Source organism: Cinclus cinclus, chromosome 6 (assembly GCF_963662255.1).
Source record: "Cinclus cinclus chromosome 6, bCinCin1.1, whole genome shotgun sequence".
NCBI classification, from domain to species: Eukaryota; Metazoa; Chordata; class Aves; order Passeriformes; family Cinclidae; genus Cinclus; species Cinclus cinclus.
This window is the reverse complement of record NC_085051.1, coordinates 14,835,411-14,979,589: the sequence shown is the minus strand read 5'-3', so window position 1 is coordinate 14,979,589 and position 144,179 is coordinate 14,835,411. Positions and strand designations below refer to the sequence as shown.

At 41.5% G+C, this 144,179-nt stretch overlaps 2 protein-coding genes across 2 annotated transcripts in view; one reads left to right on the top strand and one right to left on the bottom strand.

Moving 5' to 3' along the window:
- PTPRJ (protein tyrosine phosphatase receptor type J) overlaps positions 1-5,151 on the bottom strand; it is a 72,785-nt gene extending 67,634 nt beyond the window's left edge. The window contains exon 1 of the mRNA XM_062495352.1: positions 5,089-5,151. Within this exon, the coding sequence (XP_062351336.1) occupies positions 5,089-5,151 (63 nt within the window). The remainder of the gene's footprint in view (positions 1-5,088) is intronic.
- A 66,745-nt stretch (positions 5,152-71,896) lies between these two features.
- On the top strand, positions 71,897-122,351 carry PTPN5 (protein tyrosine phosphatase non-receptor type 5). Its single transcript, XM_062494578.1, has 13 exons — positions 71,897-71,996; positions 91,400-91,581; positions 92,478-92,597; positions 94,394-94,477; positions 98,090-98,328; positions 100,864-101,053; positions 103,838-103,922; positions 106,283-106,362; positions 106,854-106,991; positions 110,324-110,434; positions 115,842-116,002; positions 118,629-118,742; positions 122,258-122,351. The coding sequence occupies exons 1-13, from the start codon at positions 71,897-71,899 to the stop codon at positions 122,349-122,351; spliced, it is 1,698 nt and encodes a 565-aa protein (XP_062350562.1).
- The last annotated feature ends 21,828 nt before the right edge of the window (positions 122,352-144,179 follow it).

Here is a 144,179-nt window from a genome sequence, read left to right as displayed (position 1 = left end):
TGCCAAACAAACGGGAGGTACAAGAAGAACAGGACACAAGCAGATAGGCAGCACTGAAGAGAAAGAAGACCTCCAGGCACTGGCTAGAAGAGCCTGAGGATGATCCTAACAGGGGTCCCTTCTTCTCTCCACAACAGTACTCATATCAAACACACTCTTAGTCCTCTTCCCCACTCATACCAACAGCGTTTGAAGCATCACGTAGAGCCAAGGTCAGTTAAAACCCCGCAGGTCTGGCACCACAGCAAACACCAGCTTCACCCCTTCCTCCATTTAGAGCTGCCACTTCTTTGTAGGTGCAATTTTTTCAATGCTGAGACACAGTTAAAAAGCACAGTTACCTTTTCTCCTATTACATTTCTACAGGTGGAGAAAGAATCTTTACTACATGGCCTTTGGGATCTTCACAAGGAGCACAGAAGGAAAAGAGTGATGGGTGGACTGCTTGGTCTCTAATATCAAGGGGTTCTTCCAATTTCTTGATGATGATAGGAAAGTAAGTACTTTCAGTGATGTGCCAAATACCTACAACATTTAAGGAAATACTTAGACATCTCTTTCCCTGCCTTTTCCACTGATAGTCCATGAAGGCCATAGAAGATAACTAAATGAGGCCATGAATTTTTTTGATTCAGCTCTGGGTGGACCACATTTACATGTCCATTCTTTGCTGGATTACAGAAATACTTCTCAACACTTAATCTTGGATTTTCTCCTGGAATTTTGGATTAATAGCCCCAGGAGGCCTGTTTATGTGCAGATACATTTGGGAACAGCTGGAAAGCACTTAGAGAAGAGCCTTGGTGCAGCCTTCCAGAGCAGTCCATCTGTTTTGTTCGTCTCTTCCTGTGATGCCTGATCATGCTTTCCCCCACACTCCTTGCTTTCTAACACTTCATATTAGCACATGTTCACCTACACTTCATTTTCTTACCCAATCCCCCCCCCAATTAAAGTCCTCCCCTGAACAGTCATCTGCTGAAAATTAACTTTCTACTGATAGCTCCATTTAAGGCAAAGTTCTTTCACTCTCCCATCCCTACAAAGCAGCAGGCCCTCTCTGCCAGAGAAAATTCAACTAGCTCCTCCTACACTTCCAGCAACCTTTCACAATGTTCAAGGTACTATTTGCATTCACATTTTGGAGTCAAACTAAAAGCATCAGGCTAACAACCAGATGTGCAGACACCAACTGATTTAGTAGTATCTCTTGCCTTTGCTCATTTTGAGAATCTTTTAAGCAGGCAGGTAAGTGTCATAGCTAGGCTTTGCACCTCTAAGTATCCAACCACTCTTCAACACTGTCAAAATGATCCTTCTCTGATACATTATAACACCAGCAGAAAGAAGGAAATGCATAAATTAAAGTTATATAGATCATGCCCTGCACAATGAACAACCCAAGAATTGAAACAGCAGCAATTTCACTCATATTTAGTAACTCCAACCATAAAAAAATTACATGCCATGAAGTTTTTCAACAAAGACTTGCATGTAGCTCACATAATTGAGGAAGTACTAATAATAGTGTGGCTGTTTGCACAGACAACATTTCCACTGTGGGCCTGAATTCTGATCTCAAATATGCAGAAGAAGATATTTTGTTGTGTGTTGCTGGCTGGAGACTCAAAGTATTGGGAACCATGTGAGTGTGCTGCAATGCACAGCCAGCCTATGCCTCGAAGGAAGTACTAGGCACATCCATGCCACACTGAAGACAAAGCCTCCATTGAGCACTGCAGAAGGTGCTTGTGTTGCAGGGCTTTGTAAGAAGCATAAAAGAAGCTCGGGAAATTAACCTGTGTTGCTGTTTTAAACAAAAACACAAGCATTCATCACATGAAAATAACCTGGCCTGGCAGATGAAAAGCTTATTTCTGAGGTCCTCAGATACAAGCCAACTTTGATCACAGCTACAGATTCCCCTTCTGGACTATGCTGCCTAAGTTCAGGCCTGTTCAGGTCTCCAGATCAGCAATGCTCATACCTGTGTCTTTAATAGTGGCTATTATTCTGGGCTACACGCCCCAGAAGTGCATATACAGAAGCAGCAGGGGAGCCTCACGTTTCTCAGTCTTTATTCTTTTGCAAGCCTCTAAAAGAGCAGTATGCAGACCTGTCACAATGTTAAATGGAAATTACTACTAACATCTTCTTGCATGTGCTGAAGATGACCCAGAATAATTCCAGAAACTAAAATTTATATTTAGCGTACTATGTAGGAGAAGACTCAACAAGGATGATTAATAATGACCAATATATAGCAAAAATTATCTCGCATGCAACATCCACACACGGCAAGCGCGCATTTGAGATAAGACGCTTCTTAATTTAAACTCCTCAGTTGGAAATTCAGACAAGTAATTAAGTCATAATCCTATATAATGAACTCGCATAGTAACAATAATTCTGTGTATGGAGTAAGATGTAACAACAAGCTATTAGATCCAAATAAAAGGTAGTTCTAATTCTTAACACCAAAACAAGCCCAAAACCACTGCTGCTCTTTTAGTAATAATGTTATTCACCACATCACTAATATGATCACACTCAACAAACAGAGACCAAGGGGTTTTTTAACAACTCCAACCTTGCCCAATATGTTGTAACTCAAAAATAAGCTAGATGCTTATCCTTGAGTAAGAGACACCACAGAAAGATCATGTGCCCATCACACCACTGAAGAGCTGCCATGACACAGCCGTTCCACAGCTCTGGCTGCTTCCCGGAGTGAAGTTGGGCCCACAATAGCGTCAGTGTGGAGTGCTGTCCCCTCTCCGACCTCACAGTCATCTGAAAGGCAGTGCAGAGGCCAGACCCATCCAAGAGCCATTTCCACCCCACCCGCTGCCTTTCCACTCAGGGGCTGGCTAGGAGACTGCAGAGAAGGGCCAATACTTTTTACAGGCACAACACAAAGCCCAGCTCATGCCACATGCCTAACAGTCCTGCCATCTGCTGTCTCCTTCCTACAACAGCTAAATGCCTCTCCAGGTAGTGCCAGGCCATGTCCCTGAACCTGAGCACATGCCACACCTCAAATACCAGCCAATTCTAACACACACCTAAGCCTATGCAAAGAACCCTACACAAAGGGCAAAACTGTGCCCTATTAGAAAACATCCTCATTTTTAGATCGCAAAACTACATGAACAGCATTGGAAGGGGTAAATAGACTATTGTGCTTAAAGCATCCCCTCCAAGCAAGGCTTTATTCTGCATCCTTATGGCTTATAGGCTATAGAAACATAATAACCTTTTAAATACCAGTTATCCCACCTGTAAGACAAAAGTGGCTACGGTGAAATTTAGTCATTTCAAATGAGAGGATGACATGCAGAATCATACCATCAGTGGGCACCTGGTTTACATCCTACTCCTCTAAGGAAAAAATCCTAAAGGACCTTTCTCCCTACCTGTCTGCAGTTGAAGCATATGCTCCTAATGTTCAGAACTCCACCAGGTGCTGATCAGCAAAAGTTAAGAAAGCTAGTGAACGGACACTTCCTTGCCTCAGCTTTCACACTCACAGGTACAATTAAGTCAAAACTGAGAATATGGTCTTCTAAATTTTAAATAGTGACACTATGAGCCACACCACAATCTGCAGATCTGATCTGTGTCCATTAGCATAGTGATGGGAGCTCTGATAACACCAGGTGATGACAAGACTTGCTTGAGAGTCTGCAGCTGGGTCCCAAGATGATGAATGCATAAATATAGCTACACACAACTGGGGAGAGGGGCCAATTTTTTTTAGTATTATTATTAATCATGTTAGACACCACTTAAGAGCCTGATTTAGAGAACGTTAGAAATCATTAAGTCACAGGATTTCATACTCAGCTTGAGAAGAAAGACTACAGAGGTCATGGCAGGCAGATCCCGCAAGGCTGTACCCAAGGACAATCCAGGCCTCCTTTGAGTTCTTCCAAAGTGCTTTAGTATCCAATTCAGTTTTAGCTCTTATTCAGAAGAGATTTTCAAATCTAAGCTTGGTACAACAACAAACAGAGATGGAATGATGAAACACTGCAAGGTACCGCAAACAGAAACAAACAAGATGAGGGAGCAAAGGTTTACAACACTCATTGGCTGCAAACACTCACGGCTGGTGCCAAGGCAAGGTAAGGAAAAAGTAGTCAAAAATGTAAAGCAGCAGTTCCGTTCTGCTCTGCAGCTCTCAGGCAGATCTGTCACCACAGGTTACTGAGCACCTTGGTTCCCATCAACACACATTCACACTTCTGTAGCAGAAACCACTGAGGCAGAGAGGACAAGTGGGTACATCTGGAAGCAAAAGTTCAGCAAGCCCCAGAACATTAGCTCGCAGCAGCCATGAAGCTCATACGGGAACACTGAGAACACCACCAGCTGAAGGAAGCAAGGGCGAGAGAGTCTGTGCCGGCATGCTGAGTGGGTCACCTGGCAAGCAATTCTGATTTACATCACTGAAAGGTGTTCTTGGAAGAACATCCTGCAACACACGTGGGACCGGAGCGGGGCCTCAAAGCCAAGCGTGCCGGCCAAGGCCTCCTGCTGATCTGCTACCCAGCACCACGGCAGCATTTCCCCGTGGAAACTCCGCGCTGATCCCGAAAGAGGTAATGCAGCGGGTGATGTGCACCACCGGCACGGGCAATGTTCTAATACCCTATTACCATATATACCCTATTAATATAATTAACCAGCAGCGACACGAGGAGGGGAGGCTACAACACTGGGGAAACGGGAGCCGTCCCTGTTGCAGCCAAGGCAGCTTTAACCCAGGAAAACAACCGGGGCAGCCTCATGCCCCGAAAGCAGCCACGCGGCTGCACCGCCGGGTTAAACCCCAGCACAGCCCCCGCTGCGGCCGGGCTGGGGACAGGGGGAGGCCGCGGGGATCCCGCCCCAGGTGAGCGACGCCCCCGCCGGGCCACACCGCGGCCCCCCAGCCTCCCCTGCCATCTTCTCCTCCGCGGGCGGCACCGCCGGAGCCTCTGCGGGACAAAGCCCGAGCCCGGCCGCACACCTGCCCCGCCGAGCCGGGGCAGCCGCGGCGGGGGCAGGTGCGGCAGCCCCCCGCCTCCCGCAGCTCAGTCTCACCTCGGCCGGCAGCAGCAGCGGCGGCAGCAGCAGCAGGAGCCAGGGTAGGGGCAGCCGCCTCATGGTGGCGGAGAGCGCTCCCCGCTGCGCGCACGGCCGCTCAGCCCGACGCCGCCGCCCCCGGAGACATGGCCGGGCTGAGCCCCGCACCGCCCGGCGGCCCGGCCCTCCCCCGCGCCCCGCCCTGAGAGAGGCGGGGGGACGGAGCCGCGGGGGAAGCCCTGCGCGGGGCGGAGAGAGGGGGCGAGCGGGGCAGCGGCTGCCGGAGATCCGGACCGGTCACCTCCCTGCGCCGCCGCTCCTCGCCTCCTCCCGCCGGCCCCTCGCCCGCGGCTTAAATGGCCGTCCGGCAGCGGGCGGAGGGGCTGCAGCTGGCGCTTCCCCGCCTTCCCCCCTCCCTCTTTCTCTGCCGGCATCTGACATCTGCCCCCGCCAAGCCAGGCCAGGCGAGGAAGTGGCTCCCTCCGAAAGTTTCCCGGTCTCCGTCGGCACTCGCGGGGGGAGCGGCGCCGCGGGGCGCGCCCCGCTGCCCGGCCGGCCCTGGCACGGTGCTTGGGGGCGGGCGATCCGCAGAAGGGTCAGGGATAGGGTGAGGTTAACCTGGCCTCGGGGGCTCCGCTGCCTGGCCCGCCACCGGCCGGAGGCCAGCGCTGCGCCGTCCGCGGCCACACGCGACCCCGGGCGGGATAAAGGGCGCCCGAGCCCCGCCGAGGCTTTGCCGCAGTGAGGGGCTCTGCTTATTGCACTGTTTTTCATCCCCAAACAGTCCCCCAGGAAAGTCTCATCCCGCTCCAGGCACGGGTTTGGACATGTTTTATCCATGTCATCAAAAGGGACGTGACATCATCAAACGCAATCCCTTTTGTAACCTTAAGTTACTTCCCAGGCTCACTGAAGTGTTCCACATTTCATTCATCTTGGATGAGGGAAAGGGGGAGGCAGGGACAGTTTACAGAGCGTATCTTTAATTACGGAAACACTGGCAGTCCTCATTTTCTCAGAAGTTTTATGCTCATATGTTTGTCATTTCCCTGTCTTTTCTGAACCCTCAAAACATATGCATAGCATTACGGAAGCAACTATTTCCATGGGAGTTCATGGGAAAAATAACAAGAATAAGGACTTTGGGGTTGTTCTTTGGAAAAGGGAAGGCTCCTGGGAAACGCTGTTAGAGCCTCTTAGTACTTAAAGGGAGCTTGCAAGAAAGATGGGGAGAAACTTTTTAGCATGGCCCGTTGATATTGGATAAGAGGGAATTGTTCTAAACTAAAAGACGGTCATTTCAGACTAGATAGAAGGAAGAAAAGTTTTACGGTGAGGGTGGTGAATCACTGGAACAGGTTGCCTGGGGCAGTTGTAGATGGGCGGGGCTCTGAGCAAGCTGGAGATGTGCCTGCTTATCGCAGGGCAGCTGGGCTACAGCATCTTTAAACGTCCCTTCGAACCCAAACTATGCCATCATTCTGTGAGGGCACACACAAACCTTGTTTGGGAGGTTGAGACCTACAGCTGGAGATAGACAGTGTACAGGCATCACTTCATATCAGTAAGATTTGTAGGAAATAGATAATTACTTCAGAGAAGGGTTTTTTATGTTAGGGAGTACTGAAATGATGCAATAAATACTATACCAAAAAAATTAATAAAACTTTTTACGCTTTCCATTCAGTGCAAAGCACCTGAGAATTGTTTTCCAGCTGAAGACTCCTCCTGGTAAACCACACACCTGACAGGAGTCTCACTGACTGACGTGAAGTTGTTATGCTTACATGACTTCTGCAGATCAAACCCTACCATTTTGAAATTACAGCTCTGACTCATAAAATAAATTCACTGTTCCCGTGCCTGGGCAGACCCCCATTGGGTCTAAGTTGCCAAACTGCAGCTTCTGGCCAGACTGGGTTCCATTGTCTGGGCTGCACCTAAAGTGCCACAGCTGCACTTGAGCAAGCACACTTGGTCATTCTTGGCTCCAGCCCAATGGGAACAGCATGGCTTTTTTTTTAGCTGCATACCTTTCCAGTACTAAAACCTGGTAACTAATCCAGTTGTCCTCAAAATTCGGTGGGAATCTCTTCACTGATGTCAGCAGTAATGGCAGCCAGCTCTGAAAGAGAACATGAAATGAAAAAAAAATAATTAAAATGCACCAAGAAAGCAAGAAGTAGGATTCTCACCTGTTAAAATTTTAAGTATGTCCAAGCTGATGTTGCCATCTCCAGACTCTAGACATCCTTGGACTTTTAAGCTCACTGAATCTTAGTCGTTGAAAGGGCCATAGAACCCAATTTAGAAACAAAGGGCGTTATCTTTCTTAGGCTATGTTAATTCTTTGCTCCAGAGAGCAACTGGGCAGCTACATCACTATTACAGGAAGCTGAACTCCTTTCACCACACCACGTCTGTCTGGATCTGGTATAACTGGTGGGGCTTTTCAAATACAAGGTACGTGGAATCTGTAATTAATTACTTTCTCATTAACGCTTGTGGCTGAGTGTATGTCATATGACTACTTGTGTGTCAAGTACCTGAACCAGGAGGCCTATGAAGTTCTGGGACACAGTCTCATTTCTGGAGCACTCAAAATAGTAGAGAACTGAATTAAATTTGCTTGTAGAAATCTCAAAGCAGAGTATTTATAGAATTGTAGTAAAAAATTACCTTTACAGCATATCTTTAATTATAACCATAATGAATGCCATCAGTAGGATTTAAGCACAGTGGGTTAAACTGGCACACAGACAACATGAGTTTGTTACTGTTTCAGGGTATCTCTCTGACTGACTCTTACCAGACCTCAAGGAAAGAACTGACTTCTTTCCAGAGACATTTCTGGAGTGATGGAAGTACCATCTTCCAACTATGAGGGACTCTGTCTGTAGGAAAGAGGAGTGAACTATGAAGATTCATAAACATTTGAAAATACTCAGATAGATATGCTGAAGGTAACCACAAAAAAGGGAAAAAAATTGTCTAGAAACATCAGCACTACAAGGTGTAATTATTTTGTAACATAAAACAGAAATGCAATTTCTGTTTGATTCATTGGAGGAAAAAAAATAAAATCATTGGTAGCGATTAAACTTCTTTTTCTTATGCACAGATTCTAAAGGAATGTTTGTGTCCTCTAAACTGCTCAAAATTCTAGGAGGAGGGTTCCAAAAAAAGCTTTTCTGATTAGATTTTGAGAGCTCCATGGAGAAAAAAAATCACATGTGTACCTGATTGCTTCCTTTGATCGATGCTTCTGCCCTTTATAGCATGCTCTGGTTCACTGCTACCCGTGCACACTTCATGGAAGAGGTGGATCTCAAAGGCCTGTGATTCATGCCAGAACTGGAGCCTTCACATGCTGAAAAAAGCCAATTTTTTAAAAGCTGTTCCAGGTACTAATTGTTCAGCAGCAATAACCATCACAACACAAACAATTTCCTAGGAATTAGAGGCTCAAGGTTTCATTTCAGGCCACAGGCTCTTCACAGCTTGTTACTAACCTGCTAGAAATTTCCTGAATTAAAACTGCTACTGCCTAATTGTTTCTATAGGTGAGTTTTGTTTATTCTACCGGCTCTTATTAAAGCTATATGTGTGACAGGCTGATGAAACTGGGTAGGTGTTGCTTCTGGGCTAAAGCTTCTACTTTTTAACTCACTGGAAGTTAATTTGTGCATCTGAGTCATAAAACCTCTTGAAATGGAAGAGTCAGAAAGAAGTTATTCCACATCCTTATGATCAAGTTTTCGGAAGAGACCTAAGTTTAAGTCATATTGGGTCCTTGCACACAAATCCAGAAAGAATGTGCATATTACTTATGAGTGCTCTCATTTACACCATGAGGAATACTACTAATTCTATGGGCAGAATTAGAAGACTGCAAAAATATAGTGATTGAAAGCTGTCCAATTTGGAGCAGTTATTCTGGCTGGTAATACTTGTCTTTCACTGAGACTGCCAATAGAATATTGTTTTAAAAAGAAAAAAATCAGAATGGCCATATTTAACCGCATACCCCAGCCAACCTTGATCACAGTAGTGTATTCTCATTAGTTATTCCCAGTTTCATTCATCAGCTCAATGTGCAGTGTCAGCCAGAAGAAGCATCCAATTGCTGAGCATCATCAGGAAGGGAGTTGAGTTCAATGCAGACAGCATGGTTTTGCCAGTGTGGAAAACCCAGGTGCACCCACGTCCTTACTGAGGCTTGTCACTGCTCTCAGCATTGCAAGAGGGACAGAATGGACTGAGGGAGGGTACCAAGAAGGGCAGGTAAAGAAATGTGGATGATGGTGCAGCTGTCTTATCAAGAGAGCCTTAAAAAGCTGCGAGCTTTCAATTAGGAGAAGAGAAAGCTCCCTGGAAATAAGATGAATGAAAAACTTGTTCACTAAATCCAATTTAATAGTCATAATAAAGTGCTTTTGTACATGGCAGGCAATGAGCTTCTGAAATATGTACTCATGGCAAGTTTTAAAGGGAAAAAATATGAGCAGTTCCAGAATTTATTCATGGACAATATGTCCATAAAAAGGGAGAAGCAGAGATGAGTCTGTAAAGTTTGGGTGCCAGGAATGGTACTCAGAGAGCAGTCAGCTTTGTTTGCTCTTCCTTAACAGGATGTCTTAATGCCACTGCTGGAGACACGATATTGGCTTGGATGGATTCATCACTGACTGGGCAAGTAGCACGTGGATATAGACTATATAAGAAACAAGCGTATTATCATGAGGCTTGCTACCTCAGAGAGACAGGTAACATGTAACAGGGTATGTTGCTATTGTCATTCACAAAGGAGGAAGCTCTCTCTGCTGGGATTTCAAACCGAGGTCCAAAATCTGCTCTGGCTTTGCTTTCCCTTGCAAATCCTCAGATTCAGATATTATGGGACATCTGTGACCCACACAGAATTCCAAATGAACTTCTGTCCTGTCCATCATTGCTCCATGCACTGGAGCTACGGGAGCCCAAAGTGATCTTTCTGGTTGACATTGCTCTGGCTCTTACTTACACCATCTCTGACCTTAAAAGGGTCCTCCAGGCTTCCATGTACCACCGAACCCAGAGATGAATCTTTTGGAAACAATTCTCAAGCAGAACTACAAGTCCCTTTTACACTACAGCAGAGGAACACTGCACTAACCTCAGCAGCAGCTTTGGTGAAAAACAGTGAGTGGCTAAATGCCTCACCTGAGGATGCTCCTACCATCATGCAGGAAGGTTCGAGATGTCAGATGTGGCTCTAACCTGGTTTCTGCTGGTACAAGCCCTCCATAGCCTGTAGCTGCAGGGAGTACTGGCTGGGGACTTCTGGGTAGTATTTAAATTCCTAAATAGTGCGGGTTTTTTTCTTATCACAAGAAATTAAAGGTGCATTCAGGTGCTAGCAGAGACATCTTTCGGATGGAGGGTAAAACAGACAGGATACAAAGAAAACCTGTTACTTTTTATGAGGGGGAAGTTAATCTGACTGCTGTTCAGTCCAGGTTTGGGATGGTTTTATTTTGATTGAGAGGAGAAGACTTTTTTTAGCTGTGAGGGCCAGCAAAGAAAAACTGGAAAAAAATTTTGTTCCTTTTTTTTTACACGACTTTTGATAAGGCTTTAAAGTGCCATGACTTTTTGGAAGCGGATAATGCCTTCAATCTCTTAAGTTCACTCAGTGGCCAGCTTCCTTTGTGTGGGAAGGCAGGTGAGTGGGAGGATGTATTTCACATAGCAATTGAAGGGAAACTATGCATTAAAACCCCAAAGACTAGCACACTCCAAAGCATTGAGTCAGCTGCCTTGGCAGCCACGAGGGCCAGCCGTGTCCTGGGATGCCTCAGGCTCAGCATCAGCAGCCTGTCAAGGGAGGTGAGGTCGAGTGAGGTGATTGTCCTGCTCTGCTCTGCACTGGTGCGGCCTCACCTCAAGGCCTGGGAGCAGTTTTGGGCGCTACAATCTAAGAAAGATACAGAGGTATTAGAAAGCATCTAAAGAAGGGCTATGAAGACGGTGAAAGGCCTTGAGGGGAAGCTGTATGAGGAGCAGCTAAATGCTGCTCTTCCCTTGTTACATTCAGCCTGGAGGAGACTGAGGGGAGACCTCATTGAAGCTACAATTTCCTTGTGAGGGGGAAGAGGATGAGCAGACGGATCTCTGTGGTGACCAGGGACAGGACCCAAGGGAATGGCCTGAAGCTGAGTCAGGGTAGGTTTAGGTTGGATATTAGGGAAAGGTTCTTCACCCAGAGGGTGTTTGGGAAGTGGAACAGGCTCCCCATGGAGGTGGTCACAGCAGCAAGCCTGACAAAGTTTGGACAATGAACATGGTGTGATTTTGGAAGTTCTCCTGTTCAGGGCCAGGAGCTGGATTTCTTGGGATCCATGTGGGTCCCTTCCAACTCAGCACATCCATGATTCTGCAGCACCTGAGCTACTTTCAACACAACAGAACATTTTTGTAAGTGATTTGAGTTCAAGCAGACACCAGCCTTTTAAACAGGTCATCTTCTACACAGGAATGAATGGACTCTCTTCCAGTAGGAAAGAACTTGTGGTCCTATAGTCTGTCTCACCAATGCAAGGTCCCATGTAATCACTTGGCTTCAGCCACGAGTAACATCAAGGGTTGCAAAGGGCTCTAGCACAATAAATATACATCAGAGTTTTACTCAGAATTGCAGCCCGGGCAAGAGGAAAGCACTGCTCAGTATAGGCAGTCCCTGTCTTATTACCAAAGGCCACAGCCATAGCTCAGCTACTCCACACAGGAGCTAGAGGTCTGAGGTAGCATAGAGAGCCAGGAAGCAGACTGGCAGGATTCTGGGAAATACCAGAAGCTGACAGAAAAATTTCTCCTTCTCCACCTGCCAATTTATTTGTCCTTGTCTCCAAGCTTACAAAAGAAAGGCATAAATTTTTCTTGGCATATAAAGTTCCAGCAGACTCACTTTCAATTACTATTTGAGTCCCATAAATGGCACCATATAATCCAAATGAAATAACACCAAGCTAAACTCGGTGCTACAAAACATTACAACTGCTGAATCTGCCCTTGATAATGAGCAAAATCACCTGCCTCTGGAAACCAGCAGGTGTGTGCATGACTGGCAACCTCTGTCAAGGGCATTAGAAGAGGGAGTGGCTGGATACGCTGTGTTCTCCAGAAGCCCCATCTGCCATGATCTCTCACAACACACCCCACCACCTTTAAGCACAGAGACCTTAAGAAACTTGTCAGAAAAACCATGGTTGTGACACCACTTTCAAAAATACCGATGCTTAAACAGCGCCAAGATTTCCACATCAGAGGATTGCCATTCCAGTGTCACAGATGACCACTGAAATCCCAAGGTGACAGATATCCACTAGAGAAGGAAAAGTTAAAACGTTAAAAATGAAATCTACCGAAATTCTTTGATGAAATGAGTCAGCTTCCTTTTACCTTTCTTCTGACATTACAAATTGTGGTGGGAGAGTGGAGCAGAGTTTGAATGCTGACCTTTTATAATGTTTTGCTTATTAGCAAAACTTCACCCCACCCACCTTCTCCCCATAAGTAATAATGTGGAGAAACGATGCAAAAGTGCAGGTGTCTTACAAGTGTGATGCAAGCTATGACAGGAAGGAATTGCTTATGGACGTCCTAGGAGAGCAATTAGCATCTTCAGGGTCATTTAACTTTTGGTCCATTGCAGAGATTTCCCCGAAAATACAGGCACATCATCTTGTGCTCGTTAAACAGATGGTACTGAAGCATGAACTGTTTTCATGGCAATGTACATTTGGCAATACCATAAAAGTGGGAGAAGCAGTTTTCTGAGCAATAAAACTACTGGCTGGAATGCAACTGGCCCATTTTACAGCCTTATTTTTCTGCACAAATGCCTGCTTTAAGGCAAGCATCTCCTCTTTACAAAGGTATGCAAAAAATGACAGGAAGCAAAGAGGCAAAAAGGAAGAGGTGAGACTGAATCCCTGATGTGATTGTATCCACCACTGTACATTAGAAAGATATCTTAAGGCCTCTCTAGGTGGATCTCAGGTCCTATTTATTGTGCTCAAACCACTGTAGTTGAATTGGGACAGTTTCAAGCAGCTTGGCAGCAACCCTTAGCTTAAACAGCAAGATGGCAAGAAGGCTAGGAAGACATTTTCCTGGGAAGAAAACAAAAGCTGACTTCAAAAATTATCTGTTCACATCAGTTCACAGCTATCATGGTTGAACTCCCTGGCTCTGAATTTGCATCCCTGCACTTGCAATTCTAATGCCTAGTGATGTGCTCTGATCTTTGTTTGTTTACTTGTCCTGTCTGACTGGAAATGGTGTTTTGGCAACAGCCTGCTATTTACTGTGGCACTACAACCCTAAACATCCTTTAAAGCATGCTGAGGCTTAGCTGACCAAATTCTTGTGCTGGCCTTTCAACTCTCATTGAGAGCCAAGTGCCTACACATCCTTGATACATCCTTTTCATAAATCCCAGGTTCTGGGTTTTGGTAACATTTTTTTAAGACATCTCTTTTTCAAACTAACTCCTTTCCATCTACCACTTAAATCCAGTCGCTGCTTTACAGCCTTCTGATGCTACTGAGAAAAGCTTTTAAACAAACATTCACTAAACTCTAGTAAGTGAAATTATTAACTGCACATAAAACAATGAATTAAATAACTCTATTTCCCAGTGTTCTTCTTGCATGAGAACGATGATGCACCAGAGCATTGCTTTTAGGATTATTAGTTTGTGTGTGCAATGCTTCCACCTGTCATTCCTCAGTTAAACAGGCTGTTCTGAACAGTGTTTCTGCTCTCCAGGAAAACAAGAGTCCAAAGGGCAAGGAAGCCACATCCACAACTAACAATGTCCATGGAAGGTACAGACCCTTTTAAAAACTGATGGATTGGATTCAATCTGCTTCAATAGGCACTCACCAGAAACAATTCAAGTTAATTTTACAGCTGACAGCTTAAAGGTTGGGTGAATAATCTATCCTCTTAGAAGGGAAAACTTCCTTTTTCTAAAAGATCTTGAACTTTCCAGAGTACATCTATATAGATATAAGCTGTTACAATAGCTTTACAGGCTATGAAAACAAGGCATCATTTATGCACTTGTCCTCTCTACTCATTGCTGCAGAGCAGAGTAACTCCAAAGCACACCTTGCAGAGGGGCAATGACCCCATGGACTGTGTTATCTGCCAGAGGTGATATGGCTTTGCAGTCTTTTAGTCCCCATGAGTGCCTGCTAAGGAGCTGTACCTGTTACCACTGTTTCCAGTTGAGAGGTTAAGCATATAACTCATTCCAGATAAGTACTATATATGTTTCTACAGCAGTACACTTGCTCAAATTAACTGTGTTACTGTGAAAACACTCCTTTTTGGCAAGAAATAGCAGTGGCCAGGAAGAATGGAAACAGGAAGAGAATAGGGCGAGGGGGAAACAGATATCATGGACGTGGCAGAAAATTACTGCCTTATTTCTCTGTGGGACTCATACTTCCAGGTGACACCAAAGCAAGGAAATAAAGATTTAAAGCAGCTGATCAGGAATGAAACCAACTGTCCAGAACATAAAATCAGGAGGTCAAAAGCAAGAAAACAGTGAAACTAGGGGGTTTTTCTTGTTGAAGGAGCATTGCTGCTACTGCATTAAGCAGAGGTAGGACTCAGCCTGTGGGTGCAAGCGCTGCAGGAGAGGCCATAAGCACATTGCATGGGTTTTCTGTCACACTATGCTGTCATCTTTGACAAAAGAAAAGAAAGCTGAGGCTTTCTTCTAGGACTAAGCTCTTCACTCTCAGCCACTGGCTTCTTTGTGCTAATGCACTCTAAGATTGAAACTTAATGACAGATATAGGGAAAAAAAATCATTGTCATGGGAATACTCACCAAGCCCATCCACTACAATGATGTGACTGGCCTTGCCTGGGTCCCGGGCAGGTGGGTGTCTTGTAGTTTCAAAGCAGTGTGTCCTTTTGAATGATTTCTAATCCCTGTAGCTGAGGAAAGCAGGAGATAATGGAAGATGTGCTTATGCTTCTTAGTGGTTATCAGTGGGAATTATAATGGACCATTTTCAAAATTAATTCATTTCCTCTATCCAGCATACTTAATTAATCTGGGGAATAAAACTGATTAAGTTTCTCTTCTAGAAAGCATATTTTTTCTTCACCAGAACTTGATCTTGCTTTTGCTATTAATATATGGTTTGGTGAGATAACTATGACCCAATTTAAATGATTTGTTGCAGCAGCAATCTTACCTAGTCTATAAAACAGTTCTGATTTTACAAGGGGTATGTATATCCATGATGCAGCAAGTCATTGCCTGAAGATAGATGATTCAAAATTAAAGTTAAAACCATGAATGTGCTGACCTGAGTAGCCAAGAGATTCTGATTAACTATCAAAATTTTATTTGCTGCTCTCCTTCTCAAGAGGTCCTCAGGTTTTAACTTGCCCAGGTCTTAAGATACAGAAAGATCAATCTTGATTGCTGTCTGCATGCTTATTAGAAGTTTTGATTTTCTAAACAAGCCTGGTAGATAAGAGAAATAATTTAGATTTTTCTTTCAAGGATTAAATATTTGATGGAGTAATTCCTCCCTGTTCTTGTATGAACTGACCTTTCTGATGGGTGTCACTGGAGCTTGGTGCTGTATAAAAGAATGGGCTGTGGAAGAAGCTAAGGCAGGTACAGGCAAAAGAAGAACAAGAGCTTTAGTAGAGAAACAGAAGAGATGAGGTATTTATTTAGCAGTCAGTTGCGGTGCTATTGCTTTCTAGAGGGTTGCTGCCAATAAGATTTCCCTAATTTGCCTCCCATTATTCCTCAGCCCACCTTCACTAGCCACAGAAGACTGCCATCCATGCCCAGTTACTTCTATGGGTCATTTATCCAAAAATGTGGGACATGTTTCCTCTTGATATCCCACTAGCTACAGCCCTTGCTTTGGCTATGTGAGCTTTACTACCTCACCTAAGGTCTGGCATAAGAAGCTGAAAAACATCTGTTAGCCAACAGATAATCTTGCTCTCAGGAGGTCCTGCCAGTCCCCCTGCCCTTCCCAGACATCAGGAGGTAGCCACAATGCATTCTCTAAGAGATAGCCATTAACTAGTAAAGCTAATAAGGAAGTAGCAGCGGCCAAAATGCAGTGCAGAGTCTGATCTTGCTGCCAGCCAACTATAAAAAATTGCAGTCATCTCAATTTCTCTGATTTAATTTCACTTTGACTACAGCAGCACCACTTTTAACAGTGTGACTGCCAACTTCATGACAGTGGTTTGGTTTTTTTTTGCAGAGGTCTTGCATTTGCGTCACAAGTGGGAAAGACTCCAAGCTTTTATTTTTCATGAGATATAGTTGGATCCTGTAAAATGATCCAAAAGCTCCCTAAAGGATCATAACCCAGAAGGTGGGAGGGGTGGGGCAAAGAGTACAGGATTTCTAAGTTCTCATGATCTTTGAACACCTGGCAGAGCCAGAAGGAAAGTCTGGGGTTTGAGGAGCTTTTGACAGTTTAGCGTCACAGGCTTTCACTCAGTCCTTTGTCATCTTTAACTTGGGTTACAAATTGACATTCAAGATGCATGAGGTGCAGAGGAACACCTTGAATTCTTGAGTTCCTGCCACTGTTAAAGCTGTTCAATGCCTGAAATGCTGACCCTAAAAGCCTGGCCTGGCCAGACAGTGTTGTTTGGACAAGGAAAGTCTGCCCAGGTGCTTTTAATTACTAGGAAAGTAGTTTTCCAGAAATAGCTTGCTGGCTGTTTGCCAGATCTATTTCTTCCAACAGGAAAAGCAAAATGTAAACATCCAGCACTTCGTAACAGACCACAGAAACCCTCCTCCAACTGGAGCAGGACTCTGCAAAGGCTATGCTATCTTCTTGTCTCTTAACCCTGGACTGCCTCCTAAGCAGAATTATCACCTTAGCAGCTTGCCATGGGGATATTGTGGGAGCTCCCTCATGCTACAAGAGACATTGCAGTGCTGCGGAATCCACTGGGTTTTGGTACAGAAATGCTGCTTGGGAGACCAGATCAAACAGGGAGCTACTGCCACACAAATAATTATAAAGCCCTTGGCTACTGCCGAAAGAGACTAGTCTCACCCAGCTGCCTCCAGTGGCAAAACTGAAACTGATTGAGAAAGAGGGGTCCTGTCATTTAGTCCTGTCTTTGGCATTTGTTTCTCTTTCAAACCTGTCCCCATGGCTGCTGTCAGCTTTTCCTGAACTTCAGAACTACTTTTTAGTTATCTGGCACTGTGCTTACAACTGATATAGGTATAGAGGTACCTCATGGTATCTTGTATGTTGCAACATCTCCAAAAGCAGGTCTTTAGGGAGTATTTCACTTTCTCTTTCCTTATTCTGTGCCTGGGAATGTCTTATAGGAGGCAGGCCCCTGGGAAAACTGTCTCCTGACAACTCTAAGCGTATGGGGAGGCAACAAAGCATATTTTCTGGGTTCTGTCACCTATGCACAACACTCTGGCAGGAAGAAGATGAGACAGAGAATGTCACAGTGAATAAATAGAGCTTCACTCTTTGCAGTAGCTGCCAGGCACCTCATGGCTCCGACTCTCCCTTTGCATCCTCATTCCCTGCCGGCACAGCATCTGTGCTGAGTTGTTCAGTGTTGAAATTTCCCTATTTCTAGAGCCTTTAGCCAAACTACATGACAGGAGATACATTCTTATTAGTGCTCCAGTTTCTAGTTTGGCAGTTTTTGGAAAGTATCCAGAAGACATGTTAAAGGATGAGGAAATGGTGTGGTTGGTTACTCAGATATTACTCTTAATTCCAGGGATGCCTTGGGATTATGAGGAGCAAAGTCTCTTTGCTGTAAAATTATCTAGGATAATATTTGCAATAAGGAGCTGATGGATAAGAGACACAGATAAGGAAAGTTTTTTAGGGATGGCACATTTAGTAATAAAGGAACTTGCCCAAGGTTGTAGAAAGAGATTGCATGACAGCCAGAAACTGACATGATGTCTGCTGAGTCATAAAACACGAGTTTACTCATCTGAATTTTTTCCCATTGCATAAATACCAAGGAACTCGTCTGCGATATAACGCGCACAAGTTCCTTAAATGCAACTGAACTCAGTAAACAGAGGGTAGTTTCATGAATTTAAAGAAAGGAAGACCTTCACCTTACGGAGGGTGAAAAATAAATTACTTTGTTGAAGGGAAGGCATTGGCTGGGCAGTGTCACTATTGTGCTTGGTTCCAACAGGGACATGACTCAGTAGTGCTCACACTGATGCTGCTGTTGGTCTCCCTTGCACATCTGACTTCTTGCTTTGGGTAGTTTTTGTAACTGCACCCATCCCCCACAGGTCTCCAGCCTGTTTAAAGTCTCCATAGTCATCCCTGTTCAAAGTCTCCATAGCCACAGCCAGGTCAGCAGGGAGCTGTGTGAAAACACCACTGTGTGCTACCTGTACAATGCCAGGGGAGGCTTCCAGCTCAATTCCTTGCAATTTACAGTAAAGAGAGGCTGAAAGACAGTGTCAGCAGGGAATTCCGTTGCACAGCACTGCAGATTGAATTGGGAATTTCTCCTCTGGAGGCCAGTTGTGAAAAAACAACAAAGGATCATCTTGTTTCCTCTTCACAAAAGGTCAGGCAAGGCAGAGAGTTGGTGTCAGCCTCAGCCAGATGAAATTAACAAGAATTAGCAAAACATCCAGTGTCCATAAGTAATCTTTATAAAAGTTAAGACCCTTATATGGCACCAAATAATGCAAAAGAGAGCTTCCCAAGCACTCTTTGTTGTTTGGAAACATCAGCATTGTGCCATGGACAAACAAACAGCTAATCCAGTCACTCGAGAGATCTAATGCTTTCTGGAGAGGCTCGGAATTGAAGAGGAAGTGTGACACAGTGTGGTAAAGAATGAATCAAAACTGAGCAGAGGTTTCCAGTGTGTAGGAAAAAAGCTCCAGTTGGCCAGACTCTGTTTGCCCTGTCAACCTCTGATCTGGCAGAGTTCTCTCAGCTCTTTCTTTAACTTGCATAATTTAACCAACTCGTTGAAGACAATGTGGCTGCATCTGGGCTTGAGTATAGCACACAAATTTAATGCTCTAATGCCCTGCTGTCCTGAAGTGCTTCCCAAAGAGGCAGGAATCAGCCTCTTTGGCATTGCCTAAACTAGAGAGTTGCTAAACATTTCCCACCAGTCCACAACAGCTGTCATGAAGAGACAGCAACAGTGTGGACTCTTGAGCAAAGCAGACTTTGAATTTGCATATTAAAAGTCTGAGTCCATGAGAAATTAGTTTTAGAAGGCTTAAATGTATTAGGAGCTAGCTTAGCTAGCATTGCTTTGCCTATTCTAGAAAGAAAATCTGTACTTCAGAATCCATCTACAAGTTTCTAGAAAAGTAATTTGACTTTCAAAGTAGCATCTGTTCTCATCTCCAGTGGAACTTGAACATGTCCAGAACTTATGAAAAAGCAATATATTCCTCTGTAGGAGGCCAAACCTAAACATTTATTAACATAACTTTAAATATTTACATTTGCAAGGTGTTGACCTTCCTTAAAAATATTATTTTATGTCAGATCTTCCCCCTGACAACAATTTTGCTAACTGATTTTTCTCACTATCTAGAAGTTGTTCACACAGTGCTGTTTAATAGGTTGAGTGTGAAAGAGGTCACACCCAAATTGTAAAATTGGGTAAATTCACACTCAGTAGGTTGAGTGTGAAAATGAAGACTATGTCAAAACCAACCTCAAAAAAAAAAAAATTAAATTTTGTTCTGTTTGGGTGGTTCCTGCAATTTGTCTTTTTGTAAAATGGCTTCTTGCCTGAGGAAAAATTTAAATGCTCTTAGTTTTTGAATATTGTCCAATGAAAATTTCTGAAGGTTATTTTTTTCCATTTGAGAACAGAAACATGTCCACTCCATGGTCCCCTGCCCACAGCTGTTAAAAGATATGTAAAAGCACAGAAAGGAGCCCAACCCAAAACAGCAGCTATTAAACTTCCCCCTTCCTCTTATTTTGCAATAACAATTCAGAAGCACGCACAGTTAACTTTTCATCATAAAAACTATTCCCATCTAAGTTGCTAATACACCCATAGAACTGATAAGCTAAGAATATTTCCTGATTTTTTCTTATTCCTGCTATTTATTTCCCTGCCAAGCAGAAGCATGTTCTCTACCCACTTTGAAATTCATACTGAAAGATACATTACCTGGATACATGGAAAGGCAAACTTTAGGAGGTTCTTTTTCTTCTCTATTTTTGTTATATCTAATGCTTTTATAGAAAGATGTTCAAGAATCTGATCACTCAGTGTACTTTTATTAGAAACAACCAGGACTTATAGGCCAATGCACTACCTAAACATGGAATTTCTTCTTTTAACACCAGGAGCCCTGAACAAAGGGATTTATTGATCTTCTGAACCATAATGCAGAGCACTCAGCTTTCTGTATGTTTCCTACAAAAGCTGTTCTAACTTCCTCATGGGAAAATGATGACGGACTGACTTCATAAGGCACCCTGAAAATGGTTTGATCCCTTGTGAAAACTGGAAATTACATGGATATTCTTAATATTCTTATAAATATTACTAATATTCTCTTTTAATAGGCTGCTAAGAAAATTCTGTATTATCTTCCTTGGGTAACTTTTACTGAAGGTCCTTGCACCATGAGCACACTTTGGTAGTGGCAGGAAGAGGATTTTGAGCACAGACACCCACACCACTTGTCACAGGACCCTTAGTGGACCTCTACAAGTGGAGAGCTCTCTTTCTGCTCAACTCTGCTGCTCTTGATTCTCCTGGGCATTGCTGGTGTTGGCCTTGCTCAAGGGAACTGTCCCCTGCATTTAAGCACAAATGCTTAATGCATTTGATTAGCCCTGATTAGCCCTTATGCAATGATTAGCTCTGCCATCCCAGGGACTGTGGTGTGCCACTTCTGGGCTGTGTTAATTGGGATTTCACATGTTTGGTAGGTCTGGTCACACTAGGTCTCAGCCAGGTGACAGCTGTGTTACCATGCTGTGTGTGCTTGTGCTCTGCAGGAAGTGAGGCCTGAGAGATGACATCAGATCTCCTGTTATCCTGATATCCTCTAAATGACAATGGCCAGCAGCAGCACCCTTGGGAAAAAAGGAAAAGGGAATAACACCATGCTGAAGATGTAGTAATGGTTTCCCAGAGTCTTGCCAGCAGGTTTAATGCAGCATCCAATCTGCAGCTCAGGGTTCTAGGGTGTGAAAAAATTGGAGTTTGTATTGCATCTACATGGTTAGATCCTGTCATCGACTCTTTTCTGTGTGAAAGAACACAATTCAACAAGAAGCAAAATACAGATGTTTCTTTCTTCAAAAGTTAAATCAGACTTTTAAATACCAGAATCATTTGATGTAAGCCTGGGGAATTTTATGGGGAAAAAATAAAGAGCAAGGAAGAGGGAACTTAGCAGCTTGCCCTGATCTCATATTCCCTTGTCTACACCCCACCCATTTGACACTGTTGAGCTGAATTGGTACCAATAATTTGATAAACTGCAAACTGGGTGAGGTTATGCCAGTAGTACAGGCAGTCATCCTATCTTAGCAATACCATTTTCAGAGGAACAAGAGGAAGGACTAGGAAGTCCTTTTCAAAGTGCACAAGTATATCAGTACTGTTATGGCTTGGTTACTGGAAGCAACCGAGTGGAAGTGCTTTTATTACTTGGTTACTACACATGTTTCTGTTGATAAGGCAATCACAAGGTTTTCGTTCTCATCTGAATAAGAATATTTAATCTTTGCAGCGTAAAGTCCCATGTGCTAAATTAAATTTCCTGCCAGCTCAGCAAACAATTTTGCTACTTTGAACTGCATTGTGCATGATTTCCTTTCATCACAGGATACATTCTGTCTTGAGCATCAACAGCCAAGAGGGAAAAGCCCAGTTCATGCTCCAGCACAAGTATGAACATGCTGTGGTATTCAGAACTACCATCCACCAGCAGGCAGCTGGGGTGGGATGCAGGTGACAAAGCAGAGGTACCTGTAATGGGGACAAGTCTGTCTGAACGAGTCTCTGCAGGGCACTTTAACTGTCCATGAACAGAAAAGGCTACTTGGTGGCACAGTGCACCCCATCTGATGGAAGTGCCTTGCTATCCTAAAAGTGCCCTTTTCTCTGCAGTGGTTTTCAAGGATGTATTGAAAATTAGCTCTGCAATGTGGTGTAGACAGCCACATTGCAGACCTCTTTGATCAGGAGGGAAGAATCTGACTTCCAGTTTCCCTTCTTAGCCACAGTAGGTTTGGAGAGGCTTCTCTAGGTCCCTTCCTGCAGCTTACTCATCTAAGAGTATGTTTCAAAATGCTTCATGCATATAGACTAAAATTGGCCATTTCATTCCAGAGTTACCTAAAAACCTAAAGCAGAGAAAGCTGGTTGTATTTTTCTTTAAAGGGAAGAGGAGGAGGAACTAATGGCACTATTGCAAAAGCAGAGGTGTTTTTTTCACATCATATACCCTCAACGAATTTAAAACATTGCTTCACCAAATGTTTGTGCTGATTTTGTAACAAAGTTTTATCTGGTTTTATACTTTGTTAAACTTGCCTTATTTATGTTTTTACTGTGTGAGGGTGGGTGACAAAGCAAAATGGATGCTGCAGTACAAAGCAAAAGGGAAACTGGGGTCCCCCATTGTTAGGGAATGGAAAATCAGTTGCCTTTTAGTTAATGCCATTCACAGTTCAGCCTTTGCTCAGCTTTTCTTACATCACTTGGAGTTCATAGCATTTTAGAGACTTGCTGACACAAGTTCAAAAGTACAGGGATTTTAGCGATTAAAACTAAACTCAAACATATTCTTTTCTTTGTTTGACCAGTGAAATGTGACAGGGAGACAGGTTGAACCTACAAATCTCAATTCCTCAGAGTCTCAAACTTTAGCCTTACTTGACCAGAGTAACTGAACATATCTGAAGAAGAAAAGATTCATTTGCTATAAGAAGGAGTTAAATGTGTATAAACAGACAATAAGTTTTGGCAGGCTATTCTCTTTACTAATCCTCGGTATTTCCCCAATTACTATACAGCCCAATCATTCTACATAAGTTGTTTTTATTACCACTATAAGAGGCCATCTGTCTGCAGATACCCAGTGAAGTAATAGAAACCAGCAGAAGAAAAATCAAATTCAGCTACTGACAGATCAAAAAGATTTGTGTGCAGAATAAATATTTACTTTTTAGGCACTTCAATATAATTCTGGGAGTTTTCCAAGCATTTATAATTTCTAGGTGGCAGGGAACGGTAACAATTCTTTCTCCACCCTCTTCAGGAATTTTAACTTTCTATGTCCAAAGATGATGTAACATGAGGCCTTTCCAATCTGCATCATGTTATCACACCCCCAAAATAATGAGCATGCTGTGATTGCTACAAGAAAAAAAACCCAGCACATTTTGAACCCCAAAATTTTGTCTTGCTTAGAGGTGTCTCATCCAAAAGATCAGAGTTGCTCTACAAAACTATGGCTGCAAAAATGGGCAGGTCCTCTGAATGAGTCCCCTGAATCAATCTAGATGGACTTGGTTTAGCAATCAAAATGAAACTACTTGGATTAATTGAACAGTTTTGGTTGAGAACTCTCCCACCAGCAGTTTTTTCCAACCGCTCTGCCTGCAGCCTGCAGGGGGTTGTGACCCAGGTGACACAAGCTGCTTTCTTTTCTAGCAATGGCCAGCAGGTTGTTCTATGCAGCATCCCTGTTCTTCTTCCTTGTTTTCAATGAAGATATTGAATAGGACAAACAATGCTGATTTAATACCAAAGATCTTAAAAGAAGCTACTATGCAAATTAATGTGTTTTTAAAAACATAAATTAAAATAGTTTCTTATCCCAGGTAACAAGGCAGGACAAGAGGAAATAGCCTCAAGTTTTTCCAAAGGAGATTTAGACTGGATATTAGGAAAAATTCATTCACCAAAAAGGTTGTCAAGCAATGAAGCAGGCTGCTGGGGGAAGTGGTTGAGTCACCATCCCTGAAAGGTGTGGATGTGGCACTTGGGGACATGGTTTAGTGGTGAACCACAGCTGAGTTAATGGCTGGGTTTATGATCTTAGAGGTCTTTTCCAACCTTGACAACCCTGATATTGTGTGATTTCACTGACTTAGCTCAGAATTGAATTTGCCTTAGTGGCCATAATAATTTTGTGGGTTTTAAATAAAGCATCAAAATATATCAAAAGAAGCTCAGCACAATGAATGCCAATTAAATATGATAAAAGACCTAAAGCATTTCATGAAAATAGACTAAATTACCTCTCAATTATCTCTGCTTGAATACAGAGACGCTTTAAATAAAACTTGTCTTTCTTAGAAAACATTGCCTTCAAAATAAATTTCTGGTTCTTAAGAAAATGAAATTACAGGAGGGATATCTTTTCACAACTATCTTATACTGTAGAGTTATGATACATTGAGAATAATAGCACAGTAAATAAAAAGGTACACATGTAGTAGGTTTGTGTAAAAAATGCATAAATGTTTGTAATATGGTCTGAAATACCATCATTACTGCTTAGAGAAGAAAAACTTTTCACTAGGGATAACTACAGCTGCCATATAATAGCTGGGGGGGGGGGGGGGGGGGCGGGAAGAGTGAAAGAGGGAGAGGAAAACAAAACCACTCTGCATCTCCTCATGGTCTCTGGAGTATCTATCCAGACCAGATGTTAGGAGGGAAGGATGTGCTTGTGCTGCCTGTTGCACAACAAACAATTATGCTTTTTGCAATAGGGTAAGTAGAGAGCTGTCAGAAATGCTGGGGTATTCATTCTCATGGAAAGCAATGGGCAGGATGAGCCTCCTGTTCTTAATTGTAGGTCTCACCTTCAGAGAATGAGGGGCCAATTCCTGGCTGGTATGTCTGGTAAATTGACTCCTCTCTTTTTGTGCCTTGGCACAAAAATGATGGCTTAAGCCTCTATGATGGCTTAAGCCAAATTGCAATTTTGCACTATTTGGAGTCATGTTAAAAATTGATTCATTAATTTTGAAATCACAACAGTCATGTTAATAGATATTAGTTATGATACATTGCTGCACAATAAAATAGTTGTTATAAACTACATTTGTATCTGCTTTGCAGATTTAAAAAAAAAAATGGTTCATTTGGAAAACAGTTCTCCAATGACAAAAACTCTACTTATTCCACTTCCTGCTTAAGCTATACTGTTCTAAGGTACTTACCACCCACATAGCTCAGCAGAGGAAAGGCACTGAACTTCAGAGCTCAGAGAGAGACCAGCAATAAAAAATGCTCTTTGGCTGTTAAAGCCACACACCATTTTACTGAGCCTGAGAAAAGGATGGACAAGTAGCAGGAGAGTTAATGTCAGGAAATAATAATAACACTAATACTTCACTAATTACTCTTTTCCTCTCCACTCGATCAAAAGTGAGATTAGGACTGCAGCTAACCAAAAAATAAACCCCCAAAATTTATGTTAAGAATAAGAGGATACATCTGTTTCCTGCCTTAGCCAGATCTGGTCAACCCTGCCATCAGAATAGCTGCACTGAGATGTGAAGTTCCAAAGATTAAAGCTGAGGGCCACTATTTTTACTCAGGAGAGCTCCAGAATATGTGTAAGAGTAGTTTATGATGTCATCTCTGCCTGTGACAATGCAGAAGTGCTGCCAAATGGGGAAACTCCTAATTGTGAAAAGCTCATTCGAGTGAATGCAAGTAAGAGATTAAGGAAATATCTGTCCCAAAAGCTTCACGCCATTTCTGGAAGTCAAAAAGATGAACTTACCATGGATTTAAGTAAGCACAGCACTGACATTTGGCTTTAGAAGGACTGTGCCAGTTTGTCCAACATGTCTCAGCTCCTACAGTAGAAAGCCTTTTCAGTATTTTAGATCTGGAAAGGAGACATTTTGAAAATGGACTCCTTAATTTAATTTTTCTTTTACATACTTCCAGTTTTGGCCTGTTGGCAAGATTTCTTAAAAGATGAAAATTGCTAGCAAAAACTATCAGAGTGGGAATACCTAGTCACACTGATGACTTATAACCATCTGTTACTGGTTACTCATGAGTGGTTGGAGTCCCCTTTGTGCTAAGCACTTCATGTATGCATAGCAAATGTGAAAGTGCCTGCCCCAAATAGCTCAGAACAGACAGAGCTAAGATTTGCCCAAGACTGCAAGATGTACATGGCAGAATTGGGAAATGAGCCCAGGTTCTCTCATCTCAAATCCAATTCCAATTCACCTTTCTAGCTGAAAATGGATTGGAAACTGTCCTGTGTCTGTAAGGAAAAAGGTTCTGTACCACTGACAAATATACACAGGGTTTTGGTAGTCTGTAGCTAAACACGGGAGGATGTCCCGATGCTGCAAAGAAAAAAGCTAAAATATTGTTTACACTGAATAAAGATGGAGGCTACTACCCATATTGTTCAGAGTGACAGCAGCAGAAATAATCACTTTTTTTCACACAGGCTTCTCTCCCTGTGAAGTCTCCTGTCCTAAAGGAAATAGCAGTGTGGGTTTTGTCATCCTTTGCCTCCCTTCCCTAATATAAGCCCCATGATTTTCTGTCACTCTAGCAAGTTTCTATCTTCAAAATGCCCAAACCAGGTTTCTACAAAGCAGAAAAACCTTTGGAAACTATTTTGGTTGTCTTGTTGGGGCCTTTATCCAGTATCTGAGAATCTGATTGGGTAGAGATCTGAGTAGGGAGGAAGAAAGGGAGAAAACATTCCTGCTCAAATAAAAAACCTGCTCCTGCTCCTCCTTGCCCAAAAGATCTGCTAATATCACAGCATCTTTGCTGTAGAAGATCTCCATAACATCTTGAAACATTAATATACAGTGTCTGGTGTTCCTGCGCTCCTAACTCACACATTCAGTCAGATGAAACAAATCCCAGCCCAGGGATATTCCTGGATTACTGGTATATAACCCCCATCCCTGGCAGTGTTCGAGGCCAGGCTGGAGCTCTGAGAAACCTGGTCTAGTGCAAGATGTTCCTGCCCATGGCAGGCATGTTGGAACAAGATGCTCTTGAAAGTCCCTTCCAACCCAAACCAAATGCTTCCACTGGAGGCATAGAGCTTGGGAGATGTGGGAGGTCCAGAGAAGTCATCTGCAGGAATTGCATGTATTGCTGAAGCAATTCCTTCTGTAGCAGGCAAAGAGCAGCAGCTGTCGTGTGCCCAAGGACACAGGTCTGTGTTTGTCCTACTGACCTGCAATCAGGTCTGTTTCTCACAGTCATTCCATACAGGAAGAGAGGAGGTCACAGCTGCTACCTGCAGGCCAGGAGCTGTGGCAGTGACCATGCATCTGCTCTATGCTGTGTCTGCCTTAACGTTGTACTACCACCAATTCTGGAGCCCAGGCAGTCCTCACACAGAGTTCTATTGCCCCAGCTTTGTAAGGAATTAGTTTTTAGAACCAAGAGAACTAATTGTAATGTAAATTAAGAACCATACAAGGTAATGCCTGGGTTTTTGACAGCATGATTCACAGTGGTTACTTTTGTCCTTTCAATGGAAGCGATGTAATTAGGAAAAGCACAGTCCGATCAAGTTGGCCTTGGAGGAGGAGACAGAAATGATGAAGCACATAACAGAACAGTGGAAAATCAGCCCTCCTCCACAGTTCATGCAGCACTCACAGTGTCAGCTTTGAACTATTCAGCAGTGTATTTTGAATAACACATTATATATATGCCTGGAATAAAACATAGGAGCCCTAATACTACATTGATTGGATTTTGTAAGTGGTTAACTCATAAATCCTCTTAATGAAACAAACGCATCCAGGCTGAAGACTGCAGTTGGTTTTTGGATTTTTTTTAAAGTCACTGCTGCCAAATTTTAACAGTAAGGGAAGGTGTTGCATGTGCAGTTTCTAATGTTACTGTTCAGCCTGCAATGAGATTATAGTATTGTTAAAGTGAAGGAATTCCTGTTCTGTGGTGTTGGTTTTGGCTGATCCTGTGAGTTAACTTCATGTGATGTATTTTCTTTAGAACAAATTTCCTTCAATTCATCTGCAGAGGTTCAAGCTGCTCTGCTAAGAGTTTGTGACATTTTTCTGGAAGTAGTTATGTACTCACCAATGCAAAGTTAACAGATTGTTGAGAACACCCCCTTGGGAATGATGTTTCTAATTTTTCTTTATCCTTTATCTTTTGTTTATACTCTTTTCCCTTTCAAGACTATATCTTTCCAGCCCAGAAAAACTATTGCATGGAGCTTTTGACACAATCCTAGAAAGCTGCAGAGGAACCCAGAGCAGAGAAGAGCATTTTGATTGTCCTCTAGAATGCAGGTCTTGAGCAACAGAGATTCAAGAGCAAACCTTTAGTCTGCTCCTGTCTTTCTCTCAGACTCATTGGATAATCATAGTCAATTGATTACAGTGGGGTGTTTCAGACCCAACCATAAAGACAACCAACAACCAACAAATTATCAGTGGGGCAATTGGTGCAGAACCATCAGGTCACCTGGAGGATTACCTCTCAACAAAAATAGGTTTGTGTTCCTATGCTTCACAAAGGGCAGAAGCAATGAACACACAGAGCAAAACTGAAATGAGTTCTTTGACAGAGTATTCTGGATCATGAAAAGAGCATGTCATTAAGTGTTTAGTTGGGAAAAGAGGTATGTGATTGTAGCTAACATAGCTAAGTCATCAGTCTTGGTAATTACAGGTAAGAAACTGGTATGCTCAGCCAAGCAGTGGAGAAAGATGGATCAAAATAATACGTTGTCAATAAGAAAGTGACAAATTCTTCTGCTTTCAAGCTAAAGGCTGCTTGGCTTGCTCTTTATTTTGCTTTGAAGATCTTTATATTTTATACAAATGGACCATTGAGAAATTCTAATTGGGTTACTTCATAAAAATGCCTGTCCAAGTCTCTTTAAATCCTTTGAGAAAGGAAGAGAGGACTACCAAAATGAAAAAAAACAAAACAAAACAAACAAACAAGCAATGGAAACATTCAGTGAATGACCTTGTCATATAGTCATGTTTAAACATACACTTTCCTTAACAAGTGCAGTAAACTTCAGCTTTGAATCAGATACAGAAAGAAATATCCCCCTGAAAAGTAAGATTTTGCTCAGTCGTTAAAGCTGCTCTCTTTAATGTGGCAACAACAGGAATACAAGAGCTTCACATTCCCCTTTTATATGTTTAACCTTTGACAAAAAGGTTAAACACTTTCCTCACAACTGACTCACATCAGGAAATGCAAGAGCTCCACTCTCCTGATGAAGCCATGCTAGCTGAAAATGCAATGTCAGCATCCAAGTGCATTAAGACAAGGATTCCTTGTGCAGTTCCTAGCATTGCTACAGGGGCAGGAAGTGGGTCACCAAGAGGGTCTTTTACAGACAGGAGGGAGATGAAATAGTGCTGGGAACAATAAGGAAGTTCAGGGTGGAGGGAATTAGCTCCAATTACAAACATCTCACTGAGATCTATTTTAAACATGTTGATGTATTAAAACCCTCCTAGCAACATAGCAGGAAGATTTACAAAACATTAAATGGAATATCTATGAAAACTTTCCATGATTTCCATTCTTTTTCTTATGGATATTTTAGGGCCAGATTCTCATCTGGTGTCAGTATGCCTAATTCCCTTCACCTGGCTGATGAATGTAAGCTCAAGTTTGGCTGTATGTGTTGGCTTGTTCATTGGAAGACTGGTGGCAAAACTCCTGAGCCACAGCAGCTCCAAAGTCAGTCAATTCTGCAAGTACTTAATAGATCAAAAATTCAGGGATGGGGACCAGATAGGGCCATTTATTCTTGGTGCCCTAACTGGCTAGATGTGTCCAATAGAATAAATACAGGCTCAGTCAGGTGGGAGTTGCCTATGGAGTTGCCTATGGAGTACTGAAGAAAGAATGCTGGAAGAAATGCAGAAGTGCTGAGCAGGGATAAGGCACAAAGAAATTATCAGAGGTGAGTTCAAGGGTGACTCTTCACCTTATCTTAATATTTGGAGAGGTCACCTACACAGGAAAGAGTGAACCTGCACACCTAGAACAGTGCACACCCAGGAGTGCAGTTCCTCTACATGGAGTATGCTGGGGAATGTTAGTAAGCATCTGGAAGTAAGGTCTGTCTGCATTCATGGACAGACCACAGCTGGTATGACAACAGAGATTCTGGAAAGGTCTTGGTAGGGCCAAATTGTGCTACTCCCCTTCCCCATACTCTGTGACAGGAAGGGGAATGGGGGATGTGAAGAACCAAGCACTGTTTTCAGGAGCAGATCCTCTCTGAGGTGACCCCTGAGCTTGTCATCTGCCCCAACTTAATCTCTCTCATCTAGCCCCCACTACTCTCTTCAACCTTCTTCTTCTGTATCTTGATTTGACCATTCTTCCCTGGCAGAGGAAAACTCACTAGAAAAAGTCAGAGCACTCCAGGACTTCTTGCTCTTCCAGGCTTCCTAGCTGCTGTGCCTTTTCCTGCTGCTCACAACCAGCCCACCCCACTGCCCTGCTTACCCTTCTCATGACATCATATGGCCTCATGCAACAGCACACACAGGGGAGTATTTCTCCTGCCTGCAGCCTGCATTTTGGGGTGGAAGGGTGAGCTGGCACCTCTGCTTCTCCTAGGACACGAAAGCTCTTGCAAACCACAGCACAATGTAAGGAGCTTAGGAAATGGTTGTGGCCAAGTTCCTGGTCTCCTTCTGCACAGTGAGGTAATTGTGAAACTCTGCAGCTCAGCACAGCATGGGATGGTGTTCCAGTGTTGTCCAAAAGTACTCCCTCCAAGACAGTGTACAGAGAGGATGTAAGGAAGAGGCCATTCCAGGACTCACTTGACTCAGAAGGAACAGAATTGCTTGTCACAGTAGCACAGACGCCTTCAGCCAAATGGATGAAGGATTCACAGCATATTAGGGCATAGAAATGGAATCTTTTCTGGACTAAACCTACAAGGAGGCGATCCTAAGCCATGAACTAAAATTATAGAGTAAAATCAGATCTCCGGATGTCCTCTGCCCAGCATACCTAGAGATTACAACGCTGTCCTGAAGGTCTATCTCCTACAGCCCTCATTATGTGTGCAATACAGCAAAGACTAAATGTTAGCTCTGGAACCTTGTGACACTTCTCACTTTAAGTGAAGCAGAAACTGGCTCTTGAGAGGTGATTCAATATCCCTCCAACACCAAAGCCATAGAAACTAAAAGGAACTCTTCTGCATTTGAAAAGTATTGGGAAAAAAAGAGGAGTTTTCTTGGACAATGGGATGAAGAGGTGGAAAGGTATTGCCAGAACCAACCTACAGCACCCGTTGCACTGCACGGTGCTAACAGAGGGCACAGCCACCACCTCAGTGTCCCCCAGCAGACACAGCCTGCAGTAAACTACAGAGTTATACTGGTTTCACAAATGGCACCACGGTGGCAACCACCGCATTCCAAAATCATCACACACCCAGGCTCCAGCGTTTTGGTATCAGCTGTGCCCATCCTGCCCACCTCACAAGAAGCGTTTTGAGCCAAATATTTTACGTGAAGCCCACAGCGCCCGCCACAGAAATTGTCATAGTAACGCTGCGTTTCCTGCAGCTTGGTATACGATGCAGCAGGCACCAGGTGGCGATATCATTACAGGATTAGCTGAGACATTACAAAATCATGTCATAGTAGAAGTGTTAAAATTGTTACCTAGACACTGTCACAGACCATTATTGATCCAAAATGAAAATTTTATCACTCTCTAGCAACTGTCTAAATTGTCATGCACTGATTTTCTGATCCTCTGCAACAGGTTAGGTTTGACCTTTAAAAGACCAAAAGGGAGCTCACGTCGGTGTGGGGTAACTGACAGCTTTCAGCAGGAATTTCTGAGACAGACTCTGAGTGGGTTTGCTCGTGGTTTTGTGTGCACAGGCACATGTGTGTTTCAAAGGGTCAGAATAACTCATGAATGGGCAGAATGAACTCCTGCCCTGCTCGTGGAAATGGCACTGCACTTTGCAACAATTCCCTACTGGGGGCGAAAGGGGGGGGAAAGGAGTGGGTAGAACAGTCATGTAAGACCTGACTCAGTGAACAACATGCTCACTTAGGGGATCAAGCAGAAGAAAGTCATGAGACAGTAAGGAACATCCCCAGCTTGCTGGCTGGAATAATAGGTACCAAGCACTCAGACCTGCCGCACTAATGGGCTCGGGAGCAAACAGACCTCAAGCCTGTTTCTCCTCTCATCAGAAGTAGCAGATTAAAGTCAGCAGAGCTATTCTAACATACATTCCTATATCTGGATGCCAGATGGGAAATAAGTAACACATTTTTAAGAGTGAGAGTGACTAACCATTGGAATAGACCAGCAGGGGAAGCAGCAAATTCTGTTTCTGAGCCCAAACTGGATGCCTGCTTTATGCAGACTGTGTTTTAGGGAGACACACAAAGCTTGTTGTGAGGACAGCAGTCTAAGGTCTGTGATTAGAGAGCATATTATTCAATCTGACTCTGAATTTTATTAATCTGTAGCAGAAAGAGTATATAAGAGGAGAATTGGGCCCTGCATTGTTTCCCAGCAGGTGCATGGACCAAGCTTCTGGTGTATTTACAATGAAGGATTCAAAGTTCATTTTTTCATAACTATCTACTGGTATAATAATATAATTTGTTATTCACATTAGCTCATCTAAACTGGTTATAATAGAAGTCAATTATCCTCCTGGTTTTTTTTGAATGAGTACCTTTGCTCTGTGTTGTGATTTTGGATAAGCAGGATAAAGCTTAATTTACAGGCAAAAGCAGTGACCCTGATTCTTCTGTTTTACTATGACATTTCTGCTGCTTAAACCCCCTTAAGATTCCAGACAAATTTCATGAGATGGACAAAAGTTTTTGAGATAGAATTTGCCTCTCTCTGCAATAAAGCACAATTTTGAAAGTTCAAAATATAAAATAGCAATATCAAAGATCCATTTGCACATCAGCTCTTCCAGAAGGTAAAGCCTGTGAGGTAGTTAAAAAATTATATCATATCAAAAAGATATATAATTCTCTCCAAACAACTAAAAAGTTTGAAATTGTTTGTCTATGTGTCCTCACATATATTTCCCTTTAATGAACTATGGTACAAAAATATCCAACAAATATAGATCCATGGTTCTGTAACTGGCTGGAAAAACTGATTCAGGAAAGTTCATCAGCTGAGTTTTGTAAAAAGTTCTGGATGAACCAGCTTTTGATAAATGAGCTAAATTGTGCCTACACTTTCATTTCCTTTTAGCAACAATGAACATGCCACCAGCCATAACATTTTGCACTGGTTCAATTAATCTTGACAGTCTGGTGCATGGAGGAGGTAAGATATAATATCTCTGAACAGTGACATTTTATACTTGGTGTTTCATTATTATTCATTCAGTATTCATTGCAAGGCACCTCATCTTGATTAATGCAGTGGATATTGTGGATATTCATGTGGATTTCCCTTTTCTTCAACTAAAACTGTGTTATAATTCACAACTGGCATAACTAATTGAAATAATGCTTCCTTTTTCAAGTACAGAATCTATTCATTTAGAAAGTATGTAACAGTCTTATTGTCTGCTCATTTAACAAGTTGCATGAAAAGAATAGACCAGAACTCTGTTTCTTGAAATAAAAGAGATGAAAAGCTTATTTTCTTCTGCCATTTAAATATATAGATGGATGGGAATATTTGTGAAATTCCCATTCACACATGTGCCTATCTCATCTCCAAGCATCACTGCACATAAAAAAAAAAGTTCAGAAAAGAATGATCCAGAGCAGCCCCAAGACACCTTACTGAACTGTATGTAGGACAGCATAGCACTTTGTATCTGTCCATCCACAATATCCACTTGCAGTCACCATGACATTCTGCCCCTCATGTAGAACAACTGAAGCCATTTGGGATCCCAGCTGCCTTCCACCTTCAGAGTTCAGCATGAAAGACAACTTCTTTACTGTTCCCAGGCAGAGAAGCCTGAATCCCCAAATATCTGACTGCACTAGAGCAAGACAAAACATTTCTCTCTGCCCCCACAGGACCCAGCCTGTCAGTACTGGTGTTCAGAAAAAGCTGACTCCTTCCAAAACCTCAGCTTTGGGTCCCAAGTGGTTTTTTTTTTTTTTTCAGATTTTCAGATCAGACAAAGATCCACATTATTGATGTCATTCAGGGATTAAATCATGTGTCGTGGTCAATATGGTGAATGGGCCTACTCTTGGTCCTTATTTTTATATAGTGCTGCAAAAAGTGGACTCTTCTGTGCTCAGAATTTCTACTCCTGACTGTACATTTGCAGTCTCTTGGGTCATTGCCCCTTTTCTTGAACAGTGTGTTTTTTTTCTGCTTCAAACTAAACTAAGCACTTCCTCACAGTATTCTTCTAGTTTTACCATGTCCTTTCTTTACATTGAACAGGATTTAAAAACTTTGTTCCATACCCATTTTTGACATGCTATTGCACTGCACCAAAGTTAAAAGTTACATTTTCTGGGGTAGACAGATACTCCTCTTTTCAGTTACTAGTGTGCTTTGTAAAGCACAAACAACAGACAGCTATTTCAGGAGAGCCCAGATTAAGCTGTGTTTTCCTGGAAAAATATATTACCAAGCAGTAGCAAACACAGCTGTTTGTTTTTTGTTTTGAGTCAGGTGGTAGGAGATCTGAAATTAATTCAATCTCCAAGATTCAAATCCTGAATGAACATAAATAGTATGAAAATCTACCACTTGGGAAATTATAGTATATATTCATTTTTCACTGCCTCTCTTTTACGAACAAATTCTACTTGCTATTACATCAATGTAAATTCACAGCAATAGCACTGGTGGTGATATTGCACTGAAGTATAGCCTTGTAATCAAATTAGGGGATGGTCCTCCATCCAAAGGTGAAAGGCATTGTATGAAAAGTGCTGATTACTTATTAACAGTGGAGCATTGCAGGGTCACTACCAGCTGAGCTAATATGTATTTTCAAATTCTTGAGGATCACTTACTAACAAAGCTTTTAAATATATTTTAAGATATAAGTTTAAAAAATTGAAATCCTGAAGAAAGAGTGTGTTGGCTTTTAGTATTTCTTACGGCTACTTTGAGAAATTTCTTCAAAATCCAAGAGAAAAGCATTGTCCTGCTCTGCATCCTCCCTAGGTGCATGACTGTGGGCTAGCCAGATTTGTGATCTCTTGGACAAACCTCTGGCCCAAGGATTCCAGCAGCCAGACCCTACTGCCCCCCTGCCATGACCTACCCCTCTTCTAACCTCACTCTCTGATCTCTCCATCCTGCCTCCAGTGCCTGACTTAAACTTCAAGCCAGGAAGGTACCACTCTGCTGCAGTCTCTTGAGGAATTGAGTGAAGCCTGTGTCAGAACACTGAGTAGGGACTGGTGAGTCTATGCTTTTGGAGCACGGTCTGTTTTGCCAGGGTTGGCCCCCAGGAGCCATGGCCAAGCTCTAGCTATGCTGGCAGAGCCCCTTGCAGATACCTGTCATACAAGGACTAAAGGAATGTCTCTGAAAGCATTACTGCATCAGGGTGCCTGCCTCCCCACAAATATTGTAGTACAAACCTGCCCTCAGTGCATCTGCATCTTCCCTTGAACACAACAGCAATCACTTACAACTTTTCCCCACTGATTTAGTAGAGATAAGCTAGGCTCAGAGCCCTAAACAGGGCTTTGACTACTAGAATCAGTGGACCCATGGACCACCAAGCAAAGGTGTGTGTGGTGGGACAGTGGCACAGATAATACACAGCCACCCTCTCCAGTGCAGCGGCAGCTGCTCCACTTGGGACTCAAATCTGAAACCCCTGGGATGCTGCTCTTTAATTAACAAAGAAAGATTGATATCTTTCATACAGATCGAGTTGTTTTATTAAAGAGGTTGCTTTATGCTATGAAAAGCCCATTTCAACAAGCAAATCCTCCTCCTTCTTCTCTGTTCCCCTTCCACCTTTTCCTATCTTCACACCTTTGGCTCCTCATCTGAAATCAGCACCTGAGTTACTCTCTGTGAGGATGTAAGGGGGCCTTTTCCCTTCTGCACCATTTTTTTTCCTTTTTGGAACTGCCCTTGCCATTTTGCAGACAAGTTCCCAGCTCCGAAAGAGCAGTGTATGACTGCTGTGGGTGTTACATGAACAGAAATTATGTGGTTTGGATTTTTACATGAGAATTCCAGAAGGAGGCAAAATGTTGCAAATAACCTTCACAAATCATTTTAAATAAGGCTCAGGAAATGCCATCATGATTTAGCTCTCAATATCTGAAAAAGAAGTTCACACTGTTGTAAAACTCCTGTTATGTAATTTTGTTTGCTTAACATGTAATTGAAAAAGTACTGTGTTAATGTTTACATTTTCCATTTTGTATCTCCTGTCCAGACACAGCTCAATGCTGGCAGCTTTTAATTTACACTCCGCAGTATTTCATCATCCAAAAAACAATCCCTCTGGGGATACGGAATAAATGGCTGGAGGGAGATAGGTACGAACCAAAACCTTTGGGGAAGGCTGGAGCAAAAAGCTGGTGACATCTATGGAGCTGCAGAGTTACTGCAGTTTCCTTTGCCCTTCCCTCTCCTCAGTCATTTCAGGATAAGAAACAATCCTTTACTCATCGTGGGATTCCACACTTAAAACACCAGTCTGATTATCTGTTGTCCTGTACTGCCTCACACATTTTTTTATGTCGCCACAAAATCCTGCATAAGTAGATTACTGTTTTTTAAGGAATGCTCTTTACAGATGGACAGCAAAGAACCTGGTTTGTTTAGTCCAAGTCAGTGCAGAGTGCTGGCTAGGGAGGAGATACATTCCCTACTGTAAAATACCAGTTTTAGTAACCAACTTTAAGGAAACAAAACTAATTTTACCAACCAGAGATGTAGTTTCAGGACACCAGCAGATGTCTTGTTACATCAACCTTTGACATCCAAAGACAGGCTGAAATGAGATTTGAAAACAAAAACAGCAATGTTTAGAGAGCACAATAGTGAGGTTTCAGCATTTCTGATAACTTCCCTTACTGATCTGCCACTAGGCTTAGACGTAGGATAGTGGATGAGCTGGTTTTGAGCTGTTTTCTGAGCATATGCAGTTATAAAATTATCTCTTGCATCATTGGTTTTATATGAGGAAAATAGTTGTCTACAGTCAAGACTTTTTACTTGCATTTCTCCCAGGTTAGTTTTATACTGCTCAATAAAAGATCATCTGTCTTCATAAAAAGATAAATGTTACTTATTTAGTATATAAAAGCAAAAACAACACATCCCACATTAATTTCAAGGTATTAGAAATAATTTAGTTACCTACTTACGCCTATTTTCACTTCTGTATTTCTTGCTTAGCTGCTCCAAGAGGGGTTGGGTTTCAATACATTTATTTAGTGAGAAATGGCCTCAGTCTGGTGCTCTGATAAAAGACAGAGAGGAAACATATTATCATCCTTTTTTCTTACCAGAAGGAACTGAGGGACATGGTAATTTGCTCACATACTCCAAAGGTCTATGTCAGAGATGGAATTTTAATTCAGATCTCTTGAGTCTCTTGCAGTGCCATTTCTGGTGTCTCAGTGAAAGCAGCCTTGGATTTCTGTCACATTTCTGAAGGCAGAGGGCCTCACACAGGCTTCCTTCATCTTCCATAGATGACTGCAATGCCTCTGAGAGTTGCTCTGAGTGACAGGAGGCGCTTGCTTTCCCTGCTGGCAAGGTAAGTGTGCTTATTATTTTTTCAACCTGCATTTTGGAAGGTTATTTATGCAGGCTTAGAAGTTTCACGTGTGACTCTTCTGTGCAAGTACTCAAGAGTCATGGTCCCTGCTGCTGAATATTTGCACTGCTCTTTTGATCCACATCTTTGAAGAGAGATCTATCAGAGAAGAGAGGGAATTGCCACAGCTGTCTTTTCTATGAGTATTTATTTATGCTTATAAAACCAGATGGGAAAGGTGCCCATCCTGTGCTCTAGGCTCTCCTGTTGATTATTTAAAAGCACAGTATAACAGAAAGACAAAACCATTAGACCCACATGGCAGTAACACTTGCTTAGAGTCGACATCAAAACTGAGAGTAATATGAAATAGAGAGAATATCCAGACCTCTGGGGTGAAAAAAACTGTGTTAAGAAGCAGCGATGTTTCTAAACGCCCCAGAATTTTCAAACTCCTCCAAGCACAAAAGACTGGGGAATTATGCAAAAATATGTGGTAGAACCAGGATACCCAGTACCAGTACCCAGGTCAAGCAGTCGGACCATAAAAAAAGAAGGTCCCAAGAACATCCAGGTTTATTGATACAAATAAAACAAACAAACCAAGCCAAACAAAACAAACAAAACACAAAAAACCCCCACTATTTTTTCTTGATGACTGAAGAGCTTCTCAAAATTTCTGACCTGGTTGCAATTTGCTCATCCTTGGTCACACATATCAATAACTCCATATAAAAATCCCCAACTTTCTCTTGCTCATGCTCCTAAAGGTACCAGGGACAAAATATACTAGCTTCACAGTCTCTGCTCTGATCCTGTACATCAGCATTCAAACACAGGATGCAACCATACACTTTAATATCTCTGGGGGAAAAAATCAACAATAAAAACAAAAACAAACAAAAAAACCAAACTGACAAAAAATATAGACAAATGCCTTTCCTCCCCTCCCTCTCCTTCTGAGTCTTTTCTAATCATTCAGTGCCATTCACTGGAAGCTGTTGTTTTCTCCCAGGAGGTGACAGCTGCCTCGAGAGAGCATTTCTGAAGTACCCTAAGTGGTTTTCAGAACCAGAGGTGACATTTAGATGAAGGCAGAACAAACCAGGAGGTTTAGAACACCCCACTGGGGGGGCAGCTGAGAGCTTAGAGTGCTTCAGGACCCAGAATTACAGCCCACTCAGGCAGGAGGTAGGAATTGAGAACCAATTTCTAATTATTAAATCAGTGAAATCCCAGCCATTCCTGCTGCAATTCTTTGCCTTTCTACAAAGAAGTTAAAGTGGCAGCTAAAAACTAACTTTGTACTGCAAGAAAATATGCTATTATTTTTTCAAAAATCATGTCCTTGTTAATATTTTCCTTAAATGTTAGTTTTCTAGACGATCCAGACTGGTTTCTGTAGTTCTGGTATCTCTAAGCAAGCTTTTTGAGAAGTCTCTGCATTCAGCATGTCAGAAAATATTTGGACTGCATGAAAGTTCACTGAATTTACTCTTATTAGACCTATTTAAACGTCTCTAAACTGATGGTCAAATGCCTCTTGGGACGGGGGCAGTTTGCTAAAGTCATTGACTTTGCTTTTGAAAGGCATTTTCCAGATAAAAATATAGTCTGTCTTCAGGCATCATGAACTACTTATGCCCATGACAGAAACACAGGATTCTGAAATTTTATGTTAACTATTATTTTCCTCACGAGGCACAATTATTTCACCCCACCCAGTTTTCCAAACTCATGTTAGCAGTTTTCTTGTATATCTTGCGTGCTCCCATTTGTACTGCCACGTGTTCTGTTGGATTTCTCCCCAACACCACTGTCATGAATGTGGTAGATTAAGGGATTGCTTCAGTCTCCTGATGCCAAGAGTCCTGGCCTTTGCTCCTTCTCATCAATAAACTTCATGTGTTTGAGCCAAACTGGAATGGTTCGGAGTCACATCAATGTTAATTTGCGCCTGTGAACTCCAGTACCACTGCCTTGTGTTTTTTTCACTTCAATCCCAGCTGACTCTCCTGTTAATTCTGAATGGGCACAAGGTAGGATGACCAACAGTGTGCCCTGGGACTCACCTGGCCCTAAGCAATTTAGGGAGACCCAGTGGGTTGGCATGACAATCACTAATTACTCAGGTGACACAGAGACAAGTCAAAAACAGAGACAAGTCCAACTGAATTAAAATAAAAAAATCAAAAGTTTAGGAAACATAATAAAGCCAATTCACTTTAGTACTACAGAAATATCTGAGGCCTCCAATTCCTAATCAGCAATTATTTTAACTTTTCAACCCACAGAAAGGAAAGCATATCAATATTACCATGCGTGCTGGTTTTTGCCTTAATTGATTTGTGGTGAAGAGGGGAAAAGTTCAGCTCAATTCCTGATAAACATAAATTTTCAAATAGCAGGTTTTCACATGGGACAAAATGTTTACATTTATTTTCTCTTTTACTGCAGAGAGAGGGAAAGAATCATAGACTCATAGAATCATATATGAATCTCCAGATTACTTTTGCTTTTATATGGAGGAAAGGAAACACAAAGAGATGAGCTCTGACTGATCCAAGGACACAAAAACCTAGTAAATCACCCAAATTACTCTCAGGAGCCAGGAGTGATGACCCTTTGTCCACTTCTGTACTGACTGAATAATGATGCCAGCCGTGATAAAACCATGTAAGAGGAGAAGGTGGGTGTTAGAACAATTAGCAACAACTAGACTAATCTTATGTAGACTGTGTAATCCAAACACTTAGAAAAATACTTTCTCCAGCCCACAGAGAAAAATTGGATCACTCCATACTCCTACAATGCATTGTACTACATTTCTTGTTAAAACAGTATCAACAGTTTGTGTAACACTCTTTTCTAATATATTCTTAAGTTGGAAATAGGAAGTGAGTAATAACACAAGCAGCAGCATCTCCTGTGCTACTTTTGTCTCTGTTTGCAATATGTTTGTGAGGTGTGTCACTGCTCTGAATCAGCAAGATAGACACCAGGTGACTTGAGCCCTAGTGACATTAAATTGAAACCAAAGGTCACCCTTTTGTTTCTTTCCTACTCTTTTGGGGCACCACATCAATAAACATAGACAGGACTTCCATGCTGTAAAAGAGTTAATGTCCGCAGAACTGACATTTAAATGAAGGGATTAAAATACTGGAAATTAAACAAGCAAAATGGATCTCAGATAGAATTGACTTTGGAATATGGGTCTAGTCATGCCTCAATGCTACTTTAGGCAAGTCTCTCACCATCACATTGCAATGAAAACTGGAAGGGATCTTTCAGCTGACACTTTGGCAGATGAACAGGAGCTTATTCTTAACTCTTTTTTTTCCTAATTGTTGAGTTGTTCTAATAGCTATTTGCATTCAAACAAGTCTAGGCATTCACATGGAGAAAAGTGGGTAAACTCATAGGTTGAGATAAGGACAGTTTTATTGGTAAAGCAAAACACATTTCCCCCTTCCTAAGGGCAGGCAGGTGTTCAGCCATGCCCAGCACAGCCAGGCTCCATCACAAGTAACTGTGACTGGGGAAGGCAAACACCATCACTCCAAACCTCCCCCCCATTCCTTCTTCTTGCCCAGCTTTGTGACTGAGCCTGATGCTGTATGGTGAGGAATGTCCCTCTGGGCAGCTGGGGCCAGCTCTCCTGGCTGTGTCCCCTCACAGCTTCTTGTGCTCTTCCAGCCTCCCCACTGACCGGGGGGTTGAGAGGCAGAAAAGGCCTTGGCTCTGTGCAAGCCCTGCTCAGTAATAATGAAAACATCCCTGTATTACTAGAACTGTTTCCAGCATAAATCTGAAATACAGCCCCACACCAATTACTGTGAAGAAAATTAGCTCAGCAAAAACCAGCACAACCAGTAATTCTCAGAGCTTGGAGCAAGTGTACTTGCTTTCTTTAATAATACCCATTTACTTCTTGCCTCCTCCTACTCAGGCCTGTGACAGTCCGCCCCTGCTTCATTGTAAGAAGACAAAGCTACAGAATATGGAAAAATATTTAGGGTAGTGATACAACAGTTGGCCACAGGTAACTAATTTCTTTTTTATCTAAAGATGAAGCTCTCTCTCCAGCTGAAGTTTGGATGACCTTTCAGTTTCTCTTGCTGAATTCCATGCTCAAGTGCCATATGGATCCCATGTCATCTACTCCTACTGTGAGTGTCACACACACCAACTGGTGTGCTTTCCCAAGCACTGGATAATGGGAATGCCTTATTTCTTTCTCATGTGGTTAATACAGAAAGTTAAAATTCTATGTTTCTTGCAGTACATAAATTTTAACAGTGTTTGTATGTTGCATGGAGAGAGGTAATAAATTGCACTGCAGACAGTGCCGTTAAACAATAGCAATACGGCTCTTAGTTTTTTCGTTGTCATTTTTGATTATTGATACTTTTCCAGTTGGGAAAACCTGATTCATAAGTTCCCATATGTCACAGCTTGGAGTAACTTCTGAGCAGTGCCTGGTGAACTGGCTTTGTCACAACAGGCAGAAAGAAAGGGCGCTGCTGCTGGCAGTTCAGAAGAGCTAAGTGACAACGAGACTGGGAACGAATACCAACTAGAAGAATTCAAAGAAAAAGCTTGACAACAGCTTCAGGTGCCAGACAAAGCAGTCTTGCAGAGCATATGCCAACTTCTGATGACTACACACAACATGTAGGTCCTTGGTTTCTTAATCAAGTTATTTTCAGCAAAGGGATATGCATCTTGTCGTATGTAACACTTATACATCACCTGCAGTGGTGTATAAATTTAAATTCTTAGCTGGTTTTATGCCTGAAACCTAATTAAACCACAGACAGATCTTGTCTTTTACCAGTATACTAAAGGTGCTTTTTAAGACATCAAGATACTATTAAAACACAAGGAGTTATTTTCTACGGTGGTGATCTCATAGAAATACAATACTGAAATTATCTCTGCTCAGGGTATTGATCATAAGGCCCTAATCAATTTGATTTCCCTGGTTCAGTATTTTAGCCTCCCATCCCTCAAGGTCCCCATTATTCATATACATCCTTTACATCTCCAGGTACAATGATAATTGCTGCTATATACTGGCAATGAATGAACAGCAGTAGCAAAGGACGTTTATCACAGACACATGGAAAACTTAGGAAGCATCACAGAAATTATCAGTTTATGAATGAACGATCTGAATTCCCATATTTTAAATATTTCTGACTTTGGTAAGACTATTTCAAGCCAGAAGATACCCCCTATGGAACATTTTTTTATGGTAGCCCTGGACCAAATGTACTTCTTTGTGGTTTTGGATTATTTTGAACATAAATTTTCTTGATTCTGAATCAAGAGGACTATTAGTGAAGACAGATAAACAGGTAAAAATCTTTAGCCATACCCAGCTATAGAGACTCCAGCTATCTCAAGTGTCTGTCAGTGCTGCTTAGCAGCAAGGCATGCTGTGAAAGGCTTGTTTACTAATATTTGCAAGACTACAACAGATGTACAGAATGAGCTAGGCTACAGTGAACATTAAGAAAGGGCAGCTGATTGTTTAATCTAGAGAGAGGGAATTTGCTAGAAACATTACTAGCTGTTTGCTGGCACGGAAATTTTTACAGTCAAGAGGAGTATTCTCTATAGCATCATCTCTTCCTTTCAGATTTGTGCTTTTTTTCACCCCAAAATTGCTGAAGCTGGACTATGTATTTTTGTGTATGGGAAGGTATGGATGGTGATTGCTGCTGCTTTTACCAAAACTTTCATGATTTGACTATTTGTATGTAAAATATGCAACAGCAAGAAGGAAAAATGCATGCAGAGACAATGTTTTGGATGCTAGATATGGACAGGAGGGATCCTGCAGAGATGAAATCAATCTAGAGATAAGTGGGGTACTATAATGTTTCAGGAAGCTCAATATACATTAAAGGGAAATACTTTAGAATGGACTGTACACATCTCATTGGTTTCTTCGTGGTTAGGTTTGCACAGCAGCCATTAGTCCTTTTTCTTATTGGCTGATACAACAGATTTTCATGGCTGTGAGTGTATACAGATACAAAAATATATGTGAGATACTATACTTCTCAATGCATAAGTTAACAAAATTATTTTGATTTTCTAATTTTCCCATCAGATCTTAATACTTAATATTTTGTTAGTCTTTTTTAATAACTGTTTCAAAATCAGCCTTGCCCTAATGAGCAGTCTTCAACTCTCAAGAGTGCCAAAAAGTGATTTTGAAATTTCAAATGCACTGCATTTGTGGATTCTGTCTCAAACTACTTCCCAGGACCTGACACCAACAATGCATAGAACACCCAGTGACCTCTGTAAAGTCTTAAGTTGAGCAGCTACTTAATACCAAAGGTCCCACAAAGACCAGATGCTTTTGGAAGCATGTGCACTGTCTGTTGTAGTTCCCTTTTTAGATTCAAACATACAATGATCTAAAACTCTTTTACTTCTCATTATCAGACCATTTCCATAACCATACATTCTCGCAGTGTCAGAGCTCTTGCTCTGACCTGCAGCAAAGGTCTCTCATGCTGTAGGGGTCTGCAGGCCTGATCCCTTGAAAATCTCCTGCCATCAGTATACTTTTTGTCCTCAAACAAGGAATAGCAAGCTGCCATTCTGATTTCCTCTGAGCCATATGCTTCAGCATCTTGAAAGCATCCAAGCCAAGACTTCCTTTGCTTAGCTTGAACCTCTGAAATAACATCATAGTCCAAATCTTATACCCCTGGATTTTTTTATTTCTGACTTTTGTGCAAATTGAGGTTTATAACTCAAGTACAAATTATACTCCCAAAGTTTTGAATCTGACCATGTTAACCTTCCACAGTGCGCATTTATCAAAATAGCTGTTGGTGACAAAGCTGAGAGGGGAAACCCCAGGGCATGCACCATATGGTGACAGGGACAGCAACAGAAACAGTAAGAAGCAAGAATTACTAAATAAAATTATCCTTCACAATTTCAAAATTGCTTTTCCAGGAAGTATTAATAACTCCTGGTTAATTCTTCTTCTTGTGACTTCCTTGGTTCTGAATAAACACATCTTTCTCAACTTTGGGGAAAGTTTTTTTTTCCTCCTTCTGCCTTTTTTAACATTCGAAATATAAGTAGTATTATAGTAACCATGGCATCCTGATGACATAATGGTTACCATGAGAACAAAGCTGAAATAGTGTCATCAGAGCCCCTTCTCTCTGCTGTGTGTTGAGTTTTATATTTAATAGAGATGGCCAAACTGCTGCAAACCAGCCCAGCCAATTCTATCCGGCTTCATTGTTTCAAAGCTCATAAAAGCAGAGCTGCCCTGTGCTGCTGCCTTCTGCCTTGGTACAGTTAGTTTTGCTTCAGGGTAGCTGTGCCACCAGCTTAAAAGATATGTCTGCATAGCAGCAGGTGAGAGGATAACTGTTGTAACAAATTCCCTCAGGACAGTGTCATTTGTCATGTGCCTTGGGCATCCTTCATTATGGCCCTTGGCCACGAGTAAAATGGTGTCTCTTGGTCTCTTCTTGCCAGACAAACCAGATTTTAAATATTTTTTTACTTAAATTTGCTGGAAGATGTCTCTGCTAGCCTGTACAGGGTCTCCCAGTGTATGATTGCTTGTGGTCCAGTCCTGCAATTACCTCTGCCCAGAGTGTTCTGCACCCACAAAGGAATCCACTGGGCACTGCCAAAACGCTGTACCCAGAGGGTAGCTACAGCTTCAGACAAGCAAATGTTATTCCCAGCTAGTTTCCTCAGAGAAGATCCTCTCTTTTACTGCAAGAACCGCTGGACATGACTCACTGCATATTGTTTGTTCATTTTGCTATATATATTTCCCAAAAGCTATTTTAAGTTGCATTTCTCCCTTATGCTCCTACCAAGTTTACTGCATGAAAACAACCCTCCAGTTTTAATTTCATATTTAACCAAAACAAATGTGGTGTGGCTCTGTTCACTTCAGTAAAGCTATCTGGATTGGTATTCTGCATACAGATACAAGAAAGTTGGTCAAAGAGAAAGTCATGGAAAGTCCTACAAAACAAAGGCCAATGAAGCAGGCAGCATTTCATTCAAAGCTCCCTGCATTCTGCCTGTGCTTCCACACCAACCCAATTCACTTCTTGCAGATGGTTCACATGCATATTCTTCCTTCTCTAACCAGAATCCAATGCACAGACTCTTCCCAGAGATTCTGGCCATAACCTACTCTGGCTGAACAAGCCCAGCTCCCACATCCATTTCTCAAAGGAGAGATGCTCCAGACCCTTGACCATCTTCGTAGCCCTCCACTGGGCCGACTCCAGGAGCTCCATGTCTCTGTTGTTCTGAGGAGCCCAGAGCTCAACACAGTACCCCAGGTGAGCCTTCACCAGGCCTGAGCAGAGGGACAGAATCACCTTCCTGACCTGGCTCTTCCTAATGCCCCCAGGACACCATCGGCCCTCTTAGCTACAAGGACACACTGATGGGTTATGGACAGCTTGTTGTCCACCAGGACCCCCAGATACTCCTCCAGAGAGCTTCTTCCCAGCATATCAGCCAAGGTTAAATGGGTCTCATGTCCAGCAGGTCAAACAGTAAATAAAACCCAAAGTAATTTAGAAACCAGATGGGTTAGATTTTTCAATTACTTTCTAGACCATGAAATCAAATGGACGTAGACTAATAACAAATAAAGGACATGAATACAGGAGCACATCAACTTCAGATGTTACAAATCCCCAGCTATTCCCACCTTAACCCTCACCAGGATCCTTTACAGCTGCCTCAGATGCAGTATAGTGCAAATACTTCGCTCTAAGCAAGGTCAAACTTTGATACAAAATTAACCATTAGCCTCTGTTCTACAGCTGTATCAGTGGGTGCCCCAAAATTATTTACATCTTCTGAACACTACTTCAAACCTGCCTTATCAGTTGTGCTTCACCCGAAGTTCAACCCTGATCTCAGCTGTAATCTTGAGTCAGGAACCTCTGCCTGCCCAGCAGGGAGCTGCTGCCAGAAGCAACACTGAAGTCCCTGGCATGGCTGGCAATACACCCAGCTTGCTGGTCATTAAGTCTCCACTCTTTGCCATGTGTATTATGTTGGCCTCACCACAATCTCACACTTAAACCCTTCCTAATTGTGTCAGGGTAAAAAAAGACCAGAGCAAACCCAGGTTGCCACCAGCCAAACTCAAGTTCATCATACCCTCATAGCTCATCCATGTACCCTATCCCAAATTATGGCCCCTTTTCTTCTGACACAATTTTAACAGCAAGTAGGTGGTTGGCCAATTCCACCACGATCTCTTCAAAGTACAGGGTACCCAAATTCTGTTATTCAAAATCACTTCAAGCAGATTTGGGATGTTTTTCAGTGAAAAATTGCAGCAAACCACATGTGGTTTTAATGTCAGACCTCCTGCACTTTGGTATGCTCAAGAAGCAAAATGATTTCTAGGAATAAAGCAGAGAAACCCTGCTGCCTCTCAGGTCTTTGCTGCTGCCAGCCCCAAAAACCTGCAAAGCTACTGCAAAGTGCACCCCATGGCAGTGAACAATAGATGGCTGGTACAGTAGCTTGGAGCATTTTGGAATAAGGAGAACTGATTCCATGGTCCACTGCAGTCTTTCTGAACTCTCAGAGCAGGTCTCATCACAAGATGATGCCCGGTTTTCATAACACTGACTTGTGGAAGGGAAGAGGAAACTGACCTAGTGCAGGAGTAACTGACAAGTTTAGTTTTGCCTTACATCAAACTGACTCATCCTGCTCTGATACCAGCTCACAATTTTCTCTTAATTGGGAAAATCACTGGGATAGTACTCACTGCCAGAATTCTGGGTCATAAAGTCATTCTCTGACTCAGAAGGTTTACAACAGCTGTGGCAGTGATAAGTGCTGTAGGTGAGTCATGTTGAACTATTACCAAAAACATAAGAACATTATAAAACAAATAAATAATACATGATACATTCTTTGTTCTATTACAAAAGATTTGACAATGCTATATTGTCCACTCAGTTTTCAGGAACACACAATCTTAAAAATGAAGTTCCTAAGACACTTCTCCCCACAGAAATCAAAAGCAGCTTTTTTTAAATTCAGAGGCTAAAATTTTAGCTGATATAAATTTCTGGCAGGCATTAAATTTGTGGAGGCATACTGGTTTAAAACGGCTCAGAATGTGATTCTAGATTCATGGGACAAAACCCCATGTTTATTGATTATATAACTGCAAATGCAGATACGTCTCAAGTGCAGCATGCAATGTACGTACCAGCATACAACGAAATTTTCTATGCATATTCAGAAGTAGAAAATGTTCTTTTCAATTTAAATTGTATGAGATTTAAATAAATAAATACTTTTGGGTGTTCAAATCAAGAACTCCAGTGAATAAAATCAAGAAAATACATAAAATATTAATTAAAGGAATTATTGATTTTCAGTGAATGGATAGTGAGGTAGCTGGTTACTTTGTAGGCACTCACTACCTGAACATTTAATTCTTTGTGCAGGAAGGCTGCTAATACTAACACCACAAACCAAACTCGACAATAGTCATGCCGAAGTACTGGGGACCATCTCTGGTCTCCAGCCAGAGATTGTGAAATGTGTGTTTAACAAGTCACAAGCGTTTTTTGGACAACTAATCTGAGGGAAAAGGATTACAAGGCTACATCACAGTAGCAACTAATCACTGGGGAAACCTAGTGGCTTTTAAAGGAATTTTGAGATTGTTTCCTTCCTCCTCTTTCTTCTGCACAGGGTCCTAGTTCAGATATTAGGTGCTGGGTTTTTATGAGCACAAAATGAATTGCCTTTGGTGCAGCAAAGTGGGTTTACAGATGAGGAACTAACCAGTGCTGCGGCATCTCTAAGGCCACAGGCGCGTCTCCGGCTTGAGAAGGCATCAAACTTCCACCTTCTGCCTTGTGGGAACAAACGCAGCAGAGGCATCGCAGCGTCTTCAAGCGGCCTCTCAGCATCCCCCCGAGCAGAGATGTCAGGGGTGCTCTGGCAGCCAGCGGCCGCCGGCTCTCCTCCCTCAGGAGCCCCCAGCGGGCTCTGGGGCTCCCCACAGCGCGGGGCCCACATGGGCCGGCCGGGCCCGCCGCCCCCGGCACCGCTGCGGCAGCAGCCCCGGCGCTCCCGGGGGCCGGGCCGGCCGCTCCCGCCCGCCGCCTGACTCTTTCATTCATGCTTTCTCCTTCGCCATCTCCCTCTCCGGCTTGAGGGGAAACGGGAGCGCGCGTGGGCGGCCGCTGGAAGGCTCCCTGTCAGTCAAGCGGCCGAGCTGAAAAGAAGGCGAGCGAGGGAGAAGGAGGCAGAACAGCTTTCCCGGGGGAGGGGGCGGCTGTTGTCGGCTGCCAGCCTCGCAGCCCTTCCCGGGGGCATCTGCAGAGACGGGGTGGGGGGAAGGCGGGAGCGGTGTTGCACCACAGACCTTCCTAACGGGGGGGAAGCGGCTCTTTCCTGCTCCCCGTCACCTGTCCCCCTTCTCCCCACACACGCGCCCAGAGGCGACGGGGCGGAGGGCGACGGCCGCCCGGTCTGGCTAGCACTGGTCCGTACCCCCGGCGCTGTGGGGGCTGCCCGTACGTGTCTGCCGGGGCAGCGCAGAGGAGCGAGCCCGAAGGGTCAGTGATGAGGGGTACGTGGGGTAGCATGTCCCCCTCAGCTCCCCGCAGGACCGGGGAACTTGCTCAGGCTGAGGGTCGCTCCGCGGCACCGGCATCAACCGCAGCACGGGGAGAGCTGGCGAGGGGAGGCTTGGGGCAAGTCGCACGGTTTCGGGCGGGGGGGCGGCCCCGCAGCGGGCTGAGGTGGGCTGGCGCTCGGTACAGGGGAGGGGAGCGGGAGACTGCCGGTGCCGGAGCGGGGCTCTGGTGCAGAGGAGCCGGGGATTCGGCGGGAGAGAGCCCGCTGCCCCCACCGCGCCGCAGAGCTGCCTGTGCGCTCCCTCCGCACCTGAGCGCTGGGCTGGGAGGGACGGCGCAGGTGGGGGCGGGCACGGCAGCAGCTGCGGCGCATCCCCGGAGCCGGGGAGGGGAGGTAAGGCGAGGCTGTGCCGTGCTGCGGCGGCCGCTCCCGGGGCTGCGGGGGGTGGCTGCACGCCGGGGGCTGCGCCTCCGGCCGGCGGCGGGGGCGGCAGGCACGGCACGGCACAGCACAGCACATCCCGTCCCTTGCTCTCGGCTTTTCCTGCAGCCGTTTCCCGTTTCGTCCTGCTGCGCGCAGAGAGATGCAACAGCGGCAGCCCGGTCCCCCGGGGAAAGACGGGGCTCGGAGGTGGGCGAGTGGCATCAGCCCGGCCGGTGCGCGGTAGGGTTGCCGAACGAGGGGCTGGGGCCGGGGGGAGAAGCCGGCGGTGCCTTTCCGCTCCTGCGGGGTCCGCGCAGCTCTGCGGAGCGCAGAGGCGGCCGCAGCCCAGCTCGTCCGGCGCCGCTCGCACCCCCGGGGCGCCCGCAGGGCCCGGGCACGGCGGCTGCGAGCACAAGGCTGGGCTTTTTCCCCGCTGCAGAACGCCGAGATACGCGGAGCAGATGCCGGTGTTTGCGCCTAGCGGACCTCACTTGGGAAGGGCTGGGGAATTCGGGGGAGGCTGCTTTCGAGTCCTAGTTAACTACCGGCTGCTGTTGAAATTTTAGCAGTAGCAGCAACAGCTTTGCGATGCTTTCCGGGAATGCTGCTGCCTGGGAGCTGGTGTTCCAGGCAGCCCGCGGTACGCCGGCGCTCTCTCCTAGATGGCAGTGCTGAGAGCAGGACAGGTGCCGATGTAGGCAGTAAAGTGCTGGGAGTCTGGGGACCTGTGCAGCTGGATTTTGGAAGAGTTGTGTGTGGAACGGAACAGCATTCACATGTGTCATGTGAGCTTATTTGCAATTAAGTGTTTTTCTTCAAACTTTACATATGCCCATCTTGTCACGCAATTGTGTTTTGGTGAGACTGTGACTGTTACATTGTATAAGAAAGGAACAACAAATTTAGAAGGTTGAGCCTTTTGTATTGCAGCCTTATTTACAAAGTTGCTGAGGTTCGGATCCAGGTCCGCTGGCCGCCACCTGATTGGCAACGATTTACAGCTGGTAGTCAGCTTCTGTGCTTGTGTTAGAGCAACAAATCCCAGATTCAGAAGAAATGTGGCTGTGTTACCCTCTTTTTTTTTTCTTCCAAAATGTTGCATATACTGAGGAAGCATTAAAAAAACAAAAATTGATCACAGTGTTTTGTTAGTCATTTTGAGATGATAACTTCCTTGTTGTATAAATTGTGCAGTTAATGGAACAAGTTCGAATCTCAGACAGACCTAGAGCTCACATTGATTTCCACACAAGTTGTGTGATGCATGACAAGAGTGCTGAATTTTACTGTGTGGGATAGCTGAAGCAAATTTTTCTCACTGCTTGCTCTACTTCCAGTTTGTTCCTTTGGAGTGGCAGATTGTAATGATTTTGCCAATGCTCTCATTGATATATTTGAGTTAGTGTTGTATATCTGGAGCCACGGATAGTTCAGGGGCTCAAGATGTGCCCATTGAGAGGGAAAATTTAGCCATTTGACTTGAATGTGGATAAAATGCACCTGAGAGCTCTTAGTTTACATTTGCATCTAATGAGTCCAAATCTTCTCAGTAGGTATGTGCAGAAAGGTAAGCACATCACATTTGGTTGTTTTGGTCCTTTTGTTATAATTGAACAGGCGTTATTCTTTGTAGGATTGTGTCATTGGTTTGTTAGATTTTTTTGCTTCTTATTTAGCAGTATTATGGTTTAAGGTCTTTTAAAATGTTTGTCACTCTACTGCAGAAAGAGCTGCCAACTGGATGTCATGTATATAAAACTAGAACAAGAGCCTTTAAATAGCAAAGCCATCAATTTAGAAACAATTTAGTGTGGTAAATGGCAGAATGCACAAAAAGAATGCAAATCTGAGCAATCATAGCATGCGTCTTTTGGTGTTAATATTAAGTACAAAGCACAGAAGGCAAATAAGCACATACAGCATTTAAGTGCCTAAAGTGGTTTGAAATGGAAGAGCTGTTTTCTGTGTTTTTTGCTGTTTGGTGTTTTGTTTGTTTGGGGTTTTTTTTGTTTTGTTTTTGTTTTTATGTGGTTTTTTGTTTGTTTGGTGTTTTTTGTTGTTGTTACATGGTTTATGCTTTAAAAAAAAGTGTAGGGTGGGGAAAAGATCAGGGAAGTTTTTACAAGCATTTCTTTTGTTTTCTGCATTTCAGAATTACATTATGTAGCAGAATGCTTTCCAGTATCTGGAAAGGCAGATGTTGCTACAGCAGGAGCAATTACACTGATTTGCAGCACAGTAAAAAAAAAAAAAAAAAAAAATCTGTTCTTTCTGCCTCTGTCTGAAAAGGTCAGCCATGCAGCTATGGTTTGGGCTTGTCAACAGAAAAGATGAGACAGGGAAGTTAAGCTTGTTCAACAAAGGGAGTGAAGTAATGTACAGTTAGGAAATTTCTGTTTCAGGAATAAAATGAGTAAATTTGCCTAACCAACTGCACTTAAGAATTTCACTTGTTTGACTTTCCCTCACAATTGTCCACAAGCCAACCCTTTCTGAAAGGCAGGGAGTTTTGCTAGGTTTGGTTGGTTGTTAGTTGCTTAAGCAGACCCCTCTCTCCTGTGGAATGTTGAGTCCAAAGGCGGAGGAGGCAGTGGAGACTAGAGCCATGTAGGCTTTTGTAGAAGAGCCTTTCTGACTTGTAGCTTTTCAGAAGGTGCATGACAGAATCCTATAACTGAGAATTTTGCTCACACAGTTCTTTTTCAGTTCTGTACTTACCCTGTGTAGGCCACAGCAGCGTGTGACTGTTGTGACCCAAGATTCAGCCTACGATAGGATCTGGCTTCTTGGTTTAAACTGATGCTTAGGAAGTTTATCTTGAGATTTCAGACATAATGTGTTTCTACTTTAGAGAATGTTTGTGACTTCCTTGCAAAGAAAACTTGTAAATGAAATTTAAGTACTGAAGGACTAATTTGCACTAAAACACCCTAATCAGAATAATAACACCAGAAGAGATGCAGAGTATGTGTCCATGCTACCACACAGAGAGCAAGCTATGATAGTCAAGAAAGGCAAGGGTTTTGAACATCTCTGGAAGATCATAGTACTTTTTTATCTCATGATGGAGTTCATGTTCTTTTCAGGCCCCTCTCTTAATTCTACAGTACCAGACTGTCCTGTGATTTTGGGTGATTTTAAAGGGCTATTATGGCTAATTCAGACCTTAGTAATAAGATTCAAGCCCCCGTGTTGTAAGAGTCCTGATCTGTGACCAGCTAGCATGCCAGTAAATCATATGTTATTGGTTTGTGTCTTTTTTACTTAGTCCTTCCTTGTTTAGTGACCTGCTGCATGTAACCTGACTCCTAATCTCTTTGGGGCAGGAGCAGCCTTTCCTAACTTGTTTCAGTAGGGCTCGTATCCTTGCTTGTAACTCTAGGAGATGAATGTAATAGAGACTTGTAACCCTGGTTTAAGGTCATGAGTAGCTGCCAAAAATATTTAGTATTTTTAGGAGTTGGATCTCTATCATCAAAATTTTATTTCTTGTTTGTTTTGTGATTCAGTATCATCATATTTAGTTTCATTCTGTGTTTTACTTCTGTGTGTGTGGGTAGACACTGCAGCTTTCTGTATTTTTATATCAATTCTCTCCTGTGGAAACAACTGTGTGTGCCAACAGGAGCTCATTTTTTGACACAAACTCACCCTTTTGGTATAAGCAACTTGCTTAAGCTACAGGGAGATGGTGACTTCCCTTATCTATCATCATATATATGTACCTTTTGTTATTGCAGTATATCATAAAGCCACTTAGACCATCTTTTAGAAAAGAATTAAATATGTGAGGCAGGGCTCAAATAGCAGTGAGTGCCAGCAAGAGTGAAAACTATGTAATATATATTTTATGTACATGCATTTGTTTAGGATGACAACTATCTTTGTGATCCTGTGTGTGCAAACTTGTTACCTCCAGATGGGCCAGGGTTTCAGGCAGGTTTTGAAAGCTTCAATAAGAAGTTACCAATCACTGTAGTGAGCAGAGCCTGCTCCTTGTTAGTTTTGCCCACTGCCACACTCACAGCTAATATGTCACCATCTAAACTGATGTCTGCATGGACTCACTGCTTCATCAAACTGCACAAACTATGACTTAGCTAGTCTTAATTACACTGCTTTTTAAAAATCACTTGAATGTTGTGGTCTGTGTATTGCTAGAATAATTATCTACAGATCAGGTTTCATTAAGAGTGCTGATGAGCAGCCAGGATTCTGAAGGCAGCAGTTTTGTGCAAGATAAGGATGTTCCTTAAAGAAGCTGATGGAGGATAGAGTTTCTAGCAGACATTGACAGCATGAGGTGTCTCTGTAGTCTAGTCTGAAACTGTATGTCTAAAGAACATTTGGATGTCCTTGACTTTACAAGAAGTTTTTGCGCTGAAGTAACTTAGTAGTGGGTTAGAAACTGCTTTCAGGAGCTGTGTAGATGTGTTTGTTTCTGTTCAGTTGTGTTATTATGACTATGAAGCAATTAGATTTTTTCTGCCTGTGTGTATTGAAAAATTGTACATTGGAAGAAGACATTTAATTTATCCTGGTGCACCTGTGTTCTGCACCTCTCAGTTCTGAAGGACTTTTTCTCCAGAACTCCTTGGAAATCAAGGAAATGGATGGTGTAAGCTGTATAACATCACTGATTCCAATGGAGTCTCTGTCTGGAAGCTGTGTATTCCAAAGCTGTTGGTTCACTTGCAGAAGGCTCTTTGAAACCTGCAGTTGACAAAGGTCAAAAAGTCCTTGATGTAATTAAATATGCAAAATATCTCATATGAATGATTTCCATACCCTTGCAGAACATTTTTTATCAATGAGGCCTTTGGCAGCATAGGCTGCTGTCAGTAGGGAGCAGGTTGGAAGTTAGGAGGCCAGGACACTGACACTGCATGTGATGCCCTGAAATACATTCCACAGTTGTAATAATATTACATACAAACCTCACACAATTCTTGGCAGATAAATAATTGATCACAGCTCTGGGAACAAGCAAAAATCACTGGATATTTTAGTGGGAAAGTCCAGTGGACTTAGATTTTTCCATTGCAAAAAATGGAAGAATTTTATCTCTGCCTAATATTTCCTTTCATCTTCATTATACAATTATTGTAAAAAAAAACCAAAAAAAAAACAAATGCGGAAATCATCTTTCAAAATATGGTTCTGTTTGTATTTGTAAGCAGGTGGTTATCAAATGCTGTCTGTCATTCCTATGTGACCCCCAGAAATGTGGGAGATGGACTTATTTAATTGGGAAATTGAGGGCTAATCTACATATGGAAATTCATGAACATTAGCATACCAAGCTTATTTTCCACACACACGTGGTCTTTATGCAATCAGACTGTGAGCTGGAAATATATATACCTGAATATTTGGAATGTCTATTCTGGTGTGTAACCCCCTGCAGACAGACTCTTAGATTGGAATTACTATTGCGGCCATTGGTGAAATCAAATCTAAACCTAAAGGAGAATAAAACAATGAAAGGAGCCCTTTATCAATGCAAGTAGAGATGTAGCAAGAGCACAAAGATATTTGAAGTAGTGTGCTTTGGCAAAGATACACATGTTCACCTGTGAACCCAACATGAGAAGTTGAAGTTAAAAATCCTCCTAGATATCCACGCCTTAGTTTGTTCTGTATATGTTGAGTGAACAGAATATTTTCCATCTGGAGGAATGCTCTGTATTTAGAGCTGCAGGTGTTTCTTCAAGTAATGATATGTCTTGTGTTACTAGTGCAGCAAAGTGACTCTGTGACATTGGACTCAATCCTTGTGGGTCCCTCCCAACTCAGAATATTCTGCGATAAACATTTGTTACTTCTGGAAATGCATGTTTACTGAAATGACAATTATACCTAGAAGTCCCAATATCCCTAGATCCCAGGAGTTCTGTGTGTCTGAAGATGTCTTTATTCAAATGTGAGTGCTGCAGATAAAGATAAAACACATTAAGTGCCATTCAGAATTAGATGTTGCAAATTGGCATATGAATAGCACTAGTATGTAAAATCAAGTCAGTTAAATATAAAATTGTTTTAAATAAATGGCAAAGGAAGAGTAGACATGGGACAGTGGGAGCAATTGGTGCAAAGGAACAAACAAGATGGTTGAAGGAAATAGTTGTGGGGGTTTTTTTTAAGTGAATTATTTGTTAAAAATCAGTAACCAGTTAAGATTTTATTTATAGTGCACAAGTTTTGTTTCTTGTGTCACTCCAAAGTAATTGACAGTGGAGTGTTTGTACTGTGGGACCACATCGGCCCGTGAGCTTGTTGCAAAAATAGTCAAAAGGCATATTACAACAAATTAAGTCTGGCTTGTGAGAAAATGTGGCCTAAAATTGTGACTGAATTTAAATTGGAACAACTTTTCTAAAGGAGTGTTTTATTGAAGAAATATAATTTAGGATGTTTTGTTTACCTTCAGTTATTTAATTTTTTTTTTTTTTACAATCTACCTGTATTGTTTCTGACTTTTTTAGAAGTAGAGACTTGTAACTTTCACATTCTTAAGGACTGAACAGGGCCATTTGTATTTGTTTATATGAGGTTTGTGCCCAGCTCCCTTCATTATTCAAACTGTAGCATACTACTTGGGTTACTGCTTCATATATAGTTTAGTTCCCCTCTAATTTTTCCTCTTAGCTTAATTCCCTTCTGATTTCACCTCTGAGTGAGGGTGGCTTAGATGAATTTAGGTGATGACTTCATGTGGACCAGTGTACACATCATTTTCAATATGAGGTTGTATCTTCTTTTTTTCCTCCAAATTCCACTCTCCAGATAATAGCAGTCCTTGTGGTTTCTACCCTGACACGAACATTTCCTTTTCCCTCTGGATAGTTGCTACTCCCCTTCACTGGGAAACTCTATTCATTGCACCAGTGTTATGAGCTTCTAATGGTATCCCAGAGTGTTTTAGAAAATACAAATGCTGGCGTTTGGTAAAGAACTCTTCTGGATATTGTTGAATAACCAAAACTGTTGGGGGCCGGGGGGGGGGGGGGGGAAACCCTCAGAGTTTAGCACAGTGAGGGTATTTGTTCTGAATTTTATCTCTCAATTGCTATAAATAATAACCATTTTCATAATAGATGACTCGCAGTCTGTAAAAGCAGGTCGTTCCAATTGTTACCTTCTTTCTCTTCCTGCTGTTTCAATGGCAGGAGGTTTTTAGCAGCCAGCAGCACTGCAGGTGGATGTGAATACTATTCATGGATGCAAGATAAGGGGAAGGCTCCACTGGGATATAGGAAGCTTTGTGTCCTTTGGCAAGGCAGGATTTAAAAGACCAAACCAACAGTTTGGGTTTTGTAGCCCCACTCCTGCCTCCCACCGGCTTGCGTGGAGCATAGTTTTACTTCACTTGTGTGTAATGAGTGTTGTCAAGTGAACCTTAAAGGGATGGGGAGAACAGCACTTGAGGAGTTTGTTCTTTGGTTGAGAGAAGTCCAGGGGAGCAGAGCAGACTATTGGACCTGCTCACTGCTCCCAGCTGGTCTCTGAAATGTGGGCTGCCACAAGCAGTCCATGGGTTGTGGGTTGACAGTTGTCACGTGCAGGTGTGGTGACAACACAAACAGCAGAAGCTTTCCCACACAGGTACTCTGGAGACCTGTTCTTACAATTAGCTGCTGATTAGCTACTGTTCAAAAGGCAGGCTGCTGGATCTCTCTGGATGCATTCCATGTGTTTCTTTTTGAGGCTTATACTGGTGTCTTGGAATTTACCAAAATTTTTGGATAATTAAAATATAGGCATGTACTCCAATAAAATGCTAAGGAAAGCAGACCACTGCAGGCCTGTTAATGGCAGTGAGAATGCACATGGGCTTGAGGTTTCATTTTTCTCCACCCTTGCAAGATTTAGGTCGTAATGTTTAGGTCAGGACACTTAAAAGCAAGCTAGGCATCTCGATTCAGCCTCCCTAAGAGAGTACTTGTTTTACCAGAGATGTTATTTGAAGCATTCTTGGATATGTGATACCACTTCTGAATTTACTGTCAGTTCACTGATTTACACTTGCCTGTTTGGTTTGGGGGGTGTTGTTGTTGTTTTGTTTTGTTCAGTGTTTTTTTTAATTTTTATTGGTTTGTTTGGTTGGTTTTGAGTTTTAATGCAGGTAAATAAAGTATGCTTATTATTTTGTTTTCCTGGCATCATCCAGAGATTCGGGGAAGGGAATTAATTTTATTCATTAGGCAGTCCATTTCTTTCTGGTGGTTCTGCAGAGTCTTTTTTAGTTTTAAGAACAAAGACTTGCTGCTTCCTTCCTGTACCTTGACTGGTTGAGTATGGCTAGGTTTGTTTATTTTCTTTTGCAGAATGCCTTCCATTTGGTACTCCAACAGCATCTGTTCCCTCATTTTCAGTATCAGTAACAGTGCAGATTACCAGACTGGGGCTTGGCTGAAGCACCTTCAAGAGCAGATCTCTCCCTTGCCAGTGGAGATCACTGCTACCATTCCATTACCCTGACTGAAGCCTCTGCTCCTGAAGTCTCAGAATAGCAAGCCAGAGAGGTGGAATAATTTAAGTAGTTGCCTTGTTTCATTCCTCTTCTAAACATGGAAATCAGAGCCTGCAAACACTCGTAAGATGAAACATTGGCACAGACGTGGTAATATCTGTGAAACTGCAGATGTGAATACTTTGTTATGAAACTGCTGGGAGCTTCAAGAATTATTGTAACAAATCCTGTGACTAAAAAGCATGTAATGGCTATTTTATCGTGCTGATGATTGCTTTTGCACTTCATAGCCTGTTTGGAATGGTCACATAGTTAAAATAGGTATTATTTTCTTTTAAATTAGAAGAAGACTTTTATCATACTTGCATGATGCCTGACTTGCACCAACAGACACAAGGAGCTGAGTGCCCAAGTTATGTTTGTATTTCAGCCTTTTAGTTATTGCTTTAAACCATGTTTTCAGATGGTGCTCTGATCCTTGTGATAAATTACTGCAAGCGCATGTAACATTCTCCATGCTATGTACATTTTCTAACATCCCAAATTTCTGAATTATGTATATTGTCCCCAAAGCAGGCACTGACATTTGCTCTTTTATCTCATTTGAGCTTTTTACATCATGTACAACAGTGTATTATTTTTTTAGGGAAAACCATCATCCCTTTGAATTTCCTATGAATTTTCCAGCACTATAACCCCTCAGACTCATGATTGCAAATGCTGTAGGTCTTGGATGTAGTTTTGGCCATTGTCACATGTCTGCGTGTTGCCAGTGGAGAGCAGATCAAAAATGGTGATTCAGTGCTCTGAAGTTCTGTAGTGATGCTAAATAATGAACCAGCAATTAAGCAACAATGTTTTATCTGCAGTGTAGTCTGTGCAACTCAGAACATCAGTTTTCAGTCTGTTATCCGTTAGTAGATTAGATTACATTATATTAGTTAAAATTGAGAACTGTTGCTTTGTGTTAGCCCTGGGCATGACTTCAGTGTTAAATTTACTAACTTTAATAAAGGGGGTTTTTAAACCCAAAAAAAATTGTGCCAGAGCTAAGGTAGTGATACAGGCATGATGCTGGTTCCAGTGTTTAGACAGAAGAGCTTATTGTCCATGTATCCAGGATTTAGAAAAAGATTCTCTTCTGCTTGGCAAGCTTGCTTCAAAGTCCTGCTAATGCTAACTCTGGCTTCACTGTGTGCTGTCACAGTCCAGTGGCCTGGGATTTGTAAAGCTGTGCCTATGAGATTGCTGATTATACTGGGAAGAGAAGGCAGTACAAAGCTAGCTGGAATACTGTCTGCTGTCATTTGGGAATTTGCTTTATTAAGGCATCCAGCTTACTCCCTTGGTTCTTGATGCTGAACAGAAATTGAGACTAGGTCTCTAAGCAAATTTGTTGTCTGTCCTTGAAACTGGATGTCTATTCCAGTTTGGAATACAGAGTTTCCTATCTGTGTCTACAAAGTTTTCTTCCTTCTTCTTTTCCCAGTTGATGCTAATCTCTGCTGCTCTGTGCATGGCTTCCACCCTGTCCATCTGTGTCAGTCATCTCTCCAGCCCAAATGTCAGCTCCTGTAGCTCTGTATTTCTCCTCTCAGAAAGAGCAGAGTAACCTTCTGCCACAAAGGTTTCAGACCAGGGAAGTACCAGCTGCCCTCTTTGTCCACTACATCCTGTCAGATAAACAGCTTCTGATCGATAGCGATATTGCCAAGTATGAAAGAAGTAGCTTTACCAGGAGCTGTGAAATCCCATGGTTGTAAGGGACTTCATTGTAGGCTGAAAATGAGCTGATGGCCACCACCACAGGATACATGAAAATAATTTGCTTTGGGGGTTTTTTTTTGTTTTTGTTTTTTTTTTTTTTTTTTGTTTTGGTTTTTTGTTGTTTTTTTTTTTTTTTTTTTTTTTTTTTTTTTTTTTTTTTTTTTTTTTGTTCCTCCTCTGCTACTGACTGCTATGGACATGATTCTGAGAACACAGCAGGTATTCAGAAACATCATCCTAATGTCCTGGAAAATGCCTCATAAATCCAGCCAGCCATTTTTAGGTCTTTTCCTTCAATATTGAACTTAAGCGTTGCACTTACCTGGTTGTAATTGCTAATTTTCTTCCTTGGTTGCTGCATGATTTTAGGAGCTGATGCCTCAGAAATCACCAGAGGTAGAGATGAACAGAAATCTGAAATCCTGCTAACATGTCAGGCTAGACAAAGCCTTGCTTGCTTGTCATAGTGATTTCCATGGTATTCCTGGTCTTTTGCCCTAGAGAAGCATTTTTTTTTCCTGTTGTTTGAGAACAGGTTCTCAGACCTTAGATCAGTGTAAATTTCAGAGCTCCTCTGCTGTGCTAATCCCTCACTGCATTGTTTTGGAGCTGTTAATTGATGATAATTCTGCATGCTTAATGCATTTTGTTTGAGGATTTCTAAACCTTTTCATGGCAGACTCAGTGACATAGGTTGATGCAGAGAGTGATTTTGAGGAAGTAAAGGGATTGGAAGGCAGAAGAAGCTGTTTCTCTTTTGTGTGCAGTGGTGCCATGAAAAGTAGGAGAGAGTGATTGTTCTTATCCCCCTCTGCACCTTCACATTTGAAGAGTGTGATGAAGAAGCAGAGCTCCATCTGGTGATGTTCCCTTTTATGTGAGATTGCTCCTCCAAGAAGAGGGTCTTAATATAAATGCTGGCCTGTGTTTTTATGTGTATATGCAATATCGTGTCTGTGGGTGTGTTGTTAACTACTGCACAGAAAAGGAAAAGTGAGAGATCAGGTCAGTTTCAGGGCTGGAGAAAGTAAGCACCCCTTTTAGTTGTATACAGGTCATCATTTCTAAGCAAGATTTAGCATCTTCACAAAACTTGGACCAAGATCACGTCAGACATTACCCCAAAATGAATCTTGATTTCTCCTCGTGTTGAGCTTGGATGGCAGAAGGAACAAGGTCAGACTGTGTGATGTTGGCTGGTAAGATGGGAAATTTCAAGGTCTGTCCATACATGCATAGGTATTTCTGTCTGAAAGGATTCTGATACTCAGCTGAGGGGCAAAAGCTGCTCTTCTATTTTGGTTTGAACTGGTGTCTAGGGAAGAGGAAAAGGGTGTTGGCAGCAGCTTAGTTTGCTTTGAGTGTTATGTCTGTCTGTTCCCTGGAGAACTCATTAGTTTTTAAGGCTGTGGCAGCAATAGGCTCAATAGATGCAGTAGTGATACCCTGATGGTTTGAGATGGTGCATTCATCCTCTTGGGACAAGAAGTTCTGCTTCCTTCAGAGATTGTGTGGCACCCCAAGATCACTGGGTCACAGTCTAACGTGAGAAGGCGGCTGCTTTGTAAATGGGAAGTTGTCATTTGGTATAATAATGGAAACAAGAAAACTGTTCTTTTTAAAGTGTTTTCTGTTCTCTGAATCCTCTTAAGATTAATTTACCCTGCTACTAAACGCCACCTGTTTGTAGAAAAGGCGTTTATGCAAGATGGTCAGGCTCTTGCCTCATGGTTTATGCTGGGGAGACAATAGTGTGTGAAAGACAAGGTTCTGAGCTACATTGATTTCTCCTCAGTAATTGTTAGTCAGGATGAGTGTTGATTGTTGACTTGCAGGATCTTAATCTTGTGAATGGATAAGCTTTTCAAAACTGGACATGTTAAAGGTGGTCGTACTTCGGATACTCTTTTGTAACTTGCAGTGTCCAAATACTTAACAAAATCAAGTAAAATTAAGGTAATACTGACCTACTGTGGGAAGTCATATCAGACAGGGTGGGGAGCTCCTGAGTCCTGACCTAGGAGCTGAGTTGGTGTATCCAACTTCCTTTCTAAGGCAAGTCATGGCAGACTGCCACTGCCTTCCAAGGTGCAGCCTGGACTCTGAGAAACATGTGGCTTTTTAAAGTGGGTAGGTGCCTCAAAGGGGCAGTAATCAGTGCTGAGCTGGCAATAAACAAGCAGAGGAGGCTGTGGCATGGTCCAGGATCCCCAGTACCTGTTTGCTTTCACCTGTTACACAACCACAGCAGATGGGGCAGGATAAAATGGGGATCCTTGCATGGGCCACTGCTGGGGCTGGGATTCATGAGAAGGACAGACCTGGCTGCAGCTGAGGCCTGAGGCACTCTGCGGGCAGTTCTTGGGTACATGAGCACAGCTGTGAGGGTACCAGGAGTATTGAAGGATACAGGACATTTAGAGACATTTAGGACAGTGAAGGATGAAGGCAGTCAACTGATAGACCTCCATTTGGTACTGAAAGCACTTACTGGCTTTACTTTGAGCTTACTATCCTTACTTTTAACCCTCCAGGCTTTACCTGAGTACTGAGATGATTTAATGCAGATTTGGATGGTCACCAAGTGCCTGTCTGCCCTGTTCATTCTCTTAACAATGTCGAATGCTGCTTCCTCTCTGCACTATTGCAATCCATTCCCAATAACTAGAAGTCAGAAGCGTGCAGTCTGTTCCAGCTGATGGGGTTGGAAACTGTAGGGGCTCCAAATTGGATGCTATATAGCTTCTAGTTAAAAAAAAACAGTGCCAAGATACCATGAAATACTCCACATATAAACATCAAGGGGAGAGTAATGCTCCATCTAATGCAAATTATATTCTGTGTGTAAAGCTCTGACATGTACTGTATATTTCATAGTGCTTGCAAGTTTATAGTGCTTATCTTCTGGCCCTGGACTGTAAACTGTAGACTGTAATCATCAGCCCTATGATGGAAGAAAGATCAAGCCCTTTAATTCAAGTGTAACAGAGGAAGTATACATAGGCAGTGATTCAGACCACAGAAACAGTTTCCTGCTTTGAGACCCGTGGATATAAGTGTGTACTCAGACACTGGGGATCCCTCATTCTTTGGGGGGATGCTAGCATCTTGTGTCCCACTGATGTTAGACTCAAGTGCACTTACTATCTGCAGGATTCAGCCTTAAATGCCTGCCAAAATGTTTTCTGCCTTGGGAGCTTGTAATGGCTCAAAGCTTCTCTCTTTTTCTTTTTTTTTTTTGTTTTAAATTATTATTTATCTATTTACCTATTTAGTTTTAAAACTAAAACACAAAACCCAATCTACTGTGGCACCAACACTTTCTCCCCACCTCCCTCCCAGAGTCTTTCTTCCTGGACCGGAATATTTTATATAATTTTTCAGTAAGTTCCAGGTTTGTTTTGCTAACATATGAGGGCTTTAAAATGTAAATTCTGGCAAAACCTTAACTAGCCTATTGCAAATATGTCACTATTCATTAAGGACTCTCTAGGGTGCAGTATGTACCTTGGTGGATTGGCTTCCTGGAAATTTAATGGCAGTTCATGAATCGGCATCCAATTTTGTTTTTAGTTTATCTCCTGCTACTGTAGAAAGCAATTTTGATTCTGATAATTTGAGATATTCTGTTTTGCTTTGCTTTACTTTCATGTTGTACTTTAGGCAGGAGGATGAGTCAGCTGGTGCGATCTTTGAGAAACAGTACAAAGAAAGATTTTCTTTGAGGCCACTTACTCTTCTAGAAATTATGTAGGTTATTTATGCCCAGGCATCAATAACCAGTTGAGCTCCTATCTCACCTGTTGGTGAAGTTCAGTTAAGTTCAGAAAAGGCATATGAGACTTGTGTGCAATTCTAGCTTTATTTCTTAACAGTAATTTTGTAGAGGTTGAGATAAGAACTATAGGGCACTGTGGGATGAACTTAGTTCCTTACATCTGGAGGGGAGATTATTTTGCCTCACTACATTAAAGTGTTGAACTGATTTTATTTGGGCATGCTACAATATTCTGCAGTATTTACATGCTGTCCATGCAGCATTTTTGTGCCATTGCTTTCTAAATAATTTAAAGTATGGGCACAGTCATTCTGGAAAATACTCATCCTTTTATACTGTGGCATAATTTGTATCTGTAGACAATCACAGATATTACATAGTTTTGGGGATCTCCAGCTGTAAGACCCAAAGTGGCCTGTGTAGAAGAAATTTTGTGTTGAACCGCTTAGAAAAAATACCATCTTTTATAAGATTGCCCTCCTTAAAATTACCATTACCATTTTGTGTTCAACTTGTTTCTTGTAAAATACTTTCCAGTCACTTTATTCTTTGCTGCTTTTGTGACCTGCACTCTGGCTCACCGGGAAGCACACAGGCAGGAGTACACCTCTGAATCAGCTCAGAATTTCATTATAAGGGCTACACTACTAAGATTGAGAGTCCTGTGGGTGGGAGGGGGCATCATATCAGTGGTTCACTTATGGATAAAGAAAGGGGAAGATGAAGTGGATGGAGAAGTAAGTAAAACTGGTGAAAGGATGACAAACTATGTGGTTGGACAATATCTCTGGTTTTCATACCAAATTTCTGTGATGCAGTCTGCATCACAAGTGTCAGTGCTAATGGCCAGAAGGTGTTTGCTCTCTCTGTAGCCTCTTAGAAAGATGACCTTGAATGACTGTGTGTATTTTGCTGGGGTTGTAAGACTGGACTCAAAACTGACTCTGTGGATCTGGTATCCTTAATACTCTTAAGAGAGCTAGACAGAAGATTATAGTAATTTTGATGCTTGCTGTTGTGTTTCATGAAATCCAGTGTGGGGGACTTATCCTTACTGCATGAAGATTGAGAGCTTAGGAAGCTATTGTGACCACTTGTAGTGGCAGGCTCTGTAACAGAGATTTTGTCTGTTATGTGGGAGGCTTAGGTTTCATCAGTGGAGAATTAAATTTTCCTGTTTCACCAAGGTTGGATTTTTACAGAACTGTAACTCTGTGTATGTTGTGGAATCTGCATGAGAGCAGAGCTGATTTGTGTTGAGACAGATCTCCCACACGGCTGTGAAAACAAGTGCACAAATTCAGAGTAGCTGAGTGTAAATCTGAAGTAACTGTCATGGAGATTGATGCTCTCTCTAGGAGTTAATCTAGATTTACATCAGGGTAACTGTGACCATAATCTCCCAGGATTCATCTTCACTAGACTGTAGTAGCTCACTAAATTAATTGCTAATTAACTTGAGATGGCTGATTACTGTGGATGCTTCCCACATATTCCTTCTTACTGTCATCAGATTTAAAGACAGAGCTCCACTAGATCAGGCCAGATCTTACCTGTTCTGAACTCCTACTTGTCAAAAGCTGCTCCCTTCAGCTAGGTATGAACACCAAGTGCAGTCAGCAGACATTACACCAAGGAAGTAACTGCAGTACACTGCAGTCCTTGGAAATATAAACTTGTGCACATTTGGGTCAAAGCAGCAGGGACATGGCAGCCCATACTGCTGAAGGCAGTTAGAGTAAGCAAGGGGTTTAGAGAGGTCCTGCAAGGTAGTCCCAGATTAGCTTTGAAGGCTGGCCTTGTGAGTTTCCACAGTGGAGTGGAGCAGTGTAGACTTTTCTTCGATGTAAGTGCAGTGGTCGGTGTGAAGTGATTTCACCAAGCAATGGCATGAGCTACCTCCACTCAAAAATGCTACTTCCCTTGCGTGTCAGAAAGCAGCTGCTTTGGTGCTTCATTAATTCTATGCGTAGGAGGTTGTAACTTGAAGTATCTCACGGTAAAATACCAGTGTTCAAGGTATACTTGCAGTATTCAAGGACATTGGGAGGGAAATGGCCAGTGCTATTCTTTCAAAGTCTGACAACATTGGGGCACCCTTATTCTTCAGTTTTCACTGTCAACATTGCACTAAAAAAGCACACCTTTCTTGTATGTGTTTTCTATGCCTCAAATGAAATTGGGATCCCGAAAGGATAAGGTGTCTTGCTGCTGTAGTCTGGGCAATGAAGGTTTATGACAGCCTTACTTGAAAACTAAATTTAGGTTCTGTTCCAGGCCCCTCCAGAACAGAGGCAGAGCAGGACAGTTAAAGCAAACCAACTTGAGAACCTCTCATGCCCTTGAAAATAGTGAAAGGGTGTGTGCCAGGGTTGAAAGCAAAACTAAATTGGACATCTATTCAATAAAAAGTTGTTATTCTTAAATAAACATGTTGTTAGGTCTGAACAGAGAATGTGTCTAAACAGCATGAATTTAAAAGTTGCCCTTTCCTTTAGGGATGTGCTTAACAACCTCCCAGTCCCTGGGCTTCACTTTGAGCTGGTCTGCCTCCCAGCAGACTGCAGTTTGAACTGGGAGGGCATGGACGTGCTGCCTGATGAACATGCAGTGAAGATGTAAGGATACAATAAATGGGTGATCATCTTTCCTGCCTGCATGCAAAAGTGAGGGCATGGTGCCAAGCAAATATGCGCATTAGATGACTAACAGCTCCCACACTGCCAGTGTAGGCAGGGAATATGCAATGCAGCCACATATGTGTCTCAGAACCATACCAGGTGCTTTTTATTCGTAATGTTTGGTTTTGTTTTTAAATAGGAGTTCAGATCTTTGAGCAGGATGTTTATCTTTATGCACAGAAAACAATATTGGTCATAGCTTTTAATATACAATGAAGTTTTTAGAACTACCAGCTGATATATCTGTTGTGAGTGACATCAGAATTTCAAATAACTGCTATAAATGCTCTCTAGGATGGCTGTGCATATCATGTGTAGTGTTCTGCGTTTATCTTTATTTAGTGGATAGAAAACAGCTTTTTAAAGAAAGTGAATTTTTTTTTTCCAGTGGGAATATTTTTATCAAGTTTTGTATTTAATATTTGGGTTCATATTTAATTTTGTATTAATATTTTCCCTTGATTGAATTTTGTTCACTCTCTTTAGGGTGAAAATTGGTGGGAGATATTCACAAAAATTATCCTGTAACAAAGGAGTTGAATCTCATTTGATACTTGCTTAGTCTTAGTTTTACAATGTACATGTGGATGTACAATGAGCTGAATCCCCAGCAAAGTCCTGTGAATCCTTGTAAGCAGAGAGTAGTTCACCTTAACATTTAATCTAGCAGTGAGCTTCGTCTGAAAAGGGTCCCTTTCTCTTTCCCCCAGTGATGGCTAATCCACACCCCACCCAATTAATTCATCTTCTGTCAGTTCTGTAAACTGAAGCAGCCGTTTTGCTGCATAGATAGCTAAGACAGTGGGATAGGATGCAGTAGAAGAAATTGAATCGGATGAAACAAGCCCCTCTCTCCCTCCAGCAGTGAAAGGTCAGATCATGCTTAAAGCAACACAATGTGAACCTCAGGTGTTGATGGTTTGGATGGTGGATTCATACAAATTCCTCCAGAAATATTGAGGACCCTCTGAGCTAAGAACTCTACAATAACATAATGGTAGGCAGTCTCTTGAGCTGAATCTGAAAAAAATGGAGGAACAGGAAACCAAAGACAGATTTTCAAATCACTGAGATACAGAGCTGTGAACTCACAACCAGATGATCCAGTGTTCAATGAAAAACCTTTCTTGTTCTCAGAGCTTAAATTTCTTCAAGTTTATCATGCTTTTTGCTGACATCTCGTAAGCATACAGTATTGTGGAAAGCAGACTTTGAAAGTACAGCTAGAGAACAGCTAAAGTCCTCAGATGTTTTCCAGGACACACTCTCATTGACAGTGGAAGAATCTGTCAGTATGTATTTAGCACTGAGTAACTATCTGATGACAGGCTAGTTTTTGAGTTTAAGATGGTACAAAGCCCTATTTCCCTTACAGTGCTATTCAGTAGCCTGGGTAATATGGATTGGTCTCTACTCTGTTTTAAATGTGTTTCTTCTTTCTTGATCTGAGTTAGCATCCAGATCCCTCATATCTTTTATGTTGGTTTGACAGTAAAAATTGCTCTTATGTGGACTAGCAGTTAGAAGGGGTTGTGTGGAATGATAGGATGGCAGTCCTCAGATGGTCTGCATTATATAAGCTGTGTTTTCCACCCAGGTGGTTAATTAAACTTGGTCTTCAGATCCCAAGACAGAAACCACTTATGTGCATACTTCATTTTAATAACATGTTTCTGTTCTTCTGCCCCAAGAGCCTTAGCCCTATCCTGAGAATGGCTTGTCCACTCTCAAGAGGAAGAAAAGGGAATGTAAGGATGAAAGGAGTGTGTGTGGCTCCATGTAGTTTCATTTTGGGCCACTAGTCTTGTCTGGGTTTTGTAGTTTGAGTGAAGGAACATCTTACAACATCGCTATGGGTTGTCTGAATGATGTGTCCTTTGGAATAGATGCTATATTCTTCTCAGAAGAGAGAAGAGATAAACAGTAGCAATGAACCATTATATAATTTTTGTGTTCCATCCTCTGCATGTTCTCACTGTTCTGTGATGATGCTCCTGAAATTTAACCTGCCTTGTTACCCTGTCAGTGCCAGGGTACGTATATAGAATTGTGTGTACAGTTTTTACTTGTATTTGGGGAGACAATGTCATTGTTTTCAGCAAAAATTGACTTGGTGGCTTAAAAACTTGGGATTTTCCTCATATATAACACAAGATAAAGTCACTCTTGGTTCTATGTAATCTGAATGTACTTTTGGGTATTTGCTACCAGAAATCTGGCAATTGTTTCTCAATCCTCCGACACATCTTCTAGGGGTTTCACACAGCTCAAAATTAGGTGCCGAAATCTTCTCTGAACTTGGAGCCTGATTTTGCTGTCGCCTTTGCATGAATGAGTGCTCTTGTGACTGGTTTTAGCCGCTTGTGTCAGAGTAACAAAAGACACAGTTTCAAAAGAAAGGTCATGCTGTTGTATTGCCTTTATTGTTTAATGTGAGTCACATTCCATAAAACTACTTGGCCTTGAAGGCTTTCCTTGTAGACAAGGGCTGATGGAGTTATTCTTATACATCAGTATAGAAGGTGTAAAATACTACCAGATCTCAGTATTGTTTTCACATCAGTTTTGCACTGATAATAACTGCGAGGTGTAGGTTAATTGAGAATAAGCCTTTACGCATTTTCAGAGGCAGAAGTGATTCCTGCCTTGCTTTAATGGTATTTTCCTTTGATCATTCATATGTTGTTGGAGAGATGGAAAGATGGGACATATTAGGCAATAGACGAGTATTTCTTTCATCAGTGTTAAACTACACCTGTCCCTAAATTACATGATGGGGAAAGAGGAAGCAGAGGAGGAATGCTTAAGTTTGGAGGCAGTGTAAAGAATGGAATTAAGTGTGGAATCTGGCAAGGCACCTGCAATGGATGCAGAATATAACAGTAGATTATAATTTAAGAAGAGGCAACTCTTTCTTTCTAGAAGAGTGTAGAGCTTCAACATTAATTTTTATTCATTTAGCATCTCTGGAAATGTGATACCAAGTTCTTTGTATACACTGTGTAAAGAACAGTTTTATACCACTGTTTGAATATCATGATAAACTGCAGGCACTAAGGGAGGTCAAAGAAAGCATTTGGGGCTACTGTCATTGTAAACAGATATATACTAAAAACTAGGTGTGATCGGGTTACCTTGTGTCTGCTGAACCACAGTAAGAAAATGTAAACATTCTAACTCTACTTTTTCAAAAGCAAAAACCACTTCTAGCTTGAATTTTAGCACTTGTCTTCTGCTTGCATTGGACTGAGAGTATGCAGAGTTAATTACATCTTCACTTAGCAGGAGTAATATCCTTTGCTTGCTGGGGCAACCTGTTCAGATACCAGAGCACTTTGTATCAAGACAAGAAGTGCTGCATAGAGAGGTACAACATCCTTTATTAGATCACTTGGTACAGTTTAGGGATGTAGCTTGGCCTTCAGTAGTAAGCCAAAAGACACGGAGTCTCTTACAAATCCGGTTACTCCTTGATTCTGCACCTCACGGCAGTTCTGCTGGAGGGACATGAGTGCATTGCAAAGCCTGTTTCTCAGGAGTTATTGCACACAACTGGCAATTATATCATTGACACGTTTGAGGGGCAGTGGGGGGTGCTGATGGTAGACTCAGAACTGTCCACACCATCTTTTTATGGTGCTTTTAAGTTGTTTTGAGTAGAATCTGCTCTGTAAAAGAAGGTTGACTTTCTTTGGGGCTTGCCTGCAAGACATCTTTTCTGGTTTGAGCCTGAATGGAAGAAATCACATCAGAAAACTAAATAAAAACATCTAGCTGAAAAGAATTGGTTGTCATATTTTCCTGGGGAGGGACGGAGAGGTGTTTCTAAGTGGCTATAAAAGTATAAATACCGTTTGTATGACATATTCCTATTTTTCTTCTAGTTTCAGGAATAACTTTTGGATTATGTTTGGAGACGCACTGTGTACACAAACAGTAATTCTTATTCTTGGACTTGCATACTATGTTTGTATTACTACAGTTAAAAGAGGCAGCATGTATCCAGGCTTTTACAGCCAGTTTCATCCCTTAGTAATCCCTTGTTCTGAGTAGCAGAAGATTGCTTAGTGATGAGATGTGCTATATTGCATCAGGGGATTTTTTTAAGGAGTGCCTCACACATTGATCTGCTGTTCTGCTTTTGCCTAGATATGCTGTCTTCTTGCATACTGCTATCTTCTAAGAATGTGACTTAATTTTCAATATGTTTTTCTTTAACATAAAAATTTGCTGCTATATACAGTGATCACCTCATGCCCCAGTGTCAGAGGTCAAGTCTGCATATCTAGATAATCTTGGATTTATTAGCCTGTTCAGAACCAGAAAGATCATTTTGTAGTCAAAGGGTTTCAATAGCACCCCTGTAGGAGAGGACACTTGCAGAGTTTAGCCCTTTACACTCATGTTCTCAGGAGACTTCTTGATTAGGTTTGTAAGGCACAGTGCACTGCTATCAATGTAAAGAGCTCTGTTTGTCACTGTGGACTTGGGAAGAGACTATGTTCGCAGTGCACAATGCTTTAGAAGTAGATGACAAATCACATGAACCTTGAAGGCAGAGCACTTTATAATCTGGACAAAGAAGGCATCTCTGGCCTCTCCCTTAGCTGAATGTGTGAAGGAGGAAAAGGTCCTTGCAATTTGTTAGGGGTGAATTTCTTTCCACCTGCCTGCATGACCCTCTTTGCCCATGTTTTTGCCATGCTTTCAGTAGCATGTTAGGCATATGATCTCTGAGGTTATGATGAATTGTTCCCAAATTATTTGTTCAGTTAGCCCTCCTGTGTGGTAGATATGATGCATCTAACAGTCCTTCACAAATAAGGGCTTTTGTCTTGTATTTAGACCTTCAAGCCCTCTTGGAGGTCTTAGTGAAATGGGGCATTATGATTTCAGCAGAAGGCTTTTTCCATATGGTGCAGATGGCTCCTAAGGGAGCTTAGTTTATGGATTGCCTCCTTTTCCTTAAATATCAAAACATTTTATGGTACGTATCCTTTGGTCCCAGTAGATTCCAGTTCTAATGCAGGCAATAAGCTAATGCATACTCATCAATTATAATATGGTAATATTATTATTATTGTTATTGTTATTATTATTGTATTCATCTCCTTTCCATGTTTTACCTCACCCCACATATCAGTGGGTTGACTCTTTATGGATGAATGGCTTGTCACAATTTTTTGGAATGTATTGTCAAGAAGAATCATATGTATAAGCCCTGAATGGTTCTTAGACATCTGATAGTGTTAAAGCTTAGATTTTCCCCCTTACTTTTCAGGATTCTAGCGCATGAAGGACGTAAATGATAATCCCAGAGGACCATCTGTCCTGGAGCAGGCATTGGAACCAAGTTACTATGTGAGTGAAAGGACTGAATGCAAGTCAGATGGTAAGTAAGACAGAGAAGATGAGAGATACCATGCTGTCACTTCAGTAGAGATGAAAAACACTGCCAAACACTCTTCAGAACTTATTCTCGTTCTCAGGTTTTCAGTGTTTTGCAAAGCCTAGTTAGCATGGAAAGTAGTTTTTGCTTGATCTTTTCATGGTGGAGTTTGTTTTAACCTAGCTGTTATTCTCACATCATGCAGAGTCCCTTTTACCTCCATTGCCTACTTGATGTCTAAGCAATTCTTTCTAGCCTGGATTTCTAAGGAAGCCTAAAGGATTGAGCCTTTGTCTCTTAAAAGCTCCTTATGAAGTAATTTTAAATCCAGTTCATAGCTGTCTGAAATGTTATTTTCTTTTTAATTGATTTGTGGTAAACAGCAAGCAAATTAGTTTTGCTTAATCATCAAGGAAGTGGGTGTTTTCAAGTCATTCTGGACTTGTTTCTAAACATATTCTGTCTCTTACAGGAAAGTGTTTCCAGTCTGTATAGTAAGGGCTCTTAGAGCAACTAGGGATTTTATTTATTATTATTTTTCCCCCTCCTGGTTTCTAAGGGACTTCACTTCTTCCCCTTGTGTCTTTGCATAGGCTTTAACACTGCCCTTTTCTTGAGGCCAAAATACCTAATGTTCATGCACAGAGCCTGCACGTTGTTCATTGAAAAGATCTTTAATCCAGCAGTGATTACTGGCTTACACTTCATATGTGGGCTATACAAAGGGAAGTTTTTCATGCAGTTTTGTTTTTATTGAAGAATAAGGCGTGGGTAGCTCTGCCTTGCAGAAAACCTTAGCCTGGAAAAACCTGGTGTGGGAGGGGAGAAAGAAAAGATAGACAGTCATTTATCATGTGACATCAAAGTGGAATTGTTCCAACGAAGAAATTGTGCTAAAACTTCCCATCTGAATGTGAGCTGAAGGTCATGCACTTGCATTCATATTAACTTGACAGAGCCAGCATGGAAGAGCTGCTAAAGTAACATAGAAGGAATTCTGTGTCTGTAGGCTACCCCTGGCAAGTGTGCTTGCTGAAAAGTACACTGGAAAGGCCTTGGTCTGAGGTGGCTGAACAGATTGCTTTGGCATAAGAGGCAAGGGCACTTAGAAAGTATCAGTAATGCTAATTTCAGGAAAGGCCCAGGTGTCTAAAATTCAAATCCATGTCTTTAAACTGATGGAAGATACTCCAGTGAATGTTTCAAGTAGAAGTCATTCTCCAGGCATTGTCATAGGACTATAGACTGGCCCTCAGTTCAAATTCGGCGAAGAGAAGGATATCATTCTGTTCAGCTGTCAGAAACACAATAAGAAGCTTCAGTATTGTAGAATACCATGTAGAATGTGTCCAAAGGTCTCCAATGCTGTCTTGCTTAAGTTGAGCAATTGATTACATTGATACAAAGAAAAAACTGCTTTCATTACAGGGAGCAGGAGCTAATAAACTTCTGAGGTGTGGCTTGATTAGGGTAGGTTGGAGGGCAAATTAAAATTCTGAAAGATTCCTTTGGAAACTGTTAGGATATGTTTGTACCAGCCAGTTAATACAGATGGTGAAGCTATGAAATTGTGGTCTAGATGGAAAAATGGTCATTTTAAGTAACCAGAAGTTGATTTCTTTCATAGAACTGTCTCATGTTCACATACATCCAGCACAGTACATGAAGCAAAAAACAGAGTGAAATGACACTGGATGGTGGTTCTGGAGGCTTCAAAAGTTTTGCTGTCACTGCACGACAGAGCCACAAGCTGCTCTTGTGCAGGTGGGAAACAGGATACAGATAAAAGAGGTCACGTGGATCTGTGGGGATGAGCAATATTACCATGCTATTTTTGAAGGGCTGTGCACTTGGGTTGACAGTTTGAATCTGAAGCCTTTCAGTCAAATCTTTATTAAAGCAAGTTTATTCTGCAGTGTGTACACAAAACCCTGTAGAAAATGAAGCCCATTAAAATCTCAGTTCGTCTCTTAATCTCTCTGATTCTTAAATGCCATTATGAGGATGAGGTAGTTTGCAGTGTCAAGGTACACTACTACAGATATTTTTCAGGCACCTTGATTTCAATAAAGAGTTAAATTAAAAATCAGACCATTCTTTCTGACAAGCATCTCTCTGGTAAATTATCATGTGCCAGTTTTAGGTTCTATGGTTTAGGTTCTAAGGTTCTATGAAACTTAATAACTTAAGACAGTTTTAGTACAGTCTCTTTCAGTATAATCATATCTTTATTAAGGACTGGATAAATTCTTAGGGTTTTTTTGTGTTAATTCTTACACTTGATCCTTTCTAAAACTAGACAGGTGGTGAGTTGACTTGATGTTCTTCAGTCTCTTGTGCTATGCATAAAATTATCTTGCTTCACACTAAGTAAAGGTAATTGGTAAACTGGCATTTGTAATTTAAAGGCTTGACCCTGTTGATGGTGTCCCCTGACATATATTAACTCTTCTGCCAGCTCCATTAGCCCAGCACAGCAGTCACAATACAAGGATATCTTGCTGTTGAATACCCAGGGTACCACTTGGTTATTCACAGTGGGATTTCATATGGCATTTAAGAGAACTGATTATTTGCTTTCTGAAGAAGTTCCAGTGAAAGCTGGAATTTTTTTATACCTTTCAGGCATGCTTCATGAAAAGACAATAGAATCATTTGCTGATATGTTCCTGGGTTTCCGTCTTCAAATCTTAGTACAAGAATATCACTTGAAAAGCTTAACAACGTATGGAGAACGATGAGCATATACTGACAGAACATTGGGGCATACTTAATTTGGTAAGATCCAGGACTCCAGCAGGCAGGCAGCTGTATTTCAAAGGTAGATCAGAGTCTGGGGTTTTTAAAACGGTTTTTGTCAGTCCCTATGGATATTGGCATTCTAAATCCAAGACAAAAGTACATTGTACTGGGTCTCCACTGCTACACAAGGCAGCAAATTACTATCTCTGGGCTGTCACTCCCCTCCAAGGATTATTCAGAGCTCTTCTGTCAGTCTTCCTTTCATCATTGATATTAGGACAGTTGTTCCCTCGTTGCTCATGCCTCTCTGTATGTCAGTCCTACCTTGTAAACTTGTTCTTCAGCAATGGAGGCTTATCACAGAATATAAATCTGACCAAATGCTCTTTGTTAGATTGAGATCTGGGTGGCATCAACTTTTCATCCTCGTTTCCCTGTGTTCTGGTGAAGGAAATATGGGCATATGGACCTGAGGAGAGCAACAGCAAACTCCAGTCACAGCCCTGCTCCAGATGGTCGCAGGGTGAAGGACTGTGGTTGTAGTTTGTTCCTGCTGTGCGGTCAGATGTAGATGTGGCAGCCTGTGTGTCCTGACAGGGAAGAGGTGGGGCATGGGGGGGATATTCTCTGAAGTTGCATTGCTAGCCTTGGCACACCTACCTGTAAGGCCATGTTCCACCCCTGTGAGAACTGACAAAACTCAAGTGCTGTTAGTCCCTGTACCTCTTCTCCACTTTTTTCAGCTTTTTTGCTGGTGCAAATATCATAAACATCACTTGCAGTGTAAGGTTCAGAATTCTGGGCTGTCCTCATTCTGCCCACTTTGTAGTATTTCCATGTTCTCACAACTGTACTTGGATTTTCTTAATTGTGAGTGACAACAGACTCATTTATGTGCTGTATTCACAGACACAATTAGAGGAAGCAAAAACACGTGGTAGGCAGCAGTTTGAAAATCATGACAGTCTCAGTTTCAAAAACAACTGTGTGGTATTGTCTCACTGTCAGTGTGAAATTTAATCTATATTTTTAAGCTGCTTTTGAAAATGGAACTTAGGCCATTCTTTAAAGAACAATTAAAGTTGTTCCAGCAGAACTAGGGCTCTAGCTAAAGGCATTGGAGCTTTTGAAAATTTTCCTAGGCCTTTTGATAATCTGGCCTCTTGATGCCTTAAGTCTGTTAGGCATGAGATACCCACTATCATGTTTCCCAGTAGAAAAATTAATCAAAATCAATGTCTGATTTCTGTGGTTTTATGTCTGAAAATTTTCAGTAAGAGTTCACAGTTATAACTGGGAAATGGAAATCACCAAAAAGTTTAACTAGATTTTTTTCTGTTTCAGTGTTTAGAGCTAGGTATTTCAGAGAAGAGGGAGGGAAGACTATCTTAATTCTGAGCTTATTTAATACCCAAGAGGAAGGAAGTTTTCAGTATGCTGTACTTCTTGCATATGCTACCTTGTTTGATTTGAGCTACTGCCAGATGCTGTTTTTAGTCTCCACTCAGTCCTTCTGTCAGGCTTCTCACACTCCTCCTCCTGTGGGCTTGTCTTCTATGGCCTTGTATTTATTTTTCTTTCCTCTCTTATCAGATATTCTCTTTTCTATTATTCCCAAACATAAACCTTTTGCTTTGTGTGTTTTATCTTCTCCTTTCTCTGCTTCTTGCTGCTAGTCCATTGTCTAGCTTAACTGATGAGTGGTTTTGTAGGACCATTTAATGCCATAGAACACACTTTTTGTAAGTCAAAAATACTGAAAAGCATGTTTCAGGGATGTGAGATCCAAAACAGTATAGTGTTTTGAATTGCACCTGTTGTTACATACTAAATTATATGCATGCCTCATGGGCACTGGTTTGGTTTGGTGGACTAATTGATTAATTAATTGACAAACTAATATAGTAGCGGAAATAAGCTGAAAATCAACTGGTGAAACTAGTAATTTTTGGGAACAGAACTTAGCTGACATGTCACTTGGTCTGTGTGCAGCAGTTTTGCAAACTATTTTTTAAGCTTGCTCTTCAGCAATAGGGACTGTCACAGAAGATAAATTTGACACCCTTTAGAAGACTGATGTTGTTACCACATCTTGAACCTCTACTGTTTCTGGAAATCATGGTTTCTTGACCTCTGCCTTACTAGTCTGCTGACTGAGGTTTCATGCTTTTCTTTTGCCTGCTGGTGACATAACCATGGGGAAGTGCAAGAAACCTCAACAAATAAAGTACTTCAATAAGGATAGCATTAAGACGTGAGTAGTTGTGGAGTACCAGCCTCAAGAATTAGGGGTCTTAATGGTGGAATGTTTACTTCATTGTATCACTGTTCTGTCTTGGAAGTCTTGCGAACCTAAGACTTGCTTTGTTTGTGAATCTTCTCTCTCACCTACACCTGGTCTCTAATATTTAAGATCTGGGCCCCTCTTCATCTTCACAAGGAAAACTCTAAATGGGGAGAGGAGGAACTGTAAGGATTGAGAAGTTAAAAAAACTGAAGGAGGGCAGGCATTGGCTTGTGCTTGGCTGAAGCAGCCTCCTAGCCCTGCTACCTGAGAAGAGCTGTCAAAGAAGAGGTGATCATGGTATGGTCCCACCCATTAGATTTGTTAGATTTCCAACTGCAGTGTGTTGCACCAGGAGATTTGTTGAATCTAACTAAGGAGTTCCCTGTGGCTCTTTGACCACAAAATGGCACTTTCAATGGAGATCTGGCCGTGTTGCCAAGAGAGTCATAGTCAAACATGTTTATTGAAAAAAGAGCAGGAAGGGCCGTCTGCCTCTGTGAACCTTCCTTTGGAGTAGAACTGAGGAGCTTAAGGGAAGAAAGGAGAGATTCAGGCACTCCAGGAGAGGAACATGGAGTTCTTCAGCAAAAGAGTTGAGTAAATACTGACAGGTTTGACTCTTGCAGTACATTTTCACAACATCTGTCAAGCTTCCTTTAAAAATACCCAGCCAGCTCTGTCTTGACTATAGAGATTTTTCACACTTCCCAGTGTACGGAATTGGCATTTTAATTTCACAAACAAATCTACCATCTTATTAGATTTATCCACCTGCTCATGCAAATGGCAACACAGTAGGTTGAGTTTGTTCTCATGTATTTTTCATCACAGGTTTTTAGGTTGTCATTTAAGCTTTACAGAGTCTATTCTGCTCAGATCCTGTGTTTTGCTGTATCCTATATAATTTCATCCTTGGGATTGCTCCCACCACTGCAGTAGGTGGTAGCTCTGGGTTGTTAGGCTGTTCTCCCCATGGGATCTCAACACCTCTTCCCGGTGGGCTCTTGGCTTTCTGTGTGCTGCACCCCATGCTGTGGGAGCAAGCTTCCTGGATATTACTATGTTGTGGTCCTTTGCACCTACCAAGGAGCTTATCAGGTGTCCTTAATGATGTGGATCTGCTATTGCTTGATTTTCAACTCAGCCGTTTAACTAAAAGAATGTGCTATTTAAAAGAGCAATTTTGCCTGAAAGTAAATGGCCAAATGGATTTTTTTTTCATTCCCAACAATAGATGCCATTTGCTGTTGATGATTGACATCATGGCATGCTTTAAGTGAGAACAAACATACTATCCCCCTCCAGTACACACAAGGCTTTTTCCCTAACAGATTTATTCATTAGGCATATGCTCAAAGTCTACAGCTATTACCACTTCTAAATAGAACCATTTTTTCACTGCTTTCAATAGAAAAAAATGCTACAGTGTTGTGAAACACCTATTAAAGTTCCAGATTCAATTAACTATCATATTCTATTAAAAGTCCTTTCTACTCAGGTTGTTTGACAGCAGGAAAATAAATACTGTGTGTTGGAGACTGACCTTCAAATGATGGTACAAAGCTGCTGCTTTGCAGTCTTTAGCAGTTTGAATGCCTTTACCTTCCCTTGATGTATGTCAAAAATGTCTCTTACAGAAATTGAAGGGAAGCTGGTTAGATTGTAAGACTTGGTCCCAACTTCCTTGCACAGGAAACATTCCTGCTGAAACAGGTAAAAGTTTCATCTGACCAATTTTGCAGACTTTTGATAAGAGGGATGGCCCTCCTGAAAGGCACTAAATGCCTTCCATTTTGTATGCCTTCTGTGGAAGACAAAGATAAATACAGACCTATTTTTTCAGAATAGGTCATTTTTCTCTCTGTCAGATTTGTGCAGGCATTCTCAAAATGGGCCCTTTTAGCATCCTGTGTCCTCACTGGTACTGATAGATTCTGAACATCCTTTGCCAGCACACTGAAGAGCCTGTGTTATTTTTCTGTATGGAAAAATGCTTTTGCAACAGCTCGAATGTGAAGCTTTCTTTGTTCCTGAGGTTTCTTTACACACTACTAAAGTACTACTCCTATTAGATGCACATATGGATTTAGGGATGCTATTGTCTGTTCAGCTGATAATTTCAAGATCTGTAGAAATGAAAGGATGAACTATGATGTTACAGTTATCCCTCAAAAATAGGACTTGATACTGCCCTGCTTACGCTTTTGTCTTTTGTGCCTCTGCTCAGCATGTCTGAAATAGATGACAGGGCTTCTACCTGGGCTGTGGATAAAATGTAGCTCTTGCTCATTCTTTTTATGATCTTCCCAGCATAATTAATGCTCCTGTGGTGATCTGACCTTTGCTGGATGCCAGGCACCCACCAAAGCTGCTCTATCACCCTCCCTCTGAACTGGATAAGGGAGAGGTAACAAGTGGCTGATGAGTTGAGGTTAAGGACTGTGAGAGATCACTCACCAGTTGCTGTGACAGGCAAAACTCAGGGAAATTATTTGAATTTATTGCCAATCAGAATCAAAGCAGGATGATGAGAAGAAGTCTTAAAATTATTCCTACCCCTCCCTCCTTGGTCTTAACTTCATTCCTGATTCCCTTATCTCCTCTTTCTTAGTAGTTCAGGGAGATGGAGAGTGAGGGCTATCGGTCACTTTATCACATGCTGTTTCTGCCACGGTGTCATCCTCAGGAAACAGTTCTTCCCCTTCTCCAGCATGGGATCCCTCCCATGGGAGGCAGTCCTTCTTGAACTGTTCCAGCATGGATTCCTTCCAGAAGCTGTGGTCCCTCAGGAGCAGGGTGTTCCAGCATGGGCTTCTCTCTCCCTGAGTCTGCAGGTCCCCTGGCCAGGATCCTGCTCCTGCGTGGGCCTACCATGGAGTCACAAGCTTCTTTTGGGCATCTTTCTGCTCTTCTGTGGGCTCCCCCAGAGGCTGCAGGTGGATCTCTGCTCCTCCACGGGCTACAGGGGAATCCCATCTCTGGCACCTCCTGCCCTGACCTGGGTGTCTACAGGGCTGTTCCTCTCACATATTCTCACTCCTTTCTTCCAGGGCCAGACTTACTTCTGTTCCATAACTTTATTTTCCTCCTTAAACAGATTATCCCAGTGGCATTTCTACCATCTGATGTGCTTGGCCTTTGCCAGCTGCTGGCATTAGAACTGTCAGACATGAGGAAGCTTTTCAAAGAAGCCATCCTTGCAGCCCCCAATCCCTGCTACCAAAACCTTGCTACACAAATCCTTCAGGAAAGACCAAGCAATTTTGTTGTACGTAATTGGCACTGGGAGATGAGGGGCGCAAACAAAAAAACAATTCTTTTAGTAGTATCTTGAAGTAATATGTGGAAGAAGACAGAGGTGGGATGGTTTGGAAGTGCTGCACTGATCTTTAGAAGCGAAGAATGAGAAGTACAAGATTACTCAGTAAATTTTTCTTCTTATTGAAGTCAAGTGTGGGGGAGACTTGGTGTGAGGTATTTGGCATCTCCTCTTAATGTAGATGAAGTGTTCTGGATAACAAAGCAGAAATACAGCTCTGTGGATGAAGTTTTGCTTCCCATTGACACATGCTGTCACCCACACTTCAGAAAGAGCATCCTAAAGGAAGCAATTAACTAATCATCTTGCATAATATGTAATATACATGTAATGTTTCAACATGGAGACAAAACTGTGGGGTGACTAGGAGTCCGTAAATATGTTTGGTGCCTTTGTGGTGACCTGAATTATAAGTGTCATGAAATCAGGAGCTTCAGAAAAGAAATGCTCTGATCAAGACCTGATGAAACAATGCTTTTTAATAGTTCTAATTTGTGTTGCATGTATTTGTTTTTTCATCCTCAGAACAGAACATCCTCAGAAAAAGGCATATGATGGCTTTTGTACCTGGAGCAATGGGAGGTTTTAAGTGTGCCTCCTTGGCAAGTCTGCCTCCCACAGATGCAGCGCACCTGCCACCTGCTTCCATACAACCTCAGATCATCATCATCATTTCTGCAGCACTTGCTGCAGTACAGAATGAAAATACCTAGGCTATCTGTGATCCCAGTCTGGAGCTAGAAGTAGAAATGATCTGCTTATGCGTGAGCCAAAATGGTGTTTTCTTACCACCTTGGTGACCTGTTGATTAATGTCAGCTCTTGCTACCATAACTCAGCATGAGGCTGTGTGATGTGAGGTGGAGTGGAGCCCCGGGATCCATGAGTTTGTGAGAGGATTGTTTCTTTGGGTTATTTTATAGAGTGAAGCTCACAATTGCAGACAAGAGGTGCAAAATCCTCCTGGAGTAATTGCAAAGCTCATTACCAGCATGTGCTTTTTCCATGTCACCTTCTCCAACAGAGAGCTGTAACAACTTGTGCATGTCTATCTGCTTATCTATCTAGACAAAACATTGCTCAGTGCATGTTTCCTCCCTGGGAAGAGGATGAGAAGGCAAGCTGTTGCATTGCTTTAGTGTACTATTTAAGGCTGTGTATCCATGTTGACGAGCACAGTATAGGAACCCAGATAGACCAGACACGGGGCTGTTACCACTTTCTTTGTGCATTGTTCACTTTTCTTGCTCATATGTGGATAGCTAGGGAGAAGAAGAGCTTGAAAGTGGTTTTGTTTTTTGGTTTTGGTGGTTTTTTTTTTTTTTTGGTTGTTTTTGTGACATTTTAGTCATCTAAGCATGTCTCTAACATGAAGGAATTACAGTTACAGAGGTGGTGGAGTACTGAATTAGAAACTCTGATACTTAATTGTGCTGAGTTTCCATTAGGGCCCATAATGGTGTAACCCTGGATGGAACAGGGCAGAGATGAAATTGATCCTGTTTGTGTAGGTCCACACATTTATCTCTAAAAATGTTTATTTCAAAGCCTAAATTAGAGCATCAGAGTGATACTGTTGCTTTCTGAGGAAGCCAAGCAGTGAAAGCATAGCCTTTTTAAATGCATGAAAGAAAACCAAATGCTTCTACTTGGTATAATACCCTTGGGGCATGTATCAGGTTTGTGGCTGAAGATGACTGTTGAGACTGGTCTTGATGTAATTTACTTTGCTCAGGAAAAAAGAATGTTGTTGAAATGAATGTAATAGTGGCTTTCCTAAAAAAATTTTTTTTTTTTTTTGGTGAAGGCTCCAGGGCATAAGATTTTCATCACTTAGTAAAGCAGGCTATTCCCAAATGAATGGCATCAAAACATTCCCATTTGAACCTGGCAGGAAGCCAACAAATCACACCTCTGCTTCAGGGTGCAAACCCTTTCATTCACCAGAGCAGAAAGCAAATCTAATATCTACAGAATGCCTGGTCAGTGACTGAGGAGACATTGGAAACCCACAGTGATATTAGCATTATGACTGTAGAAATACTGTAGAAGTTATTAATTTAACAAAAGAAATACCCTTTTATTTTTTTTTCAACAATAAGAGTGTGGCAACGCCAATAGAGATTATAATAGTATGAATAGCAGATACTTTGACAAGTGTGTGATAGCAGCATGTGCACGTTTCTTTTAATTGTAAAGAGTCACTCTTTAATTGTAGAGGGTGTTTGTCTGGTTCTAAATTATTGCTATTTTATTATGCATTCAGGCACACTTAAGTATATCTTGTAGTTAAAGTGTAAAGGCACAAAAATGCCAATTAGTGTTTGGAAGGGGAGAGTTGGTTATCCTGTTTCAGAGGGTTCAAGCCTGTACATTTCAATCTGCATCACTGTGCCACTGACAGTTCTCCTTACCTGTGTTGCCTGTGCAAGGCTGGTTCATGAGCATTCTAAGCCTTTATCTCTTTGACTGTGGAATGGCAGAACTGCTTTGTGGGTTTCCATTTTGAGTGTTAAAGGGAGCTTGCAGCTTGAGATAATTTGGGACAACCAACTCCACTGAAAGTCAACTTGTAGTCTGTTTACAAAAGCTCAAGACAGCTCCAAAATTATCACCAAGCATTAGGAACTGTTCAGTGAAGAAAGCAGCATACCAAAGAAATCTATTCTTTATTTAAAAAAAAAGAAAAAAAATTGTATCCAATATTTAGTGGTAATCAGATGGACCTTCTGTACGAGGGTTAAGAGGAAAGTAGAAAAGAAAATCAAAAGAAGCTTTGAATTGAGCCCTATTTGAAAGATGGCAACTGCTGATCGTGTGGGTGCAATACAAGTTAATATTAAGTATCTCTGCCCTCTGAGGGTCTGCATTCACTTGAGAGCTGTAATTTGACACCATATTTAATGTTTTTTGAAACAAACATTAATCATATATCATAAATCAGTCAACACCAGTGTGGACCAGTGTGTAGGACCTTAGGTATGAGAGGAGTGCTGTATGGAATACTTAGTTTCTTCCAGAAAGGGTTTGGTGACAGGTCAAATGAAGTCCCCCAGAACTACCCTTCAGTTAAATAAAATCTCTGGTATCAGGCTATATCCTTCCCCCTCCAGGGATGACTTTGTAGGCCAGCATCCTGTCTTTTACAGATTTTTTTTTTCTCCAAACTCTTGATTATTTGGAACAAAAATGACTGTATGGAAGCAGGGGATTTCAAAAAGATTGTGAGTTTTGCTTTTCTCTTTCCCATATTCCTTTTCCTCTGCGGTTATGATTTTTTCATGAACTATTTCTTGAGCAACATCACAGTAAGCTACTCTGTAGGGTGGGCAGTGGAAGTTGATATAGAAAGGCATTTTAATGCTATATCACTTCACCCTGTAAGACTGGATTTTGTGTTTGCATTTTGGGTCTGTAGAGCACAAGCACATTTGCAGAGATTTGCACTAGAATCATTAAAAGTAAGACGTAACATTACCGAAGAACAGATGCTTTCTCACAGGGGAAAAACAGGCTTACTTTTAGAATCATTAATTCTGTTTAATAAAACAAAGTCCTTATTTAGCTCCTAACAGTCCCTTAGTTTCTCTGCTAACAGTAGCAGTGGATTAAACATTAGTCTGAAAATTAGTCACAATTGTCCTCTTATAGTCTGAAAGTTAGTTTCAGAAATGGTTTTTCAGATATGGATTTAATAAATTGGGAAGTTTTAGGCATTTTCTTTTTTAATGACTTATAAAACATACTGTCCAGAATTCTAATCACAGAAAAAATACTACTGTGGTAATTTAATTAAATGTTTATTTCCATGTGTACGGGCCAACCTAAGGGTAATCTGCACCCTCTGCAACTGTGATAAACATGTTTCCCACCATTGATAGTAGAGTCCCTTTTCTGTACAAGAATTTAACAGGTTAGGAGATGTTGGCTGCTCTTACACTAGAGTTTTATGGCTAGGATTTTCTCTTCATCTTATTTAATGATGAAAGTTGGAGCTGGTGGACACTTCCACTGCAGCAACTCAGCTGAAGATGCCCTTAGGAACTGGAATCTATCCAGATGATATTTTCACTTATCATTGTGGCACTTCCCTGTGGCAGCCAGACAATTACAACACAGTAGCTGTTGGACTGTTGAAAAAAATCACAGCAACTTGAAAGCTCTTCTAAATCACAGCAAAGAGCCTTTCAGTCTGTACCCTGAAATTCACAGAACGTATCAGCAAGCACATAACATTGGTGATTGATTGGGAATCAGATAAAGTTTGCAGCTTGTTTGATGGCCAGTCTCCTCCTGTTGAAGAAGAGGGGAAGAGGGGGAGGCAGTTTTTCTTGCAGTCTGGTATTTTTTTCCATCCCTGTCTAGCAGCTTGCAGGCTTGTTTTTCTATGTGACCCTGTGGGATCATAATAATGGTCCTGGGTGAACATGAACATTTTTTCTGTCTTCACCTCTCCTTCTCTCTTCCCACCCATCCCAGATGAAGTGGCAGGTGGACTGAGTGGGAGCAGTGTGAACCCAATGCAGAGAAAACGTGTGACTCAGCAGTTCAGCAGGGAGCTGCTGAGTGGAAAGACAGCTATTCTCCTTTGCACACTCTGGCATCAGGTTGGTGTTCTCTTCGAGATGAGATGATGATGGAGATGTGCAGCCCCCCAGCGTGGCAAAGGGGGGCTGCGTGTTCTCTTCCGCAGAACTTATTTCAAGTAGATAGGAAAGTTTCTTCAAGTTTATTAGAAATGTTGCCAGTGAAAAGGGAGGAGCATTGGGCTGGAAATGTGTAGACTGTGGTTATGTGCATGACTCGCTCATAGATTTTCTGCATGACTTTCCTCTCTTCCTTTCATTCTCTCTTGAGGCGTCTTTCCCTTTTGCTAATCGGTGTTTGGCATAAGCAGCAGCCAGACTCCTCCAGCTGAGCTTGGGAAGTGCAAGTCTACAGTACTTTTCCTGGCAAGTAGGTGACACCCCTTTTCCTCTGCACTGTCAAAGATCTCCACAGAGAACGCTTGCCTTCCTCAGAAGGAGGCTTCTGGCTTTCCCCATTCTACCTGCCCCTCTTGGACAAGTAAGCACAAAGGCAAGTTGATAATTGTGGGTTATCCTCTGTCATATAAAGGTAAATTAACCTTCTCGCTCACTATTAGGGAGGGGCTGTTGCAGTATCTATCTAAGCAGTTTTGTAGTGATGAAAAAGTTGTGGTATTTTATTACCAATTCTGTGTTTGTCTTTCCGAACAGAGGACTGAAGTAGATTGTTCTGTATAGACTAGTAGACATTTTATATCAGTGGTTCAGTGGTTGTACTTACTAAAAGCTTGGTTTTAAAGCTGTAGTGTGTATCCTTGTCACTGAATTTCCCCAACACGCACATGCAAAAACAGCAAGCTGGGGGGGGGGGGGGTGACTGAAACAGTGTCACTGGAGAGCTGTTGGGCAGCTGAGTTCCCTTTGATGGGCATATCAACCTATGAATCAGTGTGAATGAAATACAAGTATTTTCAGTGTGATGCTTTTAGCAAAAATACTCAGCTTTCCCAAACAGAGTCCTTGAATGTTAGAAATTGCAGTTGTTCCCCACACAGCTATGAATAGCTGTAGCCTGGTTTACCTTGTTCTTACAGTCCAGGGTAGATACACTTAGTGCAAACTAGAAGCATTAGAAATGGTAAACTGAAATTCATCCCAGATTAAGTAACATAGGAGACTGACACCTGTGTTGCTGGTGTTTAGGCTCAGTCTTGGTGAAGAGTCTTCCTCTCTATTGTGTCAGAGAGGGTGGTTCCAGTTTCTTGGACCTCCTATTTAAATTGATAGTATGTCAGGCTTATTTCTTCATTAGCTCTATTACAGAGAAGAGTTTAAAGTCTGCAGTTAGTCTGCAATCCTACAGAGGACCACAGGATGAATCTAACTGGCTTCCAGTTAGGTATCAAAGTGATTTCAGGGTTGCTTTGGTGCCTTGCATTATTTAGTGGTAAATGTAGTGGGATCCATGGATCTGCCTGGCTTGTTGCTTGTGTTTGAATTAAGATGTCTGATACTTCTTAAGTAGCTTTCAATGTGGTTTTGCATTGCAAATGCAAAATCTACCTACCACATGCTCTTGGCAGCTAAAATTTGGACTTTATCCAGAATGGAATTGGAGGTACAGAGGGGATTACATGGTTGTAAATCCTCTCTATCTCCAGTCAGTTAGTAGTAGGTAGCTGTGGGGTGCATCTAGGGGTGTTTTCATTTCCAGCTTTTATTCTGGACACTTTTGGGGCCTAGATGCTCTCCTCCTGAGCAGTGTTTTAGTCAGCCATTTGGAAAGAATAAATTTATTGAACTCTTGTAAACAGAGCAGGTCAGGGATCATGCAGAGTAGCAGTAGTCATGATCAGAAAAATACAAAAAAAAGAGTAATGGGGGAGCTAGCATCCCCAATTTTCAACACAGATCTTTATCTTTAGTGTAAATTTTCAACATAACTTACCAGTTGAGTCAGGAGTGCAGACAGAATCAAGAAGAGACTTTCCTTGGTGGTGAATGTTATCTGTCTGTCAACAGTAATGATGCAGCTTCTGTCATGTTAATAAATTAGGTGCTGTTGATAGAGAAGTTCAGTAGAAGTTTCGATGTTTTAAAGTAGTGACCCACTAGCTGGTTTCCTGCAGAGTGAACAGTGCAAGTACACAACTTGTGTTTGCCATGCAAGTATGAGAGGTCCCCTTCCTCTTACCCAATTCTTCCCATGCCACTGCAGTGCAAAAGAAAGCTAATTACTCAGTTTCTATCTTTATCATGCTGCAGTGGCAACCAAAAAAAGATTGTTTTCTTAGCCAATACTGTTCTCCTAAAGCTCTGTTCTTTGGATAGACAGGCTTTTTACCCTCCAGCACAAGCTGCCTCTTGTTCATGTGCACTCTGAGGCAGCTCGTTCAGCTTTGATGTGTCTTTCTAGCACCTGGACTTGCCTGCAATCAGGATATCTTATGATATGTGTATTTAACAAGGTCTTGACCAGATCTGTGAACTGCAATGCCAAGCGCTGTGTTCTTTGTGTGCGGTTGAGGTGCACATTAAAATTCTTTCAGCAGTGGACTGAGACCCATCTCAATAGTGTACTTTGATCTACTGTTCTTTCATCAGTAACAGTTCTCCCTAGCAGTTAGATGGAAATTAGAGGCAGAGATTTCAGTAGGCTGTTGCATTTGGACATCTGAAGATGTAGAAGCCATATGACTCTGGTCTGAAATGCTGGTGATCTTGATGGATGCCAAGTATTGCTGGCATAACTCATACTTTGCCATGCTTCCACTTGGTGGTCCATTCCTACAAATTCTCATGACACATGGCCATCATGAATATGTGGACAGGTTCAGAGGGGTATGTACCTCAATGCACCTAAAACAATTAGGGACGATGCAGACAGCTGCTGTGGTATGTTGGCTGCTGCAGCTTGAGATTTGGCAGAACAGCTGAGGCCTCTTTTGCCCTCCTGTCCTGTGTGTCTGGAAGGTAGAATCCACCTTTAACAAAATTTGTATTTTCCAGTTAGAAGGCAGTACCAACCAACCCAGAAGCATAATTCCCATGTGGACAGTGTGATGGATATACCTAAGTGTCTAATAACTGTATGAGCACTGTCTTCTCATTGCTGGGGTGCATTTTCTTTCTTTTTTTATAAAAACGATTTTGTTGAGGAACAGGCCCCTTCTCTCAAAAATACATTGTTAAATTAAGTTTGACAATGGACCTGTGCCAATTTCTTGAGCCTTAGTACCCATGCACAAGTTCCTTTTAAAATATTGACTTCATTAGGAAATGCAGCTTGGTTGTGAGGTTCTGAGGGGTTGTTTTTGTTTTGTTTTTTTCTGAAGGATTTGAGTATGAATCAGTTGAGTTACAGAGCTGCTAATGCCTCACCCACAGCAGGATTTGATGGGATCATGGCATGCTTGTTACTGTAAGGCTTTGTTGGCTTGCTTATTATTACTACAGTGCTTTTTAATGTTTCAGCTAAGACTAGTACTCTAAGCACTTGTTTTTCTGAGAGTTATATAGGTGTTTTTTCATTCTTCTGCCTGTTATGCACCCACATATGAAGTCAGGAAAAAAAATGATGGCAATACAAGGGGGTTAAAATGGGCATTGCCAGTGTTACAGCAGGCAGCTTTTACCTCCTGAGTGAAGAAAGATGCTTCCCTACATATATTGTTCCATAATATGATAATGTGCAGTGCTGTGCCGTGTATTTTTGACAGCTTGTTTTGGTGGCACTGCTTAAGGGAAGAATACAGGATGAATGGATCTCTGGCATGATCCAGAAAGTGCTTTTCCCTGAACAGTGAGGATAAGTTTAAGTTTATGGTGCTGTTTTGAAATTTCAGCTTGCTTTCAGCAAGCTTTCACAAACCAGTGTCAGAGACCTTTTAATTCTTCCTCCAAAAGGATTTTTTTTTTCCCTAGCAAGTGTAGTCTTGTGCCAATGCAGAAGTGCTCATGCAACTTGAATCTCCATCTCTGAGTTGCAGGAAATGAAGAAGCTCTTGCATGGATGCTACATTTCACTCAGTCAAATCACTAGCAGGGGAGAGGGTCAGTTCATTCCTTTCCAGCTCTCTCAAGACCTTCACATTCACCTTGATACAAGGAAGCTTCACTGGTGTTTCACTCATTATCTCATCTGCAACTGGAAGAATCCCAGGCCCCTTAGGACAGACAATACAGGAATATAGGATTGCAAGATGACATGTGAGTGCTAGTTGAAGTTCTGTTTAAATCTGGCATTGTTAAATCAATACAGAACTCAAGGTGCGTGTCATTATATTTGTTAGAGTCTCATCTTTTGGGATTTGTAGGAGAAAATTTTTGGGTGGACTTTAATTAATACAAGACCTTCTCTTTTTGTATCCAAGGCATATATCTGTTTATTTATATGTATAGACTCAGCCAATTCTCCATTATTTTAGTTCTTACATCCTTTACCTTCTGTTGTGCTAGTGAAAATACCTCTTGGTAACAGTGTCTGTTCAGCAGAACTGGAATCCTGGACTCCCAGGTCCACCGGTTAGGTCTCTACATTATGCAGTGAAAATAATTCAAAGTAACAGTGGTGTATTGTCCTTCACATAAGGCAGTTGTAGGAGAGATTGTGACCCCTACAGTTGTACAGGTGTTACTAGACAACACTGGAATTCCAGGAGTTGGACTTCTGGGCTATGGAGAGGCACAAATCCCCATGGTTACAGACACAGAGCAGAGCCCTAACTTTGACATCTTTGTTCCAGAATATGCAGTTAAGTGTTGGTTGCGTTGTTATATTATAGTTGGGGGTTTGTTTCCAACTAGAAATGACCTTGTAAAATCTCAGGCTGTTACAAGTATAAAACAAAGACTGCTGTTTACCCGCTATATAAGGCAGCACCGTTGGTTAGTTAAAAAAGAAAAGTCGTTAAATATGAAATATTATGACTTATAAAAACCAGCTGAAAGCTGAGTGTGATACCTGCATTCCTTGACTCCTTGCATTCTTTGGTCTGGTTATCTTCCCAATGTTGTTTCAGTTTTGCACTGTGTGTTTTTTATCTTGAGATTTGGGGAGGAGTATGCATGACAGGAAATCATCAGAACTTGGAAAAACTGTAAATATGATCATTTCTCATTCTTGGTGACAGAAGTGCATTATTTAATGCCAATAAATGAAAAGTGGAACTTGAACTTTAGTGAAAATGAAGGTTAGAAACTAGAAGCAAACAATTATAAACTATAAGAAACATACTTTTGAAGCTTAGATCTCAGTCACAGGTGCATGGCTCTCTGCAAGGATGACAAAAATAGTTTCGGACATAAAGATTCTGTTCCTGCTAAATTTCAAATTCTTCTTCCAAAACACAGAACAGAAACATCCCACAAGAATAGCAGGAAAAAATTGGCAATCATTAAGCAAGTATTTTCCTCTCAATTCTTGTTCAAATCTAGTGAGATATGAAGCAGTTTAGAAGCTTGGAACTTTTCAACTTTAAGGACTGAGAGGTAGATTTCCCGTGATGTCTAGCATTAAAAAATGAATTCTTACTATGGGCAGACCCTCAGCTAATACAAGCATATATTTCATTTGCCTGATTGGATCTGTGGCTAGTTAATGGTTGCTTATCTGACTTAGAGTTTACCATTGTGAGACATTTAGAGAAATGTTTGCTGAGAGGAAGATTTTATGGGAACTTGACCTCAGGGAACCATGTAAGGACCAATGGTGTGGCCTTTCCCTGGGGCACAGGAGGCTGGTTTAGGCTTAAGTCTGTAGGGCAGCCTTGGGGCATTCCTCACATACCAAGATGTAAGTCAGTAACACTCACACTTAATGGTTCTGATCTTTCACTGCTTCTCACTTGTAAATGAATTTATATCTACACTGACTCAAAATACTGTTACTGAGGGAATAGCCACACCAGTGGTTATTTCCACTGAACACAGCAGCATTGCAGCATTATTAAATAGCTCTTGAGTATGAATTCATCCAAGAAGTAGGTTATTGGAATAAAGTATATTTTATTAGTGCCTTAGGATACTCAGCCAAAACCCAGCTTTCCCGAGCACTATTCAGACACATAACATGAAACTGCCTCTAGCTCAGAAATTTTATAATCGGATTAGACAAAGCAGACAAATAAAAGAAATGGAGAAAGCGAGACAGAAAGGGGCAAAATGGGTTCTCTGCCATCATGTAGCTGGGAAGTGTGTAGCTAGGCAATAGCACAGGTAGCTTCTTTGAAAAAGTAAAAATGAAAAAGTGCAGCAATGTAAATGAGAATTTGTTAACAACAAAGCTCAGAATCTGCACCTCCGGAGAGAAAGGGAAAATAATTTATCCGCCCACACTCACTTTTTTCTGATGAAGGCAGGTGAATAAAGCTGCACTAATAGAGTGTGACGCTCACAATCCTGAGCTGCGCTTGCTGAGGCGGAGCTGAGAGGTAACCATCGTCTCCAGGAAAACAATAGCCCTGCAGCCCCCGCGGTGTCTGCAGGGTCGCATCCCGTTCATCCCCTGCACATGTCGTTTTCACGTGAAGGTTGTTCCCGTCCAGCTGTTATGGAGTCAGTGGATGAAGCTGAAGGACGGCAAGAAGAGCTGAACAGGAAGGAGCAGTCCCTGAAAGCCTCCCAGAAAACAGCAGTGCTCGGTTGGCCTCCCCGGTGGAATGGATTAATGCCCGGAGACAGCATGTATCTGTTTGTCCTCTCACAGATACTGGTAAGGCAGCTTGCCATAGCTTTGGAATGCTGGGACCCTTCCTTTAGGCTGCACTGGCTTGGGAGGTTTCCTCATTCACTGTAGATGTAGCAGTGGCAATAGGTGCATTCCTCATTTCTGCAGCCACCTCTCACAGCTTAGCCTTGAAAACAGCCCCTGCCTCTTGATGTCCCAGACTCCCATCCTGTTTCCTGCCGCTCTGCAAATGCCTCCTTTGCCAAATGACCAGTATCCCACCAAATCCATTTTCTGTAGCTGATATGTATGGGGGTAAAGACCTATGTTGTCAACAAGTGGAATGGGAGGTGTATCCTTTAAAGCTGGGGTATGCCCTTTGCAGTTGGGAATGAGGCTGTACTTCTCCATGAGTGCGTTTGAAATATAAAGTCAGTGCTTTTGTAATTTATGCCAACTGTGGCACGTGCAGCACCCTTAAGTTTCCGTGTGTGTATTTATAGTGATGCCTATGTGGAACATGGCTATTTGTGAGAACTTTGAGAGAGACCTTAAGAGTTTTAATAGCATCATAAATTCATGGAATTAGTAGTTTTGATCTAAAAGTAGTAATCCTGAAAGTTTAGAAGCCAGAGGAACCTATTGCTCTTCCGGTCTCGTTCCACTTGCTGTTTCTGGGCAGCCCTTTTCCTAAGGAGGGTCAGAGGGAACCTGTCTAACTCAGTGATACACATCTAGTTAATAGTGGCTGAGCTTGGAGCCTTCAGTCTTTCAATTCCTCTTAAGCTACAGCCTAGAAAATACCTGGCTTCTTGAAGCAAAAGCGATAATCAACATTAAATCAATGCAAACTAAATTAGTTAATTATGCAGTCTCAAAATGAAAATGAATGCGTGTATAATGAGAGATGCTAATTACGTCTTTTCTGATTGATTGCGCAGCTTCTGTGCATGATGCTGTGGTACAGCACTTATGGGACCATCCCAGCAGGTCAGAATGCCTTCGACCTGCTCTCCTGCTTGCTTACGCCATTCAAACAGGTTTTTTCAGATCAAGGGGAGGTAAGTCCCTGTGCTCCTCTCTGCTTATGTAGTTGGTGTCAGTAGCCTTGGGTGGTGCTTCTAATATCTCTTCTGATAAGCATAGTATATGTGTATTGCATGTGTACGCCCTGAAATGGTAGAAGAGTTTTCTGAAAACAGAAGAGTATTTTGAGATATTGGGCTGAATTCTTGGTTATGATATTAGGCCAGCACAGCGGTTTTTTCATTATGTGCAAATTATTGCAAATGAAACAAAGCAATTAGAAGTCATCTCATTTAGGTTTAATCCACAGTAAAGGGAGAGCTGGAACTTCATTTCTTAGAATGAATAGAAACTTAAATCCTGGAAAAATAAATCAACCCATATAAAAGGAGCAAATCACATCATAGTCTCAAAAATATATTTTTGTTGAGTGTTTAGAACATATCTGTGTGCAGGAAATGTATTTCTAGTGCACTGGGTGCATAGGTTCAATTATATCTACAGAGCTACCCCAGTAAAATTGCATAGCTTCTCACCATGACACGTATACTAGAATGATTCATCTGATAAATTACTGGTAATTATACCAAGTGCAGATTTTTCTAGTATGGACAGAACCTTAATTAAGTGGTGAACTTGGAAAAATCTGATGAAACATATTTGTTACCAGAATGCTTAGATCCATTGTACATAATCTTTGAGGCAGAGGCTTTGCAGGGCTAATAGAAAATCTGATTCAGTGCCTCTTGTGATTGAAGTACAGTGGAGACTGTTTTCTGTTTTCTCAGTGTTTGAGCTGTGTGTCACCTGCTCTTTTGGGGTTTTTTGAAAGGAGCACTTTTTCTTTGCCCTTTTGCAGTTGGCTTTATTATGCACAGAGCTCTTCACAGACTGTTGCCTGTGTCTTATTTGCAGTGGCTCAATCATTAACAAATTGTTATTCCCACCAGAAAACCACTGATTTGTATAATTTTGGCTTACAGTAATTGTCCTTCATGGAAGAAACTGATTCCTAGAATGCATCACAAGAACACCCCAAGTATGACTTTGTGCAGATGTTCATGCACATGTTTGGGAACTGTTTATTCTAACACTATTTATTGTGCAAATTTACACTTGAAAACAGTATAGGCAAAGAATTCTTTGGAAGTTAAAATAAGCAAATGGAAGCTCGTAACTCCAAATTTCTCATTAGCTGCTCTTATAGGAGACGGAGTAAAATTCCTTGCTCACTGGAACCCATTAGAACTGAATTTTGTACCTACTACGGAACAGGCTGAACTATAGACAACCATAAAATGACTAGGACATCAGAATTAATTCCACTGCCAGTGGTATGAATTAATCTGATGGTGTTTCACTGAATGTGTAGAAAACACAGAAAACTCCTCTGTGGCTGGATTCTATTTAAGGATCCCCAAACCCAGGAACAGTACTAAACTCCGTTTACAGCCCTTTGCCACAGTATAAAATCACACTGACTGTAGCAAGAAAGCATAGGTCCAGTCTGCAAAATTGAATTGTGGGTTCAGATCTCAACTTTGGCAAAATCTGCGGATAGGAAGCCAAACTCCTGTTTGCCTTCATAGTGAAATCTAGGGTTTAGACCTTCTGAGATGCTGGGGCTTAGAGATGGTTTCAGTTTAAGTCTTCTCCAAACCCTGGCATTTTTTTTTTTTGGTGATGATGGCAGCTTTTCCACAGGTGAGTATGATATCAGTAAGTCTTCATGGGAAAGAATGCATATGTGGCCAAGAACATGCATGCATGCAGACACTGTACTGTGCCCCTAAATGCTTCATGAATCATTATCTGTTCTGTTGTTCCACAGAGCCTGACTACAGTTGGGAGCGTTGTGGTGTCATACATCCTGCTGTCTTTGGCTTCTCTAGGACTGCTATTTGTAGGATCTCTGGTAAGTTATGATACAGCACAAACTATATTCATGACCTTTTTCAGGAAGTTTTTATAAGATGTCTCATTTATCCAAAGTTGTTGGTATTACGCCCAAGTTGATTGTCAAGTGTTGTTTTTGGGGCTGTTTCTGTATAATTACCTGCTTGCTTTATGTAGAGGAATTAACCCTACTGAATTTCTTGATGAACTGGGGATTGCACTGAAGTAGAAAGCTATATAAAAATGTTCTTTGTTTTTTCCATCCACAGACGGGCAAACTATTTGCACTGAAGTAGAAGGGATGTGGTTGGTTAACAGGACTATCATCTATTGATTTCAGTTGGCAGAAGGAGCTGTTCCAGAGTGCAAATGTTCTTCTAAGCGTGAAATCCTGTTAGATGTAGGCCAAGGTTCCAGCTGCAGAAAAAGCTTAAGTGGCATGACTACAATTAATCTAGTTAGATGTCAGCTGGTGGGGAGCAGCACTATGTTGTGCTTCTCCCTGGATTGTCTAACTGGCTCAAAGTTGTGTGGTAGATGGGAGAGCTATGGAGAACTGTCTTGTCAGGGAGCTCTAACTGAATGTGGCTTTTCAAACCCCTCTACACTGTTCTCCTACAGTGGGAATGCAGCTACTGAACGTGCAGGCAGAGCATCACCTCCTGTCCTTCCAGAGGTGCACCCCAGGTAGCTCAGGAAGTTCAAGCTGTGCTCTGCACATGCTGTATGAGTGATGCACAGCATAATGAAATGCATCCCAGAATCATGGGACATGGTAGGTGGGTAGAAATTGCTAATCTAACATCCTGCTTGGAGCAGGGCTATTGCAAACACTTGGCAAAGTCAGCCATGGAACTTCCCACACAGGTTTTGAAAACCTTCGGGGAAGGAAGGTTCATCATCTGTGTCCCTGTGCCACAACCATGTGGCACTTTTAGGGAAGATGTTTCCTAGTGTCTTATCTGAATTTCACAAATGTGTCTGGTCTGAATTTCTGCCGGCTTGTGGCCATTGTCCCTTGTGGTATCAGGTGACACTACCAAGAAGTATCTGGCTGCATCTCTGTAGCTGCCCTTCAAGTAGCTGTGGGACTGCTAGATCACTGCTGCCTCCTCCTCACTAGGCTGAACAAGCCCAATTCCCTCCACCATTTTCCTTTACTCTAGACTCTTGACCTCCTTTGAAAAACTGGGATTACTCCAGTTTTTCCATATCTGTCTTAAACTGGGGAAACTAAATTTGTAGACAGTATTCAAAGTGCAACTCCATCAGTGCCAAGCAAAGGGAAATGCTTCATTTGATTTGCTGGCCACATTCCCTGCTAGGGAGAAATGTTGTATTATGTGCCATGGTTAAATTCACTCAGTGGCAAAATTTTATGCTTAATGTGTCAGGAAAATGGACTTTCTAAAAACCATTCACAAGACAAAGTAATTATAGTTAATGCCTCCGTTACTGTGATCATTGATGTAGGCAAGGAAGTTAGCAAGTTTTGTGCAATTTTCTGGCGTTTTGATGCTGCTGTACCTTTTCCATATTAATTTTGTCCTCAAAAATTAACTTTTGGTAATTCTGTAATTGCAAATAATAAATAGCAAAAAGACACCTAAGAATTGTCAAGAACTGGAGGTGTTCCAGATAAATTTGCAGCAATACATTCTGGGCTGAAAATCTGAATAGCAGAGGTGTGATTTTTTTATTTTTTTTTCATATTCATCTATTTCTCAGTGGATGAAAACGTTTATTGCTGTCCCATTCTTAGCCCAGAAAGTAAAGTGAAAGCTCTCTGTGGCCAAAAATTCTGATCTCTCTTTGGACAGCTTTGCATGTGAACTCCTTGAAAGTGAACATGCACACCACTATAGATTCAAGACTTGGCCCATCTTTATGTTGGTTAAAATTTGTGTATAGAAAAACATTTTCTAACAGTTTCCATGTTAGTGAGGTTGCACTGGTTTATATTCCTGTGGTCTGTGCTAAGAATATTCTAGCTAGAGAAGAGGAGCAAATGTCATTCTGTGTCACCCTCTGGGTAAGTCACTGGGCAGCCAAGTGTCCTGTGAGTTCTGAACAATGGTCCATCTTGCCCAGTATGTTCTCTCTAGCATGGACATGAGGCAGGAGAGATTATTTAGAGAGAGCACATGAGCCTTGTCCCTCCCTGCCTACTCGTCACCTTCCTCTCAGATGTCAGAGGTCATGCTGCTTTGCAGTTTGCACATTTGAAAACATCTCCTTTTATCAGTATTTGTGGAATAATGTATAAGTCATTGGCAGAGCATTGAAAATGATGATTGAACCGGGCAGGGTTTCTGCAATCCCAGCCTGGTGGACAACAGATTATTGCATGAAGACAGTTTTCTTTATTTTTCCCTTTGTCTCAGCTGAGTAATCTCTCTCCCTCTCTCTACTTAAAATTGATTTTAAGCCATGTGCTGTCTAGAACAGACCTTGAAAGGATCTTTTCCTTTGAGGATTGCCTTTATGGCCAAGCCTTTCTTTCCCAATGCTGAAATTGATGCTGTCTTGGATGACATCCTAATGTGCTTTAGTAGCCTAGGAAGAGAAAATTGACCTTTTATTAGTGGAACTTGTTAAGTCTCAACAGGATATTTAAGAAGCCATGTAAGAAAATGACAGAAGAGGTTTTTACTATGAAAAACAAGACCTGTTCTTAGTCTCAAAAGGATGCATGAAAAGGCAGTCTAGTTTGTATGGCATTAGCCTGATACTACTCCTAGTTCTATTCTAGATGGATGAAGTTGGCCTAGGGTTACAGATCTTGGAATTCAGAGGTGGGCTTGAAATTTTTAACTGAAATCTGTGTGGAGGATTTGAAGTCTACTGATGTCATTTCCAAATCATCTAGTCTATCACAGCATCTGTGCAAATTGATATGATGCAGAATTTTTTCAGATTAATGCAATTTCGTACCTTTTGTTAATTTGTAATATAAACTTTCATATTGCACGTGTGTCTTAGTACTTCACAGGATTCATTATTTAATGTTTATACCATATTCAAATCAGGTAATTATAATATAACACAGTCTTTTCCCCTGGCCAAAAACTGATAATGGGCATTTTGAGCCCCAGAATCAGGTACATCAAAATTGAGGCCTCTTCAAAAAATGATGGGTTTATGCAGAAATTCAGGGTACAGTGCCTGGTTATTAAAGGTGTTCAACCCAATTACGTTAACTTAAGACAGCTATGTGTAAATTTCAAATGGAAACCCATTAAATCAAGAGAGCTATGATTTGTGGCATGCTATAGTGGATTTTTGTTTTGTAAACAAGTCTGGGAAGGATAAGAAACTCAACAAAAGGACAGTGGCATCACATTGGCTTGCACATGATGGTCACAAGCACATTCCACTTCCACTGTATCCCTGAGTTAAGCCTGGCTAGCTCTGTGGAAACCTCTGTGGCTGAAAGCAGGTTTGAATGGGTAGATGTGAATCCTTACAACACAGACCACAAAGCCACTCCTGCATGGAACATTCCTGTTCTCTTCATTACTCACCGATTCTAATTCAGACAGCTGGGATGCTGCCCTAAAGACCCATGCCTTAGGCTGTATGGAAGGGCTGGATACAAGCAGAAACTTTTAAAAATGTTTGTCTTCTCCAGTTCTGGCACCTCCTCAGAGCCCGACCAGACCCCCCCTTTCCACTGCAAGAGGACAGACGCCAGTCTGTGAGCCGGCAGCCTTCCTTCACGTACTCAGAGTGGACGGAGGATAAAAATGAGGATGACTTCCTAGATTTGGATCCTGTACCAGAGACTCCAGTCTTTGACTGCGTAATGGACATAAAAGCGGAGACAGACCCAACTACTCTGACGGTTAAATCGGTGGGCTTGCAAGAAAGGTAGGATAGGTGTGACTAATAGGGAAGAGTCTGCTCCCAGATTTGGTGGATTTAGGAGTTCTATGCCTAGTAGGAAGTTTTATTGCCTTCGTGAATGTCACTTTCAAATGCAGTTGTAAAGTCAAGTACCTGCTTTATTTCCTTTCCTGTTTTCAGTTCAGTCATAAATACAAGCCTGTTAGCTAAACAGCACACAGTTTCTGGACAGCTGTCAGCAAGTGCTGTTCTAAAGCATCATTTCTTCCCATTGAATACATCTATTTTATGTTTGATCAGTCTTTCACTATTCATCAAGATAGCAACGGCATTTTATGAAATCCTCTACAGAGCAGTGAAAATTTTTACCTCTGAAAGAGGTGGGTCTTGTTGATTTTCCACCTCCCCTCCCCCCCCCCCCCCCCAGTCAGTCATACTGTAGGACCAGTCTTTTCTCCAAGAGCAAACCATAGAAAAAGTGATAGTCTTTGGTATTCCTCATATAAATGAGTTCATCCAGAAATAAATGAATGTGAAAATAAACCCAGTAATGAAACTTCGACGTGGGCTGGTGTTCGCCGCTTGAACCAAAGGAGAGGCTTGAAAAGAGGAGTTTCTTAGGTAAGTCAGGAGCTTCTCAGAGAGGTTCACACCTGGGAAAGGGCAGTTTCAAGATTAAAGGAATATCTTTTTCAGTTTTGTGTCCCTTCAGTTGTTTTAGTGAAATAGAACAAAGGTCTTGATGATAAAATTTCTGTGAAGAAATTCTGCGAAAGTGATGATGTTATGAATAAGAATGAAGTTACTAAAGGGATCAGCATAGCAAAATATCACCTTTCTTTATTTCTCGGTTTTCAGGCTTAATTGGGGCGCTAACCATAGTTAATTCTCATCTCTAAATCTTAAAGCAAAGGACAGAACTTAGATTTTAAGAATACAATGCTGATTTTCCAAAGCTCCTCTGGACACAGAAAAAAAAGTGTTACAGAAGAGGCTTTCCATTTGCACTCTTGTGGGTTTAGAATGTTGCTTTTCTTGCTCTATAGTTTGTTATAACATTGTCTTAAAAAAATTACCCCTTTTATTGTTTTATTCTATCTTTATATGAGATCACAGTAACCTGGGGCTTGTCCCTGAAGCTGCTGCTTTGTTGGTTTTTCATTATAGGCAAGATTGGGCTTGAAATAAGTGAGTCATTAGTGCTCTTTACTATCCTTGATTTCATTGAATTTCTTTCACTTTAAAAATGTGACATTTCTCCTCAGGTGACTGCTAGCCTACGCGAAAGATACTGTATCAAGAGAATTGGGGAGTATCACTTGGGGATTAATCAATTGGTTAAAGTAATGAATTGCAATGAAAAAAACTGTCAAATAACTAGAAGAGGGAGAATGAAAGCAATTGCTTGAAGTTCTCAAACTAGATACAGTGCAAACACTTAAGACAGAAACTTGTTTTCAACATACACATGTCCTTGAGAAGACAGACTACGTTTGAGGTTTGAGCTGTGCCCTTACAAACTTCATTTAAATTACACATTGGTCACTTTTCCTTTGTTTGGTGTTGTGTTAAATTACCTACCTGTGCCTCTTTGGCATCCACTCTGCTTTTCTCTTACTTCCCTTACTTCATTCTTTAACCACCTCTACAATTATAAGGGTGGTCAGCAGCTAAATTCAAACACTGCTGAATGTTGCTGAAGAAGAAATAATCTCACCCAAGTGTCACTAAAGATTCCATGTCTGACACTAGTGGCATTTCCCCATGGCTGTGAATCATAGCAGGAGTCTGGCTGCAAATGTTTTTTTGGACAGACTCCTGAGTCCAGGAAAGGGCTGTGATCCAAGTGATGACTTCTGTCCTTTCTGTGAGCTGGTCGTGCCTGTGTGGTTACATGGTTTTTAATAGCTCCTTCACAAACCTTCTAACTACATTTTTTGAGTTGAGATTCATCAAAAATAGGTTTACTGTGTGGATGTATAGAACCTTTACCTAGTAATCATCATACTGTGTAGCTTTATTATTATGTTAAAGACATTTAAATATAGATTAGCTGCTGGCTTTTGAATCCTACTTTTGTCTATCATATGTGAGACTAACAGAAGCTCAGAATTGCTTTAAAACTTTATTCATAGTAGGCATTTTGACTTCTTTGGTTTGTTGTGTGGCTCACTAACACTAAAATTCTACACTCAACAGTATCTCTGTTTATAATGTAACTGTTAAAGTGTTGGGACCTTCATTTTACCCTTCTTATGATGTACAGTTGTGGAAAGAATGTTTTTTAGATGGAAAAATGACTCACGGCAGTGGTTGGCTTTTCATGTCTTTATTGAAGTTGAACTGGTAACTTATCCCAAGATCATACTCTGGTGATGTTTCAGTGTACAGAATCATCTTCTGGTCTTGTCCACACAAGAAGCATCAGCTGTTTTCTTACAGGTAGTTACCAAAACGTCCCTATCAGAACCATCTGGTTGGTTTCCTAAAGTTGTTCATTGGTCATTGCTGACAGTTATGGGTCTGTTGTAAGCAAACTTTGACTGCTCTATTTTGCAGGAGAGGTTCAAATGTTTCACTCACACTGGATATGTGCACCCCAGGCTGCTCTGAGCAAGGCTTTGGCTATGTCATGTCCCCACGGGAACAGTCAGCCCGAGAATATCTCCAGACAGCATCGAACATCCTGACTGAAGAGGAGTTGCACAAGAAAGCACTGGATCCTTTCATACTCCAGGCAGAGTTCTTTGTGAGTGTTTGACCTCTCTCTTCTAGGAGCATCAATAAAAATGGGATGTTGTCTCCCCATAGAGGACCTTGGTATTCTTATCTGCCTGTCTAAACGTAGTACATGCAAACTCTACTTCTGTCAGTGAAGCATTTAATACAATTTCCAAATTTATCATTCCTTTAAATTGCAATGTCTGAAAGCTTTCAGTGATATTGTCACTTAAAAACTAGGGAATTGGTTCTAGCAAAAATAATAACAGCAAGAAGTCTGTTTCACAAGATTTTGGGGGTTTTTTACTACTTTTTTAATGTATATTACCTTTTTAACAACAGCAATAAAAAAATCACTGGAGTTCAGAAGAAAAGCCATATTTCAAGAAGTTATGCTTATAGCAAATATGCCTGGAGTTACCCTAGGAATGAAAATAGTCCTAATCCCACCCTCTTTGCTGTTGAATGCCTAATATGGAGCTACTTTCTAAATCTAAATATTCTCTGGTTACCTGAAATACAGTGTGGCTCTGTCATTCATCAGGAGCTATAGAAATTTATTTCTGTGTTTTTTCTCTGCACAAAAATAATTTACTACTGAATACTGCCTCGTCAGATGTTCTCTTAAGCATGAAATCTCAGTAGAGCAGAAGGAAGATTTTGCAAGAGAACAGCCCTTCCACTCTGTCCTCTTCATGACCTCTAAGTGTCTGAAAGACCACTCTGATTATCACTTGCTGCCCTCCCTCCTTGTGCAGCTTCATGGGTTTTTTTTCCCTTTACAAGAATAGGGGGGTAGTCTGGGCTTCTGTTTTAAAATAGAACACAAGATATCTGTGGTCTTTTATTCCTTTAGTGCTGTGCAAGTTGAAGGAAAGCAGCTTTTGTGTAGGCAAAGCCCTGATTCTTTTAAAGTAAAGCATCTATTGCCCTTTTAGGGAGTGAATGTTCACTTGGTGTCTGAACTGACTGCTGGACTAGTCCACATACAGTTTAACAGTCTTTGAGCTACTCTGTAGCTTTCAAGCAAAGACAATAATGCTAGAAGTAGGAAAAGTACACTTCATTTGTCAGAGAGATTTTTGAATTAGGTTTCCTGGTGTTCATAGAATCATTCAGCAGCCAAGCCATCCCAAGCTATTTTCATTCTTTAATGAAAACTGAAAGAGCACAAAATGCTGTGCAATCAAAATGTCATTTCTGTAATTAAAAATTGTAAACTAGTTCTTCTTTTTATGGAACAATTACCACCAGCTAATTCCTCATCATGTGTTTTCACTCTGTCTAACCTACTTGGCTTTCAAAGTCCAGATCCCAGATGAAGCCAGCAGCTGTTTCATATTGGAAGAAAAGTCAGGGAGGACATTAACAGCGCTAAATCCTGAAATTAGTCTAAGATTTAGAGTTTTTACTCAGACAATAGTCCTGTTGATTTCAAGAATTGGTTAGCATGGTGAATGATTTAAAACCCAGAACAACAGCCTATGGAGCTTGGCTCAGGAAGAGCTTGGGTTGACTAAATACCAAGGAACAATTGAGAAGTGTATGAAGATTTTGCTCCTGTGCAGTTCTCAAAATTGATAGGAAATTTCTTCAACAAAACATTTTCATCCTTATTTGACTCTGGTCAAAGCCAACAGTGTGCTCAGTGTTTCGTAAGAGATGGAGTGCAGATTTCTAAGTTCCAGAATTGACCTCAAGTTGTTCCAGGACAGGATTAGATTGGATGTTAGGAAAAAATTATTCACTGAAAGGGTGAAGCACTGAAACAGTCTTCCTGCGGAAGTATTTGTAAACATGTGGATGTGGCATTTAGGGACATACATGGCTTAGCAGTAAACATAGTGAAAGGTTGGACTCTTAGAGCCCATTTTCAGCCTTAATAATTCTATGTTTCTACCGTCCATAGGTCTGCTCATCTTTATTTTTTCCCAGAGTGAGGCTTGCCTTCCTCAACCCTAATTCCTTTTAGCAGTCTGTCCTGTAGTGGTCTCTCAAATCCAACATACAGCAGCTGGGATGACCAGCTTGGTTCCCATGAGCCATTTCTCTGCTGAGATGCAAGATTATTAACACATCCTTTCTCTTCTCTACTGACTCCAGCTGGTGGAATGTTCCTGTCCGTTCCCCCCTGGCATTGGCCACTTTTGGCTGGAGATGAGCAGTGGGGAGTAGGAGCCCCTCCATTTTCATGTGTTCTTTTCATCAGCAATAGAGCACAGGCAATCCCCAGCACCCCTTTTCTGTCTTTTTCCATGGAGCTCGACAGCACGATGAGCAAAGCAGTGACGTTCCCCAGCTCTATAGAGTCCGGTCAACACACTCGTCTGTCATAATGTGTGTCATACTTTGTTGCTGGTGCAAGTCCCCAGCAAATAATTAACTCCCACCCTCAGAGAGGAAGCGATGTGAGTCAGAAAGGATGGTGCTGAGGTCCATCCTCTTGGAGCAGTGTCTTGTGTTCTACCTCTTGCATCGTTCTGTGCCTACAGTTCCAATTCAGTTCTAATAATATTAGGAGTGAACATGTCATGCATGTTACTCAATGAATTAGTCACTAGGAGCGTTTTCACATGAAGGATTTCAGTAAAGAAAGCCAGTGACAGTAAAAGGAAACATCAATCATACTTTGGTGGTTAAGTTGCTAGAGGTACTGTACAATATGTCCCAGCTGACTTCATCACACTGCCTCCCTCGCAGGGAGGACATAATAGGCTTGAGGTTTTTATACCCCCTGTGAATCTAGTAATGCTACTGACTGTCTCTTTTGTTTTTGTGGGGTTTTTGTTTTTTGTTTTGTTTTTTTTTACAGGAAATTCCAATGAACTTTGTGGATCCAAAGGAGTATGATATTCCAGGCTTAGTCCGTAAGAATCGCTACAAAACAATTCTCCCAAGTAAGTTTCTGCTTTTTAAGTTGCTGAGGCAGGGTGGTTTATTCCACATGCTGGAGGGCTTTGCATTTTCCTTTCCACAGTGCATGAAGTGTACTGTCACCACAATGTATTATCCAAAAGCCATGTTTATGGAGTAGCAGCATGGCTTCGAAGCATAAATCAAATTTCCAAAGAAGTATAGACTATGAAGAACCAAAATGCTGCTTGTCCTCAGGGAGTCATAAGTTTTTAGTTATTAGAATTGCATCATTTGGTGCTGCTTAAAAGTTGTACCCAATACTTGTACTTGTTTTATTAAGGTGTTATTTAATGATTTCTTTGATTAAATTTCTTCTGAAAGACAAAACTCTAACAACGTTTTTTTCCTGAGTGATGTTTTTATAAATGCAGACTGAGAATATTAGGAACTGACCTGTTGGAATTAAGATGACACAGAAAAGTATTTTTCTTTCCTATTACACTATTTTATTTGTAGCCAGGAGTAGGAGCTTTGAGAAACATTTTGATACACATTTTTACAAGTGTCATCATTTTCCCCTCTCTCATATTTTAAGATACTTGGAAAAATTATATTATTGGATGTCATGTTTGTTTTTTTTCTCTAAGCTGTTGTTGGAAGGTGGTACCACCATCCACAGTAGTCTTTTGCAATATCCAAAAGGTTCAATGTCAGATTAGCAAATATAAGTGCAGTGAAGTCAGAAATGTCCTCAGCTGTACCTAATAGCCAATGAAACTGGATTGGAAATGGTTTAAAAAAAGACTTTTTTAATGTCTTCAAACTCCAGCAACTGCAGCCCAATGTGTGCAACTCTTTTGATGACTTTGTACTCTACCTCAGACCAGAAGTCTCAAAGCATTTAACCACCTTTCACTATTGCTGTGATAATGGCTGAGGTGATTTGTTCAAGTATTAATTTGCTGGTTTTGCTGGAACAGGAAGATTGCAAAAGTGGATATTGATTTTAGATGCCCAAGGTGCCAGACCTCTAAGTGATCTGTATATTCTGAATTGGCATCTCTTCATCTCAGCCATATAGGTATCTGCCAGCAGCCTCTGTTGTCACTTGGACCTCTTTATCTCCAATAACTGCTTTCTACCCAACCATCTCTCTAAGGGTTAGCAGCTTTATTCAGGCCTAATGATCTGAGGTTTTTGTATGAATTAACTTCTAGCAACTTTGTCCCTGGATGTGGCCACAGGATGGCTTGATATTGCTGAGGAAAGGAGAGGGCTGAGTGTGCTCACTCTTATCCCACTGCCTCAATTCCATAGGGCTTCATGCTGGCAGCAGAGAGGGGTAGCAAGAAGACCTCAACATTCTCTTTATGCTTCAAAGCCAAAGATCCTAGTAAACATGAATCTGGTCTGTCTGATGATGGCATTTTGTGCTGAGTCTGTGTTTGTAGGACTGTAAAAATTACTGTGTTCTTAGTCCTTAATATGATATTGGGTAAAGGACAATTTTTTGCATAAATTTTATTGTATTTTTCTTTCTAAGCCAGCTGAAGATTTTTTGTGAGAAAGTCACCTATGGCTTGTTTTAAATATTATCTTGTTCGTATACACTGTTGCTGTTTGCTCAGGCCTCTGTCAGGAGGCTGTTTCTTGTCAATGGTAACAAAACTGGGTAGCACTGGTTAAAGTGGATGAATATGGGCCTGTGTCAGTTCCCATTAAAATCAGTGAAACAGCCATTGACTTCAGTGGGAATTGGACTGAACTTCTTAAGTGGAATAATGTTTTTTTTTTGTCATCTTATTAGAACAAGAATAATGCTTCATAAACAACCTCAGTGAAGGAGGCTCAAGTACTGAAGAGACTTAAAATGCAAGAGACCTGTTAATGTTCTTTAATTTCTCTATAACCGTTATATTTGTTAATAGCACATCTTGGAGTTCATTGCAAGATGAAACAGGGAAAGAGTTACTGTCATCTGGCTTGCCTGGGTGCAAGAAGTGCATGTTTATGTTTTGGTAGAAAAGCTCTCTGCTATCATTTCACAAACAATATTCCAATGTGTTTGAAGCCAGAATGAGTCTGTTGACATAATAGATTGAGAAATAATTTCCTGGAGCAGAAAACTGCTTTTCCAGAGTCATGCTGAAAAACTTGACTCTGCAACAGGATCAATTAAGGCAGGCTTCAGGGAGTGGGTGAAACTGCCAGAAGTTTCACTGCAACTTACCCCAACCATCCTTCCCCTTTTTTAATGGTCTTAACATGGGGGTTGTCCAAGGCCACTCACATCTGTTTGTGATGGCCATGAATGCATGTAAATGTCTTGCTGTATTAAACAATTGTGTGTGTCTCTTTCCTCTGAGCAAATAATTATTCCTTATCTCCTTCCACCTTTCAGATCCTCACAGCAGAGTGTGCCTTACCTCAGCTGATCAGGACGACCCCCTCAGCTCTTACATTAATGCTAACTACATCAGGGTAAGAGCTCCATAGCCCAGAGTGTCTGCCCAGGCTCTATCAGCCACCATTAATGTAAACAGAATCACAACATACACTGGCTTTTAAAGGCATCCTAGCTATCTGATTGATCTTCTCTTTGCTTACATTAGCTGAAACCCAAATCTCAAAGTGCACCTGTATGGATTCAGGCCACACAGAAACATATTTCTGCAGTTCTTGATGCAAAATTCCTTGTTAACTGGCCTAACCAAGGCACAGGACAGTCAGCCTGAATAAGGCTCATGACCTAGCCAGAGACACCTCAATGCTGTTGGACACTCTTTTCTGGAATTATGTGAGCCTATACTGTACCTTCACTCCATGTACACATGTGCAGGAAAGAGAGAGGAAAGCGGGTGCCACAGAGCCAGCATTTCAACCAGGATAGCTCTCTGGTTTTTTAAGAGTGAACCTTCAAGGTCATGGTGGACATCACTGTTAAAAGTCATCTCTTGTTCTTTTGTTGGCAGGGCTATGGAGGAGAGGAAAAGGTATATATTGCTACTCAGGGACCGATAGTCAATACTGTCACTGACTTCTGGAGAATGGTGTGGCAGGAACGTTCTCCCATCATTGTCATGATTACCAATATAGAAGAGATGAATGAGGTAATGGTGTTACATCCAGTCTATATTTTTATCTGTACTTCAGCAGATATTTTCAGCATGGACACTAAGCCAGCAAACAAAAGTTAGTCCAGTGGCCTGTGCAATCAGAGCTAGCATTAAATTCTTCAGGCTCAGAAGATGTGGGCTTCTCTTTCAATTCAGTTTACTGTAAGTCCTGTTTTGCTGTCTGACCTCTCCTACTGTTGTTTTGCAGTTTTCCTCTCCCAGCTGACTTGAAACCCCTCCTAACCTAGCTTTATTTGCAGGCAGCCTTTGAAGCTCTTTCTAAAGGAATAAAAAAAATAGTACCCCATAGTTGTTAAGGTTGAATGTCTTTAATGAGTAGAGTTGTTGCTGTTTTATCTTGCATTTATTATGATTTGATGTCTATATGCACATTTCATTGAGGAAGTACCTGATTTCTATATGATAATGAGCAACTAGAACTGACTTGAATATTGAGGATCTTCCCCTGAATGTGTCTAGGGAATGCTTATGAAATACTGACATTAAGATGCTGAAAATTTCTATTTGCCACCTACTTCCATAAATTAAGCTGTAGTGATGGTTTGCTAAGCCACCTAAAGATTTTTGGGTTTTTTTCTGTTTGTAATACTGCAGTTCTCCAGCTGTAGTTACCTTCATTATTTACCTACTGAAATCTTTCCCCCATAGCGGAGTTGCAAGAGCTTTGTGCCTGGGCTTCAGCTCACAGAAGTGGCTGAGCTTAGATCTGCCTTTATTGGTAGTGTAAGGTGTGAGAAAGTGGTCTGGGCATGTGCTGGGCTCTGCATCCTTCCTTACCACTAAGCAGTAAGGTTGAGTGGATGTTGTTTCTTAAGGTGCAGCAGCAGTGTATGTCAGGCTTGTTCTTGAGAACAAATTAGTAGTTTAGGTTAGAGATTTTTGTTTTGAGAAGAAGCTTTAGGTGTTTAGAAGGTAAAGAATATGGGCGCACATCAAGCATACAGGCAGACTTCTAATGGCTTATCTGCTAGCTGGAAGCTTAGTGCCCATAATCAAGCATGTGCACAAACCTTTAGCTTTTCATAGTTATAAATTGAATAAATTTAACCTTCAACTTAGTTGGGAAAAAAAAAAAGACATGATCAAGACTGACACAGAGTTATCACTCTTTGCAAGTTAAAAATGGTCAGTTAGTACAGCTGACTCATTGGACACATCCTGTCAAGGCATTGCTGATGAAGAGCAACAGAGTATGCTGCTGATCTGAATGCTTTGTTTTTACTCATGTTTTAAACTTGCATCTGCCTGTATTTGAGCAGCAGCACTGAAGCAATAACTTGCTCATTAATCAAAGTTGCCAGTTTCACCAGTTTCTGGTGCTTACGGTATAAAAATGTCACGACACAGTCAATGCACCAGAATCTTTTGAGAACTTTGAGATTTAGAGAAGATGCAGAGGAAATGCTGGTCCTGAATTATACATTTGGTGATGTGTTCTTCTACTGTAGTTTTCATAACAAAATTGTATAACAGGAAGGCAAAATAACCTTTGTCTGGATTACCGCTTACCTACGCTGACCAAGTGTTTCACCCTTCTTAATCAGTTTTGGGAAGCAGTGCATGCAGTCCTGATGCACTATAGAACTGGAGCTCGCTACAGCCTGTATATCACAACAGAGCTGCTAATTCTTTCCTGATGGAATTTGTGTCAAAAGTGTAATGGAGTCAGCAATATCAGCCATAAATATAGGGTCCTTTCATGTAAATGTCTTCTATGTTCACTCCATTTATCTGCAACACCTATATTAATAGATTAATAACAGGATTCAAAGTACATAGAGTCAAACCCAAAAGTTTTGTTTAACCATGATGCTAGTAAGAGAGGCTTTCTCTTCCTCCTTAGCGTAATTACTTCACTGATCTGAGTATTAAATGCTCTGCACCTCAGCCCTCTGTCACTTTTAATCTGAACTGACAGGCAGCCCACAGAAATGAGTGGGCAATTTTACTCCACTCCTTTAAGTAGAGCAATGTTGGTGCTATTGATTAGCTGGTAGCACTCAACAATTTTTGCAATGGATTCTGCAGTTTGAGTAGAGGAAGGAGAAACCATCTGCATAAATAACTTGAGACACAGTGGGCCACACTCCCAGTGGGTTATTAACTGATGTACTGTGCAGATGGAACAACACTGGTTCTCCCACACAAAAATTTTGACTCAGTAACTTTGCTAGGTACTTTTCTGTTGTTAGTCTTTCTCCTCAAGTGGAATTATGTTTGGTGGGGGAGAGCAAAATGATTCAACTTGTTTCCTTCAAGATTATGTACAGCTGTGTAAAAGAGGAATCTCACAACCATCATCTTTATTGAGGTTTGTTGAATAGCAGATACCTACTCCCCTGTGATAATGACATAGCTTCTTGCATTATCACAAGGGAGCCTTTTTCTCAGACTCTGCCTCATTCCTGTCATTCATTGTCCATGAACTTATTTGTGCACCACCTTGAAATGCCTGTCTCTGCCTTTGCATATTGATTAATTTAGAGAAAGCAAATAAAAAACCACAGTCGCTTTTAGCCTCCCTTCCAGGACCAGAGTGCTTACAAATTTTCACTGGCTCATCTCTAGGGTACCAGTACCACAAAGTAGATCTGCAAATCGACTATAGTTTCTGTGTTTCTAAGTGTCAGGTTGTGCTGGCTGCATCTCTTGTTGGTTTTTGACAAAATCAAATGTAGCAGTCCGATCTCTCTCACAGCTACTGCTGCCTTTTAGTTCCCTAGCTTTGAAAGATTCTCCCTGACAATTTTAAGTGGATTTTGGTACATAATCTATTTCCCCAAACATCCCCAGTCATGTTATTTTGTGCAAAAATATATGCAAATGATCATTTTATATTCAGAAAGCATTGAGCCCTTATAAATAATAGAAAAGCTATGTTTTGTGTTTCTACATGAGTATATATGCAGCACAGATATATTGGTAACTAGTGTATATTATACTAATCATTATTATCTTTAGAACAGGATTAATTTAAAAATGCAAGCACATTGCCATCGGCCTCTTTAATGAGCCTTCAAAATGCGCATCAGTTGCATCAAGATAAATAAGGATGTGTGTATTTAAAAGCTTTGGTTAGTAATTACTTGATTTGTGCATTTTTAATCAAGCAATCAGGCTATTATGGATGCAGCAAAAATCAGCTGAAATGTGGTCCCTGTTTAGTAAGTGGAAGCTTGTACTTATTATAGAAACAAAATTTATTCATATTCATCTATGAATGTGCTATATTCAATTTCAGAGGAGAAAAAAGCCAAGCCTCCCTTGATACCTGCTTAACTGGATTTGTTTTATATTGCACACAGAAATGCACAGAATATTGGCCAGAGGAGCAGGTCACCTATGAAGGAATAGAAATCACAGTTAACAGAGTCATACAAGCAGACGATTACCGTTTAAGGCTCATCACCCTAAAGGTAAATCATTGCAATGTACTTACAGTAGCTTAGCTGTCTAAACCTATAAATGCAGATGTTCAGGGAGAATTGTGTAGAAAGCTTCTGCACAGTGTACTGCTGCACAAATACCACTTTTCATTACTGAATTTGTCATAGCTTTCCTCAGTTCACCAGCATGAAGGCTACAGGAAAATAAGCAGTCAGAGTTTTAGGCTTCGTGTGTACAGTCTGAAAATCACCAGGCCAGTTGTAGTAGTATGGGGTTCACTGGGTAAGAAACCAGTGACTCATTCTGTGCCTTTGTCCTCCAGGTTCACTGATCGTTTAGAATGAAATGTCAGCTCACAGAAAGCTTACTTTGCAAATGTAGTTTTATATACCAGCAACCATTCTATCATCTTGTGAATAGAAAGATTTAGCACTGGTTTAATTTTTTAAGTACTTATATACTACTTAATCTAAAATACCAGAGTCCTGTTTTACAACTCTTTTCATCAAGATACGTGTTTTAATAAGTCTGTTTACATAAACTTCATATATCTTTCATCTGCCAGATCTACCTCGACCTCAGTATAACATAACAATTTCTTTCTAAGCTGGAAAAGCTCTCCTTTTATCCAACCAGTTTCAAGTCTCTTCAGCCATATGTTAATGGACAGAAAGACAGCATACGACATCCGGTGTCTGGCTTCAGAGTGCAGAAAGTCTGTCACTCATGCTTTTGGCAAAGGCAGCAAGGAGAAAATCACACTCCCTGACAAGTGGGAAGTGAAGAATCTTTGCATGTTGCAGACTTGCAGCTTGTCTGTTTTTACTTTTCAGTTTTCAATGGTATTGTTTTCAGTACTAGTGGGTCAATATCTTTCCTCCACCCCCCAAATGTCAGGATGTGAACTGCTGAGTTCTAGAGCTGAAATAAAGATTCTATTTAAGTTACCATTCCCTAGAGCTGTACATTTGTCATTTAATGGCAATAATGGAACAGCAGCTCTGAACTATGCATACATTAAGTGACTTGGTAGTGAAAACTGGAAAAGCCATGCATTGGCTTCAGTTTACCCTTAAACTGGAGTGTTCCAAAATGCATGATTAATGCATGCGTTACAGAGTGGACTGTCATTTTTCTCTCAGTACAGGGGACAAGATTTATCAGGTTTTGGCAATTTAGAAAAAGCTCTTGCTATAGGCAAGGCTTGCTTTCCTTTCTCAGAGAAAGCTACCATGCCTAGCCACTGAGTCATGATCTCAGCTACAGCAAACGTGATGGTAGACTTCAAAGCATCAATTAAATCTTCCTTCCTCCTAGCTGTTCTTCTTCTCAGTCTTATGGAACCATCAATAGAGAATATTTTGTTCAAGCCAAAGCAGAAGTGTACAGAACCATAGAAGTCAGGGTTCTCCAAGCAGAAGCATTAAACTTTTAACACAGTAGACAAAAATGGAGGCATTCAGAGTTCATCACTAGAACTTCATCTGTTTTCTATTGCTGTCAACTAAATGACTTATGTAGTGATTCATGTTTTTCTGCAAATGACTTTTACATTTCTCTGTGTTATTGACATTTTTATTATAATTTTTCACAACTGAGTTAAGAATTGGATGTTCATAACTTCTGTGACTCACACATAGTCACACATTCAAAAGAAATTGTGTTTCAGAGCAGCGTTGATCAGATTTGCAGTAGTGAGCTTGAGTGCTATTCATGATAACTAGTCATGCTCTCTCAAAGTTTTTCTCCCTAGGATAAATACCCTAAGGTCAGACTCTACGCTATGATAGTAAGACTCTCTTTTCCTGACGTGAGCTAGAAACAGCCTTAAGGGCCCTATGGCTATGCTTCAGTGAGCACTTGAAACCCAGTGTAATATGGAACAGCATCCCAATGAAGCTGAGCCTCCCTTTGTCCAACTCGCTTGTTCCGACCTTTGTGCCATCTCCCATGTTCCCTGTGACTGTGTGCCAAGTCAAAGGGAGAAACTGATTGATCCATCCAAAAATTAATCCATCCTAAGAAAGGAAAAATATCTAAAAGGACTGCTTTCCCAGTCTAGTTCACTGTGAAGCTGTGAAAAACCTGTCATCCAAAGAGAAGGATGGAAAATGCTCAACCACAGAGCACTCTTAGCATCCAATGTCAGAACAGCATAAGGAGGGACTTGGGAATATACATGACGGAAACTATTTTCATATTTTTGTGCCTTGTTCTTTATAAAAAGTTAATTTGTCTTTTTTTTTTTTTTTTCCCCCTCTTCAACTCAGCCAGCCATGTGTTGAAGCTAGCACTTCTGTTCTTGGCCCTTTTGCAAACATTTACTTTGCCCTGTGCCAGCTGGCTTGTGTAATGGCTGCAAGGGTATGGCCAGTACCCTGGGCACCATGTTACTATTTTCCACCTTTAGAAATCAGACAGAAGGATATCACTTTGAACACACAAAATCAGAAGCTCACAGTACTGCTTGGCACTCTGGAAAGGAAACAGCACATTTGCTATATTCATGACCATGCTGAGAGAATCAGAATGTGTGTCTCTCAAAAAGACCTGGATTACAGCTAGATGCAATTCCCACCTTCCATACTACCTCTGAATTTCTCACTAAGTCTAATAGAGGAGTAGAGTTGACAGGAGACTGATATAAGTCTGTCTGTCAGAGGAGATAGAAAAATAAGCTCCCATCTCTCTCCCTCATCTATTTATCTAGCTATCAGAGACAGAGATATGGCTCCTGGCTCTCTGTCTGTCAAATACATTATGAAAGCAATTATGTCACAAGCACAGCTCTGGCTTTCCTGAATGAATCTGTCAAGAGGGAACAGACTGCCTGGAGTGTTTTGCACACAGCTCTTGGCACTAAAAGAGCAGAATACTTTGCGGGGGGGGGGGGGGGGGTTTGTAAGGCAGTTTACTGAAGTGCAGTGGTGATATTTGAAGTTCAGACTTGTGTTGTGTGGCTTTCCATTTGGATTTCTGTTCCATTTAGCATTCACATAATGGTTGGGGATGGAAGGGAGCACTAGAGATCTGGTCCAACCCACTGGCTAAAGCAAATTCCTCTAAAGCAGGTTGTATGTGCTTGTGTCCAAGTGACTTCTTAATATCCCAGAGAAAGAGACTCCACAAATTCTCTGGGCAGCTTGTTCCAGCACTCTGGGAAAAAAAAATTTCCCTCAAAATATTTTTTCATTCTATTCAGATGGAAATTTCTATGTTTCAGTTTGTGCCCATTGCCCTTGTCCTGTAGCTGAGCACTACTGAAAAGAGCCTTGACCCATTCTCTTGACCCTCTCTCTTCAGATACTTACAGGTTTTGATCAGGTCCCCTCTCAGTTGTCTCTCCTCCAAGCTAAACAGGCCCAGCTCCCTCTAAGGGAGGTGCTCCAGTGCCCTAATTATCTTCATGGCCCCCCACTGGACCCTCTTCAGTAGTGCCTTGTCTCTCTTGAGCTGTGGAGTCCAGAATTGGACACAGCACACCAGGTGAGGCCTCCCTAGGGCTGAGACAGGATCACAGCTCACAACTTGACAACTCTGCTTTTCCTAATGCACCACAGGACACCACTGGCCTCCTTGGCCACAAGGGCACTGCTGGCCCATGGGCAGCTTTTTTTGCACTAGTTTCTTCTCCACAAGGCTGCTTTCCAGCTGGTCAGCCCCCAGACTGTACTGTTGCCTGGGGTTGTTCTTCTCCACTTGCAGGAGGACCCTGCACTTGCCTGTGTTGAATTTCATCTGTTCCTGTCCAGCTGTCCAGTCTGCCCAGGTCTCATGGAATTGCAGCACAGCTTTTACAGCTGGTGTGTCAGCCACTTCTCCTAGTTTTGTATCATCATTAAAAAAAATGAGCTGAGGGTACTCTTTGCCCCTTCCTCCAGGTCACTGATGAGTAAATTGAACCATGCTGAACCCAGTACTGATCTCAGGGGAAGGCCACTGGCTGTGGGTCTTCAACTGGACTCAGCTGCTGATCACAGCCCTCTGAACCCATCCATCTAGTTCTCAGTCCATCTCACTGTCCACTTATCTCACCTATGCTTCCTGAGCTTACTTCATGAGGAGGTTATGGGAAACAGGGTCAAAAACCCTCCTAAAGTAAAGACAGACAATATTCCTGCTCTCTCCTCGTTCACCCAGCCAGTCATACCATCAGAGGAACCTTTCAGATTGATGAAGCATGATTTCCCCCTGGAAAATCCATGCTGAATACTCCAGATAAGCTTTTCCTTCACATGTTTAGAGATGATATGCAGAGTGGTCTATTAAATTGAGTTTCCAGGGAAGAGACTGAGGCTGACTGGTGTGTAATCTGCTGGGTCCTCCCTCTTGATGTCTTTTTAAACACTGGAGTGGCATTGGCTTTCCTTCAGTCTTCAGGCACCTCTCCTGTTCTCCATGATTTTTCCAAGATGATGGAGAGTGACTTGGCAGTAACATCTGCCCACTCACTTAGCACTCCTGGGTAGATCCCATTGGGCCCATGGATTTGTGGGGGTCAGGTTTACCTAAATTCTTTCTAACCCAATGCTCATCAACCAAAGAAAAGTTGTCTTTTTTCTCTGAGATTTCTTGTCTTCGAGGTCTGGTATTCCTGAGGACCACCATTGGCAATTAAGACTGAAACAAAGAAGGCATTCAGTAACTCTGCCTTCTCTGTATCTTCCACCACCAGGGCTCCTGCCCACATTTTCCCTGCTCTTCCTTTTGCTACTGATGCAACTGAAGAAACTCTTCTTGTTCTTGTCATGCCTTGCCAGATTTAGTTCTCAATGGGCCTTAATCTTTCTTGTCACATCTCTGCATACTTTAACAACATTCCTGTAAGTCTCTCAAGTCCCGTCTCTTTTTCCATATTCCATAACTTTCCTTATTGCGTTTTTGGTGGGTTTTTTTTTCCAGAAACGTCTTGCTCATATCTATGCATGGTTCGTGCCCTCTTTGCATGATCTGCTACCCAGAGGGATGCATGGAAATTGAGCTTGGAGGAAGTGATGCTTGAATATTAATGAGCTGTCTTGGATCCCCTGTCTTCTAGGGCCATAACTCAAGGGATTCCTGCAATTAAGTCCTTGAAGGAATCAAAGTTATGTCTTCCAAAGTACAGGCTTGTAATCCTACTTGCTGCCCTTGTTCCTTTCATGTAGGATCCTTCACCATCTCTTGGTCACTGCAGCCAAGACTGCCCCCAACCTTCATGTGCCCAACCATGTACTAATACAAGGTTACCTCGTTGGCTCCTCCACCACCTGTGTCAAAAAGATCTCATCAGTGCTCTGCAGCACTCCCCTGGACTGTGTGTGCCCAGCTGTGCTGTCTTTCCAGCAGATTGATTTAATCTACTCAGTCTTAAAGGGAAGGCCATGTTTTCGTGTCAATTTTACAATGAGAAGTTCTTGTAAAACTCTTGTGGTGTTTGTCTTGACTGGCTTGCAGAAAGGAGAAGAAGTCAGAAACCTGAAACATTACTGGTATACGTCTTGGCCAGACCAGAAGACACCAGACCAGGCCCCTCCTCTGTTACAGCTAGTACTGGAAGTGGAAGAGGCCATGCAGAGTGCAGAGGAGAAGAATGCCCCAGTGATTGTTCACTGCAGGTAAATAAATGTTGTGTCTGAATTCCAAGGGCTCCTTTGCATACAGTGACAAAGTGTAGACACTGCCATACAGGCCATCAGTCACACATGTGAAATCTCACCCAACTGTTTCTGAAGTATGCTTGGAATTTCAAAGCTTTAATGACAATGATTTTCTATTATTAAGTGTTGCATTCAGATACATTTGAGTTGACCATAGAAGCTGGCAGTGGCTCAGTTACTATTAAGAATAATTCCATTTCATTTGCCTTACCAGTAATATATGCCTTTAATTATCTTTTAACGGCCAGGTTAGCAATGATTAACATACATTTGGGAAAATTGAGTAGGAAGAGGTGTGCAAGCAGACAAATGATATCATTCACCTTTAAGCATCTAACTAACCCTCCTGTTTTGTTTATTCCTTCTTTGCCTTTTTTTTAAAAATAAATCATTATTAGGCCAAAGCAAATAATTTAAATATAGCACATGAATGGAAGAGTGACCAAGCTGATTACAGCAAGTACTAATCAATAGTCAGGGAATGTGTGCAACTGATAGTAAAACTGAAGTATCAGTAAAAATCACTGGCAAAGCTGAAAACTTCCATGGAAGAAGCAAAGTATTTACAGTGGTTTGATGCCTGATGAGAAAATTGTAATTATCAATCAGAGCAGAATAAAAATAGATGAGGATAGATACTTTTCTTCTATCCTCAGAAAGAAGTGGGATGATGTACTTATCATTTGTAGACATGATGAAGTATGTCCTTTTGCACTGCTAACTAGGGAGCGTGTTAAGCATCAGCAACCACTATTAAATCAGATATGCTAGTTGATTTTCATCCAAGAGTGTTTTTAAAAAGTTGGTTCACACACTCTAAACCATTAAAGTTTAGTATAGATGAATTACAGTTCTTGGAAAATTGAAGACATTCCAGAGGTCTAAAAGGAAACCTTGTTTTGCCAGTGTTTAGAAAGGTTAAATATGATTACTTGGAAACAAAAGTCTGTCCTCAAAACAGTTGTTCCAGGTAAACAGCAGAAAGCCTGATAAGAGATGCAGTTTATCTTGCCAGGGTAATCTTCCATAATTTCAATAACGTGCATTTTGCCAGATTTATTTTTGTACAGAATTTTGCCTAATTTTGCATGTTTTCTAGGAAACAGCAGATGGTTGCTCTCCAAAAGCCATAGTAAATGGGTATTATACAATGAGAATGTTTTTTAAAGAGCCTCTTGGCAGAAATGGTTGGTAGCCTGGTGTCATCAAAGATAAGCTAATATGGAGTAATCACTATTAAAACACTCATATGATACCACATATCTGGTTTTTCTGCCTGTGTTTTAAAACAGGTGTGGAAAAATTTGGGAGAGTTCAGATGAAAATAAGAAATGGTTTGTAAGGAGGTCTTCTCTGTCCACAGAAATTTGTGACTCTCTAGGAGCTCCTTGGAAAACTATGTTATCTGCTGCTGGTTATCAAGTCACTCTTGCTTTGCATACTTGTTCTGTCCTCTTGTATGGTGTCACCCCCATGACACAGTAATAATCTGGGGAGAAATGGGGCATCTTTAGTTGGAAAAAAAATACTAAGAGACATGGTGATAAGATTAGGAAGTATTCTATGTGGATAATGTGCCACCCAACACTGTCTCAGCCACTGAGAGACTGCATGTTCTTGTGGGACAGGCACTGTTTCCTTTATCTAAAAATGGGTGTTGTTCCCTCCCTCTGCAAAACACTGAGGTTTCTGGACAGTAAACAGTATCAGGAGCTGTGTGCTGTGGTCTGTTTGGTTATGATCAAGTGGAAAATGAAGGACTTGTGAGCAGCTGTGAACTCCAGTGTTGCTTGAATATTTGTTGCCATGCAAAATGCCGTGGTTTTGCAAGTAATTATTCCTGTGTATGCTCACTTAATTCTTTCCTGCATAAGAAGGGCTCCCAGAATTTGCTGGTAGTTTGTTAGGTGATGAGAAGAATTTTATAGCCATTGTGCCTTTGAAAATAAACTCAGTTCTGGTTGTTAACTAAGGAATGTATCTGATAAAAAAGAGTCCAGGAAAACTTCATTTTTTAATAGTGAATTTGTTGCATTCTGCTCTAATTCAAATTGCTAGTTTGTAGGTCTGATCAGAAAATGGCGTCACAATTACTATACTGCTGTTAGCTCTAATTATTTAACCAAGGGTTGAGGTTTTGTTACTCTACCTGTGAATGAAAATAGCTTTCAAAGAAGCTGTTTGAAATTCTCAATTCTAAGTAAAGTTTGCCTTCAAAGTGTGAGGGTTGCTGTCAAACCAAATCTTACTAAGAAATGCAGAATCTTTTTTTCAATGGTTCAGTGAGAGGTTCAACAATGTATCGGGTCAGTGATTCTCCAATAATTTTGTCTCCAACATTTTTAGCACTGTATCTGCAATGTTCACCCTTTCGTGTGAGTGGCTCATACTTAATCATGTCATCCAGTGAAGCTGATATATTTTTCTAGTTATGACTTTCCATCTGGAAGCACCCAGCTGGCAAAGGTCAGAGGGACAAAAGGGATGATGGGATCTGTGCTGGTTTATTGGCAGTCGTTTGACAAGAAAGTTCTGAAATTCTTCTGACATCTCCACTGCCTCTCTCTGCTCTTCCCTTCCTTAGTGCAGGCATTGGGAGGACTGGCTGTTTTATTGCCACAAGTGTCTGCTGTAAACAGCTGAAGAACGAGGGCATAGTTGACATTTTGCGAACAGCCTGCCAGTTACGGTTAGACAGGTAAGAAAGCCTGTTTCCTTTCCAGAAAAAAATAAAAAGGAAAAATAGTAATATTTCCCCTTATGTAAAGGAGAAGAAAATAAGGAGTGGGGAAAGAACAAACCCAAGTGGAGGCCAAGAAAGAACGTTCCTCTGACTTGCAGTCTTTGCCTGAGCAGTAAACCTTAATGTACAGCCCTAGAGCTGATTTAGATTCACAGCTGGCATCAAAGTCTGCCCAACTGCCCATCTCCATGCAGCAAGGGGTGACCTTTTACCAGCTGAAGAGTTTGCCTCGTATTCATACAGAACCAAAGGCTCAAGATCTGCTGTACTTAAGTTCAGAGCCACAGATCATCACTTTCCACCAGAACAAGTATTGAAAATTCATCTCATATACTGGAGCGGTGAGCCATGGTGGGAGAGACATTGCTTGAGGAAGGAGACTGCACAACCTGGAGTGTTTGCAGACATATGAAAGGAGCTGTGAAAATCTCCACAAATTCAGTGGTTTCCAGTTAAGCATTTTTTAACACACCACCTTGAGTTTGATTATGAAGTAAACAGACTTGAATTTTGTAGCAGAGATGTTATTTTTCCTCTCCCACTGGTTTCAAGTGCCATCAAAACATGTCTCAGTGCTCTCTCTAATGATAATGATAAATGTAGTCGGGGGAAGAGATGTCACGAAAAGCATACCAAAGATTTTTCTGAGGGGAAAAAAAAGAACCTCAACCCCACGCTGAACTTTATTTCAGAGAAGAAATTATGCTCAGTGGGAGGCAAAAAATGAAATGCTTGCTGCCCTGCTGAGGCTCTGATAGACAGGGACCTGCAGGGGCTTAGAGATTTAGCTATTTCAGTGGATTTTAGCCCAGACAGGGGAAGGCTTCTTGAGAAAAAGAAAACCAGAATATGAACAGTGGGTGCTGATTATCCATGGTCCAGTTAAGGATCTGTCTGGATGTGAAATATCTTGTCTCTGTGACTAATGCTACACAACAAATTTGCCACACAAACCAAGGCTGAAGGTGCCTGCTTACAAATGTGTGTGATACAGCAGGCCAATTGCAAATACTAGCTTTGAAGGAGAGGGGAACTGGCAGTCACTTTAAGACTCCGAAGAAGGAAAATCATTCTTAAAGGACACCATGGGGAAAAGGAAGACTGCAGGAGCCACTGTAGCTGCCATGTAGCTCTTAGGAGTGGGATGGAATAGATAAAAGCCATTTAAATGTCATGGGGTAAAATGCTGAAGAGGGAAAGCAGATCCCCATCCTTCCTACAGAAAAGCATGATTTCTTCAAGGACTGAAAATTAGGGCTTATAGTCTCTTGGAAGTCATGCTGCCACCCACTCTCATTTTCACTAACTCCCCCCAAAATCTTCAAGAAACTTCAAAAGTAGCATGAGAGGTTGAGACAGTGTCCAAGCAGCTATAAGAGGGAAGACTGTCTCTTCCTCTTGCCTGGTCATTACTGTCTAGGATGGTAAGGAGTCACCAGGGACTTAGGGAAAGAAGGCTGAGTAGCTGTCTGAAGGAATGCATCCCCCTGCTTTACACAGAAGTAGAAAGGTTGACATTAGCCCTGAGAACCACCTTTGAGGTTGCTGTGGGTATGGGAGAGAACAAAGGTTTTTTTCCCTTCATTCCCTCACAAATCCCTTGGAAAAGTTCTGTGCACTGGGTTTTGCATCAGTGGCCAACAGATGGTCCTAAAATAACCAAGTATGACTAAGGAGAGGAAGTAATCATTCCTGCATCCTTCCCCAGTGCTCCTCCCAGTGAGAGACATTTGCTGTCATTGCCCACAATGCAACTCATATTTCAAAGGTTTCTGTGGTAAATAGGGGTGAAAACACAACTCTGTGCCAAAGCCTGGACAGCAAGCACATGTCATGGTGTGCATATGTGTGGCTAGGAAGGAAACCACCACATAGCAGGAAACTGGATAAAAAGGAAAATAATTTATTGTGGTCTGAATCTCAATGGCCATGCTGGTGCTGCTGTTGCTACAACTTCAGGGTGCAACCCCACTGTTAATGGAATTTCTTGGGGAGAAATTGTCAGATATGACTAATGTTCCTTGTGTGTCACAGTCTGACATAGATACATCTCAGTGGTGTGTGGAGCACAGAGGGACTCAGAAACAAATCAACTGTGAGCTTGTTATTAAGTAGAGCAGATGGGGAGGAGATGCTCAGCTAGGAGTTTTTTATTTTTTTTTTTTAAAGCACAGTTTTTCGCAGCTTTGCTAGTTTGAAAGGCTGGAGAACAGGTCCCTGCCCTTCCCTGCTCATTGTTAAGTCTTATTTCAACCAGCTACTTGAAGTAAGTGCAGGGGGCTGAAAGGCAAGGTTGTCTTTCCCTCTCATCTCCCCCTTACTGGTGTGGCTACTGTGTGGCCCACAATGGTTAAGCTGGACCCCATAGAAAAGGGCCATCCCCAAGGAGGGTGCTAGCAGTCTGCTACCTATTTGGCTTAGAGGAAGCAACTTCTCTTTAATGTCCTCTGGTGAGGTTTCTAAGGGAATGCTCTTCCTCAGACTGACACAGTCTGGTTGGCACCAGTCACCCATGGGTTCCCATGCTCTGCAACTCCACTTGTCATTTCAGCCTCCTTTTGGCACCGTGCTGCTGGGATTTGTGCCACCAGCACCAGTGCTGGCACAATTCTGCATACATTTTCTGTAAGCTTCAGACAAAAGTTTTAGTTGTCTTCATAATGGATTGTCAAGAGATCATATCACTTTCAATGAGGTACTCCTAGAAAAATTTCAGGTGTTAGTAGACTCTCCTTAAAATTAACAGCTTCATCCTGATTGGTTTTGTTCATTTGTCTCCCCCTGTAGTGCTCGTATGTTAGTTAATATGCTATTTGCAGAAATACACAGGTTAATGACACATGGAAAATCAAACTACTTCTGTTCCTGCTTGCATTTTCTTTCAGGTTTTCAGTTTTAAAGAGAACAGTAAAAGCTCAAAAGTAAGCTGAACTAAAACAGGTTACTGTGCTAGGGGGCCTTTTGCTATCAAGGTGTGCACAGCAGTTAACTCAGTTACAAACCTGAGTTGTCCTTCCTAAAGTAATGCTGTGTGCTCCAAAATCCTGCTGGCCATTCCTAGTTCTCTGGTTAACTTGCCAAAAGCCTGTGGATTGGTACAGAGGAAAGAATTCTCTTTGCAGAATGGTAAAATTGTATCAGTTGTCTGGGCTGGTTTGGCTTAGCCTGGCCTTGGCCCTCTTTGGTCCAATTCAGTGAGAGAACTTTGGAGAACCTCTGCCAAGGAAAATGAATGTAAAGCCCATTCCTGTTCTCATTACCTTCTGTTCCTTGCTTAGCAGAGCCTTTCAAAATGGAGCTTAAGGTCAGACTTGAAGCTGGTTACAATCAAAGGGCACTTCTCACTCATTTCAGAAAGCTTTGAATACAGAGCTTGTGGAGCACAAGCTTCATGTTAGCTGTGCTACTCCCTCACATGTTTGCAAGTAATAAGACTGCTGTTTCCCTCCCCTTTTCTTCTTGCCTTTCAGAGGAGGAATGATCCAGACTTGTGAACAGTATCAATTTGTGCATCATGTCATGAGCTTGTACGGGAAGCAGCTTTCTAGAGCAGCAGAAGAATAAATGTTCATGGTATTCCTAAAGGCTAAAGCCAGAACTTTTGACTGCACTCAGATGTATTTTAGATCTGATAAGAGACACGTGGTAACCTGGCTGTCTTAGCTGGAAAGATATTGTTTTACTTTGATATTGCTTTTATGCTCTTGTTTGCATTGACATTTAAGAGCTGAGGTACGCCTTGTCTTAAACATATGTGACAGGACATAATCTTCACCAAAAAAGGCTTATTTATACTGTAAATAATAATAGTAGCTTCATTTGTTACAAAAGCAAGAAGAAAAAACAGAAAAAATCCACTGTCTTCACTTTGCTATTTTTTAAAAGGTCATTGCTAATATATACAATACAGTGTGAAACTTTTTGAATTGTTATGCTGAAACGTGCCGTATGTTGACTAAGCTTGAAAGTAAATTTTTGCCTCTTTCTGATTGTTTTTACATATAAAATTACCGAATACTGTGTGTATCGTAAACCTTCTGAGCCTCTGCATTGAAAGACTCAAGTACATTTGCATTGAAATGATGTTGCACACATCATCTTTGCTTCTTTATTTTTTTCTAAAGCAGTCTACTACCAGTGTTATCAGAACTAAGGGGGAAACAATGTTTCAATGACATAAGTCAAATCCTTGCCTCGAATTCTTACCAGCAGTGTACCCCAGTATCATGACAGAGGGGTGAATCTGAGTAGACATTAATCTGAACATAAATGCTTTGTGCTTTACCTTTTCTTTGTCAATATTTGGGCATCTTAGTCATCTGGCAAACAGATTGCATTTCTGCAAATAATTTCTATTTTTTTGAATACATGGAATACAATTTCTCCTGAAATCTGAAACTCTAAATCAGGTGAGGAATTTTTTTAGTTCATCTTTATTAAAAAATCTAATAATAAAATCACTTTTATTCTATGAATTTATATTTGTTTCAAAGTTTTGAGGGTAACCATATGTCCAGTGCCTATTAAAATTAATGTAAATCCTAAAGGCAGCTTAAAAAAAAAAATTCTGCGTCGACTTGTTGGCTGCTTTGCGATAAATATGCCCTCAAACCAAATTTAGACAACAATTAGCCTGCTCTAACCAATGGCCCAGGCAACAGTGTTTCCTTTCCAGTAATACAGACTGGTGCCTGTGTTTTTGGTTTAGACTTCAGTCAGGCTGGGAAGAATGTAGTTTGTGTTTCATGCTTAGAGGTGAGCACATGTATTAGTGCTTCACTGAGCAGAGAAAAAATGGAGGTACATAGGATCCTTAACATGAAAGATGAGTGTTCTGCAAATAGAAGCTCTGATGACCTACTAAAAATATATTTGCTTCTCTTTATTTGTAACAATAACCAAAACCCACTGCTTCTATTAGTGCAGAAGATTCTGCGAATTTACTGCACTTCTTAATCAGGAGAAGGTAAAGCAGCTCTCAGAACGGTAAGGGCTGATCCTGCTCCCACTGATGTTTTGCCATTGACGTCAGCAGGTGCAGGGTAAGGCCTGAAATGCTACGCCTACAACTTCATCACTGTGGGGAAAAAGTTTCCCAATATTTCAGTACACATCTTTGTGTTTATTCTGTATCCATGAACCTGTAAAAATCCTGTCTGCAGGGTTTGCATGAATGTGTGGCAAAATGTGTTATCTTTTAACCACTTGATTTTATTGATGTATTTAAAATATTTCCTTCAGTGAGAAGCTAGCAGAAAGAACTGGCATTCTTTTTTAAAATACTGGTGATAGTCATTAAAGAGAGCAATAAACTTAAGCTTTTGAGCATAACGTGACTGTTAGTTTTATGTAAATCTTAATAGCTATATTCTCCACTGTGCTACTAATTTTTTCAAAGGGGTAACACTATTTCATCTAAGCACTCCTTAAAAATAACAAAATAACCACTGATCTTCTGAATAACATTGAAAAAATGGAACTCCCTATAAATATTTTTCAGCTTTTCAGTGCCCTTCCATGTCAAAACTGACTCCGTGAATAAAACTACTTGCTGTATCATCAGCTTCCCGTGCATCTGCTAAGGAATACTTGTTGGTTGGAGGGCAGTGTGCATATAGGAGGTAAGCTCAATATATGAGTTGCCTCCCCATACAGGGAGATTTTCTGGAGGAGAATAACTTTATGGCAAACAAAGGATAAAGGCTCTAAGATACTGGCCTTGAGGTCCTTGAAGAGATCCTCAGCAGGTGTTAGTTGGCAGTGCTTCACTGACTGGAGTACATAAATGAAGGAAATCTGGCCTGCTGTCCATTCCCATTCTACATGTGTGCAATGTCCTGAGAGTGTGGTTGTTGATAAAATCAGGTTGTTTGGCATCAATTTACTGCTACAAAACATGTCAGCCTTGTTTCATACCCTGGTGGTGAGGGCTGCACTGCTGCTGCCTCATACCAGGCAAGAGCAACACCACTTGGTCAGGATCAGCATATTCAAATGCCTCCTAAAGTGTTATTTTGTCTAACAGATTTGGAGCTAATCCTTTGGCTTTATCATAATTAACATATTTCTGTCCCTTTTTTCTTTTTTTATTTCAATAGAGTTTGAGATCCGAAGGACGTTTTATCAGCTGTTCTGGTCTCTTCTGGCAGCAGAGGTAGTCTTAAGAAGTGCTTAAGAATAGCAGAAAGGAGCTCTGGCTGTATGCAAGTCCTTGAGATAAGTGGGGCTGCTGCTTCTGTAATCAGTGTATTTGAAACTGAGCTGACAATAAGAACTAAGCTAAGCTATGTCTCTGACTAGACTTGTCTTTTTACTCTTTCTCTATTAAATGAAAATTCCAAGCGTACTTCACTCACTCTCTCCTGCTCAGTGCCTGGGACTCTTTGTACAAGAGACCACAGCATTAGTACCTATAACACAGTTGTTTCCCAGAGGACTGAATTCCTCTCCTCAGGTGGGTAAGCATATAACAAACATGAGATTATTTCATTTAGCACCAGCTGTGATGTCTTCTGTTTGGTAAGCTTTTCCACCCTCTGAACAGGGCAGAGCCTAGCTCAGTGCCTTGTTTGTTTGGTTGATTTGGTCACCACACTTAAGCAGTTTTATCCTGTTCCGCTTTCTGTTGTGGTGACAGACTAATGGCACATTCTGTCCTCATGCAGGTAGTCTGAGATCAGCAGATACCAAAGTTATGTAAAAACAAAAAGTAAGATTGCACTTGAGTGTGAGGGCTGTCCTCAGATAAAGCATAACTCGCTCTCTGAAGGATCAAGATGAAGATGACTTAGTCAAATTATTCATAAATGTCAACTACCTAGTAGTCATAGTAGTCCCAACTACATAGTAGTAGGGAAGAGAACTGCATTTCTTCCAAGGCTTCCAAAAGAATCCATTTATTCTGGACTTTTTCTCTATAATTAGTCTACAATGGAAAAATCTTAATGTGAAGTTGCAAAATGGATTTGAGAATGATGACAAGACAAAACAAATAAAGTGACAGGTTCCTGTCACTTCCCTGCTGACTGTTCAGTGGAGCAATCATGCAGTTTGCATGTAGATGGTCATGCTTTATAGATTTTCTGTGGAGAAAAAACAAAACACTTTTTCTAAAGTCCCTGGTGATAACTTTGTCTCTTCTTCCAAGTCTATAGATGAATATTTCCTGGTGTCTGCAAGAGTGACACTCACCTTAGGATAAAGTAGGGCAGCTCAAGGAAGCTTTGTTTTCTTGCAAGTTAAAAAAAGTTCTGCATTCAAAAGCACAGAAGAAATATGTGAATGAAAGCAGCAGTTGCAGCTTTGTGCATAAGGTACAGACAAAGGTCTGCATGCTCTAGGCAACATAAGCATTGATTTCTTGTGTCTCAATGTAATTTCCACATATTCACAAAGAAGTTAATTTCTTCAGTTACATGCAAGGAAAGAGAAGAATCTGCTCTCATTTGAGCACTGATAGAGATCAGGCTCCAGCACCTGAATACAACAGAGGCTGCGTTCTCGTGGTGTGGTGTGGAAGTCACAGAAGGGGTTATGATTAGCTTTTGGGCCGTGTAATACCCAGCAGGGCAGCAGTGTCAGGTTTACTCAGATGATAACAAAGCTGAATGAAGAGAGAGACTGAATTATTTACTAAGGCCCATGTTGGCACCAGAGCTGGCGATATGGCTCTGAACATTTGAGAACATAAAGCTAAACAGTCTGGCAAAGGACTCTCGAGTATTGTAATTCCTGGCCCTTTCTCTCTGCTGGACCATGCTACTCAACTTGTGTTCCCTCTTGGTTCTTTATCTCTTATCTGCCTGTTGCTGTTTATGTTTAAAATAGAATTAAATAAGTTACTGTATTGCACTACTTTTAACCCAGTATGTCGATAGCCAGTGTTTTCCAGAAATCACCTCTTTCCTTGGACAGAGCCTGTCTTGCTAGACACTCTTCAGAGGGCTCAACTTCTCCTGCATACATCTTCATCCCAGAATTTTGGGGGTGGAAATCTGAAGTTATGTGCATCTTACTAATGGCCTTTCTCCATGGAGAAACAGTTGTGTTTGCTTGAATTAAAGCTTTTTTAGTTTGACCTTTACTCAACTAGTCCCAGTACCAGGTGCAACTTTCCTCTGAAAAGGCAAAGTCAACAATTCCATGAATCAGAAGGGGGAAATCCTGCATAGATCTCCTTTGCATGTTTAGCTGGTTTGCCTCAAGTGGACACAAGGAAACCTGTCAGGAATTAAGTCAAAACTGATAGTGCACAATGGAAACCTCCTCTTATAAATTAGCTTTGAGTCCTATCACAAAAGAAGGAAAGCCACGTGTGTTTGATTTTTACTACATCTACTGTTGTCTTCTTGGTATTTAGGATGTTGTAAGGAGAAAAATGCAAGCACTTGAGCAACACAAAGGTCAGGGTGTCAATTTGGATTGGTGGGAGGAATTGGATTGTATTGGCAGTGCTTTGGTTTTTGTTGGAGAAAGCAAGTTTCTCTGTAGTTAACTTGGGCTCTTGGTCCTGAAGTAGAATACTGAAGAGTTAAGTGAAGGTTGGTTTCTTCATGCATTTATTAAACAAGCAATAAATAACACCTTATCCACTTCACAACATGACCAGTCCCATTTCCACATACTTCTGATTTGATCTGTGTTAATGGAACACAAGCTTCCAGACAAGGGAGCACAGAGTGTCTGTCTTTGGATTCCTTCTTTAGCCTATGAAACAGCATATGTTTGTTTTGGCTAGCTATGTGATATTTTTTTGCTCACTGGAAAAGCTGACAGTGTTTCAGCCTCTGCACTGTTTGTTTTTTTGGTGTTTTTTTGCATTTTTGTTTTTGTTTTTTTTTTTTTGTTAAACTTTTCACCTTTCTCTTTCTTTCCAAGACTAGCAGAAATCACCTAAAAATCATCAGGAAGAGATAGTATATTCCTGGAGGGGGATGGGAGGCTGGGGTGTCCATTGCTTTTTCCAGAGTTTACCCATAGAATTATTCCCACCAGCCTGTGTAAGTTGGCTAGATTTTCATGTTCTTTGGTTTTCTCAGTTCCTGTGTTTTGCAGAGCATAACCCAAGTGCCTCTTGCACTAGACTCCCTTTTCAGCATAAATATGGAGTAGATAACAGCATTCTGTTCAAAACAGAAATTAAGCGTGGTCAGTTAAGCAGTTTATTGCCTCTATATCTTGTTAAGCCTTTGTTGCAAGCAAGATAGGTAGTTTGTGTCCTGCAGAGTGGATTGTTTTAGGTGGATAAGACCCATCTCCTGCCCCTATATCAGCAATGCTGTGGTTAACACGAGTAAAGTTTAAAAAATCTAAATACGCAAGCTGAGATCTGTAATTCATTCCTTCCTTGAGAAGAACCCTTCCCACTGGGAATTAAGTCCTCCATATGAAAAAACTTGGCAGAATCTGACTTATTAAGGAATAGGAGAGAGCTGATTAAAGAATGACCTCTAATCTGAAGTTGTGAACTGATCTTCTAAAGCACCGAGTCCCTGCTTGAGTAACTAAATGAACTGGCTGGATTTGGAAATGAGAGAAGGTGCTGCATACATAATTTTAAAATAAAAAAAGCCAAAGCCAGGAGGTGTGAAAGCAGCACTGGGGAATGACTTAAACATCAAAGCAGGATTTTTTGGATATTTAACTCTTTGAAACCTGGACCCACATATTTTGCTTTTAGCATAAAAACAAAACCAGGTCAATTATTTCATAGTCTCCTTTGGTCAAAGTTTTGAAATGGTGTCAAAATCAGTCATAAGAGAAGCTGGGATTGGGGAGGTAATGTTTATTTTCAAACAAAAAGGTATCCTTTTGACCTACAAAAGGTTTATTCCTTTTAGCATCATATTTGAAGTGTTACCATCCTGTTTTTGCAAGAACGAGAAAGTGCTGAAGGCAGTGTAAAGGATGTAACAACACAGCCCACAAGAGGCCAGTATGTATTTAAATTTTGAACTATTTAAAGCCATATTTGTCCAGTGTAAAGGGACCCAGACATCTTCTTTGGAACGCAACAAGCTACACAGCTTCATGGGAGCTGAAGGATACCAAAGGGTCAGTAATGAAAGCTCCTGTGGTAGGAATGACCAGGACCTTATCAGCTGGGATAAAAAGGTAACATTTACACAAACCTATATTCTCAAGAATGTCATAATACTGTGTGTTCTGTGGCTGTGGTCAAGCAGGGTAGAAGCTGGTTGTGAGCCCAACACCTTTAGACTCATATCTACTTGGCTTTTCCTTTCCTTCCCTTACAAAGAAAGTAACTTTGTAAAGTATCACTCTGAACTGTAACTAATTTTCATGTTAAAAAAAAAAATCTGTGGCCAAGGGTGAAAATTTTGATGAGGCAAAAGAAAATCTAAGTAAAGGGAATTAAATTTTTTAGGTGAAAGGAAGAACTGTGAAGGTGATTGCCTGACTTTTAAGCTATGTCACCGTAGCTTTTGTAGGATTTGAAAATCCAAATCTGTAAGCATGTAGAGCAGTGGGTCAGTGAGCCAAACAGCATCCTATATCCCTTCTCATTTTAGCACTGGATGCTGCTGCTGTGGATTTGCCCCAGAATGGCTGAGAGGGAAATCCACAGCACTCTTTTCAAGGGCCTCTGGGATTATAGGGTAACAACAACCATGACCATTGGTACACAGGAGTGGAGGGGTAAGAACAGGACAGTGACAGAGGGTAGCCAGGGGATGGGAGCACCTTTGGGCAGACCAAGCATAAGGAGACAGAGCATTTGTGTATCATACAGGCAGCCTGGAGGCAAAAGCCAGCTCAGCATGGACATCAGAGTATATATATTCTGTTAAGGAAAGGGATCTCCTTGGGAGGATGCCCAAAACAGAGCACTTTTGGCACATCTGTAATTCCTGCTGTCAACACAGAAAACTCTCAAGGTCATATAGTATTAACATTGTCTTTCCTGTGGGCTGTATTTTCTAGGTTGCCATGCATAATCCTAACTTTATCATTTGTTCCCCCAAAGCTTGGAAAGATTTTTGGGTTGATTTTCTTCTGCCCTAAGACCTTTCACCAGCATAAACAACTGTGTCAGGGGCTGCAATTACTGCATCTATCTTGTCACAGAACACTTTTTAAAACTAGAGAGCTGCAGTTTCTAGATGACTAATACCTATCCCTCAAGGGCTACAATCAAATAGTCCAGTTTCCCCAAACTCCCCTTCACACATGGACCAATCTTGGATTATTCTGGCTTAAAGCAGCCTTCTTACTGCAATGAGGACAATGACACAGTTCCCAGCCACATCCACTGGGAGCAGGTAGTGCACAGGCCCTTGTGGAATTCACAGATCCCTCTGTATGTGATATACTTAGGAAAGCTGGGGAGGTCCTTGATTAGAAAGAAGTGAAGTGAAATAGTCTAAATGAATAAAATGGAATAACTCAAGCTGGTACTCAAGTTTATCTTGATTTTCCTGGTATAAAATGGAGACATTTTGCTATTAACCACAGAAAAATAACTTGGCTTCAGAGAGGTGTTCTCATGGAGCCTTAGAAATTAGCGTTCAGGGACAGCTCCTTACTAATCAGTTTTTGGGGAAAAAAAAAACAAAAACATTTTTACTTAAACTTTACAACTAGTTAATACTAAAATAAACTAAATGGTTTCATTCTGATAAAAAAAAATTAGCTCTTTGAAGCTTTCTGCAGTTAAGCAGTTTAAAGCAGAAGGATTTGTTCTGAATTATGGACATTTACCTGGACATAGGGCATGAGCAGCCCTGAAAAGTTTAATGCAGCTTGTGCAGAGCAGAGTGAGTTCTAATGGGCTTTTTGACACATCCAGCTGTGACATTTCTTGAATGACATCTGACATCAGAGCATCTTACAGCACTCCTGTGCAGCAAGGCAGCCCCATTTTCTCATTGTCTAGATGACAAGATATATACAGAGAGAGCAAATTACTTGCCCAGAATCCTACAGAAATTCAGGAAAGAAGTGAGGAGCCGATCAGCAGGCTACTACAGACTGCTAGACAGCTTCCTGCTGCACAAACCTTTCTCTCTCAGAGTTTTAGGTGATGAGCAGTTCTCTGTGTAGCTTTGTTTTGGGGCTCCTTGTTGTATCCATTCTTTCCCATTACTGGTAAATAAATCCTGCAAAGACTACCTTGCTGTTCATTTAATTAATGTACTTTTTCCCCAACCAAAGAATTGTTTTCCAGGAAGTCTTCTGCCTTGTTGAAGGCTTGTGGTATGCTGATGTGCTCCTTTGAGATCCTCACTGGAGAAACCCTTCCTGAATTTGTAGAATAACCTTGTCCACTGAAAAAACCCAAGGGTGAGTAAAAAAAAAAATTTTTCTGGAAGACCTTTAGCTAGCACGTGCTAATAACTGACTGTGTTTCCAAGTGCTCTCAGGTATATGCACTCACCCCATTCAAGGAAATACAGTCTGTCACCTCCCATAAACAAAAAAAGATGCAAACTGCAGTTACCTGTATCCATCCGCACTGTTTTTAGAGATTTTTCATGGATCAGTCAGATTAGTGGGAAAGCTGCTGTTCATTTAAGCTGCTGGAAACTTGTCCTTATTGATTTAAATGCAGCAGTTCTTGTTATGCAGAACTCATGATTGAGTGATTTGGCTAGGGCTGGAAGAATGTGACCTTTAATGCATAAGTAAATAAGCCTTTCCATCATGTATAATCTCTCCCATATGACAGATCTGTGACTGTCTAAAGCGACAGAAAGATCGTATTAGTCTTTATTTTTTGAGATATATTATCACAAAAAGTCACAAATCATTCCTGTCAATGTGCAGAGAGTTGCTAATGAAAGAATTTCATTCTAGAGTGAATCCATTTGTGATGGATGTAAAGTTGTAAGAAGTAGAGTAAGTAAAATAAAGCAAGGTTAATCTAATCTCTTTCATAAAGCAGACAGGAAAAGAAACCATGATTTAAAATAAACTCAGAGGAAGTAAGTAACAGGCCACTGTTCTGTTTCACTCATTCATTCATTAACTCCAATGTTTCTTCTTGAATTTTAGGAGACAAAGAGATATTCTGAGCTAAACTTAAAAGCAAACCAAGTCCTAATGTAACATGGAAAAGATAGAGTGGGTTATTTTTGTTACTTAGTTTTATGTTAAGAATAGTGAGGCCCTAATGCCTCTTGTGTGTCATAGAATCATTGAATGGCTTGGGTTGGAAGGGAGATCAAAGATGATCCAATTCCAACCCCCTACCATGGACAGGGTCATCTTCCACTAGACCAGGTTGCTCAGAGCTCCATCCAGCCTGGCCTTGAACACTGCCAGGGATGGGACATCCACAGCTTCCCTGGATGTGCCAGTACTTCACTAACCTTACAATAAAGATTTTTTCCTTAATATCTGATCTAAACCTACTCTTTTTCAGTGTGAAGCCAATCCCCCTTGTTAAGTCACTATATTACTCCCATTATAAATATTCTTGCCTGATCTTTTTTGTAGGTTCCCTTCATGTACTAGAAGGCCACAGTTAGGTCACTCCAAAGCCTTCTCCTGGCTGAACAATCCCAATTCTATTAACTTTTCCTCATGGGAGAGGTGCTCCATTCCTCTAATTAACTTGGTGGCCTTCTCTGGACTCGCTCCAACAGGTCCATGTCTTCCTTCAAGTGTCACTCAAGCAAAACCAATGTTAAGTCTTAGTAATTGATAGTATTATTCAGGACACATATCCAAATTAGTCCTGGTTTAATTTGCAATGTCCCATGGTTGCAAAAGTACTAGCCTTCCTTTGTTCTTTTCCTTCCCTTCCTCTGTCCCTCTCTCTCTCTTTCCTTAATTCTTTGTTCACCCTAATTCACATCTTCTCTCAGGCAGTCCTTTGTTTTCAAATCTTGCAGTCAGGCCAAGACAAACTCTTCCTAGAGTACTCTTCCTACTTCAGAGTCTTAAGTCCAACAACTTCCATTCCCTCTTCTCTGGTCTCTGTATTCCTCATGCAGTGCAGGGGGAATACTCACTGCCAGTGCAGAGCATCAGAATAAAAGGATGTCTCTGAGAAGAAAGATGGCTTCATTTTTCTGCCTTAGGCCACGAATGCACCTGATCCAAAATGCATCACTATCAGTGGAAAGACTTCTGTCTGTTTCTAGGGTTTTAGGAAGGCTGTGAGGAGCCTTTAGGGACGAGAGAGAATTGAATCTGGCCTCAAAATTTCTGCCCTCAGAGATTCTGGATTTTCAACAGGTCAGTTTCTTTAGTGATTAAAAAAACCCAGTGATATAAACACAAATAAAGGAAGGATTTCACTAATACATTTGTTATACCTGCTCCCTATCACCCCAGCCTACTGGGAGGTTCTGCTTATTATTTCTCTGTGGATTTTTCTCTTTCCAATCTGAATATTGTTCCTGAGATAACACAGATAACTACAAGTCTGCAGTGTCCTGTACCTACACTGATGCCATCTGCACAGTGTCATTGATCATGACTGAAGATAAGCTCTAGAGGTCTGGTTTCACTATTGCTAGGCCAGTTACTAACAACCAAGCTTGTAAGAATTTCAGAGTTAGGCAAAGGGCAGATTTGCTGAAAGTAGAGAGGTGAAGCACAATGGAAGAATCTACGCCCTGCTGGCTTTGAGCTCTGTGAGTCTTGCCCTCTGAGCCCACTGCACAGAAAGAAGGATGTGTTTGCACAGGTGCAAACATCGTGCTTATTATGGAAGGGAGCCTTTGTGTTCTCTGAAAAAAAAAAAACGCAAAGCGTATAGGTTTGAAATAACGTTTTGTGCATCTCCAGTGGGAATGGGGCAGACCTAGGAACCTACAGTCTTCTGTGGCTGACAGGAGACTGTTGTGCAGAGAGTGATAGGTAATATTTGTTCTCAGACCCATGAGGTTCTTTGTACAATGTCAATATCAACCGCAGACAAACATTTGAGGGTCAGAACTGGTGGACCAAACAGTACATATCTTTTCTTACGTGTCTCTACAACATTCATGATTCACTGGTCTTTTTAGGCTCGAACAGAAATCTAACTTGTACAAGTCATAAACCAACCCACAATTACCACAGCACCCATATGAAAACACCTTTCAAGAGAGAGCAGATTTCAGTTTGAAGCCTGGTTATTACACATAATAAGCCAAATTCTCCACTGACGTCAGTCTGGAAGGGGTGTGAGTCACTACTGAATTTGGACCAGTTTTAGCCAAGAAGATGGGAATGATAAAATGCCTCCTGGCACTGTCAAGTGCAAGTGAAATTTGCCCAAACACTGTTGCAGGACTTTGGAGCAAGTGGATGGGCCTGGACATAATGAGAAGGATATTTTGTTCATCTGCACGTGCTTCCTATGACCAAATGAATGTGCGCCTGCTTTTTGTAGGAAAACCAACTATATTTTATGTAGGAAACTAGCTTTTAATCAGTGCTGAGTAACAGTGATGCTGCCTGGCTGCCTTACCTTTTACTGCAGCAGGACCATCTCTCCAAGATGAGGTTTGCTATAACCATAATCTTTTAAATATAACACTTTTTTGATTAAGCTCTAGGCAGGGCTTGGACACAGGCTGTTTGGTAGTATGGTAAATCACCTTACTTAATCAAATAGTGATCCTGTGCAAGGCACTGCAGCATTCTTGGCAGGTAAAGCAGTAATATGGCAGTCATCGTTCAATTTGTCAAATGGTTCCAGGTATGCTTGCAGATGTCAACTGCAGTTGTCTGAAACCATTTGCCTTACAATGACAAGGAGAGAAAAAAGAGCAGAGCTGGAACAGAAGAGCTGAAGAGCAAAGCTGTTTGTCTGTTGGTAAACAGATTTTTAGGTTTACATACAACTTTTAGTGGGCATTATGAGCTATAATTAGCTTAATTTCTACTGGAGCTGAGTGTAGTTCAGTGTAAGAATTTGGATATCAAGAACTAAAAATAACAGACTGTTTGTCTTTTGTCTTTTTAAATTTTTGTCTTTTTGCCATTTTAACAGATGTGCTCCCTAACTCCTGGCAGAACAGTAACCACTAAAAGTGAACAGCTGCTTGGAATCCCCTGGTAAAGAAAGTGGAAAGCTTCACTTTGACTCCTTCCCATTGAACTTCGAAGTGGGATGGTAAGTATGAATGATGATTCAACTGACGATGGATTGGCCCACACTGTGAAAATTACGGGTGTTCAGCCCTGTTACTTTAAAGATTTGGGTATTAAGACTGAAGGTCCAGTACAGAACACTCTGCTCTTCATTGATCATAAGTGATGGAAAGTAAACATCTGCACAGTGGTTGGATCAAATGTGAGACACAAGGTTTGAGCTGCAAAATCCATAAAGCAAAAACACAAACGCCTAAAGCTTGGGCTGGTGAAATTGGAATCCAGTCTTGTAAAGCTAGTGTGACAGGCAAGCAGAGGAGCATGAAGACCTCCTTTTCACACTGGAAGTCCCAAGCCTGGAAACTCTCTTCCACAGGAGGCCATGTTATATCCTGCAAAAACAAAGACTCCTACTTTGATTTATAATGTACTTATATATGCTTATAATGTATGTGCCATTCTTTCTTGTCCATTCCTTCCCATTTCCCAGGGGCTCCAATTCAGTTTGTCAGCAGTCTCAAGAACACCAGCATGAAGAAGAAAGGAAAAGCCTGCCTGGAGTGTGCACTAAGTCCTGAAGGTGTCACCCTGAAGGGGATGACAAATGGATAAGTGATAAAGAGGTCTCCTGAGTCCACCAGGAGGCAAGAAGGGAAGAGAGCAGAGCTTACCATTTAATGCTGCTGAGCTGAGTGACTGGGAAGGGTTGCACAGTGATCAGAGGATGCATAAGACAGTGAACCTCATGGGCAGTACGGAAGTGCCAGTGCAGCTGTGGGAGGTAAGTGGAGATGACTCAAGAGAGGAAGAGGAGGAGGAATATTTAGTTTTTACACTGTTTTTCAGTGAACTCTCCAATGGAGCAGTGCTACTTTGCTGAAACACCTAGGAAACTTGTAAAATAACATTGATCTGCAGTCTTTTTGTTGTTTAACATTAAATAAGCCATTAGTCTGTACCTTCTATTGGTAGTATGAAGGTAATAATGAAGGGCTTTTTGCTGTATGAAGTGGTAGAAGCATAAAGCAGTAAATATTCTACTTAAGTACTTACACCTGTCACCTAAACCAGGCTAGAAAAATGTATTGCATGTTTTATTTTAGTCAGGATTGCCCTAATGAATTGTTATCCTGATTCTTTAAAGTGACCCATGGGACTTGGATTTGACTGCAGTCTGCTGAGGACCAGCAGCACAACAGGAGGCTGGTAAATATTTAATATCATGTTTGTTTTGTGAATTAATTTTGCAGTAGCATTATTGATGCTGTAAACTTAAGTCTATGATCTTTACAGAAATACACACAGCTGTTAATAAAACCAGGAAGAAAAGCTGGAATGTTTAGCTTCATGCTCTCAGCATAGGCAGGGGGAGAATTTCAAAGTTAGGGTGTGGATTTTAGTGGCTATTAGTCTTTGAGATTACTTCTGCTAGATGTTGACCAGCTTTGAACTATGCCCAGGTGCTTTCCATTAAAGGCATTTTAAGACCATTTTGAAATTAGCTGTGTAGGAGGAGGATAAAATGATAGCAGTGCATCCCTCACAAGCTCAGTAACAGCTGAACATTTTGTTGGTGGTATGGTAGGAAGGAAATTTCAGGGCCCAAAAGAAGCTCATCTATGAGAGCAGGCAGATTTTCTCACATGGAGGATGGATCTGCCCAAGTGCCCACCCATGATGTGTTCCTGTGAGGCTGGTCCTGCATATTCCATGTAGGATGGGTCCCAGGCCTGGTGTCTGAGTCCTTCTGTGGTCTGAAGGGACAGTGTAGGGCAGGGGCCAATCCCTGATGACCCCTCTGTGACAGAAATCACTCCTGTGGCACAGCAGACCTGGAAGCTGTGTCTGAGCTACCTCTGACTCCTGTGCACACTGAAATTATAGTCTGGTGTCTGTTTTAGTTACTGATTCATCTTTGCCCATCAGAGTCCAGGTTCAGATACAAATATTGTGTAGTCAGTAGAGGAAATGTTTGGCTGGTTTGACAGCTCCTCTGGATCAGCTATGGGAATGGAGCAGTGCCAAGGGACAGTTTTCAGCTTCAGCTTTTGGATTCCTATAGCCAAATTCCCTTCAAGCAAACACATACAGGAGAGTAAAGACTACTTAGGAACAATCTTTTTCCATCCCCCTTTCTTCACAGTATTTCTTCCAATTTACTAAACCACTTTCATCCTGTGGTCTGTCCATTTTGTTAAGAAATACCCCTGCTGTTAAATACCTTCTTGGTGTTTGAAGTGCTCAGCTGATAATTCTGAACAGTTTTTGTTCATAAGCTTCACTGGGATTTTTTCCAGAGGCACAGTACCAAAACTGTCAGAGTGTTTGGTTGATGTTTAGTCACATGATTTAGTTTTTGGTAGTCCTGCAAGGAGCAGGGAATTGAAATCAATGATCCTTTTAGGTACCTTTCAACTTGAGCTATTCTATGATTCTATGACATTTGCAACCATAGAGTGTGATGTTCATACTTGTAACTGGGGATCCTGACAAGCTGTGTTGTCCTGAATGATGTAAAACTGGGAGGAATATGGCTTAAGAAGGCAAATAAGTAAAATGCCCATGGGATGATCAGTATAATGAAAGGCTGCAAAATCCTAATGGGAATTGGCCTGGTGTTGATAAATGGCTTCTGGTTAGGGACAAACGGACAGATCAGACAAGAACAGGTCATACCCTTCCCACACTACTATTGTCTCAGTCTTGCGAAGTTTTGGCTTTGGATTTTGGCTTTGTCAAAATTTTCCTTCACAGTCTCCTGTGAAGATGCTTTCACATTTGCTAACCTATTTTTCTCAGCCTGTAGGCTCACAGTCTTTCCCACAAGGTTGGCTTCTCACCACCCACTCTTCTCCCTCTCCTGGTCTCTGATTTTCAGAGTAATCAGTAAATGTGTCCTCTGCATGCGAATGCACACCCTCATGGCTCATCTAGGCAGATGCACAGATACTGAATTCATTTTGTCTGTGGATCACTTCATCTGTGTAGAAGCCAGAAACCCTGGCAGCTTAGACATCTTAGGGCAGGAAACTCTGATCAGAAGATTCAGGGACACTATTGGAAATTCTGTTCATTGCAGTCTGTGTTGTTTCCTGCCTCAATCTTTTTGTCAGGTGATGGACTTGAAAAGGATTTGGATCGTGAAGCAGGAAGCCATCCACAAACTCATCAACGACAGGCTGGGAGAGGAGCAAGGGGGCAGAGTTGCCAGAGGACGTAGCCACTCTGTGTCCTTCCTGTTCTTTACCAGGTGTACACAAACACCTGCAGAATCAGTGCTTCACCAGCTCTCCTCACCTGGGCCAGTAGCATTTTAAAGGCTTATCTGTGTGCACAAGCAAAACCTCTTCCTGCTGCTTCTTTGTTCCCCGAGGGGAGAAAATCCAACAGTCGTACTGGTTGATTTAAAGTTGCTAAGTCAGCAATCAAGAATTTTGGCTGAGCCTTCACTTCAGACGTGGATGTCGTGAGCAACAAGCAAAACACCTTTTCTGAAATGATGAATAGAAGCAGGAGACTTGCTTGTTATATTTATGCACAAGGAGGATATTTATTAGGAAAATTTTATTTCTTCACCCATTTCTTTATCCACAGCTGAAACAGAGTGAGACCAATGTTTTTATTATTCCTGTTTTATTTTTTATTTTGCTTTTATCGCTCGGCTCTTGGCAGGCAGATGGCGCCAGATGGGCGTTCAGCGTGGCAAAAAGCCTCTTCTGGACCAGGGCAGCACAGCTAAGACCACAGGGGGGACAAACAGGAGCACTGGTGCTGTGTCTGCTGCACTGAATGTTTATCACACCTGTGCTGCAGTGAAAATACATCCACAGCAAAGCTTTGGTATAGGAAGAGTGGGTTTTCCTGAGTGTCAGCAGAGAACTGTGTTTTTTGAAACTGCATACTGTGTGACAAAAATAAAAACAAAAAAGGAATTTTAAAAAAAAACCCACAAATACATTTAGAATCATAGGATGGTTTGGGTTGGAAGGGACCTAAAAAATCATCTAGTTCCAGTCTTTCACTAGACCAGGTTGCTCAGAGCCCCAGCCTTCCTTGGATATGGCCTTGAACACTGCCAGGGATGGGACATCCACAGTTTCTCTGGGCAACCTGTTCCAGCATCTCGCCATCATCACAGTAAAAAATCTTTCCCTAATACCTAATCTAAACCTGCTCTCTTTCAGTTTGAAGCCTTTATCCTTTGTCCTGACACTACATGCCCTGGTAAATAATTTCTCCCAGTCTCTCTTGTGGGCTCCCTTCAGGTACTGTGAACCTGTTGGTTTTGTTTTGGGTTTTATTATCATGTGCAAGACATCTTTATCATGCCCCCATGTTACTCTGCTACAAATAAGGGAGCATTTTCTCTACCAACTCTGATTCTACTATCTTTATCATGATCTTTAGTATATATCCCCATGGGACTTCAGGGAAGAACAGCAGAAAGAGAAACTGCCTGGAATCAAATCTCCAGGTCCTGGGGAAGTGAGGGGCTTTGGGATTTGCTACTTCCCAGAGCTCCCTCTTTTTCTGCTGAGGTGAACAACTAAAGGAGGGCAGGTGACTCACTGTATAAGAAACAGAACTAACTCAGCTGATTCAATTTTGAGTGTCCTTGAAGACTTTCATGAAATACCAAATTCTGATAGTAAAAAGATGAAGGAATGTACAAAGGGCCCAGTTTTGGACCACTTTTTCTGGGAACTTGCAGATACAGGGTAGGTGCAAAGTTAGATTTGCAGCTGCAGCCTTCAAACGTCTTCTGTTCTTTCCAGATTCTCCAGTTATTGAAGAATCTGTCCTTGAGCTTTTTGTGACACACAGTGTCATTGTGAAGAACCAAGCACACTACAAGCATCAAGGTTCCTTCCAAGGCAAAGCCAAGACCCAAAGTCACATCAAGGACAGCATGGAGGAGACAGAGGAAGAAAACCTGGTGTTGGAGAAAACCAGTGATTGCATTACAACCAAAATCTTGGTGAGAAGAGAGTGTAGCCATTGTGCTGGATCTGAAAAATTGCTGCATCTGGAGAGGAATGTAGCGATAGGAAAAGGGGCAATGGTTTCAAGGATATGTTTAGATTAACATTTGGAAGAAATTCCATACTGTGAGGGTGGTGGGGCCTTGGAACAGGTTGTCCAGAGAAGCTGTGGGTGCCCCATCCCTGGAAGTGTTCCATACCAGGTTGGATGGGGCTCTGAGCAACCTGAGAGGGACAACCCTAGAGGGACATGTCCCTGCTCATGGCAGAGGATCGGAGGAGATGATCTTTAAGGTTCCTTTCAAGCAAAACCATTCTGTGAAAAACTAATTTACTTAGAAAACACTACTGAACTATCTTTGGGGAGTTATAGTTCAGGTACCTGATCTAACGGGAGCTATCCCTGCTTATTGCAGGGGGATTGGAGTAGATGAGCTTTAGAAGTCCCAACTCAAACTGTTCTGTGAGACTTCTTGTTCCTACATTTGATCCCCAGTAAAAGCAATTTTATAGTCCGCATTCCCAAGACCAGAGTGCATCACAGGATATACAAGGCAAACAGCAAGTCTGGGCTGTTGAATCATTTAGTAAAGAAAATCAGCAGCTTGAAGCAATATATATAGTTTTTTACCTAAAGCTTCACATTTTTGTCCAAACTTCCTATGGATTAGGGAAGACATTTCTGAGCTTCTCTGTAACGCACTGCAGAAAGAGCTCATTTTCAGAATAAGTGCAGTAATTGAAATGTTTAAACATCTGAAATTACCAAGTGGCAAAGAAATGGTCTTTAGAAAAGTATTGTGACCATGAATAATTCTAAACATATGAGCTACCCTCCTTAACTTTCTGCTATACATCCATATATTTCTTTACACACACAAATATAGCACATGCACACAATTGGGGTCAATGAATTGTGACTGTTCTGTGCTAATTTGATTTTTTTCTGTGCAGAGCCTCTGAGAGAGGTGTCTCACGAAAGTTGCTTGAGTGGCTTGTTAACCAAAAGCAACAATGAGAGGCCAGAACATTCAGCACTTCTGAAAGTCACACCTGTGGATTTGGCCAATTTTGACTGCTTTTTCCTGAATTAGACCAGGTCTGACTTGAACAAGTGACTGATTTTGTTGTATCCATCAGATAGCAACCGTATGATCCATGTTTAACACAGCTTGTGCAACACATGGGAGTGTTCCTATCAGCAGCAGCGTCTGACTAACAAGACTGTTGCTCTTCTTTTTCTGTTAATATTTTGGTTCTTTCTTGGATTCTTTCCTCTGTCTCATTCAAAATGTTGGGATTTAATATTAATTAAATTGCAGTCACTAGTGGTATTGTCCTGGTTTTGATTAGGATTAAGTTAATTTTCTTCTTAGTAGCTAGTACAATGGCTGCTTTGGATTTTGAAGCTAAGTAGTGTTTTCTCTTATTAAAAGACTATTCAGTTTCCCATGCTCTGTCAGTGAGCAGGTGCACAAGAAAGCTGGGAGGGAGCATGGCCAGGACAACCAGCCCAACCTGGCCAGAGGGGTGTTTTTATACCATAGACTATCATGCTTAGTATATAAACTGGGGAGAAATGGCTGGGGGCTGCCAGTCACTGCTCAGGGACAGGCTGGGCCTCAGTCAGAGGGTGATAAGCAACTGTAGCCATCTCTTGGGTTTTATTTCCCTCTCTCTCTCTCTCTCTCTCTCTCTCTTCATCTTCTTGGTTTATCTCAGTCCAAAAGCAATAAAAAAATTAAATTAGTGATCCCTATGTAGCTATTAAAACAAGGGAACAGAGATTCCCAGCTAGGGGGAATTAAATATCTGCAAACAGCAGAGACTAATGTGATGAAGGTGTTCTGAGGTGCAGGTAGCTTTAGTACTCAAGGTTTTACCCTGAGGTTGCCAAAGGCCCTAATATATGACAAAGAGTATAATTTGTCATATGTGTTACTATGCTCATCAACCCCATATCAGCCTTTTTAAAGGAAAACTCCTGTGAGATTAATGAAAGTTGCTTACCTTCTTTTATTTTAATACTGGGTTTTTACTAGTAAAGAATCTATGCCTAGTTCTCAACTAATTAATACCACAGACTCCAAAGGATTTATAGTGGCCTCAGAAATGCTGAAATGGGCAGATTTTATTTTGTGCCAGTTACAGAGACTTTCTCTATATGACTAAAGCATTTTACAAACAGAAGACTGTCAATGCCATCAATAAATACCCCAAACTATTGTTGGAGTCCTGTAGTGGATACTGAAGAGGGCCTTAGTAGTTGCACGTAATTCAGAAAAAAAATTGGCCAAGTGTGGAAGCCAGTATAGCTAAAAAACCAGAGAATTCTATGTAGTAAATGAAAGCCTTGACGTTAAATAATTACTCAGATGGGAAGCATTTGGACTCCTTTACATCAGAAGACAACAAAAAAAACAATTTAATGCCTGGAGCTATGATTGTTCTCCTATTTGAAGACTTGCATTATCTCACATTAGGCTTAGGAGAGGAGAATACCTTCTGTCCATATGCACTGTATTCCTTATGACCTCTGTGCTCAAATGAGAGCCTTGTATATAAGCCATTAGCATCAAGTTTGTTGTGGCATGCTGCCCTGGATGACTCTTTTGGTGCCAGGGGGAAGGTTGTTTCATTTTAGCTGAGAATTTCAGAGCAGAACTTGTATTTGGATACAAAACTCCCTATTCTTTTGATTGAAAATATACAGCTTTTTTTAACAGTCCATCTTTTGGTCTTCTCATATATTATGGAGGCTGCTGCAAAGTGGACTAAAGAGCAAAGAGCAAGATCGGTATTTTTTTTAATTGCTATTAATTAGGAGTAATCTTTGGCAAACGAACTTGAAGAACATTAATAGGATCTTGCAACTCAGTAAGAACATTCCTTAATCCCAGTCCACACAGCACCTGACTACTTCTCACAGGACTCTAGGAGGGATTTATTAAGTAAGAACAGACACAAGAGACTCCAAGTAATAGAAAACAGGTTGTAGGAAATGGACTGCAGACCTCACCAGCTAGCTAGGAAGAGACAGAAGCAAACCTTTAATGCTAAACACCTCTTCTAAGCACATGTGGAAAATGAGTGGTGGGCACTGCTCATAGCAGACTCCAGGATGATTCTGTGCCACAATGTTTGGGGTTTTTTTCTTAAATGGCCAACCTTGAAACAATGTCTCCATTATGTGCTGTGTTAGGTACCACAATTGCATTGCTGGACAGAATTTGCTCTGTGTTTATTAAGGCCTGTTTTATATCCCAAAACCTTGCAGGTTTGGCATCTCAAAATGGGACCAGCTCTGTATTCTGTGTCTGTAAGCTGTGGACTCTCCTGCTGTCACAGCCCTCAGAACTGCTGAACTTGGTGGATTTTTCAACTCCAGTCTTGGCTTAGCCTGGAAGTGAACCAGACTGTGGAGATGCTCTCTCAGGATACACATTAGAGATATGAGTTGAGGACACCAGAAAGTAGACAAAATGCACCAAGATCACTATCTCTAGTACCACTTACAAATAAATATTACTTCTGAACCCAAGCTGTGAGTGAAGCTGGTATGGGAGAAGCAGCATTGTTAGAGGAAGGAATTCTAGCAATGTCACCTTCAGGTAAGACCTGCAGTATCCATCTAGCTGGAACTCTTATCTGTCAGCTGTTTCTTTTGTTTTTAATATACCACATTTTGTAAACTTTTATCAGATTCATCTTCCACCAAAAAAAGGCATTTTTCATCATTGCTTAACTGGGTTTTGTTCAGTTTTCAGAGTTTCTGAGAGGAGATGGAGAGCAGCACAAAGGTGCGATCCTTGAGCTATATTTAAATCATTCTGCTATTCTTCTTGCTAATGTGTCCCCTGAACAAGTGTGTCAAGTTTAATGGTGCAATAGTTGTTTTTTTCCACGCATGACTTCTCACATCACACCTCACATGTGGTTACAGAGGTCACTGTTGAAAGATTCTCTGATTTCTGACACGGAATCATTAGTCTGAGATGGGTTAGGACAGTTGATGCTACAGTAAACAAACCATCATGTTTGAAACAGCCATTTGCTGTAAATATGTGGTGTTACTGAGACAGGATTATTAGTCCTTTCAGGCCCTCAGTGAGCACTCAGTGTTCTGGCACCAAAAGCTGAAGTAATATTAGCAGAGGTCATGCTTCAAGTACACTAATTATGTCTTGAGAATGAAGACACGAATGAGAATGACCTGCCATGAAATCCCTAGCTACCTCACTAATTGAGGTAGCAAAGCATCTAAATCTTTATTGTTTAGAACTTGTCTGTTCAATTATGAATTAGAAAATTCAGGCTTTTTTGTCTTAGATGCTCCCAGGTGACAAAGCATGGTGCTGGC

Coding starts and splice junctions, on each gene's coding strand:
- PTPN5 (XM_062494578.1), top strand. CDS start 71,897: ATGAAGGACGTAAATGATAATCCCAGAGGACCATCTGTCCTGGAGCAG. Junction 91,582..92,477: donor TTGTCCTCTCACAGATACTG/GTAAGGCAGCTT, acceptor TTGATTGCGCAG/CTTCTGTGCATGATGCTGTG. Junction 118,743..122,257: donor TGCCAGTTACGGTTAGACAG/GTAAGAAAGCCT, acceptor CTTGCCTTTCAG/AGGAGGAATGATCCAGACTT.